General features: G+C 65.2%; 7 protein-coding genes across 11 annotated transcripts; 4 read left to right on the top strand and 3 right to left on the bottom strand.

Moving 5' to 3' along the window:
- Positions 1–4,088: 4,088 nt before the first annotated feature.
- CDC34 (cell division cycle 34, ubiqiutin conjugating enzyme) lies at positions 4,089–10,978 on the bottom strand. The gene is made up of 5 exons (XM_041763720.1): positions 10,690–10,978; positions 8,487–8,573; positions 8,294–8,391; positions 7,414–7,548; positions 4,089–4,661 (listed from the first exon to the last, which is right to left on the bottom strand). Exons 1-5 carry the CDS (start codon positions 10,864–10,866, stop codon positions 4,448–4,450), a joined length of 711 nt encoding a protein of 236 aa, XP_041619654.1. The 5' UTR covers positions 10,867–10,978; the 3' UTR covers positions 4,089–4,447.
- A 4,028-nt stretch (positions 10,979–15,006) lies between these two features.
- Positions 15,007–21,100, bottom strand: TPGS1 (tubulin polyglutamylase complex subunit 1). Its single transcript, XM_041763589.1, has 2 exons — positions 20,739–21,100; positions 15,007–15,783 (listed from the first exon to the last, which is right to left on the bottom strand). Exons 1-2 carry the CDS (start codon positions 21,074–21,076, stop codon positions 15,246–15,248), a joined length of 876 nt encoding a protein of 291 aa, XP_041619523.1. The 5' UTR covers positions 21,077–21,100; the 3' UTR covers positions 15,007–15,245.
- Positions 21,101–21,432: 332 nt separating this feature from the next.
- On the bottom strand, positions 21,433–26,374 carry MADCAM1 (mucosal vascular addressin cell adhesion molecule 1). Of its 2 annotated transcripts, XM_041763588.1 has the most exons (5): positions 25,502–26,374; positions 24,851–25,123; positions 24,182–24,499; positions 22,493–22,867; positions 21,433–22,026 (listed from the first exon to the last, which is right to left on the bottom strand). In XM_041763588.1, the coding sequence occupies exons 1-5, from the start codon at positions 25,560–25,562 to the stop codon at positions 21,917–21,919; spliced, it is 1,137 nt and encodes a 378-aa protein (XP_041619522.1). In that variant the 5' UTR covers positions 25,563–26,374; the 3' UTR covers positions 21,433–21,916. The 2 variants fall into 2 exon arrangements, with proteins under 2 accessions (XP_041619522.1, XP_041619521.1); XM_041763587.1 differs by lacking the exon at positions 25,502–26,374 and having other exon boundaries at positions 24,851–25,486.
- A 10,987-nt stretch (positions 26,375–37,361) lies between these two features.
- ODF3L2 (outer dense fiber of sperm tails 3 like 2) lies at positions 37,362–42,453 on the top strand. Of its 3 annotated transcripts, XM_041762900.1 has the most exons (5): positions 37,595–37,618; positions 38,600–38,707; positions 39,438–39,495; positions 40,090–40,203; positions 41,442–42,453. In XM_041762900.1, the coding sequence occupies exons 4-5, from the start codon at positions 40,179–40,181 to the stop codon at positions 41,924–41,926; spliced, it is 510 nt and encodes a 169-aa protein (XP_041618834.1). In that variant the 5' UTR covers positions 37,595–37,618; positions 38,600–38,707; positions 39,438–39,495; positions 40,090–40,178; the 3' UTR covers positions 41,927–42,453. The 3 variants fall into 3 exon arrangements, with proteins under 3 accessions (XP_041618835.1, XP_041618834.1, XP_041618836.1); XM_041762901.1 differs by lacking the exon at positions 39,438–39,495 and having other exon boundaries at positions 37,362–37,618; XM_041762902.1 differs by lacking the exon at positions 37,595–37,618 and having other exon boundaries at positions 38,614–38,707; positions 39,379–39,495.
- A 1,902-nt stretch (positions 42,454–44,355) lies between these two features.
- Positions 44,356–68,336, top strand: SHC2 (SHC adaptor protein 2). Of its 2 annotated transcripts, XM_041760489.1 has the most exons (13): positions 44,356–44,876; positions 54,396–54,466; positions 55,885–55,945; positions 56,395–56,514; positions 57,778–57,831; positions 57,989–58,040; positions 58,120–58,246; positions 59,034–59,187; positions 59,780–59,843; positions 61,760–61,903; positions 64,018–64,328; positions 66,335–66,468; positions 67,897–68,336. In XM_041760489.1, the coding sequence occupies exons 1-12, from the start codon at positions 44,388–44,390 to the stop codon at positions 66,461–66,463; spliced, it is 1,776 nt and encodes a 591-aa protein (XP_041616423.1). In that variant the 5' UTR covers positions 44,356–44,387; the 3' UTR covers positions 66,464–66,468; positions 67,897–68,336. The 2 variants fall into 2 exon arrangements, with proteins under 2 accessions (XP_041616423.1, XP_041616424.1); XM_041760490.1 differs by lacking the exon at positions 66,335–66,468.
- Positions 68,337–72,615: 4,279 nt separating this feature from the next.
- Positions 72,616–75,835, top strand: C2CD4C (C2 calcium dependent domain containing 4C). The gene is made up of 2 exons (XM_041763090.1): positions 72,616–72,703; positions 72,992–75,835. Exon 2 carries the CDS (start codon positions 73,024–73,026, stop codon positions 74,293–74,295), a length of 1,272 nt encoding a protein of 423 aa, XP_041619024.1. The 5' UTR covers positions 72,616–72,703; positions 72,992–73,023; the 3' UTR covers positions 74,296–75,835.
- Positions 75,836–94,015: 18,180 nt separating this feature from the next.
- Positions 94,016–105,135, top strand: THEG (theg spermatid protein). The gene is made up of 9 exons (XM_041761102.1): positions 94,016–94,320; positions 95,143–95,259; positions 95,513–95,584; positions 96,612–96,673; positions 97,515–97,584; positions 98,761–98,878; positions 101,143–101,302; positions 104,875–105,019; positions 105,054–105,135. Exons 1-9 carry the CDS (start codon positions 94,016–94,018, stop codon positions 105,133–105,135), a joined length of 1,131 nt encoding a protein of 376 aa, XP_041617036.1.
- The last annotated feature ends 5,680 nt before the right edge of the window (positions 105,136–110,815 follow it).

Below are 110,815 nucleotides of genomic sequence, written 5' to 3'. Positions count from 1 at the left end.
CCACTGCTCAGGGCCGCCAAACGCTGCCAAACAGCCCAGATGTCCGTGGGCAGGTGCAGGGAACACACGTGTGCGCCCCACACGAGAGCCTGATCGGCCTCCGACGGGGGCGAGGCCCCTCACGCTGCCCCGGGGACGGACCCGAGCCCTCGTCACTCAGGGAGGGAACCAGACACAGGAGGCCCCACGGGGCGTGAGTCCACACGGGGACACGTGCTGGACGGGGAGGGGACTCGGGGGGCCAGGGAGGGGGTGACGGGGTGGGGCGGGGGTGCCGTTGGGCTCATGCAAGGCTCTGGAGGTGCTGGGCGCACAGCCCTGTGAACGTTCTCGCACCCAGGGAACGCCGTGAGTTGTGTCTCAATAAAGATGTGACGAAAAAATAAGAGGCAGGAGTCGATCCTGGGATCTTTGTTGGGTGTCTCCCCGCTGCCCCCCGCGCCCGCCCCCCTCCCCAGGCTGTGGCTCCAGTGCCGCCCCCAAGCCTGTCTGGGCAGAAGCTCTCGACCTCGCTGGTCTCCGGCGGGGGCGGAGCACACGGGGGGGGGGGGGGCCCAGGCCGGCTGCTGGCCCTCGGCCCCTCCCGTCCATCCTGGCGCCCGGCTCTGCCAAGCTGGGGTGGGCACCCCCGGGGTGTCAGGTCAGTGGGGGGCACAGCGGCTGTGACGTGGGTGTTGGGGGGGGGGGCACGGCAGGGCCAGGAAGGTTTGGCCTTAGGGCTGCAGGGCGGGGTTGTGGCCGGTTCAGCCTGGCTGGACACCGGGCCCCTCGAGTCCCCCTGCTGGAGGCCACAGAACACAGGTCACCCCGTGTGCCCGTGGGGGGGCCCGGACTCGGGGCACAGCCCAGCCCCCACGGCCACAGTTGCCCGTCCAGGACTCCCCGCAGCCTTCCTCCTGTCCTCCTGACATGCTTTACCCCTCTTCCTGCCGCAGGGCCTTTGCACATGCTGCGTTGGGCCCGGTCCTTGGTACCACCGCTGCTTGTGTGACCGTGGAGTGTCACTGACCCTCTCTGTGCGTCACTCTCTGCAGTTGAGAAATGGGCTACTGCTGGGGTCAACCGCGGGCTTGTGGGGCGGCCCCCACCTCGGCCGATGCCCTCGGGCCTCCCGCCTGGGGCTCCTGCCTGTGCTCAGGCCGGTTCTTGCAGCCGGCTGCCAGGCGGACCATGCAGGGAGCAACGTCGCGGGGCCAGCGTGACGCTGGGCCAGGTCCTGAAGCGCCGTGGCCAGGGGACCGGGGGCAGGTGAGTGGAGGGGGCGGGCAGGGGAGCAGGACGGGACGGGCAGGTGGGGCCTGCGGGCCAGCCCCGAGTCCTCGCACCTGCCCCAGCTCATGTGTGGGTCCCGGGCGCAGGGCCAAGGTGGTGTCGGAGCGCAGGGGCCCTTGGGCAGTGGGGTCAGGGCACGGGCGGTGGCCAGTGGGTGGCCGCCCAGGGTGAGGCTGGTGCCTCCTCACCTGGGACCTGCTCCGGGCTGGGCCTGGGACCAACCCTCGCCAGCGCCCAGGCTACGGCACCCCAGGCGCCCCGCGTGAGCCCGTCTCCTGATCACGAGGCCGAGGGGTAGGCGGGCTCCGGAGGCCCCCACCGAGCGCCTGATCAAGCTGCGCCTGAAGCCCCCATCTCGCAGGCTCCTCAGGGACAAGCACGGCCCCGAGCCTCCCTGGCCTCAGCGCCCTCCTGCCGGCCGATCCGGGACGAGTTTACCTGGTGGCGTCCTCATGCATCGAGGCGCGGGTCCCCTTTGTGGGCCAGCGGGGCCTATGGGCAGGTAGGGATGCATTCCTGCGGGGGTGTCCCCAATGCCGTGCCCCAGGGCCCCCCAGCTCCCACCGTGAGGGCGCAGAGGGCGTGGGGCAGGGCAGGCCCCCCAGGTACTGGGCTCAGATGATGGGCGGGGCCGATCCCATCCCGCGCTGGTTCCCGGGGTTCCCCTGGGGTTCGGGGGTCAGCTCACTGAAGGCCGGGGTCTGGACCTCGTCTGCGGGGCTTTCACTCTGCTGGCCTGGGGGTGATCGGGGGGCTGGCCTGGGGGGCCCGGGGTGAGGGGAGCCCCCCGGGGTGAGCGGCCCTCCCAGGGGCTGAGCTGCGCAGGGCCGGCTCCCCTGCAGGCTCCAGGGCACAACCCATTCCCTTGCCCCTGTGGCTTCCACAGACCCCAGAGGAGCACACGGACATCTTTGGGGGTCACCCTGCTGACCACGGTTGGGGGGACACAGAGTCTGGATGGGGCAGGGCCTGGATCCAGCTGTGCCTGAAACCCCCGTGGCCTTTCACTCACAGAAACCAACTAAATTCCTTTCTGCGCGTGTCGGTCTGAGTTGGGGGTCTCGCCCTTCGCCGCTGGAGGGATCGCTGGGAAGGAGAGGCAGCCGGAGACAAAGGTCCCGACAGGCCGCTGAAGGCGCCCAGGAGCAGGGCTCGCGAGCGAGGCACCACCCACGTGCTCGTCTGACGGCGTCTGGCAGGCGAGGCCGGCCCCGTCCTCACCCAGGGGGCTGTGTCGGGCCAGGGACGGCTTCGAGAAGAATCAGTATTTATAGAGCGTGTTACGCGTGTTTCCAGTTTACCCACGAGCGCCCGGCCCCGGGGAGGAGGCCCCGTCGGTGCCAGGGGTCCCACCGGGCAGACACGGGCTGCTGGGACCCCGGACACACGCAACATGCTTCCTCAATATTTTTAAGATTGTATTTACTTGTTCCTGAGAGACCCAGGGAGAGGCAGAGACCCAGGCAGGGGGAGACGCAGGCTCCACGCAGGGACCCTGATGCGGAACTTGATCCTGGGACCCGGGGTTGCGCCCTGAGTCCAGGGCAGATGCTCACCGCTGAGCCCCCCAGGGGCCTCATTTCCTTGGCGTTAAAACATTGCACAGGACACACACACTGCGCCATCTGCATACAGCCACCGCGGTCTGACATGTGCTACCCCCACCCCTCGGGCAGCCCCACTCATGTCCCTTCTGCGGCTCCCGACGCCGAGGCTCCAACGACGCCCCTCGTCCAGGGACAGGACGCAGGACTGGCACCGAGTCGGGCCTGTGTGCGAGGCCTTCCCTGGCAGCTGAGTAGGGGGTGGTCTGCGGGGGACATGACTCCCGTCAGCACCTGGGGTCCGGGTCCCGGCCTCGGGCCTGCGTCCAATCCTGTGCAGGGGTGAAGCAGGTGGAGGCGGCCTCGCTGCTGGGCCCCTTGTCCTGCAGCCGTGCAGTGAGGCCCAGGCACCCGTGGGTGCCTGTTCCGCGGAGCCGGGGGGGAGGATGGGAGGATGCCCAAGACGCCTCCAGGCCCCCCAGACAGGGTGGAGGGGAGACGAGCCACCCCACCACAGCTGTCCCCACAAACGCCTCCGGGCGGGAAGCAGGGGGGAGGCCGCAGGTGGCCTGGCTCCACACCTGCCGGGTGCCCCAGGCCTGGTCACTGGTGATGCCCGGCGAGGCCGAGGCCAGGAGGAGGGGAAGGCGCGTGGTGGCCGCAGGCAGACGGCTCCCGTCTGTCTCCTGGGCTGAGGACGCCGCTGCCGGTCCCACCGGGGGCCTCTCGCAGGCCCTGCAGCCCCAGCCCTTCGGGTCTAAGCCAGAAACCAAACTGAGGGGTGGGTGAAACCTTCCACGCTTGACTGCAGGACAGTGTCGTGCTGTGGCGCGTTGGTGGGCGCAGAGAAGCCCCGGGGTCTGGCCCGCCCCTCCCACCCTCCCCCCACCCGTCTGACCCGCAGGGACCTGTCTTGACGCTGCCATCCGACCCCAAATCCAGGCCACTGTGAGTGAAGCTGCGAGGCCTGGGTGACAGCTCGACGCAGGACCCAGCGGTGCTGTGGCCGCAGGGGGGCTGCGTGGGGGCCGCCCGGGCCTGGTGGTCAGCCCACCCCGAGGTCCTGCGGGGTGGCCCCGGGCTGCCAACAGCTGTCCCGCCCCAGGCAGCAGTTAACCCAGCAGCTTCCTTGTGCCCGGACCCCAGATCCCTGCAGGGCCCCCCTCAATCTCCCCGGGCACCGGGGGTCCCGGGGCCATGCCCCCCAGGGCCTGCTGGCACCCCGTTCTCCGCAGCCCTTCGGGGAGGCCAAGGACAGGCTGCTTCTCTAGCTTCTCATAAAGTCATTTTATTTAGATTCCAAACAAACCAAAGCAGAGAGAAGAGGTGACCACAAGTGAATCCGTCCACGCGCGAGCTGGGGGCCGTCTCTGGCTCCAGCCGCAGGGGCTGCAGACGGGCGGGGCCCAGGGCCCCCAGGCCTCGCCACCCCGCCTGGCGGGCTCCGAGGGACGGGGCGAGGCAGGCGGCCCCTGGGAAGCAGAGGACCCAGGACACACGCGGGGAGGGCGACACCCGAAAGGAGACCCCCCAAGGGCCGGGCAGCGTCCCTCCCGCGCGGCAGTCTCGGCGCCACACAGTCCGGGCCTGCTGAGGTAAAATCTGTTAAGTTTATTCTCGGGGTCGCGGTGTCAGGACTCCTCGTTGCCGGAGTCGTCCTCGTCATCCCCGAAGCAGCTGTCGGCCTCGGCCTCGGCCTCGCCGTCCTCGTAGTAGTCGTCGTAGAAGAGGTCTGAGCCCTCGTCGGGCGCGGGGGCCTTGGTCTTCACACAGTACTCGGCCAGCGTGGTGGGCACCTTCACGCCGTCCCGCTCCGCGTCCACCTTGGTCCCCAGGACCTGCTTCCTGCAGGAGACACGCCGGCGGGTTAGGCCGTGCCCCACGGGCTCCTCCCCGGGAGCCCAGCCCGACGCCAAGGCAGGGGCCAGCCGGGCAGCACACAGGGCCACAGGGCCGTGGGCCCGGAGCACACGACACGCTTCTGCATGACGCTCAGCGCGCCAGCCACAACACCCCACCTGACGCAGCGTCAAGAGCTTGGTCACCGGGGCGACGGGATTAGGGCTTCAGCCTGAACTTCCTGCTCCTGTGTTCAGGGCCTGCCCCAGCATAGCACCCGCCACACGAGGAGGGACGGAGGGACAGAGGGACAGGTAGACGGGGTGGACAGGACAACAGGTAGATGTGATGGACAGAAAGATGGGTGGACAAGTGGATGGGTGGACAGAGCGACAGGTGGACGGGGTGGATGGATGGGTGGACAGGGTGGACGGAGGGACAGGTGGATGGAGGGAACAGGTAGATGGGGTGGATGGACGGATGGGTGGACAGGTGGACGGGGTGGCGCAGACCAGCAGCACCAACACGAGAACGGGCCGGAGGACGCCGAGGCTCCCCCCACGCGCTGCTCTCCCGCAGACCCGCCCGGCGCCGCTCTGGAGGCGGCAGCGTCCCCACCTGGAGCCCAGCGGCCCCACGCGATCGCCCCCGGGACAGATGCCCGGCACCGATGACCCACTGACGATGCACCCTCTGGATCCACGGGCCGGCCACGCGGGGGGCGGGCAGGAGCAGCCCCGCAGCCTCCCTCACGTGGGCGCCTGCGAGCTGGCCCACAGGGAGCCTTGAGGATAAAAACAGTCTGGTTTTAATTTTGGTGCCACGTGGGAGGTGGCTGGGAAAAGAACTAGGGCGAGGCGCGGGCCGCGTGGGCAGGACCCCCCAGGTGCCGTGACCCCACAGGTCCCACACGCAGCCCCCGAGGTCGCAGAGCTCCTCCCGGAGGGGGCCAGCACCCTGCAGCGCCCGGCCCTGCCTTCCACACACACAGGCTGCGCCCGCCCAGCATCGGGGGCCAGCCTTCCCGGGACCAGGGGTGGGGGGCGCACGGAACGTGGGAAGGGGCTGCCGGCATGTGCACGGATCACCCTGGGGCCGCGTGTGTGTGGTTTGGGGGTGAAACACGCTCAGCTCACACGAGCAATACTGCAGAGATCGTTCACGAGACCCTGCTCACACCAAGCACCACTGGACCCACAAAAACGGGCTGGACCCATGGATGTGATTTCACTCTGACCAGAGAGAACAAAAACCAACAGAAAGGCAGACAGAAAGCCCCCAACTGCACCCCGTGGGGCCCAGGGGCTCGGGAGGCCGCAGGACGCCATCCCCAGGGAGCCCGTGCGGCTCTGGACGGCGCCCAGTGACTGGAGGGGGGCCCGTGCGTGAGGCCCGAGGGCGGCGTGGCAGCCGCGGAAGGCCCCAGGGACGTGGCGGGCGCTGCTGGGGGGCGGGGATCTGGAGGCCACGCAGGACGGCACCCGGGGGGTGACCCAGTAAGATCACGGGGCTTCCTTGCCGTGACTCCTCGAGCACACGTTTCTCTGTCACAAGCGCGTCACCTTCTCAGCCACGTGAGCTCCCGCAGCTCTACCTGCGTGAACCCTGCCAATCAGTGCGGCTCTGACCACGCGGGTCCCATGGCTCCGCCCCCTCGTCCCAGAGGTGCTGCGGAGCCACTGACAAGCCCCCGGGGGCGCACGGACAGGCCGCGGCTCGCTCCCTCGGGCCTCCGGACGCACACCTGGGTTGTGGCCAGTGGTTGGCAAAGCGAAGCTGTTCTGAACATTCACTTGGGTAGCGGTGTGGACGCTGCCCATTTCTCTTGAGTAAATGCTGAGACCTCGATCCGTGGGGTCGTAACGCAGGCGCAAGCACGCCTTACTGGTCTTCCTAGATAGAAGCTAAAGCAGGAACTGGAAGGTTTTGTAAACGACCTCACGAAGGGTTAAGTCGGGCAGGAGAGGCCGTAAACCCGCTCCCGAGGTAACAATGGACAATGGACACAGCAGTCACACAACCCAGCAGCACGAGGGAGGGAGAGAATGAGGTCAAGCCGCCCTGGGGCCTACGCGGGCGGCTCACGCGTCCACCCGGGGCCAGCCGGGCCCTCACCGCGTTCCGACCCCATCCAGACCCGCAGAGCGTTCGCTCCGTAAAGGGAGCTCTGGAGCTCTTCCCGGAGATGTTCGCCTCTTTGTTCCCGGGGGGATTAGCTCTGGCCAACCTACACCCCGCGCGGCTGCGGATACAGGAGCGCGCTCTGCTCTGGAAGAGGGACTTCTACACACACGTGGAAAATGCCTCCCGCCCGAGAGAGAGCATGAGCACGACGCTGAGGACGGGAGCCAGTGCTGGGGGTGAGCAGTCACGGCCACACTCACGCAGGCGGCCTCGCGGCCGAGGGCCAGGGACGGAGGCGACCACGAGGACGGCCCCGTCTTGCTCCGGAGCCAAGGAGCCCCGGTAAGACCTGCTTCAAGCTCAGCGGTGGAGGCTCGGGGGCTCGTGTACGCGCCCGTCAGGCCCGCGCGTGGCACAGACCACATAGCTGTGCTCGCAGATACCGCGTCACACGTGGTGGACACACGGCCCCCGCGCCTGCGTGATGGGGACACCTGGTGACCTGAGACACGTCACACCCGTTTCCTTAAGAAGGGTGGGGCGGGGGCCACAGAGACCAGGGGAAAGGGGAAGGACCCGTGCGTGGCTTGGGCCTGGCTGGCTGCTCCCCGGCACCGCCGTCCCCGTGCCTCACCTGATGATGTCCGTGTACTCCCGGTCCTTGCCTTTGCTCTCTTTCCATTTCCTGTACATCACAGAGGCGTCCACGTTGGCCGGGGAGAAGGTGTTCGGTTCGTTGAGGAGCGAGATGACGCTCAGGAGGATGGTCCTGGGGGCGTGGGGGGAACAGGTGCAGGGCGCTCTCTGGCCTGGCCACACACCTCGGGCCACGGCATTTGTGGGCACACCCGGAGCCCGGCTCGCAAGCTACCCCCAGGCCCAAGTGTCCCTGGCGAGCTCCCAGACACCCTGAAGCCAGCCCAGAGGCCCCCCGACCCACAGCCCCACAGGCGACATTTGCCTGGACTTCTCACTGCTATGGGCTTTTGTCTCAGGCCCCGAGGACAGCAGGGGCAGACGTGCGGGCAGCTAAAGCGAGGACCTCCTGCGTCACCCACATCCCCGCCCCCCACACATCCTGAAGGCCAGGGCGTCCTTCTGTGACACCAGCATCTGTTACGGCTCGGGCTGGACCCAGTCGTGCAGGCCAGGAGGCAGGGAGGCCGGGCCACTTGGTGAGCGGCTCAGCCCTGAGACACAGGGGACTGGGCTCTGTGGGGGACGGAGGGAGGGGACCTCCCCGGGGAAAGGTGGAGGGACCGAGGGAGCCAGAGCAGACTCGAGATTCCCAGTGACTGACTGTTCCTGATGGTGGACGGCCCAGGGGAGCTTCAGGAAATGAGGACAGGCCTGCGAGCTGGCCCAGGGGTCTTTGGGGCCATCCGCATCCCGATGGGAGGCCAGCCAGGGCAGATCGGACGGCACTGCAGGGAGTCGTGGCCCTGAGGGAGCCCCACAGGGGCAGGGGTCCATCTGCTGAGCAGCCCCTCACACAGGGCCCGGTCCACTCTCACCTGACGTTCTGGGTGGGGTTCCACCGCTCTGAGGGCAGCTCCCCGCTCTGGGGGTCATCGACTGGGGGGTGGAGGATGGAGATGCACACGTCCCCCGTCTGCGGGCACAGGACGGAGGGATCAGGGTCCACACCGCTCACCACTTGCAGCGTGTCCCCCGACAGGGAGGCTGCAGGGCACACGGCGGACTCACCTCGTAGATGTTGGGGTGCCACATCTTGGTCAGGAACCGGAAAGCCGGCGGGGAGTAGGGATAGTCGATGGGGAACTTGAGGCGTGCCTGGGAGGGCAGAGCGCAGGAGCTCAGCCAGTGCCACCCACGGCCCCCAGCCCAGGGCCGCAGACCAGGGTGTGAGCCGGGACAGACACCCCTGCCCAGAGGCCACCTGGACCCCGCCTGCCGCACGCACCCCCCGCAGGCCCCAGGACTACTCAGGGTCCCCCGAGCTGATCCGGGCCCCACCCCGCAGCTGGGAGCAGGTCTCAGGCCATGCTCAGCTCAGGCCTGTGGGAGGGACGCGCGGCGGGCTCGGGCCGGCACACAGCCCCGGCTAGCAGGGCCCTGGGAGCTGTGCACCCCCGCACGGTGGTGGACTCCTCGGCCTCAGTTTCCAGGTTGTGGGGAAGATTAAAATAGACGCGTGTTCACTCAGCAATCACTCCCGACACCTCTGTGGGCCGGGCCCTGTGGGAGGAGATGAGTCAGCGCTGGACAGACGGGCTCTCTGCCCACAAGTGTCCATCACGGGGGGGCCAGGAAGGCAGACAGGAAGGTCACGGGGCAGACTGGGGAGGGCCACCTGCCCAGGTGACACACTGCTCAGGCCCCAGCAGGTAAAGAAGCTGCGTTGGCTTGTTTGAGCCCCAGGCCCAGACGTGGGGAGGCCTGGCCCCGGATCCTGGCGGAGCTCCAGGCCGGCAGGGGCGAGCCAGCGAGCTGGGAGCCAAAGCTGGGCACGTGTGCGGCAACTCCCCCAGGCCCGAATTTGGAAAGTCACCTTCCTGGGCAGGGGGCACTCGGGGCATTTGGGGGAAGTCCCTCTGCTCTGGGGTGACTGTGCTGAGGCCCAGGAGGCAGGCAGCTGGTTGGCGACTGCAGAGCACTCCTGGAACTCAGAACCTGCCCTGAGAGTTTCCAGTGATGGCCCTCGGGGGTGGGGGTGGGGCTCCCTGGCACCAAGCACCCACCGAGTCAAGCATCCCCCGGGGAGACCGCAGCACTGAGCAAGCTCAGGCTCAGAGAAGGAAAGTCCCCCGCTGAGGACGCCCGGCGGTAAGCCGGGAGGAGGCCTCTGAACTGCCCGTCTCTGGCACCCCGTCTGCTCACGGAGGAGGCTCGGGAGGCCGGGCTGGCAGCAGGGCGCTGGGGGAAGTGGCTGGAAGTGACGGTGGTACTTCCCTGCGCTTCCCCAGCTCCGCTCCCGCCCGGTCCCACCTGCACGAGGACCACACTGGGTGTGGGGCCCAGGCTGGCCTCCCGCAGGACAGGGCCTGTGGCAGACGCGCTGGAAATCTGTAAATCTGGCCGTGGCCCAGCTCCAGTCCCTTCTTCTCAAGTGGGATGACCCCTCCCCCCCCAAAGCCAGCCTGGAGGATCTACCCACAATCCCTTGCAACCAGTTAACCGGCAAAAGTCAGGAGCCCGAAGCCCGTGCCCTTTCCCTCCAGCTCTGCGGCCTCACCCAGGGGCCGGCCTGCCTGAGCGTCCCGGCTGCGCAGCCGTCGCCCTTGCAGCCCGAAGCAGACACAGGAGGCTGGCGAGGGCCCTAATGCGCTACTAGGTGGCCAACCCCGAATCCGTGCCCTGCGCGCCAGCGGGCCGGGCTCCCGGGCGGTGCAGAAGCTGGCCCAGGGCTGTCCACGCGCACGCCCCCTCGTCCCACTGCAGCGCCACGGTGGGGTGCTCCCCACTCGGGAGTCGCCCCGGCTGACCAGGCTGCTCCCTCACCCCGCGGCCGAGCAGGCTCAGCTAAAACATCAGCTGAAAGTGCAAACACAGACTGTGCCGGGAGCAGCGGCCGCCCCTCCCCCGCCGCCTGGCTTCTGCTCCCCACCCGCGCGGGGCAGGGCCTGGCAGGGCCTGGCAGGGCGCGCAGGCTCCCGAGCAGGGAGGGTCCTGGGCCGGCCTGGGCCGAGGGCTCGTCGCCGCCGCCCGGCAGGGAGACCCCTTGGCCCGCGCCTCTGGCCCGCGAGCACGGCCCTGCAACCTGAGAAGCTGCCCCGGGCCGTCCGGGCCGCGATGGCGAGGTCAGGAGGGCCGCCCGGGGCCTGGCTCCGGTCCTGTCACACCAGGGGGAAACGCGGCCAATGCCGGCGCGGCGGCCCTCCCGGCTGCAGGCGGCTCGGGGCCCGCGGCCGGCGGCGGGCGGGGGGCGGGCGGGGCGGGCGCGGCTCACCTTGAAGTAGCCGCCCTCGTAGTAGGTGTTGGGGGGCCCGAAGATGGCCACCTCCCAGTTGTACAGGTCGCCCTCGTCCACCAGGGTCACCCGGAAGCCCTCCACCGGCTCCTCCTGCAGCCCCTTGAGCTCCAGCAGCAGCGCCTTCTGCGAGCTGGGCACCAGCGGCCGGGCCATGGCGGCGGCGGCGGGGCCCGGGGTCGGGGGCGCGCGGGGCCGCGGGGCCGCCGCGGGGGCGCGGGACGGGCCGGGGCGCGCGCCGGCCGGGGGGACGCCGGGGCCGCCGCCGCCGCCTTCCTCCTCCTCCTCCTCGCCGCCGCCGCCGCCGCCGCCCGGGACCCCGGGGCGCTCCACTCGCTCTGGCGCCGCCGCCCGCCCGGCGCTCGCCTCCGCCTGGCCCGCGCGCCCCGCCCCGCGCTGCGCGTGCGCGCCGCCTCCGGCCCCCCGACCGCGCCTGCGCGCCGCGGCGGGGCCCGCACTGAGCCTGCGCGCCCGCCCGCGGGGCACGCCGGGAAGTGGAGTCCCCGCCCCCGGCCCGCCGAGCGCGCAGGCGCGCCCGCCGGGAGGGACGGGGGTGGGGGGGGAGGCCAAGCGCGCAGGCGCCTGGGCGCTTCCGACCCCCGGGAGGCCGCCGCCGCCGCCCGCCGCTCGGACGAGCTCCCCGGACGTCTGTGCGCGGGGAGGCGGGCAGGGCTGGGCTGCGTCGGCCCGGCACGCGCCGCGGGGCTTTTGGGGTCTTTTCTATGACGTCCCAGCGCGGGGCGGGGCCGGGGCGGGGTCGCCTGGCCCGGGCGGGGCGGAGCAGGTGGCTTCGCGGAAGGGGAGGAGCGGCGGGCGGGCGCGGGGGGGCGGTGCCTCAGTTTCCCGTCGGGGGAGCGGAGCGCGTGGCCGAGCTGGGGGCGGGGTTAGTCCCCACCGCGCCGGACGCACACCTGGACGCACACCTGGACGCACACCTGCGCGCACACCTGGCCCCCGCCTCCATCCTCCACGCCCTCGGGGACCAGAGGGTGGGCGTGGCGCTGTGCCCGCAGCCTCGCCGGCAGGTGTGGGGGCAGGCCCCAGACCAGCACCTGTGCTGCGAGCCCCTCCTCCAGGTGCCCCAACACCTGCCACCCCTCCCCCCCCCCCCCCCCCCCCCCCGCCGTCGCCCAGGTGAGGACACACAGGGAGCCTCGTCTGGGGCAAGGGAAGCAGCATTTCATCTAGAGGAGAGGGACAGAGGACGGGAGGAAGAGCCCCGGGCCCAGCAGCGGCTTCCGGCGGCTGCCCCAAGGCGGGGACCCTGACGTTCCCATCCGCAGAGTGGGCAGCCGCTGCCCTGCACCCCGGGCCCCCTGGCTCCGTGCCCCTGGCCAAGGGTTCCCTGGCCCTCGTTCTGTGCCCGCGGCGCCCACGTCAGCAGCGGCATGGGGCAGCTTGCCAGTAAATAGTAATTAGAAGTAATCACGATTCTTGTAAATCAGATCCCAGGATCTCCCGATGGAAGCCCCGCTCCCCCGCGAAGCATGGGGGTGGGCTGGTTCTGGAGATGTAAAGGGACGTACTGGTTTGGGGTCGCCCCAGCAGGTGCCACGAGGGGCGTCACACCTCCCCCCCAGGGACGCCGGCTCCGGGCTCTGAGGCCTCCAGGGTTTGTGCCCACCGCACCTCGGTTTCCTGTGGGGGCGTCCCACTCTTCGTCTGTGACATTCGAATTGGACTGAGCCCCGAGCCCCGGCCATAGGGCCGGGTCACCCAGGCAGAGCCACGGCGGTGTGGTCCAGGAACAGCACGTGGCTCAGCCATCTGACGAGGGAGCTCTGGGGCTTCTCAGAAGGCCGCACCCCGTGGCTGAGCCGGGAGGACCTGGGCCTGGAGTTGGGGGGGGGGGCTACCTCGTCAGCATAAGCGCCACGCACGGAGTTGGCACTCGGGGAGCCTGAGCCGATGGGCAAGGCTGTGCCAGTGACCCCGCGCGTGCCCCCGAGGCGGGCCGGCTGACCTTCCCCGCACGCTCCACACGCTCCACATGTGCAAGCTGATCAGTTCCTTTTTTTTTTTTTTTTTTAGTATTTTATTTATTTATTCCTGAGAGACACAGAGAGAGAGAGAGAGGCAGAGCCACAGGGAGAGGGAGAAGCAGGCTCCCTGAAGGGAGCCCGACGCGGGACTCGATCCCGGGACTCCGGGTCACGGCCTGGGCGGAAGGACCCCACAATTGTCAGAGGATTGGCGTGAATGGTTTAAGGCACTAAGCGTGTGGAGGTTTGTCACGACAGCTGTAGGAATTGAACACGCATCTGTGAGCTTTGGATTGTTCTACTGCAAAGCTGACTGACTCGCGACCTACGTGCTAAGGATACGGCAGTGACCAGAAGTGCCCACGCCTCCCCCTTGGGGAAGTGGGACGGAGGTCACAAACCAGCCGGTGGACACGCAGCAGCAGGAGCTGCGACAGTGCAAGGCGAGTGCTAGCGGTGGGGGCTCTACCCCGATGGTGTCAGGGTTGGGGAGCGAGGATCGGGCCTTGAGGTCCCCAGGAGCGTGTGACGGACGGAGGGGGAGGTGCACAGAGGCCCTGACGTGGGGACGAGCCGCCGCGGTAGAGCCCGGCATACCCGGGGCAGAGCAAGGCCGCGCGAGGAGCCGGGGGTCCCCGGGTCAGCCCAGTGCGGGCTCTGCGCTCGGGGCCTGTGACAGAACCGCTGCAGGCCAGGTCCTCCCAGCTCAGCCACCTCAGGAAAAACATCCCCGGGCTGCATGTCATCGGCCACCGCCAGGTCACCTGCAGCTATCACCCCGAGGACGGGGCGGTGGGATGAAGCTGTGGACGGCAGCCAGCGGGACGGGGGGCATCCCCCAGCCCTCGGCCCTGGGAGGCCTGGGCGCTGCCGCGGGGCCGCCAACTCCGGGGAGCCCCAGGTTCCGGAGGTCGCAGGGGTTCGGTCCCGGCTATGCGGGGCCTGGGATGTGCTTGGGGTGTCCCCGGAAGACGCGGTAGGCGGCTGGCCCTCCAGGGCAGGGCCCGGGGCCCACACTGTGAATGAGAATCCCGGGCGTCCAGGCAGTAATTGAAGCCGAGGAGGACGCACGGGGGGAGCCGGGAGGCCCCGGAGCCCAGGTGAGAGGAGGAGGCTTCAGGGCGGAGGTGGGGAGGGGGAGGTCCAGGCCAGGTAAGGAGGTCCCGTCCGCCCCAGGGACCGTCGGCTGGCAGAGGTCAAGCCGGGTCACGACACACGGGGATGTCTGGACCCAGGCACAGTGGCGCCGCCGGGAGACCGCGGTCCTGGCTCCCACCTGAGGCAGGGGGCTGCCCTGTGCCCCCCGGGGCCCCTCATCCAGCACCCGGGACACCGGGATTGGCAGGCCCAGCGTGCAGGTGGCGAGGTGGGTGGGGACCCGCGACAGCTGACCTTCCAGGGACCTAGCGCTGCACAATAAACGGGCCAACGACTTTGTGGCTGAAAACAAGGATCGTGTAGCTCGTGAACCTGGTCACCGGGTCACAACACGGCTGCGGAGTGAGTCCGCGAGCACTGGGGGCGGGGCGGGGGGCAGGTGCCACCTCTGTGACCCGGCCGTGGAAATGACGTCGCGTCACACAGCCACTGAAATTCACACAGATGCCACCTATTGATCTGCCTTTGGTGGGGGGGCGGAAAGTTCTGGGCCAGCGTTTGGGAGCAGAAATGGTGCCGTGGGCGTTTTTGGAAAACGCACAGTCAGCAGCCACAAGTCACCGGTTCCCTGATGGGCCGCCCTGTGCCGGGAAGCGGGGACCTGGTGCTTCTGGCCCCCCGCAGCACGCGGGAGGGCTTCAACTCTGCCCACGGGGTCGCCCCCGGCAGAGCAGGGCTGTCCTGGTCCCTGAGCCTGGAGCTGTCGGGGGCTGGGAGTCTGACTCCGGCCGCCCTCCCTGCCCGCCGTTCCCTGCACAGAAGCAGCCCCTGGGGTGGGGGGGGACGCCCAGTGGGCAGTGGGCTCTGGACGGGGCGGCGCAGGTTGGGGTGGTGCGTGGGTTCTGAGCAGGCCCCGCACCTCGACTTCCCCATCTGCAAAGCCTGGGTAGCCAGTCGCTTCCTCAGAGGGCAAGTGGCCCCGCAGGGCTTGCAGGTGCCCGCTGCTCCCCCGTCACCCCGATGTCGTCCTCCTCCAACAGGTGGGAAGCTGAGGCCCAGGGCACCTCACCAGGCACCCGGGCGCCATCCGCTTCCACAAAGCCGAGTTCGGGGGCGCCCTGGCCTGTGCAAGCCGCGAGCCCAACCCCAGGCAGCACCGGGGCGAGCTGGACCGGCCGGGGTGGGGGTGAGGGGGGCACACACACTGCGCTTGGCCTAGGCCTGGGAACAGATTTTATTACCAGCGGGAGGAGGGGCCTTTGTGGGGGCGGGGGTGCCCACTTCCTGGGACCCGAGGCCCCCGACGGGGCTGGGGCGCGATGTCAGGGTTGAAGGGGGTGGGGGGCTCCGTGCCCTGCCCCTGCCCGCGGGCATACCCCAGTCCCAGACCCGCATCTGCGACCCGCGGCTGCGACCTCGCTGTGGGTGCGGGAGGGGGCGGCGAGGTGTGCGGGCTCAGGCCACGGGCTTGACCTTGGCGATGAAGAGGGCGGCGGCCTTCTCCAGGAACTCCTCCCGGGTCATCGGGGAGCTGGGCCGCCGGGCCACCAGGGCGCGGTCCATGGCCAGCGCCAGGCTGTCGGGGCCCAGGCGCGAGCCAGCCTCCAGGTAGCGGGCAGGCACCGGGGCCCCGTCGCTGGCCTGCAGGGCCCCCTCCAGCGTGTCCAGCACGGCCTGGCCCACCCGGCGGTCAGCCACAGCCAGGGCCGGGTCCTCAAGCAGCCGGTACAGGGCGCTGGCCCGCGCCACGAACTCCAGGAGCACGAAGCAGGTGAGCATGCCGGCGCGGAAGACGTCCAGCGGCACGGCCTCGTGGTCCCGGCACTGGATCTTGTGCAGCAGGGGGGCCACGACCTCCTCGGGAGCCTCCCCGTCGCGGCAGATGCGCTTGAGCAGCTCGCTGTAGGTGCGCCCGTCCAGCCCCGGCTTCTTCTTGCGCCCGCTGGCGCTCAGGCACTCGTAGGCCACGCTGACGTTGTTGTTGAAGGCTGTCCTGCGGGAGGGCGGGAGCGTTGGGCCAGCGGCGGGCCCGGTGGCCCCTGGCCCCCTCGCCCGCCCGCTGCCCCGAGTCCTGTCCCCTTCTATCTCCCTCCGAGAACCAGGCGTGGTCAGGCCCCAGGGCCTTGGCACCGGCGGCGTCCTTTGCCCACAGCGCCCTCCCCCGGTCTCCCCGCGGCTCTTGCAGCTCCTCTGAGTCCTTGCTCAGGGGTCGCCCTGCGGGGCCCCCACCCCTGCCTGATGACACAGTTTCATTTGTGTCCGGACGTCAGCCCAGGAGCCCACATCGGGGTGTACGGGTCGGCCTCCGCGGCCCCCAGCGCCCAGAACGCCGCCTGGTACACGGCAGGTGCTCCGTGTGCACTGCCGAGGCCGCCCGCTGCCCGCCCCCCGACCCCCCGGCCCGCACCCCGTGGAAATCGGGCCCAACAGGTTTATCAGCAGCTGCCCGAGTCCACCCGCTGACCCGCCGCTGCTGCTGCCTTTCGGGCTGCGACAGGCTGAGCCACGACACTGGCAGTATGACCCATTGTCTGCTGACCTGAGGCCCCTCGACCCGACCCACGTGGGCTGTGCCGGGAGCTTCAGGAGCTGCCCCCCGCTCCCCGCACAGGCAGGTGGGGAGGCTCAGGGCCCGGCTGGCCTGGGGTCCCAGCGCCAGGGTTCCCAGCAGAGGCACGGGCGCCCCCAGCTCAGCCCCGCGGGGAGGCATGTGTGGCTCGGTCCACCCCCTGCGTGACCCGCACAGCGTCTGGGCTCCCCGTGGGTGGCCCTGCTTGCGCTGAGGCTGTGCGCCCCCAGGAGCCCTGAGGGTCAGAGCCCGTTACAGGGGGAAACCGAGGCCTGGCGGTACCGGAGCCGCAGGGGGGCTCCTAGCTGGGGCTCTTCTCCGTCCGCGTGGCCACAGACCCTTTCCCCCTCGCTCACTGGCCCTGACGCTGTACCGGGTGCCTGCGAAACACGAGGGTGGCACCCGACACGGTGTCCCAGTCCTGCGGGTTCACCCTGCATCACAGGGGTGGCTGCCCCACCTCCTAGGGGCCCCGCAAGCCCCAAAGCCCCTGCGGCAGGAGCGGGAAGGACGATGACGCTCCCCCTGCTGTCATCGACCCATGGCCGCTGAGGACGCAGGCCCCGCAGCCGGAAATGGCAGCGGTCACAGACTCCGGCTTCGGGGCCAGGGGCTTGGCAGTGGGTCGGGGTCGGCCTGTGCCCTGGAGGCTCACACACCTGGGCCTCCGTCCCGCCTGGCGTCCCAGGGCCACGGGTGTGCCCCCCACAGCGCTGCCCACCCGCCTGGCGTGGGGGCACAGGTGAGCAGGAGGTGAGGGGGCACCCGCAGGTGCGGACGAGCCTGTGACCCGCTCCACCAAGACGCGGGATTGGAGGCCTCGTGTGCGCCCTGCCGAGGCCAGTGTGGGAGCCCCAGCAGCGTGGTCCGCGCCCTGGTGCCAGGCCCGGGTCAACCCGCGGCCTGTCGGGGCCGCTGAGGTCTCAGAGCTGTTTGTTGCTGCCCTGGTGCAGCTGTCCCGACAGGACGGTGGCCTGGGACCTGCCGCCCGCCCCCCTCCCCAGCTCCCCGGCCGCCCGCCGCCGGCTCTCCTGAGCCAGTCCCAGGGGCACCCAGCGCCCCCCATGAGCACCTGGCCCACCTGGACCTGCACCTGGGTCCTGGTCACCGTCCCCGGCTCTCGTCCTCATCCCTGCCTTGCGGGGTTCCCGTGAGGACAGGACGGAAGTCGTGCCCAGGACTTACGACAGTGCCCGGCCGGGGGGGTGTCCCCGTGACCAGGGCTGGAGGACCCCCGCAGGCGTAGTCCCACCCCCGGGGCGGGGGTGGGGGGCGCGGGATCCTGAGGGCGACACCAGCCTCCAGCCCCGCCACCCGGCTGCATCTCCCTCGGCCACCAGGGGGCGCCCACTCTGCGCGACGCGGGCTCGGGGACCAGGCTTCCCGGAGAGGCAGGGCTGGGCGAGCACCCACAGGTCAGCCTTTGCTTAAATGACACGTGTGCGAGCACGTGTGGAAGGTTCCACGGGGACACACGGAGCCTCTTCGCTGTAGGCCGGGGGCTCCCGGGGGGTGACTGACCCAGGGCCGCCTGGGGACATCTGGGGCACGTCTGGTTGGCGACACCGGGCGGATGGAGGCCGGGGGTGTGGGTCAGCCCCCTGCAGTGTCCAGGACAGCCCGGCCCGGAGACCAAGCGAAGGCAGCTGGACGTGCTGGGGCCCTTTGCCAGGTTCCCGGGTCACGGGGCCCGCGGAGCAGCTCAGAGGCCCCGGGAGGGGGCCACCCTGTCCAGATCCGCCCCCACCCTGCCCGCCTGGCACACGGCCCACAGCCAGTCACGTGAACACCGTTCTCATGCCCTTGGGGCCTGGAGGCTGGCAGGGGGTGGCCGAGGGGCCCCTGGAGGCCGGCGCTTCTGCTCTGGCGCCACACAGGAAGGGGGTTTGGGGAGTTCTCCCCAGGTCTCTCGTGCCGAGGGGCCCTCAAGGACGGCCCCGCTCACCATCAGGGCAGCTGCCCAGCCTCAGGGGGAGGGGACGGGCCTGGCTTCTGCCTTTGGCCCGTCGGGCTGGGCTCAGGGGCTCCCGACGGTGACCCGGTCTTCCGAGTTAGCCTCTGGCTCTGTCTCCAGGGAGACCAGGTGAGCCTAGGGGCTCAGGCGGGTCTGCCTCCAGCGCTGGCCACTCCCCACGTCCACACCCGCCCCCGCCCGCCGTGCCCCTGCAGCCCCGAGGTGCCCCCAGCGGCTCCAACACCCCTGCAGGGCAGTGCACAGAGGCCCCCGCGATGCACGTCTATCTGGAACCTGCGAGGGCCACCGTATTTGGAAACAGGGTCTTGGCAGATGCAGTCAGTTGACGACCTGGACATGAGATGCGGTGGCGCTCAATTCAGTTGTGCTTAGGAGAGAAAGAGACCGGAGACTCAGAGGGGGACACGGACGGGCACTGGCGGGATGTGGCCACAAGCCAAGGATAACTGGGGCCCAGGAACTGGAACAGGCCCCCGAGCCTCCGGGGGGAGCGCAGCCCTGACGCTGACCCTTGATCTCAGACTTCCGGCCTCCAGGACTGTGAGAGAATAAGTTTATGTGGCTTTTTTTGTTTGTTTTTTGCTTTTAGATTTTATTAAGTCACCTCTACACCCAACGTGGGGCTTAAACGTACAACCCTGAGATCAAGAGTCACAGGATCTACTGACCGAGCCGGTCGGGCACCTCAAGTTTCTGTTGTTTTAAGCCACCAAGTTCGTGGTGGTTTGTTAGGGCAGCCACAGGACACGAATACAGCTCTCCTGGCCCTAAACCCAAGGTACTCCTCAGCCCTCGGACGTGGGCCCCTGGACACGGGAGTGCCGCCAGCCCACCAGGTGCCTCTGCGGGACTTAGGAAAACCCTCAGGAAGCCTCCACAGGAGTACCCTCGTTGGGACTGGCTACAGGTGAGTGACTCGCGCAGTGCTTCACCTGCACAACGGAACATGGTGGCCCTACCGCGGATGACTTTTCCCCTTTGTAAGATGTCCCGGGATGCCATTGTCTGCTGGTTCCCCCTTCCCATCCGGTTGGCCTGATCATGATTTTCTGTGGGTTTTCTGAGGCTGGGACTCCTCAGGGTTGGGTCCTGGGCTCCTGTCCATTCTCCTGAGGCTTCCACGACCCCTCCTAGCTGACAACCTGCTGTCCATCCCCCAGCCGCTCGACTTGAGTCCCTGAGCAACCCTGAGAACGTCCCCCAACCAGTGGTCTCCCCTCTCCGTGGACGGCCCTGCGGACTACCTAGGAGTGCTCTGCACACCTCTTTCCCACCGTCGCCCCTGCAAGCCTCAGACGGCCTGCAGAGCGCGTGGGTGCTCTGCTCAGACTCCCACCCTCCGCCCCCCCTTCCCACACGGGATCACTCCCCAGCGTCTCTGGTCGTGCCTCTCACAGGTGGGCAGGCGCGGAAGCACGAGGGAACCCCCTGCCAGCCAGGTGTCCTCTCCCTTCCTGGGTGCTCCTGGGGGCGCACGTGACTGCCTGCCTCGGGTTCTGCTTCTAGGGACCCCAGCCCCCAGCCAAGGCCCAGCCCACCCGCACTGTCACGACCTCACCTGGTGGGTGCTGCATGCCGAAAGCTTCCCCTCAACCACCTGATGGGGGCCGTCCGCTCAACACCTATTCCTCAAGCACGTTCCGTGGGCTCAGAACTGCTGGGCGGGAGGGTGGCGGTGCCATCCCCTCCCGGGCACCATGCTTCAGCCACGGGGAGGCTGGGCAGCCTGGGGCCCCGCGCACCTGCCCGCTCCTCTCCCTGCGCCTGAAGCACCGGCCCTGCCCGCTGGGAGCTGCCTCCGGGGCCTGGGGGTCCCGGCTGTTCAGTCTCCACTGCCCCGCCCTGGAAACATCCACTTTCGGGCTTAATGGACGGGGACGCCGTGACGCTAGTAGGAAGGCATCTAGGAGGAGCCCCGTGTGGGGGGCCTCGCTCCGAGGCTTTGGACCCTCTCTGGGCCGGTGGTTTCTAGGAGTGGTGGGGGCGGGCGGCAAGGGGGAACTGCGCCTGCGGAAGGGCGTCTCGGAGACCAGCGGCCAGAGCTCCGGGCGCCGCCCCACGCCCCCCAGCCCCGCAGTCCGCGTCCAGCGCCCGCGGAGCCCAGCGCACCAGTGTCCAGCGGGCAGCTCGGGGGCGGGGGGCTCCGCGTCCGCAGTCCCCAGCGCCCAGGCCTCGCCCCCAACCCCGCCCCCAGCCCCAGGCCCCGCCCCTGCCGCGCCCCCAGTCACGGCCCGGCCCCGCCTCCAGCACTCAGGCCCCGCCCCCAGCCCCAGTGCCCCGCCCCCAGCGCCCAGGCCCCGCCCCCGCCCCTACCGCGCCCCCAGCACTCAGGCCCCGCCCCCAGTCCCCAGCGCTCCGCCCCCGCCCCGCCCCGGTCCGCAGCGGCCCCCGCCCCGCCCCGCACCTCTGGGAGTGGTGAGCCAGGCGGAGGTGCCACAGCGCGCGGCCCAGGCGCTGCTGCTGCAGCAGGAGCTGACCCGGGGGCTCCCCGGCGCCGCCGTTTGCAGGCGAGCGCAGGCCCATGTTCTCGAAGTAGTGCGCCAGGAAGGCGATCGGCTCCTCGGGCCGCGCCTCCAGCACCTTCAGCAGCGCCGCGCGCAGCATCTCCGTCACGCCGACCTGCCGCAGGAAGTCCTCCTCGCTGTCGGCCGGTGCTGCTGTTCGGGACACCGCCGGCCGGCCGCTGTCCGTGAAACTGGCCGCCGGAGCCACCGCCGGCCGCCGCTTCTCCACCGCCGCCATCTTCGCTGAGGGCAGCGGGACCGGAAGTGCCGGTGTAGCTTACAGTGCGTGGCGCCTCGTGGCGGCCATCTTGGTTGAGGGCAGAGGGCCGCCGGATCGGGCTGGAAGACTGGCGAATAACTAGACCGTGCCACTTACCACCGCCCGCCCCCTACGCCCCCACGTTCTGATCAGCCGTCTTCTTCCGGGGTCCTCCGCGTGTGCTGGTTAGCCTGCCAGGCCTGGGCCCGGAACCGGAATTTTGCCAGACTCCAAAATGGCTCTCTAGGAAGGGCACGGTTTCCGGCCTGAAGCCGCGTTGCTCGCCATCTTGGTAGCGGGCGAGTCCTTCATTAGCATGGTCCCCTAGCAACCAGTCTCCTTGGTTGTCAGGGACGCCCCGCGGATGGTGCCAGCGGCGCACTGAGCGTCGGCCCAGCGCGGCCTCCGGTCAGCCTGGTCCCGTCTCCGTCTGAGCGTCTGCACCCCAGCCCTCGGTGGGCCGCCGGATTCCCGGCCTCTGCCCCCGCCCGCCCGACCCCAGGCCGCCCCGACAGGGAGAAGGTTCCCTTTAGCGGGCACCTGCGTGGCGTCAGGCCCCGGCGTGCCAGCGCCCCCCCCCCCAGGCGGAGCCCCTGCCCCGTCCCATCCTCGGGTGCAGGGCGCGGCATCCCATCCCGGTAACGCACAGAAGCACTGAGGCCCGAGCGCGTGCTCTTTATTCTCCAGCTCTGCACCCCTGGGAGCGGGCCGGGGGGCCGGGGCCTGGCGGGCTCCCTGCCGCGGGCCCCAGCCCTGCCCTCTGGGCACCGGGGGTGGGGGGGCGGGCGGTTCCGGGGGCGCAGTCGGGAGGGGCGGTGGTCACCGGGCGGGCCTGCAGCGCTTCCGCAGGCGGTAGGCCAGGAGCGCCAGGAGGAGCAGCCCCAGCGCCAAGCTGCCCGTCCACAGGGCTGGGGGCGCTGGCGGCGAGCCTGGGGGAAGGAAGTGGGGGGGCCCTGAGCACCTCTTTGCAGGGAGGGGGGGCGGGGAGAGCTCAGCAGCCTCTGCTGGGGGCTCCCTCATTTGCTGAGCTCCTTAGGTTTTAGGAAGGGCCTTTGAGGGGTGCAAACCCGCGGGGATGGCAAAGGACTTGGTGGCGAAAGGCGCAGAGGGCCTCGCGTTTTGGAGACTGAGCTGGGGGGGAAGGAAGAACGTAAATGTAAACTGTCTCCTTCTTATTAACAAATGTGGCTACTAGAACACTTGAAGCCACCGGAGGGGCTGTGTCCTACTTGTACTCGGGGGGCCTTTGTAGGCTGTAAAGCTGTCGGGGTGCTGGGAAATCCAGAGGCCTCGAGATGCACAGCCCTCGAGGTGCCCCCTGGACGGGACGGGGGACCGAGGCTGGGCAGGCCCCTTCCTTGAGGCTCCCACCCACCCCACCCCTCGGGAACTCACAGACTTCCGCGACCAGGTACAGGCTGGCCATCTGTCCCCCTGGGTCCAGGCGACACTGGAACCAGCCTTCAGGGCCGCACCCTGCCCGGGGCACGCTCAGCCAAGCCCGGGCCCCGGCCTCCCGCCTCTGGTAGGCCTCCAGCCCCCCGGGCGCCTGCGTCCAGCCCACGGCCACCCCGGGGCCGCAGGCCGCCTCACACAGCAGCTCCAGACCCCCTGCTGCGGGTGACTGGTGGATCTTGGGGCGGCAGGGCCTGGCGGAGCTGTTCCCGGCCGGGGGTGCAAGACTCTCGGAGCTGCGGGTGGAGCTCAGCTCTAGGGTGGCCCCGGGGGAGGTCCTGCCGGGGGGCTCCCGGGAGGTCAGGCTGCGCAGGACTGGAAAACAGAGCGCATCCTACCGTGAAAGATCTTTCAAACCCTGTGGCTTCTCCGCGTGCTCTCCCCCTGCACCTCTCGGCCCCCCACCCCCTCCCAGCGCCCTGGGAGCTCCCTCGTTCCATCTGCACCTCCGCCAGCCCCCGGTGCGTTAACGGGGGCTTCAGGGTGCCTGGGGAGAGGCTGCCGGAGGCTCCATGATGTGGACGAGGCCCGTCCCACGTTAGACATGTTTGCTAAGTTAGTAGTGTCTGACGGGAACTGGGCACCTACTGTGTTCTCGGCCCCACGTGAAGGGTTTTCATCCGTCTATTCAGCAAGTATTTATTGTGCGCCTACTATGTGCTGGGCACTGTGGTTCCACCCGCCCGCCCGCCCACCCAGAACGAACACCTACTACGTGCTGGGCACTGTTTTAGCCGCTGGGGGGACACAGCCGTGAACAAGACATACTCCTTTCTCAGTGAAGCCAGCAGTAGGGGATGCAGACGATGGAAAAAAGGGAGCAGGAGGGGCCCTGGGGGCTCAGCGGTAGAGCGTCTGCCTCTGGCCCAGGGTGTGACCCCGGGGTCCCGGGATCGAGTCCTGCATCGGGCTCCCTACGAGGAGCCTGCTTCTCCCTCTGCCTGTGTCTCTGCCTCTCCATGTGTTTCTCACGGATAAATAAATAAAATCTTTGAAAAAAAAAAAAGGAGCGGGAAATGCAGGATGCCAGGTATTGAAAAAAGGTGTTAAAAAACATACAGTAGGAGAAAGTGCTCGTGTGCGCGTGTGCACGTGTGTGTACACACACACATGGAAGCGGCAGGAAGGATACTTTGGCCCTTTAGACAGGTCAGGAGAAGCCTCACTGGGAGGGCGACCCAAGGAAGGTGAGTGAGGGAGCAAAGCAGAGAGCCTGGGGAGGAGCATTCCCAGTGGAGAGTGGAGCATGGGTAAAGGTCCTGGGGCAGGACCGCGCCTGGCCTGTTGGAGCAGCAGCTGGGAGGCCGTGTGTCTAGAGAAGAGGGATGGGCAGAGAGGGAGGAGGTGAGGGCAGGTGGTTCAGGGCTCCGTGGAGGAGGAGGGAGGTAGGAGCCTTGGAGGCCTGTGGGCAAAGCAGGACGAGGTCGCAGGGAGCCTGTCCCAGGGTCGCGCTCAGTAAACCTGTGAGGAGCATCACCCTGGAGGCAGGAGGACTGTGGTCCGTCCACGGAGGAGCCAGGGGTGAGGGGTGGAGCCAGCAGTCCAGGGGGGCCCCTGGGCACCGCTGATCAAGGCTCGGAGGAGCCGAGGGACACTGACTGCAGGCTGCCCGGAACCGCAAAGACTCACCTGGAATGGCCCGCTGGTGACTCAGCTGCACGCCGGGCAGAGTCATGGTTGCCCGGCAGCGGAGGGCGGGTGGGGTGGGGGTGTCCAGGGAGGGCAGCAGCCAGCGCCCCGTCACCCGGAACAGCAGGTCCTCACCCTGCTGCGGCTCCTCTTCCACCTCCCGGCTCAGGGCCTCCCCCAGCTCCCGGTCCCCCAGGAGCAGGGACAAGGAGAGGGCCTCGGGGCTGGCAGGTGTGACGTTGTGGGCCGTGCAGGCCACCTCCCGGTCCTGCTTGGCCACCAGGGCCACTGGGGACACAGTCAGCTGGTCTGGGAATGCTGTGGACAGAGGGTTGGAGGCGAGTGGGCTGAGCCCCCAGGGTCAGCAGTGGGCCCTGAGGAGGGGGCTTGCGGGTGGGGCCCAGGCGAGAGCAGGGGCCTGGGGTCGGGGGAGGACCCAGCGGCCACAGCTTGTGTGTCTAGGAGGTCAAGGGCCCGAGGGGGCCGGAGCAGAAAGGGGGGGCTCAGGTGGCTGGAGGGGCTGAGGGCAGCAGGGAATGGATGCGGCTCTAGGGCTGGGGTGCAGGGTAGGCAATCTGGGAAGACTCCCAGGAAGAGGTGGTATTGGGACCAAGGTAGGCAGGGCTGCCGGTGGCGAGCGGGGGTGGGGGTGGGGGGGGTGGAGCGCACCGAACACCAGCAGCTGCACGGTCCGCTGGAGGGTGAGGTTCCCACAGGAGCCCACGCACACGTGGGTGCCGGCAGCCGACAGGGACGCGTTGTGCACGGAGAGGACGCTGCTGCCTGCGTCTGACCGCACGGCGCCCAGGCTGGTGTCCAGGCCCCGCCACTGCACCGACGGGGCCCTGCGGTCGGCGCACGACAGCCGGCAGGTGAGCTGCCGTGAGCCGCCCAAGGACACGGCCACCACGGAGTCTGGGGGCTCCACCTCCAGCGGCCCACCTGCCGGCAGACGCGCGCTCAGCCGCGCCCTCCCACCAGCCTCGGACCCCGGGCTGCAGGACCCCCTCCCCGCCTCGGACCCCCCTCGGACCCCCGCTGCAGACCCCGGGCTGCAGACCCCTGCTACCCCGACTTGGGATTCCCGACCTTGGACCCTCAACCTTGATGCCCAGCCTCGGACCCCCATGCTGGACCCCTGGACCCGGACGCCCCCCACTCCCCGACCCTGGACCCCCAGCCTCGGCCCCCCAACTGCAGACCTGCACCTCGGACCTGCCCGAGTGCCTCCCCGCCTGTCGCCTGCATCCCCCGAGGCCCCCCGGGGCCCCCTCCACCCTGAGCCTCGCCCTGCCCAGCGGAGCCCCCAGCCCCGCTCACCCCGGCCTCGCTGGAGGAGCCCCAGGAAGACAGGCAGCAGGAGGGCGAGGCCCCGCTCCATGCTCGGTGCTCTGTCCTCCGCCCACCCGACGACACGCCTTAAATAGTGGTGCCCCCCCCCACTGCTCCCCGGGGCTTTCCCAAGGGGCTTTCCCACCCTCACCCTGACCCCCCCGGCGACTAAGAGGCAGGGGCTGGGGGCCCGAGCTGGCGGGGACCCTGCGCGGAGGTCAGGACAGACGGGGCGGGAAGGAATGCGCAGAAGCACAGACAGGAAGACTGGAAGATGGGGGGGTGAGGGGGACGGGGCGGGGGGCCAGGTCCACGCCTCGGGGAAATCAGCAGCAGGCCCGGGGCTGGCGCCACCTGCACCTCCCGCCCCCCGACGGCCTCTGCCTGGCGGCCCTGAGCAGCTGGGGGGCAGGTTCTCCTGGGCTGGGCCTCCCCCACCCGTGAGCGTCCCTGGGGGTGTCACCTGCCAGTGAGGGTCCCTGGGAGTGGGAACCTCGGGGTGAGGGCCTTGTGGGGATGGTGGGGGTCTTTCTGTTAGAGGTGACGGTCTCCTGGGTGACGGAGATGAGATGCTTCACCCCCTTGTCTGAGCCTGTCTGTCCTCTGGGGCTCAGGTTGGGGAGCGGGAACAGGGAGGCCTGGGAGGGATCTGGCCATGCAGCCACCCGGAGTGCTGAGGAGCCCCCACCTCCTCCTCCGACCCGACCCCCCCCCCTCAGCCCGGCTCTCTGTCCTCCAGGGTTTTAGAGACGGTTCCGAGCTGCTGGGTCGGTCGGGCCCTGGCACGGCCGTGCCCTCACCCTGTTCCTCCCGGAGCCGCCGCTGCCTCCAGGGAGTCCTCCCCAGCCGCCTCCCCCCACCTCCCTTTCTCTCACCGCATTTTCCCCTCGGCCCTTAATGAAGTCGGAGCTAGAAGCAGATTTCCCGTTTGCAGGAGGCGGATCCTGTCTGCTGCGGCCTCCCCTCCGGGGACCCAGGCCCCACGCGCAGCTCGGACGCAGGGGGAAAGGAATGGGGGGGTCCTGGTTTGCTTCATGTTGACCTCAGGATGGCGCCTGTGCCTCAGTTTCCCTGGCGTGGGGATGAGGAAGGGGCGGCCGGGCCACGAGGCGTCGAGGCCCCACCAGCTCTGTGCCTGGATCTCCTCAGCGTCCAGATCGCCAGGGGTGGAAACTGAGGCGCCCAGGAGGCGCGACCGGGGCAGAGAGAGAAACTGAGGTCTCGGCGAGGCGAGGGTCCCGGTGCCTGAACTCGGAGTCCGTTTCCCGCGCTCCCATCCCCCCTCGAGCCTGTGCCGGGAAAGGCGGCACAGGAAGGTGGACTCCAAGGTGCGGCCCTCCCCGGGCCGGAGGTGGGGGCCTTTCTCGGGAAGCTGGGCTCTTAACCCGGGCAGGGGGCAGTGGGCCTGGTGAATGGGCCTCTTCCCAGCCCCTGACCCCGCTTCCTGCCTCCCGCCCCCCCCCCGAGGCCCCTCGGAGGGCGGGCCGCAGCCCTGCCTGCCCCATCCATCAGCGCCGTCCATCCGGCGTCTGCAGCCCTCCAGGAGCTCGGTGCTCGGTGCTTGGCGCTGAGTGCTTGGTGCTCGGTGCTCAGTGCTTGGTGCTCGGTGCTCGCAGCAAGCTCCAAACGCTCTACCTGTGCAGACGCAGACCTCCGGGCTCAGAGAGGGTGGTGGTGGGCAGAGGGAAGGACGACCTGCGCCTACGCTGGGGGGGAGTGGGCGGAGGGAGGGGCAGGGGCCTGGAGGGAGGGTCCCGGGGGTCAGGGGACAGGGGCCCAAGCCCAGCACTAGTGAGGACTGAACGGCATTTCCTGCCTGCGTCTGGGACATTTGGTCTCGTCCTGGGGACATTGAGCCCACCCAGTCTGTCCCCGGGTGGGGACGGAGGTCATGCCTCTACATCCCCGGCCCCCCCACCTGAGCTTCCTGCGGTGCCTGCCCGCCTGCAGGTCCCCTCCCCCTTCCTGGCATTGTCCCCATCCAGGAGGAAGTCCTCGGTGGCCTTGGCGGGAAGCCTCCTTCCCAGGAGGGTCGCAGTCCCCCCAAGACCTGTCATCCTGGCCTCAACCTTCCCACATCAGCCGTGGTGCTCCAAGGGGGCATGGCCCGCCCCGAGGGTGTCCAGGAGAGGCCAGCTGGCCCCAGTCCCCCCGGAGATGCCCGCGCCCTCCAGGGACACCCTCTCACCTGGGCTGGGCCAGCTCCATTCGTTGGCACCGCGGGGCAGCTCGGGGCTCGCAGCTCGCTCTTTGGGGTGGGCGGGAGCGGGGGTGGCAGGGTCTCTGGTGTGGAGGACCCCGTGCCGACGACGTGCCCCCCTCTTGCCCCCCCAGGGCTACTCCCTGCTCCTGTGGGGCCCGGGGAAGGGAGAGGGAGGAAGGACATGGAAGCCCACACAGAAGGCTCTAGAAGGCTGGAGAAATTGCCCTGGAGTCGCGTGGCTGAGCTAGACCAAGGGGGCACGTGGGAGGGGTGGCGCCCGGGCACCAGGGGTGGGAGCCAGACCCCCGAGGAAAGAAGTAGCTCTGAACGCCCGTGAAGGCGACTTCTGTGTCTGTGGAGCTGAGCCGCACGCCACGGTGGCCGGGAGCTGGCCCTGGCCGTCAGGGCCTGCCGCCGCCCCTCGAGGCCTGTCCCAGGGCCTGAGGTCTCAGTTGTCATAGAAGCAAGGGGACGCAGGCTTTCTGCCTTCGGACAGACTGGATGGAGGCCCCTGGGGTGGGGCGGGGTCGGGGTGGCCCTCAGAGGCCCTGCTGTAGCCGAGCGTCCCTGGGGACTGGGGCACGTCCCCTACCAGGGGGGGAGGGCTCGCTGGGGTAGCGCCTCCCTCAGGAGCTGGACAGCCAAGGGGGGCTCGGCTGCCCCGAGGAGCAGGAAGGCACATCTTGGTGAGAGCTGATTTTGGGGTGCTTGTCCACCACCTCGCGGCCGGGGCAGGGCTCCCCGAGGTGTAGCCGCTGACCTGCGGCCCTGTTGCTAACTCCGGCCGCGCTGCCCTCCGGCGGGGCTCCTGGCTGATGGGCCCCGGGCTGGGGGGCTGGTGACTGGGCTGCGGGCGGGGTCAAAAGGGTGACAGGAAGCCGGAGAATGGGGCAGTGCCACCGGGGAAGGGTGGCCCGGGAGCGTGGTCCAGCTGTCCCTGGAGGCAGCGGGGGGACAGGTGGGACAGGGTGGCCGAGGTGGGACCTCGGGGCACTTTGGCTCTGCTCCAGGCGGACCAGATAGAGGACAGGGCTGTGAGGCGGGGCCCTTGCCCAGGCCGCTGCTGATCACCTCTGCCCCACACCTGGCGCTGGGACAGCAGGCGGGTCCCCGCCCCTCCCAGACACCCCAGGTACATCCACGCACCTGTGTGCCCACCTGGAGGGCCCCGGCCCCTCGCCTGCCCGCCGTCCGCACGTCTGCCGCCCCGTCCCTCGTCCACCCGCGCCCACCCTGCCGGGCCGCTTCCCCAACCGAGCGGCCTCCCTCCGTGGCGCCCCGCGGTGTCTGGGCAGGCAGCCGCCACCCCGCCTCCGCCGACACAGGCGGGTGCTGACGAATCTCTGGGTTTTCTGGCTTTTCCGATGCACACGTGCGGTGATAAATTCAAAAAGCGGGATTTGCCCGTGGGTCACCGGCTCCAGGGCTGGGCCCGTCAGGCGGTTTCCCAGCATGCGTCACCCTAACCCAGGAGAGCAGGGCTGGAGGTGGGGCGACCCTGGGTCACCCACAAACCGCAGACTGGGCAGGGCCACCAGCCACTTGTGCCCCTGAGCGCCTGAAACGTAATTTTTAACTGAAACTTCAACTTAAAAGCAGACACCGGACTCATTTGCTGGGAAACTGTCAAGCATGTCTGGGACAATTCAGGTTGGTGAATCTGCTTTTATTTTAAGATTTTTATTTATTTTCAACGATTTTATTTGTTTACTTAGAGAGAGGTGGAGAGAGCACAGCCGGAGAGGGAGAAACAGGCTCCCTGCTGGGCAGGAGCCCGACGTGGGGCTCATCCCGGGACCCCGGGGTCACGCCCTGAGCCGAAGGCAGATGCCCAGCCCCTGAGCCACCCAGGCGTCCCTGCTGTTTTATTAAATCTTAAATACAGATGAGATATTCCCAGTAGAAATTAAGTGCAAAATACATGTACGTGTAAAATACAAACTAGATTTTGAGGATTTAGTATGAAGAATGTCACACATCCCAATTTATTGAACATTGATCACATATCTAAACAGCTGTATTTTGGATACACTGTATCTCAAACATGTTTTAGTCTACATTTATCAAAACTCATTTTATTTATGCCACTTTTTAAAGATTCTTTTTAAATTTTGTTTTTCTTTTTAAAATTTTAAGTAATCTCTCCACCCAGCGTGGGGCTGGAACTCACAAACCCTGAGATCAAGAGTCCCAGGCTCCACCACTGACCCAGCCAGGGGTCCCCTATTTCTGCCACTTTTTCTCGACATGGTTGCTGGAGAATGTAAGCGACCCGTGTGCCCTGTGAGCAGGGGCTGTGGCCTGTCCTGAGCACAGGACGGGAATGTCCTTTGGGAGGGGGAGCGCCTCCTTCTCCACCCAACCCCAGGCTGAGCCGTGGGAAGTGGGAACCTCTGGCTTCCATGCGCTTAGGACTGTGGTTCTCACCCTGGGGATCCTGCCCTTAGGGGACACACGTGGCCGTGAGAGCTGGGGTGCTCCTGGCATGGAGTGGGGAGCCCCCCCCCACGGCCCAGGGGGCAGTGGAACCCCAAGGCCAGCGGAGGCCAGCGGCTGGGCTGGGGGTCCGGGAGGCCAGGCTGCGGAGCGGAGTGGGGGTGCTCCGGGCCCATCAGCGCACAGGCCAGAGCCCCGGGGGCGGGGGGAAGCTCTGGCCCAGGAGCTCCCTTCTGCACCTGCCGTCAGAGAGGGGTCACCGGCCCGGGCAGGACAGTAGCCGGGTCGGCGTGTTGCGGGGAGCCCCAGGCCGGAGTGGTTAAGGGGGAGCTGGGGGTGGGGGCTGCAGGGGTTGCAGGGCGGTGCCTGGGTGTCTGCCGAGCAGTCTGGGTGGGCCAAGCTGGGCTGCGGGTCCCAGGGAGGGGCTGGTGGTCGAGTTGAGCGCCCACAGCTGAGGCTGGGAGTCTCAGGGGGGCTGTGGGTGCTGCATACGGTTAGGGTCGGGGTCAGGGTCAGGGTCAGGGTTAGGGTCGGGGTTAGCATCATCAGGGTTAGGGTCAGGGTCACGGTTAGGGTCGGGGTCAGGATCAGGGTCAGGGGCCGCGCTCGGGCAGGTGCCAGGGCCAGGGGCGGGCGGGGTGACCGAGCTCCCCGCCCCGCAGCGCGCTCCCACCCGCCGCCCCCCGCCCGCGGCCGCCCACGAGTCCCGGCGGCCCCCGCGCTCGCCCCGCGCCGCCGGACTACAACTCCCGGCATGCCGCGGGCCCGGGTGTTTCCCACAAGGCCCCGCGCCGCCCGGGGTCGGGGTGACCGCGGGGCGCGAGGTGGGCAGGCCCCGCCCCAGGGCGCGCAGACCCCGAGGCTGAGGGTTCGCGGGTCGGCGGGTGACAAACGCTGCGGGAAGGTGGAGGAGGGACGGGAGCGCCCGAGAGGTCGGTGAGGCGCGGGGAGCTGTACGCAGGCGCGGAGGCCCAAGGGACGGGGTCGCAAGCAGGTGGGCGGGGCAGGGAGTGCAAAGGCCCTGTGGCCGCAGCTGCCGGGAGTGTTCTAGAAAGCCGAGGCCAGAGGGGCTGCCCGAGGGGTGGGTGAGCCAGAGCGGAGAGGAGGGGCCCGACTGGGCGGGACTTCGTGGGCCCCAGGGAAGCCAGTCCAGAGCCCTGTGCAGCCCTCGGCGGGCTCGGCATTTGCATCTGCAAAATGGACTCGAGGGTTTGCGGCCGGTGCCCAGCTGCCACAGCCCCGGGGCAGGCAGGAGGGGGCCTGGCGGGTGCACTGCGTCCCGGTCTGCGGGAGGACACGTCCTCTTTGTGAGTCCCTTGGGAACAAAGCAGCCCCCGAGGCGCGTGCGTGGGCGGGGAGGGGTGGCCGCAGGGGCGTGGGGGGCGACAGGTGTGGCAGATGGGAGGTCAGAGCGGCCGCTGAGGCTGGGGGGGCTCCCTGGACACCTGGCCTGCCCCCCGCGTGCAGGTCACTCCCGGACCCGGCCTTCAGGGGCGCCTGGGGGGCTCGGTCGGTGGCAGCCCGGCTCCAGGCAGGTGGTGACGTGGGGTCGAGCCTCACACGGGCCCCTGCCCCTCCCTCTGCTCCCTGCCCCCATGCGCTCTCTCTATTATAAATAAAATCTGACCCACCCCCCCACCCCACCCCCCAGCCTTCTGGGGGGCGCATGCTCATGCTCCGCCCCAGGTGGTTGAGGAAGCAGCCACCGGACAGGGACGTGCAGCCACAGCGGCCGTTATGTCCCCAGGTCCGTCCCCTCGACCCACACACCAGCCGGGTTTGTCGTGCAGTTGCCCTGCATGTGCTGCCGGGGCCGGCGAGGGGTGCAGGGCAGGCGGATGGTGGCCAGCAGCCGCTCCGCTCCTCCAGGTTAGGCCTCAGATCTGCTCTGCGGGGGACTCCGGTGGGGCCTGGTGGGCGTCCTGACTCCTTTTCTTAGAAGTGGCCTCAGCCCTCCTCTGCGCAGAGCCTCAGGGCGTGCACCCCCTCAGGGTAAAAGGCCAAGCCCGTGTCCTGCCCTCATCCCCCCTCCTCCTCTAGGGCTTCCTTGTTGTTCAGTACTAGGCCCAGGGCTTCCCCAGGACATTTGCACAGGCTGTGCCCGCTGCCTGGAAGTTTGGGAGCAGCATTGTTTGCAGCAGCCTCGAGCACAGCCCTGCTTTTGAGGTCAGGGTGGTGGTCCCGGGGTGGAGGGCCCGGGATGGGCCGAAAGCATCCTCTCCCGGACCTCAGTGTCCCGCCGCTGGTGGCAGCCCCCGGCATCCCTGGCCTCACGCGGTGTCGACAGCTCCCTTCCCACCCAGACACGGCCACCGAAAATGCCCAGTGTCCCCGGGGGGCCCCAGGCTGGGGACCACGGGACCACAGGGTTGGCTCTACGGCTCCGCAAGTCTGTGCTGCTCCAGAGCCGGGCATGCAGCGAGCGCAGCCTTAGCACGGGGGGGACAGAACGCGGACTGTCCACCGCAGGCTAGGTACTGGGTACTGATGACGCTGTTTCTGTGCTCAAATGATCATGTTTTGGTTTTGTTGCGTTTAATAAAATGTATTAAAATTAATTCATCTCGTTTCTGTTTTTTTTTTTTTTTAAGATCTTATTTATTTATTCAGAGACACAGGCAGAGGGAGAAGCAGGCTCCACGCAGGGAGCCTGACGTGGGATTCGATCCTGGGTCTCCAGCATCACACCCCGGGCTGAGGGCGGCGCTAAACCACTGAGCCACCGGGGCTGCCCTCATTTCTGGTTTTTTTGGACAAGGCTGCTAGAAAACTCAAAAATGCACGTGTGGTTTGCATTGTGCTCGTCATGGGCTCTTGGTCACCCCTGCGCAGAGGCTGGTACGCAGGAGGTGCCCAGCAAGTGCACCCGCCCTCCTGGCCCGTGGCAGGCAGGTGGGAGGTTTGGACGTGTTCGCGGCACAGCGGGAGCCGGGGGAAGTTTTGTCAGCGGGACGTGGCCGTGGGGTGACTTCTGATTTCACAAGGTCATTTGGTTTCTGGGCAGAAAGTGGGTTTCAGAGGAAGAGGGGAGACGAGTGAAATCCGGGGGGTGTGATTGGGGAGGAAGAGTGGGGTCCTTGGGGGGGACGCCGCCCGCTGCCGCTGCCAGAGCTAGCGCCCGCTCTGACCTGCAGGCCGCCGAGACCTTCTCCGTTGCTGCCTTTGCAAACCTGAGCCGCCAGGGGAGGGGGCCACGTGGCCCGGGTCCTACACCCACAGGGAGGGAGGCCCTGCGACAACCCCGGGGCCTCGCGACAGCCCTCAGCCCGAGCCCAGGACGCGGCCCCTGTGCGAGGTTTTAAAGCCACCGAGTCGGGGGATTTGTTAGGAGGCCTGAGGCCCGGCACCCCGGACCTGGCCGCCAGCTGCCCACTGGAGGGTCCGCCTGCCACAGGGCCCAGCACCCGCCTCTCCCTGACCGGGCCACCCCTCCTGCCGCATCCTCAGGCCCAGACAGAGGCTCCGCGTCAGATGCACCCCAAACCCTGTTGGTTTTAGCTTTATTTTTTTAATAAAGATTTTATTTATTCGAGAGAGAGAGGCAGAGACCCAGGCAGAGGGAGAAGCAGGCTCCCTACAGGGAGCCCAACGTGGGACTCGATCCCAGGACCCTGGGGTCACGCCCTGGGCAGCAGGCAGGTGCCAAACCGCTGAGCCCCCAGGGATCCCTGGTTTTAGCTTTAAAATAGGTCTAGGGCCCACCTGCTTGTTCCCTCCTCTACCACCACCACCGGGTGGAGCCCACGGATCTCCCGCCGTCTCCCCTTATCTCCCCCCACGCCCACCCCCCAGGCCCACCGCAGTCCCCGCACTGGGCTCCCGGCGCTCCCCCGTCCTGTTCTCCCCGCGGCCGCCAGAGGGCGCCGGCGAGCACCGAGTCGGGCCGTCCCGCTCTGCCCTCAGCCCTGCGGGGCTCCCCGCCTACGCCCCCATCACCGCCCCAGCCCCCCTCCTCCCCTCTCTTCCCCCCTCCTCCCCCTCCTTTCCCCTCCCCCTCACTCATTCCTCTCCAGCCCACGGGGGCGTCCTCGTTGCTCCTCGGGGATGCTGGGTACACTTGAGGCTCAGGACCTTTGCACATGCTGTGCCGCCCCTCCCCCCCACGCCTCCGTCCCCCCTCACCTCCTCCAGGTCTCCACCTTCACGCCACCTTCTCGATGCCCTCTCTGCCCTCTACTTTTCTCCACGGGGCTCCTTGGCCTTCTAAGGTGACGTAAAAGGTGCTAAGGTGCTTGCCTCTCTCAGGAGCCTCGAGCGACAGGCCAGGCTGTGTGTCCAGTTCACTGATCTCAGGTCAGATCGGATTAAGCACGAGGCTCATCTCCGTGGACTGAGAATCACCTTCTGTCTTTTTTAAGACTTTATTTATTTATTCCTGAGAGACAGAGAGAGAGGCAGAGACACAGGCAGAGGGAGAGCAGGCTCCCTGCGGGGAGCCCGACGCGGGACTCGATCCCAGCACCCTGGGGTCATGACCTGAGCCCAAGACAGATGCTCAACCACCCAGCCCCCCAGGCGCCCCAGAATTAGCTTCTCATTTACGGGCCATTACTTGGCAGTGAGGAGCTCCAGCAGAGAGGAGCAGGTGCGATCGGGTGGACCGGCGGGTGCGGGGTCTGTGGCTCGGCTCCATCTGGTGATGTTGCTGGACCTTAAGTTCCCCCAAAACCTCCCTTTCAGGCCCAGCCAGTTGTTGCAGTCTGTTCCCCACCCCGCATTAGCTCTTGGCACCTTCTGGTGTCACAGTGGGGAAACTGAGGCAGCCAGGGCAGAGTCCCAGCCGGGACCTTGGTCCTTTCTGTGCCTGGTCCTGGGTCCTTGACGTTGGTCTCTGTGGTGGTGACCCTGGGCTCCCGCACTTCTGGCCAGTTTCGGTCAAGGGGACATACTGACCGGCCGGGGCAGAAGGGGGTTGGGGTATGTGTCTCTCACCTCCATCGTCAATGCCCAGCCTGTCCTCAGTGCTGGGGTTTGTGCTGCTTCCAGAAAGAAGCAAATGGCTTGTCCAATCTGGGGGGCCCACAGGTGACTGAGAACGGAGCTGGTGGCGGGCTGACTTGTTGGCCAGGGCGCCGTAGGCGGAGGGGGCTCGGGTCAGCTCAGGTGGGAACCGGCCTGAGTGGCTTCAAGGGTTAGGGGTGCTGGTGTGGCCAGAGTACAGGGAGCAAGGACTGAGGGATGGAAGGTGAGGGCAGGGGGTGGAGGGGACAGGACTGGGCCTTGTGTGCCCCTGAGGGCTCGGGTTGGACCCTTAGGGCCACAGGCGTCCACCCTGGCTCTCAGCACTCCCAGAAGGCTGAGCTGGGGTGAGAATTGGGGACAAGCCCTTGACCCTCAGATCTGAACAAAAATCTGAGTCAGAACGTCCTGGATTCAACTCCTGGCTCTGCTGATAAACTACTCAGGGACCTGCATGTGTTACCTCCCCTCTCTGCACTCAGTTTCCCCACCTGTGACCGCAGATGAGGTTTAGCAACAGCATTGCCCTCAATGGGATGCTGAGATGATTAACCAGCGCGGTGCGCACGAGGTGCCTGGGCCCCGGGGGTTCCCTGTCGGCAGCCTCATGTCGCCCATATTATCCCTCTAATGTGCGCGGGTCTGTAGTGATGCCTCTTTCCCATTCTTGACATCAGTCATTTATGTGCTTTCTCATTGTTTTCTGATCATTCTAGCTTGAGCTTTATCAAATTTGTTGATCTTTTTAAAGTACCAGCTCTCGGGGGGAGGGGCTTTGTTGATTCTACGGTTTCCTCCCTCGTGCATTTCTTTTTTTAAAAAGATTTTATTGGGCAGCCCGGGTGGCACAGCGGTTTAGCGCCGCTTGCAGCCCAGGGCCCGATCCTGGAGACCCGGGATCGAGTCCCACGTCGGGCTTCCGGTGCATGGAGCCTGCTTCTCCCTCTGCCTGTGTCTCTGCCTCTCTCTCTCTCTCTCTGTCTCTCGTGAATAAATAAATAAACTCTAAAAAAAAAAAAAAAAAAAAAGATTTTATTTATTTATTCATGAGAGACAGAGAGAGGCAGAGACACAGGCAGAGGGAGAAGCAGGCTCCATGCCGGGAGCCCGACGTGGGACCTCGATCCCGGGATCATGATCATGCCCTGGGCCGAAGGCAGACGCTCAACCCCTGAGCCACCCAGGTGCCCCTTTTTCTAGCTTCTTAAGGTGGAACCTGAGGTCACTGACTTTAGGATCTTTTTTTCTTCTTTTCTAATATAAACATTTCAGACTCCGGTTATAACCTTATAACATTTTGTTTAAAAAGTCAAAAAATTATACACTGTATTAAGATTACATTGAGGAGCTAAGTGCAGGGCATGCAAATTTTAACTCAATAAAGTTGTTAAAAACTCCAGTAAAAGTGGCCTGCCGACACAGCCACACACATGAAGAGAGAAGAATTTGCTTTCTGCCCTGCCAAGTGTCCCTGAGCCCCTTCCTAGAGCCTGGCACGGCGGTTGCCTTTAGTGCCCGCAGGGAAATAAACTCTACTTTGGGAGGAAATCTCTGTTGGCTTCTGGGAGGCGGGGGTTGTCCCGGAGGACTGCCATCTTCGCTTGTGCCCAGGGCCTTTGCACAGCTGTTCCCTGTTCACCAAGTGCTCTTCCTTCACCTTCTCAATCCTGTGACCTGTCCTCCTGCCCCCACCCTCGGCTGTCCTCCTGCCCCGCACTGCCGTCACGGGCTCCCAGCCGGGCTCTGTGTTTCTAGCACGTTTAACACCTTCTCATATAGTCTGTGCGCATCGGTTAATTCATTGTTTATTTCCTTTGTCCCCTCCTGAAAATGTCCCCCCGTCTGTGTATTCCTGTTGTGTCTCTGCCAACCCACACAGAACCTCGTACACAGTAGGTGCTCAATCAGTGCCTATTGGATGAAGGAGGGAGGCCGGCAGGAATGGAAGCGGGCAGGCGGGCACGCTCACCGAGCGGCCTTGCACTGCAGCTCAGTTTTCCCGGCTGTAGAAATGGGCCACGCTGCCCGTGACCTCAGCCGTCCCTCCTGCCACAGGGCTGCAGGTGTCGTGTTGTGACTTCAGCTCCCTGGAGCCTCCTGTGGCCCCGGCTGCCCAGGTTGGCAGCTCCCAGGGGATCCGCTCTGCTGACACCGGATTCTTTCCTGGGCCGACACTCGATCCTGGCCCTGCTTCCAGGCCAGCGGCCGCCGACCAGCCTGCGAGGGCCAGGGCCCCAAGGCTCGGTACCGAGGGACAAGGGACGGTCTGTGCGTCCCTGGGGGGCGTGGGGAGGCCAGGCCTCTGCCAACAGCAGCACCGGCTGCGAGGACCTGCGGCCAGAGCCGCCGCCGCCGCCCGCCAGGGACAGCAGCAGGCCCGGTGCCCCTGGCCCCGCTCCTTGCCATGGGGACCCTGGGAGCCAACCCGGCCCTGCGACTGAGCGCGGCCCCCCAGAGTCCGGAGACCGGCCCGAGGCAGCCCTGCGGGGCAGCCCCCTTGGAGAGCGGTAGGCACCGGCGGGGAGCAGAGGGGCTGCGCGGTGGGCTCCGGCCCCTGGAATGTTCTGGGAGCCCCGTGGGGGGGGCGGCTCTGGCAATCCCTGCCCGCCCCAGGCCTCACTTTTCCTCCCAGAAATGAAGCCGCATTTTGGGGGGCTCCTGCGCATGGCTACAGCCAACCCAGAGCGAGCCCTTTGGGGCCCCTCACGCTGCGGGGGGTACGGCCCCGGGAGAGCGGCGGGCAGAGCGCGGCCAGCGGGGCCTGGGTGCTCTGGACGTTCCGGGCTGGGAGTCCTCCATGGGCCTGGCCCGGCCACCGTGTGTGTGCAGCAGGACGTGGGCCCCACCACCTGACGCTCCTGCCGGGGCCACCTGACACTGCAGCTGTGTCCACGCATCCCTGTCTGCACCTCAGTTCCCCCCTGTGTCTGTGCCTTGGTTTCCCCCTGTGTCTGGGCCTTGGTCCCCCTCCCCGTGTCTGCGCCTCGGTCCCCCCCCCGATGTCTGGGCCTCGGTTCCCCCCGTGTCTGAGCCTCGGTTCCCTCCTTGTCTGCACCTCGGTTCCCCCCGTGTCTGGGCCTCAGTTTCCTGCCTGTGTCTGCACCTCGGTTCCCCCCACCCCGTGTCTGGGCCTCGGTCCCCCCCCCCCACGTCTATGCCTCAGTTTCTCCACCTGTGTCTGGGCCTCGGTTTCTCCACCTGTATCTGGGCTTCAGTTTCTCCACCTGTGTCTGTGCCTCAGTTCCCCCCCGTGTCTGTGCCTCAGTTTCCCCAATGTGCCCCAACGCAGGAGGAGCCTGTTGGCCCAGCAGCCCCTCCTACCTTTGACTCAGGTGTGACTCACAATGCCCTTCCCTCCCTCTCCCACCCCACCCCTGCTCTGGAGGGTGGTGGGCGGCCCAGACTGGGGCTCAGGGGCTGGACCCCGGGGTTCCCCGAGGCGTCAGAGTGCAGGGCCCCAGGCCGTGACCTGAGGGCTTTGGTCACAGGCTCTGGGCCTGGCTTGTACGTCCTGCCATCCACCGTGGGCTTCCTCAACCACGACTGCACCAGGGCGGTCAGCCCGGCCTACTCGCTCTTCTGGAGGCCCGGCCCTGGTAAGGCTGCCATGGGTGGGGGTGAGGGTGGGGGCCTGGGGGTGGGGGCCTGGGGGGTGAGGGTGGGGGCCTGGGGGTGAGGATGAGGGCTTGGGGGGTGGAGGTGGGGGCCTGAAGGGGGTCGGGGGGGGGTCCGGAGGGAGTGGGGGTAGGAGTGGGGGCCTGGGGGGTGAGGATGGGGGCCTGGAGGGTGGGGATGGGAGTCTGGAGGGGTGGGATGGGGGCCTGGAGGTGGGGGCATCCCCTGAGGCCCCTGGGCCCCCCCCGGCCTGCACAGTGACCTTGGGGGCCACTGTCCTCTGTGTCCTGGGAACACAGATGCTCAGGGCCCGAGCTGTGCTCTGGGCTTGGCGGCTTCTGCTGCTTGACTCCACACGGGCTGCTCAGCTGCCCTGTGCCTCAGTTTCCCCCTCTGCAAACACTGACAGTTTACTCCTTCCCGAGCTGTCAGATGGGTGCCCGGTGACTTCAGGGAGCGGGTGAGCACCTTCCAAGGGCTACCGCCTCCGTGGTGCAGGGTCTGTGCCCAGTGAAAGGGGATCCTAAGTGGTCCCCCCTCAGTCTCTCTGTCTGCAAGATGGGGCCCCTCACAGACAGTCGTGGAGGGGTGGGGTGACGGTTTCTGCAGCGTGGCCAGGCAGCGGCAGCAGCCTCGCTTCGGTGTCGCCCAGCTTCCTCCTGGCGGCAGGGCGGCAGCGGGCTGTGAATGACCGGGGGTGCCGCCCTGCAGGCCGCCCAGGCCCCCCAGCGCTGTCGCCGTCGCGCTCTGGCGGCGCCGGACCCTTCAGGTCAGTGCCCACACGGTCCGTCTCCCTGTTTCCTGGAGCTGCTCTGACGCCCCCCGCGGGCCCAGGTCGGGAGGGCCCCGCACGGAGGCTCTGATGCAGGGGACGGGGGTCGGGACGGTGAGGGGCGGCCCAGGGAAGACTTCCTGGAGGTGGGGGCATGCAGTCTGGGCTTCGTGGGATGAGACGGGTTCAGCCGAACCCCCGGGAGACACGGGACTCAGGGGGAGCGGGCAGCCGGGGTGCGGGCCTTGCGGCGGGAGGCGTGAGCTGGGACGTGTCTCACAGCAATGCGCACGGCTAGTACGTGTCCCACGTGCGCACACAAAGGTGCACGCGTGTTTGTGGCCCACGGAGGTGTGCCCCCCTCGAGTCTTGCCAGCCGTGCGATTCTCACCAGCCGTGCGCCGGCTCGTGCGCCGGCTCGCGAGTCCGCGGCAGAAGAGAGGTGGAGCGGGGCGCGGCCTGAGGTCCTGCCCTCCGGGGTGGGGCTGGGGCCGTCTGGAGGGCGGGAGAGCCTTGGGGTTGACCTGGGCACTGAGTGGGGTCAACAGGGCCATGGGAGGTGCCCTCAGGACCCGGGGCTCCTCCCCCCAGCCTCCCCACAGGACGCCAGCCCTGGGCCCGTCTACTTCCTGGACCCAAAAGTCACCCGGTTTGGCCGAAGCTGCACCCCTGCCTACTCCATGCAGGGCCGGGGCAAGTCTCGGGGTGAGTATGTGACCAGTGCTGCCCCACAAGGACCCAGACCCTTTCACCTGCCTCTGTCTTCTCCGTCCCCTCCCACCACCCGGTTCTTGGAAGGTCAGTGTCTTTGGAATGACAAAATCCGAGGGCTCCGAGGAGGGGCTGGCGGCCCGAGGGAGCCTGAGTGTGCGCAGTGGGCCAGGGTGACGGTGACCTGTGCACATGTGGCGCCGTGAGGGCAGCTGGGGCTCATCTTGGCATCAGGGGACGACAGGGCAGAGTGGGGACTGTGGCAAACACGGCAATCCCCTTCACAGGCTCCAAACAACTCATTTCCACCCAATGTGCCTGATTGAACGACCGGATTCCGTCTCCCATCCATCCACCCTTCCGTATTTTGACCTATCACCCATTTGCTCGTCCACTCGGTGATCCACCCATCCGTCCATCCATCCATCCGTCCGTCCATCCACCCACCCACCCCATCATCCATCCATCCATCCGTCCGTCCGTCCATCCACCCACCCACCCCATCATCCATCCATCCATCCATCCATCCATCCGTCCGTCCATCCACCCACCCACCCCATCATCCACCCATCCATCCATCTGTCCGTCCATCCATCCATCCATCCATCCATCCGTCCGTCCATCCACCCACCCACCCCATCATCCACCCATCCATCCATCTGTCCGTCCATCCATCCATTCTTCCACAACTCACCTACTGACCCATCTATCTACACATCCATGGATCCATTCGTCTACTCGCTCCTTACCCAACCACTCACGACCCATCCTTCTACTCACGCATCCTTTCAAACACGCATCCCGCTGGGGAGATGAAGTAGATTTGACACGCCCTTGCTTTTTGTAAGACCCCAGTCTGGTGGTGGGGTTAGGTCCAGGTGGAGACCTCACTGTGCCCATGTCTAGAGGAGAAGACCCAAGCCTGGGGGTCCTTGGAAGGGCCGTGAGAGCTCTGCCTAGGAGGAGGGGGTGGGAAAGGCATCAAGCCCACGTCGGGCTCACTGGGTGTGGAGGCTGCTTAAGATTCTCTCTCTCCCTCTCCCCCTCCCCCTCTGAGAGAGAGAGGGAGAGCGAACACAGACTACTGTGCAGGGAGGTCTGGGAGCAGGGGAGATACCTCAGGGCTGCGTGAGGCATGGGGTGAGCTCCAGGATGCAGGAGGGCAGTGGGAGGCCATGCAAGGTCTTCTAGCTGGTGAGGACCCTGCCGACCCTCACGTCCCACTCTCACAGGTCTGGAGGTGACACCAGGCCCTGGGGCCTACAGCCCAGAGAAGGTGGCCCCTGTGCGCCAGCGGACGCCCCCGGCCTTCACTCTGGGCTCCCGCCTGCGCCCGCAGCTCCAGGACACCTCCGCGCCGGCCCCCAACACCTACACGCTGCCCTCCCTCTGGGGCTCCCAGATACTCACCAAGCCCAGCAGCCCCAGCTACACGGCGGCGGGCCGCACGCCCCCCGCCCGCCCCCCTCAGGACCCTGCTGAGATACCAGGCCCGGGCCAGTACGAAAGCCCAGACCCCAACACCTACCGTCAGCGGCGGCCCGCCTTCACCATGCTGGGCCGGCCCCGCGCCCCCCGCCCCCCAGAGGAGACTCCTGGACCGGGCACCCACAGACCTGAGCAGGTCACCGTGACCAAAGCCAGGGCCCCAGCCTTCACCATGGGCATCCGCCACTCCACACGGGCTGCCACCATGCCTGTGGACATCGCACCCTGACACTTTTGGGTCCCAGCTGCCCCTGGACCGAGCCTCAGTTTACCTATGTTGCCAAGTGGGGTGCGGGTGGGCCCCTCCGAGGCCTGGCTTTGGCCGGTGGGGGGCTTGGAGAAGTGGGGGACAGGCGTCTCTTTCCTTCCTTTTTTCTGAACTCTGAGGTCCTTCTAGGCCACCTGCTTCCTTTGGTCCCTGGAGGCTGTGACCCCACGGCCCCGTGCAAGGTGCCCTGCCTTCCAGCGCCCCAGTTCCCAGTTTCTTTCTCCTGGTTACACCAGGCCAAGTCGGGCCAGGCAGAGAAAGGGACAACTCCGGCCCTCCCAGCGGCTGGCCCGAGATGCGCTTCCTGTGTCCTAGAACTCGGGGTCCGCCCTGCTAGGGCCTGGGTCCCCAGCACGGCTCGGATTTCTGCTAACTTGGGCTCTTCCCTGCGTCTCACGGGAGCACAGCTGCCTGCCTGGTCCCGGCCCCAAATCCCCAAATCGGGCTGGAAGCAGCCTCTTTCTCTCACACTAGCTGCTTGCCGATGAATAAACCTTCTCTGTGGCGCAAGAGCTGTTGGCGTCACGCACGGTAGCTCATTTAACCCCGAGTCCACAGCAAAGGAAGGAGGCTCAACGCTGCTCTGGAGAGCCAGACCCCCCGGTTTTGCAGCCGCTGGGGGGCCGCATGGGACCAGAGGAGGGATCTGGGGCTGGCAAGGCCAGAGGTAGAGCCAGGGCTTTGAAGCAGGGAAGCCCAGGAGGCTTCTTGGAAGCGGGGACCTTGAAGCTGGGTATTGAGGGGTGGATAAGAGTCTAGAGCGTTCTAACCCCCTTCAGTGGGCGCCCCCGCGCTTCAGCCGCCACGGAGAAGGATCATCTAAGCTTCACAGCAGCGCAGGACACCGTGGATGTTTACCGAGAGAAAATGGGGCTTTGAAGAGATTGGACGTTTGCCCGAGGGCGCACTGTGAGCCCTTGTGTCCCTCTGATGCCAGGATTTGAATCTTGGCCATCGGGCTCCGTTCCCGCCATTCTTTCCTGGGGACAGGAAGGAAACACACGGATGGTGTCATGTGACCGAGCCTCCTGTGTGATAAGCGCAGGCCTTCTAAACCCCTGACCCAGAAAGACCCTGACCCAGGAGCTTGGGAGGGACAGCCTGCGGCCACCAGGAGGTGGCCCAAGGGGTGGCAGCTCAGGCACGGCCCTGAGGGGTCCTGAGACGCGTGACCCTTGCTCTGTCTCTCTCCCCCAGCCTGGAACTGCCCCACCCAACTGCAGCCCTTTACCCAACTGGGTGGACACCCCGGGGACCCCTACACACACCTGCACCCCTCAGGAGAGCCCCACGCCCTCCCTGCCTGCCCACACGTGTTCAGACCTGCCCAGATACACAGACAAGCTGACTCTCATAGGGTCCATGGGGACATGGGGACACGACACACACATCCACAGGGGGCTGCACCCCCACACCACCCCGCCCCCTGCAGCCCCAAAGGACACGCCCGCCCGCTGTATGCCAGCTCCTCCGGACCCTGCAGATGCTCCAGAGCCCCCGCACCCCCGCCCCGACTCGGGCAGGCTTGGGGCTGCACCACCGACCCCAGCCCCACCCCGGCGCCGGCCAATCCGCCGCCAGGCCCTCCCCCGCTCCGCCGCGACCGCCAGGCCGTGATCTCATTCCTCTGATTTATCGATCCGGCTCCAGGCAGCCTCGCGCCTCCCTCCCCACCTGCCCGCGCCCGGCCCCCTCCCTTTGTTTCCCGGCAGTCGGCCGCACCCCAGGCGGGGGAGGGAGGGGGGACCTGTCGGGCCGAGCGCGGGGGGGGGGGGGTGCTGGGCCCTGCATCCCGGGCATCGGGAATGCACCTGCGAGGTGTGGGTGTGGGTCGCAGCGGGAGGGCGAGGCCCGAGAGCTCCCCAGAGCTGGCGGGGGCGCCCCGGATCCGAAGCCCCGGGAAGAGCAGCAGCAGCAGCAGGGGAGGGGGGCGCGGCTGCAGCTTCGCCCCGAGTCCCAGCCGGCGCGCCCCTGCTGCCGGGTACCAGCCTCCCTCGCGCCGCCCCCCCGGCCTCAGTTTCCCCATCCGCAACGGGCAGGGCGCACTCCGCCCCTGGGGCACGCTGCGGGGGAGGGGCCTGCCCCGCTCAGCACCCCCTTTCCAGGCCTCGCTTTTCGGCTCAGTCGAAAACGGGCCAAGGCAGGTGATGTCCCCCCATCCCCCCCCCCCCCCGTCCTGCCAGGAATTCGGGCTGCAACCTCGCTGCGCCCCGGGCGCGCCTCAGTTTCCCCAGCCGCCCGGGGCCCGGGTCCCAGGGGCGCAGCCCCCCGCGGCTGCGCGCTGGGCCGGGCGGATGACATCACCGGGCCGGGGGCGGGGAGGGGGCGGGAGGGAGCGGGCCGGGGAGGGCCGCGGAGGGCCGGGGAGGGCCGCCTCCGCGCCAGGCGCAGCGCCCGGCGGGCTGGGTCGGCGGCCGCGGCCATGACGCAGGGTCCGGGCGGGCGCACGCCCCCCGCGCCCCCCGCGCCCCCGGAGCCCGAGGCGCCCACCACCTTCTGCGCGCTGCTGCCGCGCATGCCGCAGTGGAAGTTCGCCGCCCCCGCGGGCTTCCTGGGCCGGGGCCCGGCGGCGGCGCGCACGGCCGGGGGCGCGGGGGGCGCGGGGGGCGCGGGGGGCGCCGACCCGCAGCCCGAGGAGGCCGCGCCCGGGGGCGTCCCCGCGCTGGCGGCCGCCGTCCTGGGCGCCTGCGAGCCCCGCTGCGCCGCGCCGTGTCCGCTGCCCGCGCTCAGCCGCTGCCGGGCCGCGGGGGCGCGGGGGCCGCGGGGCGCGCGGGGGGGCGCGGGGCCCCCGGACGCCGCCGCCGCCGCCGCCGAGTGGATCCGCAAGGGCAGCTTCATCCACAAGCCGGCGCACGGCTGGCTGCACCCCGACGCCAGGGTCCTGGGGCCCGGGGTCTCCTACATCGTGCGGGTGAGTGCGGCGGCGGCATCCCCGGGCTCCCTCCCGCACTCCCGGCCCGGGCGCCCCTCCCCATCCTCGCTGCGCCCCCGCCCCCGGGATGCCGGACCCCCACCTCCAGCCTGCGCAGCGCTGGCCGCCCCCAGCCCGAGGCGCGGGGGTCACGGTTCCCACGGCGTCACGTGGGGAGGGCGGGGAGAGGCGGCAGGTGGGTGGGGGACGCGCATGCGCAGCGCGGACCCGCGGCTCGGCCTGGGCGCGCGGGGGCGGGGGGGGGCGCATCCCGACGCCGGGACCGGGCCTCAGCCGAGCTGGGGAGGAGCTGGGGAGCGCAGGCCCGGGCCGCCCTGGAGAGGGGCCGGGGCGCGGAGGGGGGGCGAGGGGCCTGCCGTGCGCTTCCTCGCTTCCTCGGGAGCAGTCGGACCAATAGAACAGGTGTCACCTGTACCGGCGACTCTAAACCCTCTAAACCGTTACCTTCTCCACTCGAACACCCCCCCCCCCCCGTGTGCGTGGGTTCAGGTGCCGGTGCGCCTCCCAGGGCGCCCGTCCTCCCGCACCTGCAGCTCACTGCTCCGTCGGAGGACCCGCCCGCGACACCTGTCATCCAGCCTCTGGACGCATGCACACCCCCTCGGGGGCCTCTGGGGCCAGGACCTTGGAGGTTACCATGTTTGCATTTGGTTATGTGTGTGTGTTCCCTGCACGAGTGTCCCAGACACGTGGTGTCCTTCCTCCCCCAGAGCTGGGTTCTGTGCTTTCTCCGCTGGATTCACATCCAGGGGGGGCCTGAGGATGGAGTCTTAGTTAGAAATAGGGTCTTGGGGGATCCCTGGGTGGCTCAGCGGTTTAGCGCCTGCCTTTGGCCCAGAGCATGATCCTGGAGTCCCGTGATTGAGTCCCACGTCCGGCTCCCTGCATGGAGCCTGCTTCTCCCTCTGCCTGTGTCTCTGCGCCCCCCCCCCCCCCGTATCTATCATAAACAAACAAATAAATATTAAAAAAAGAGAAAGAAATAGGATCTTGGAGAAGTAATCAAGTTAAGGTGAGGTCATCCCGGAGTCCAGTGGCCCTAATGCAATGGCTGCTGTCTTTTCTGTTTTGGTTTTTTGAAAAAAGTATTTTATTTATTTATAAAAGTTTTATTTATTTATTCATGAGAGACACACACATAGCGAGAGAGACACAGGCAGAGAGACAAGCAGGCTCCATGCAGGGAGCCCAAGGCGGGACTCAATCCCGGGTCTCCAGGGTCACAGCCTGGGCTGAAGGCGGCGCTAAACCGCTGAGCCACCCAGGGCTGCCCAGAGTGGGGTCTTTTAAACCCTGGCTGGGCTCAGGATGGGCTTTGTAGCAAGAGTGCGTCGTGGATGCTGCTGTGAACCTTGCAGGGCGAGCCCTAGCTGCCCCTTGGCCTGGGTGCAGGTGCGCTAGAATTGTCCAGAATTGAGATGCTTAGGTTGCGGGGTGCAGGCTGTTGGGTTATTCCAGTGATCGTGACGTTTTTTGGCCAATGCAGCCAATATCTAGTGCATGCCCACCCTGCCAGGCACTGACGACCGGGTAGGAAATGAGAAGGTCTGGTCCCTGCTTTTATAGGGCTTAGATTCTGGAGGGAAGCATCGACGGTAAGTAAATAAGAGAACAAATAAATGGTGGATATTGGCAGGCGCTAAATTAAAATGCAGAAATTAAAGTGATGGGTTGAGCGCTGGGTGTTATTCTATATGTTGGCAAATTGAACACCAATAAAAAATAAATTAAAAAAAATTAAAGTGATGCCAGAGTCAGAGACTGGGGGGTTACTTCAGCTGGGGAAGTCGGGGAAGGCATCCCTCAGGAGATGACATTTAAGCTGAGAGCTGAAGCCATGAGGCCCCACACACGAGGCAACTGGGGAAAGAGAGGTCCGGGTGGGGGCATAGCATGTGCAAAGGCCCAGTGGCAGGGAATGAGCTTGGCATGTTCGGGTTACAGGACCCATGTGTCTGGAACTTATGACCAGTCCTGCCCACATCTGGGTTTAGCCCCGGGAGGCCCATGGGGGGCTCCTGACCCCAGACCTAAGGGGGTACATCGGTGTCACACGTGGGTAATTTGTGGAAGTGGCGAGGGAAAGCTGACACCGGCGGACGCGCCCACGGACTTCGCAGCCCCTAGACCGATCCCTGTTGTAGGTGAGAGGGCGGCACCCGGGCCAGCAGAGGTGGACGCGCATCACAGTAGGTCAGCGTGGATGGTCCCCATGGCCCGGGGCCCACCCATCTCCCGGGATCCCTCCCCCACCCAGACTCGCAGCCTCCAGGTGAAGGGAGGCCATTGTCTCATGTGAGAAGAGACCCCGGGGGCAGCCGTGTGGCCGAGTAACCCAGCAGCCCAGTGACCTCGGCGTGGATCCGGGCTCTCTCCATCCGCATTGGGGTGAAGAGCGTCCCCCCCAAATCCACGTCCACTTGGAACCTCAGAACGTGATGGGTCCGGACATGGGGTCTTTGCAGATGTAATGAATTAAGGGGAGACGAGGTCAGGCTGGAGGACAAGGCCCGAATCCAGTGTGTCCCTTGAAGCTGCGTGAGGACACGGAGCGGAGGGCGGGAAGACAGAGCGAGCTGGCTGCATGTGGGGGACCGCGGGGACCTCCCCGGAGCCTCGGGGGGAGCCCGCCTGCGCCGACACCCGCCCCTCAGACCCCATCCCCGGCCGCGACAGCGTGCCTCGGCGGCTCCCGGCTGCCCCGTCGGGGCTGTTCCCGCCGCCCCGGGCCGCCAGCACCCCAGAGACCCCCCCCTGCACGAGAGAGCCCTCCTCTGGGGGCCTCGCATGACTACGGGAACCCGTCCACGGCCACCCAGCAGCCTCGCCCCACGTCTCGCTGGCCGGGCACAAATCCCGTGACTGCTGAAGCCATGTGATGAACCCACATGGTCCCTGCCCAGAGGACTTCCTGAGGCTGTGGAACGTTCTAGGTCTCCGCCGTCCCGCGTGGTCGGCACGTGCCGCCACGGGGCCCTTGAAGTGTGGCCAGTGTGGCCAGCGAGCTAAACCGTGATCTTACTTGATTTTAAATCCAATCCCAGCGGTCGTGTGCGGCCCCGCCTGCCCGCGGGACGAGAGCTCGGCTGCTCTCTGGCCTCGGCCTTCAGCGGAGGGGAGGGCGTGAATGGAGGGAACCCGCCCCGCGGACTCCCCGGGATCTGTGTGCGGCGCTGGGGGCCCCGGTCCCGCTCCCTCTTCCAAGATCGTCTGGGGACCAGCAGCTCAAGACAACTGCTCGCAGGGCCATGGGATCAAGCGCAGCCTACACGCAGTCAGCCTTCCACCCGGCGTGATTCCGCACACGCCCGTCGCCCCCCCACGTTGATTTCCCCCGAGAGTCGATCTGCTGTAATTGAGCAGCGACCACAAGGAGACGCACAAGGACCTGGCGTGTGCGTGAGCAGGGGCAGGTGTGGCAGGTGTGGGGATGGCGGAAGCTGCGGCCCCTGCAGGTGCCCTGCCCCTCTGCCGTCGGGGGCGGTGCCCGGGAAAGTCGCAGCCGCCCCGGAATAAAGCCTCCTGCCAACCTGCGTGATGGTTCCAGGACATTCAGGGTGTATTTGAGAGCATCCTGGCCCCGCCGTCACGCACGTTTGCCAAAGACATAAAAGCTGGGACTCAAATAGGTATTTGCACCCCCGTCTTCACGGCAGCACGAGTCACAGCAGCCAGGAGGGGGAATCACCTGGTGTCCACACTCAGCGTGGCCCGTCCACACCCGGGACACGACCCGGCCTTGGGGAGGAAGGGCCCCGACACCTGCCCCCACGTGGACGGACCCTGAGGACACCGGGCTCAGGGAGGGGACCCAGACCCAGGAGGACGCCTCCTGCAGGACCCCACTCCCAGGAGGTCCCCAGAGGAGGCCCATCCACAGGGACAGAGAGGAGGCGGTCGGAGCCGGTGCAGGGCGGGGAGTGGGGGGTCAGTGCTTCCTGGGGACGGGGTCTCCGTGAGGGGAGACGGAAGGTTCTGGAGACAGTGGTGGGGGTGGATGCAGGGTGGGGTGAGTGCGCTCTGTGCCCTAAGCTGTGCGCTAGGTGATCCTGCGGGGTCCCCCGGTGGGGTGTTCTGAGGTCCCCGGGGGCCTGGACCGTTGGCGTCCGGGTGACACTGCTCGTCCCAGAGGACGCAGCTTCTGAGAGCCCTCGCAGGTTACCCCGCGGCTGTCCCTGTCTGCCTGTGCTGTCTGCTCAGCCTTGGGTCGGGGCCGCGCTCTGGGCGGGAGGCACAGCGGCGGGCTGCATCTTCCCCTTTCAGCAAAGCGAGCGGCAGGGAGGGGTGCCCGTCCTGATGCCAGCTCTGGAAACCTGGGTCACTCGGTGTACTGGTAAGAGTGGAGCTCCCCCAAATCCACGTCCGCTGGCATCTCAGAATGGGGCTTTATTTGGAAATAGGGTCTCTGCGGATATGATGTGGCGATCGGGAGGCCATCCCACAGCAGGGTGGGCGGTAAATATTTTTTTTTGGTTCGTTTTTAGCGAGAGAGCAGGGGGTGGGGCAGGGGGAGAGTCAGAGGGATGGGCAGGGGGAGGGGGCAAAGCAGACTCTCCAGGGAGCAGGAGCCCCACTTGGAGCTCGACCCCAGGACCTGACCGAGCCTCCCCGGGGCCCCCAATCATGTCAATCTAACACGACTGGTGTCCTAAGAGGAGCGAAGTGTAGACACAGGGGGGAAGCCGCGGCAGCTGGGGTGCGGGCCTGCAAGCCGGGTCCTTGGCCGCCAGCGTCAGGGAGCGCGGGGCGCAGGGAGCCGGCCCACGTGTGGTCTCCGGGAGCGGGGGCAGGGGGCTGAGACCTGGTGAGGGGGTCGTCAGCTCCCCTTACCACTAGTTAGGGATCTGCGGGGTGTCCCTGTTAAGTCTTGGCCAGACCTTGAGGGATAAGGAACATCTAAGGCGTTGGGGGTCTCCGGTTCCCGGCAGGGCGCGCTCGGCCCCTGTTGCCCTGTGGCCCGCCTGCCCCCCGCATGGGGGTTAGTCTGTCCTGGAGCTTCTTTGGGGGGAAGACATGGGGGCTGTGCCCCCGTCCCAGTGCCCAACAGACACCCAGTGACTGGTCGCATGGATGGATGCTTCCCGGACCTCGGGGTGTGTACTCGGGTCACGCGGAGGACTCTGTTAGGCCTCAAACCACAGGCCGATGGTAGTGACAGGATAAAAGTCGATACCATCACATTTGCACATTTGAATTGTACGATTCAGAGGTTTTTAGTACATTTGCAGGGTTATGAAAACCCTCGACATAATCTAATCCCAAATGTTCCATCTCCCCAAAAGGAAACCCCGGCCCCATCACCCCCATTCCCCCCCCGGCCCCCAGCCCCCTCCCCGTGCGTGGACATGTCACATGCGTGGACTCACACCCCGTGGGGCCTCCTGTGTCTGGTCCCCTCCGTGAGTGTCGTGTCCATCCCCGGGGCAGTGTGGGGAACACTTATAAATCAGCTCCTCCCTCGGGTGGGCTCTGGTTGCCTCAGGGGCTGCATATGCAAAAGGGAGGATGGGACACAGCATTTGGGGACCCCTCCCCCGACCTTCTGCGCCAGTGTCCTGGGGCGGCAGTAGCAAGTTCCCACGCGCTGGGCCCCACGCGGCGAGTGTTCTTCGGGCTCGGGCTCTGGAGGCCGTGGGGTTGAGGCTGAGGGGCCGCAGGCCGGCTCCAGGGGCTCCCGGGAGGGTGGGGTGCAGGCTCTCGGCCCGGCAGGTGCAGGCAGCCTCGCCTTGCGGATCCATCGGTGCATCTTACTGGGACGCCCGTGCTGGATCCAGGTCCGTCTGGTGGCTCCGGGGGGTGCGTGGGGGCAAAGCCGGGGAGGCGGGGGCTCACCCACCACAGCTGTGCGGCCCAGGTCCCGCTCGCTGGCAGACCCAAGGCTGAAGTGGGCCTCTGAGCACCGCCCCCCACCCCTTCCATTTCAACATAAAATTCCAATTTCTTGTCCACATTTACAAATTAGAAGGTGTCACGCAAAAGCCTTGGATGTCTGGCCTCTCTCGTAAAAGTCAGGTGTCCGGCGCCCTGGGCCCTCTGGCCATGGAACGAGCAGCTTGCACCGTCCACACTAGCTCCGGTGGTGCGGTGGTGAGGCTCTGGCCCCGGAGGGCCCGGTGCGAATCCCGTCGGCGGCCTCCGTGCCCTGACTCTCATCGAGCCTCCTTGGGCCTGCGTTTCCTACGAGGTGATGCCTGTCACTCGAGCGTGGGGATGTGGGTGCAGCGCAGGGAGAGAGGTGACGGATGCAGCACGCTGCGGGACGCGTGGGTGCGGATCAGCCGTGTGTGCGGGAGCCTCCGGCCGTCTGCTTGCCTCCCGCGCTGCGAGGCATCTGGGTTCGCAGTCCCTGTTCCCAGCCTTCGGGGCCGTCCCGGTGTGGCCCCTCCTGCTCCCACTCCCATCTCTCCAGGGCGGTCACGGCGTGCACCCCACCCTCCGTCTAGGCGGGGCGGGGGGCACCCTGGAGGACGTCAGCCTCGCAGTTAGCGACACTGTGTGTTAGTTAGTGAGCCTGGGGGTGGTGTGGGAATCAGAAGCCCTCGCCCTGGGCCTAGAATGCCGGCCTGCACCCCACACACGCGTGCTCTGCTGGAGGCAGGATACCTGTGGGCAGCCGGCACCCCACCAAAGCTGTCCCCTCAGTGAGAAAATCCACTCCTGGAGCAAGGACCACCGCAAGTTCCCTTGAGGTCCTTCATGTCTACACATGCCTGGCATAGAGGCCGTTCCTGTCCATCCGTCCATCCGTGTACCTATTCACCTATCCATCTGTCCACCCATCCATCTATCATCCATTTGCCCACCCATCCGTCCATCCATCATCCATCCATCCATGGTCCATCCATCTGCCTGTCTCTCATCTATTCATCATCCATCCGCCCATCCTTCATCCATCCAACCACCCATCCATCTATTGTCTATACATCCATCTACCCATCCATTATCCATCCATTACCCATCCATCCATCCAACCATCCATCTATCACCCATCTACCCACACATCCACCACCCATCCATCTAACCATCCATCCAACATCCATCCATTACCCATCCTTATGGTCATCCATCCATCCATAACCCATCTACCCACACATCCATCATCCATCCATCTAACCATCCATCCATCCATCCATCCTTCCATCCATCCATCCATCCATCCATCCGTCTAACCATCTGTCCAAGGGAAGGCAACACAGATCTGTTCAGTCCCCTACTTAAAAGTCTCCCATGGCTCCCCAGCTTACCCAGCATACCCAGCCCTAGGGCCCTATAGCCTCCTTGGTCCCACCTTGTTATCTTTCTTTGCTCCTTGATTCTCTGCTCTAGCTCTACGGGAGCGAGTCTGTGATGTCTCCATGTTTGTTCTCACTTCTGGGCCTTGTACCGGCCATTCCCTTGGGCTGGGTCTTTCCTTGGCTGGGAGGAGTCGTACTCCTCCTCTGGTCACTATCTCCGTTAGCAGTCACCATGTAACAAGTCATCCTGCAATCTAGCACAGGACAATAGCACTTATTATTTCTTGTGGTTCTCTGGGTCAGCGGGGGCTGAACGGGCTCTTCATTCACACGGCATTTGGCCGGTGTCACCTGGGATGACGGGGATGGGCCACGTGTCTGAGACCAGTGAGGGGATGAGCTCCAGGGCACAAGCGCCTTGTAGACCCTGTCTGTGGCAACTCTGCTGACAACGCATTGGCCCAAACAAGTCCTGTGACCAACCCAACGGCTCGGAAGGGGGGAGGAATGACTTGCGACCATGTTTACAGTCTGTCAGTGACGTACGGTTTCTCTCCCAGAAGCAGCCACTGTACTCGTGCAAACACACACGCGCTGCGTATACATGCGCATGTGCACAAGCTCCTCCTTGACCCCTTGTCCGCATGAATGGTGACTCACCATGACCTCTACCCTATACCTTGTTCTTGCTACTTAATGACATACCTTGGAGACAATTTTGTATAAACGCATAAAAAAATTCTGGTCTTTTTTTTACAAATGCGTACTCTTCCATTCCAAGAACCGTGATTTGCTTATATTTAGCAAGAATACAGGGCACCCCGTTAAATTAAAAGTCCCAATAAACTCCAGTGACTTTTGGTGTAAGTGTGTCACATGCCCTACTTGGGACATACTTATACTAAGGAAACAGTCATTGTTTAGCGGCAATTCCGATTGAACTGCGGTCACATATGGAGTCTCACAATCCTGGATGTGTTGAGTTTTAGGGTGTCCCTAATTTCTTGCTGATTTGTTCAGTGCTGCAGGCCCCAGCAGGAAGGGAGGGTGTGTGCGAAAGGGCGTACCTGAGGGGGACAGAGGGATGTGGGACTCCCAGAGCAGGGCCAGCCGGAGGAGTGGGCGGGCGCTGATCCCCTGGGGCAGCAAACACCTGCCCACGTGTCCCCGTGCAGTCCTGCAGGCTGCGAGCCCTGTGGAGAGGGTGAGACACGGTGGCTTTGCACACACGGGCAGCCCCTGGGCTGGTGTATCTGTGGCAAAAAGTCCTACAAATGGAGTTTCAAGGTCAAAGTGTGTGTGCATTTGTGATTTTTCAAACATTGAGGTGACATTTACAACCAAGTTAACCACGAACCACTTTATTTCATTTCATTGTAAGTAAAGTCGGGGCCTAACATGGGGCTTGAGCTCAGGACCCTGAGACCAAGAGTGGCATGCTCCACCGGCTGAGCCAGCCGGGTGCCCCAACCATCAACCACTTTAAAGTGTACATATGACTTAATGGTATTTAGTACCTTCACAAAGTTGTGCAGCCATCGCCACTGTCTAGTTCCAGAACGTTCCGTCACCCCAGAAGAAACCTGTCCCCATTAGCCATCATCCTGCGTGTTCCCGCAGCACATAGATGCCAGCTGGAAGGAGGCCGTGGGCCTAGCCTGGTCCCTGCCCTCCCCTAGCAGTGGTTGAGGGTCCACCGTCCCCCAGCGTCATCTTGGAGGCCCCGATGTCCCTTTCTGTGGGGGATGGTGGCCTCGGCAGCGGTTGACCCACTTTGCCTGGAAAGGGTCAGGTAGTCGATGTGCAGGGGCCTCATGGACCAGGCACTGTCCTCCCCGCCCCTGCAGGCCCCGTGCTGGGCCTCGGGGCTGCGGTGGTGAGCAGGAGCGTCGCCACCCGGGTGGAACAGAAAGGGAGAACAAACAGCAGATGAAACCAATAGCGCCCTGGGCCTGGAGGGGTCCCCCAGTCCCATGCGGCAGCCTGCGTAGCGCCGGGGGTGGGGGCAGCTCAGAGGAGGCGACGCTGAGCCTCGAGATGGGGAAGGAATCGGTCCATGAGCCAGTGGGGAAAGGGAGCAGCAGGGAGACAGCAGGTGCAAAGGCCCTGAGGCAGCAGGGCCGGCCATTGCGGGGGGGGGCAGGGGCAGGAGAAGAGAGTGAAGTGGGCGCTGGAGGAAGGCCTGGGCTCACCTGCCACCTGGCGCGGGCTCCCGGCGGGTGCTCGGGGCCGGCCTGCTAACCGCCGTTCTCTCCTCCCGCAGTACATGGGCTGCATCGAAGTCCTCCGCTCCATGCGCTCTCTGGATTTTAACACTCGCACCCAGGTGACCAGGTGAGCCTTTGACGCCGGCTGCTGTGGGGCCAGGGGCTGGGGCAGCTGGGGGAGGGCCGATGTGACGCTCTGGAGGGGCAGCAGCCCCAGGCTCAGACAGCTTGTGAGGGGAACCCGGGGTGGTGGGTGCTGTGACAGTCCCTCCTGCCTCACAGCCTGGGGGACGGTGCAGCCTGGGGGGGGACGTGGTGCCCGAGTCTGTGTCCTGCCCTCCGGGAGCTCCTGCTCCCCAGACCCGGGACTGTGTACCTGGTCCTTGCCGTGTGTGGGTCCGCGGGGACGGCTCAGCATGTCGTGGGACCCCCTGTGTGGGCTGCCCCCCAGGGGTGGCCCAGGTCACGGTGGGACGGCAGGTCTGTGGATGCGCTGATGCTCTGAGCTGCCGCTATCGAGGCGTGAAGAGTCGTGGGTACGACCAGGGCAGGGGGGTCGTCCGTCGGTTCGTTGCAGACGTGAAGACACCCTTTGACACGAGCACAGCATTCACACGCTCATGATGCACGATTCCGGGTGTTTTGGTTTTATCGCAGAATTGTGCAGCCGCTCCCTCCCTGATTCCAGAACATTCCATCTCCCCAAAAGGCAACCCTGTCCCCCCCAATCCCCTTCCCAGCCCCCTCCCCGAGCATGGACGAGCCCATCCTGCACATGTCGCACGCGTGGACTCCCACCCCGTGGGGCCTCCTGTATCTGGTCCCCTCCCTGAGTGTTGGGGGCCTCGCTCCTGCTCAAGGCTGGGACGTGCCCGTGGGGGGGGACGCGCTATGTCTGTTCACCGGTCGACCGACACCTGAGTGGCTTCTGCCCTTGGGTGATCCCGTGACCTGTGTTGCTGTGAACAGGCCTGTGCAGGCCTCGTGTGCACGTGCGTGTCGCGGGCGCGCACGTGGGTGCAGGTGTGTGCGACTCCGCCTTGCCGCCCAAGGGGCCCCGGGACCCGGTGCACAGGGCCGCCTGCCGGGGTGAGGCTCCCGCTGCTGCTTCCAGCGGTTTCGAGGGGCCGGGCGGGCTCAGCCTCAGGGCCCGGAGGTGTCGCGCCCTCGGGGACCAGCAGTTCCACGGTCTCGTCCTGTGGTCTGGGGGTCGCCCGCTCGGGCCTCGGATGGGGCTCTGGACTGTGGCCGCGAGCATCGTGGGGTGCAGGCTCCAGGGCTGGGCGGGTCTCCCCGAATCCGGGCCCTGTGGCTCCGAGTTGGGCTGTGGCCCTGGAGGCGCTGGTCCCTGCGGGGGTGGGGGCGGGGGCGGGGGCGGGGGCCGGTGCCGCCAGGGGCCGTGGGGGTGGGGGGCTCCGTCCCTCCTCTTCTCTCTCCAGGACCCTCCTTCCCTCGTCTGTGGCTTCTGACCCCCACACCCTCCGAGCGCCTGCCTGCTCCCCGCCCCCCAGCTCGCTAAAGCCCTCTCCTTGCTCCCCCTCACAGGGAAGCCATCAACCGGCTCCACGAGGCGGTGCCTGGCGTCCGGGGCTCCTGGAAGAAGAAGGTGGGGAGGGGCTCGCGGGCCTTGCGGGTCGCTGGCGGGCGTGGGAGGGGCCGGTGGGCGTGGCCGGGGAGTGGCGTGGCTGGGGAGGGGCGCTGGTGGGCGTGGCTGGGGCGTGGGAGGGGCCGGGGGGCGTGGCTGGGTCGTGGGAGGGGCCGGGGGCGTGGTTGGGGGGAAGGGGCGCTGGTGGGCGTGGCTGGGCGGGGGAGGGGCCGGTGGGCGTGGCTGGGGCGGGGGCGTGGCTGGGTCGTGGGAGGGGCCGGTGGGCGTGGTTGGGGAAAGGGGCGCTGGTGGGCGTGGCTGGGTGGGGGAGGGGCCGGTGGGCGTGGCTGGGGTGGGGCGTGGCGCTGGTGGGCGTGGCTGGGGCGCGGGAGGGGCGCTCCCGGACCCCCCCAGCCAGCCCCCTGTAGCCGCCCTTCCCCAGGCCCAGCACTGCCCTCCCCCGTCCCCAGGCCCCCAACAAGGCACTGGCCTCCATCCTGGGCAAGAGCAACCTGCGCTTCGCCGGCATGAGCATCGCCGTGAGCATCTCCACCGACGGCCTCAACCTCTCCGTGCCCGCCACGCGCCAGGTAGGTGCCGCGGGGGTCGTCAGCCCCACGCGGGCGGGCCGAGGCCGGTGGGCGCAGCGCCGGGCGTGGTGTCACGTGCTCACCTGGACACCTGCCGAGACCCACCCTGAGCCGGAGCCGGGCCGCCTCATGATGCCCAGAGTTGGGTGAGTGGTGGGGGGTGCGGCTGAACCCCACAGTAGAGAGCGGCCCGCACCAGGCTCGCCGTGCCCGGGATGAGAGCCCTGCCGTGGAATCTCCTGGTGGACAAACCAGCAAAATATCATTGCACAAAGAAGGGATAATTATAAATTCCAAAAAGCCCCGAGAGGCCAGGCGAGGGTTGTTATAGGTGTGCACAGGGCTCTGTGACCGAGCAGGGGTGGGGTGGAGGGCTTCCTGGAGGCGGTGGGGCTACCTCTGAGGGAGGAGGTGAGCAGAGGACATTCTAGGCAGAGGTCACTCCGTCGGGAGACAGAGCTGGAGGGGTCAGTGAGGCTCATGGGGAGAAGCTGGGATGTGTCCAGACAGCGCCGTGACCCTGGGAAGTGCTGTGACGTGTGGCTGTGAGGGTGCAAAGGAGGGAGCCCGTGCGGGGGCCTCAGCTGCTGTGTGGCTCGTGCAGCAACGGGTCCACTCAGGGGCTGGCGAATGGTGCAGGCACACAAATGACCTTGGAAACAAGTGTGCAAATGTGCACATCAAGCAAATCTGCAATGAGTGAATGTGTGTGTGAGTGCACAAATGCAAATGAGCAAGTGAATAAATGAGCATGCAAATGAGCAAGTGAATAAATGAGCATGCAAATAAGCAAGTTAATAAAAATGAGCATGCAAACGAGCACACCGGGCGGTGTGCAGACTGGGGCCTCTGGCAGGTCTCACCCCTGCATGGCTCCACTGGGTGTGCCAGGTGAGTGTGCCACACCTCAGTGTCCGTGTGAATGGACATGAGGCCCGAAGCGCCATGTGCCAGGGTGTGAAGACGGGCTTGAGTGTGTCTGGGGGTCGGTGGCACTGGTTGTGTCTCTGGGCATTCAACGTGGGAGGCCCTGTGCGTGGGTCTGAGTGAGTCCCTGTGTGTGTGTGTCCGGGCCTCGGGAGTGTGCATGTGTGAGGCTGGCTGTGGCCTCCGCACTCAGCCCGGGAGGGGGCTCCCCACCCCGCCGCCCTCCTGGTCCCCGGTGCCCACTGCCCACCCCGCCCTCCCTGGGCCCTCCCTGCGGCCCTGGCCTAGTGAACAGTCGACCCGGCCCCGTGACTGCGCGTGTCTCTCTCTGGCCAGATCATTGCCAACCACCACATGCAGTCCATCTCCTTCGCGTCGGGCGGCGACACGGTAAGGCCGGGGCTGGGGGGGTGGACTTCTGGTTCCCTGTGTCCCCTGCAGCCTTGAGACCCTCTGCCCCCGCGGAGCTAGGCGAGGAGGCTGGGGAGCCCGGGCAGGCTGGCGCAGGGGGTCCGACTGACCCGTGTCACCCATCCTCTCTCCCCAGGACATGACGGACTATGTGGCCTACGTAGCCAAGGATCCCATCAACCAGAGAGGTGAGGGCGGGCGGGGCGGGCGGGGCGGGGTGTGCCAGCCCGCACGGCCACACCAATGCCGCGTGACCTCCGTCCGCAGCCTGCCACATCCTGGAGTGCTGTGAGGGCCTCGCCCAGAGCATCATCAGCACCGTGGGCCAGGCCTTCGAGCTACGCTTCAAGCAGTACCTGCACAGCCCGCCCAGGGTGGCGGTGCCCCCGGAGAGGTACCAGGCCCCTCCGCCTCCCGCTCCCCGCACTCACCTCCGCCCTGGCTCTCAGCCGCCGTCCGGTTCCCGCACCTGTAAACCCAGATGAAAACCCGAACCCTAACCACGCCCCCCCCCCCCCCCCCGTCCCCCCCGCCCCCCGCCCGGCTGAGGCGAGGATCCAGGGCCTGTCGCGGCGGCTGTCATCTCCAGTCTGCACGGGGGTGGCCGGCGCGTCTGCGAAGGGCCCACAGTCAATGTTTTCGGCGACGTGGGCCAGACCACCTGTCTCGGCCGCGTGGCAAGAGCAGCCGTGGGGGCTGCTAGCGCTCGGCGGGCCCCGGGCCAGCCAGCCTTTATTTATAGACGCTAAATCTCGGATTTCGTGTCACTTTCCCGCGTCACCAGACATCGTTGTTCTCTGGACGTTCTCTGAATCGTTTCAAAGTTCTGTGGCTGAAAAGCATAGAAAGCCCCCGCAGCTGTGGGCCAGGGGCCAGGTCGTACCTCAGCGGGCAGAAGGAGACCCCGTATGGAGTAAACACGCGTGTTAAGAATTCATACGTGCATGACAAGGCACAGGAAGGGTTTGCAGAGAGACCCGGTGCCCCCGAGTCCCCTCCGCTCTGCCCGGCAGCCGCCTGCCCGTCCCGTGCCACCTGCACACCCGTCTACTGGCCGGGGCCCCCAGCCCGGCTCGTCCCGCCCCCCGTGCAAGGCTCAGGCCACACACAGGCCCTTGGCCCCCCCAACCCTCCCTCCCGGCCCTGAGCGCGGGGCCTCCTGTGCTTGTGTGTGTGCGCAGGCTCACCAGGCCCGAGGAGTCAGCCTGGGGCGACGAGGACGAAGCGGACCACAATTACTACAACAGCATCCCGGGGAAGGAGCCGCCCCCGGGCGGGCTGGTGGACTCCAGGCTCGCCCTGGCCCAGCCCGGCGCCCTCGGGGCCCTCGGCCAGGTCAGCCCCGTGGGCCTCCTGGGGGCGGGGGGCTGCCAGGGTGGTCCTTGGGCCCCCAGCTTCTCCTGCTCCCTTCCCCGTGATCCTAATGGAGGGTCCCTGCCTCCCCCACTTCCTTCCCCAAATCGCACAGATGCGTCCGGCCCCACGGCCCATCCGCGGTCACGACTCCCCGCCCCAGATGCTCGGGAGATTATGTCAGCGGTTTAATTGGGGCCGTGAGCCGAGCTCCCAGGGGTGGTCTCAAGAGTCCACAATGGGGAGACTGACCCTGTGGCCGGGAAAGCAGTGTCTGGGCTGGGCTCTGGAGGGTGAATAGGAGTTGCCTGGGTGAGCAGTGCAGGGAAGGGCACCCCAGCGGAGGGAACAGCGTGTGGCAGGAGCCGAGCGGGCAGCTGAGGCTGCAGCGGAGGCGAGTGGACAGACGGACAGATGAGGGCAGTTGCAGAGCCAGGGGCTGAGCAGGGCTGGGAGGCCTGGGAGCTGCCCTTTGCGTCTGACTTTTGTCTCCAGCCCCGCGGGGGGTGGGGGGGGGGCGCCAGGCTGGGCAGGGGGCTTGCACCTGCAGGAGGACCCCTGCTCTCTGTTTCAGGGGGCAGCTCCTGCTCGACGGGACGCCCGCAGCCTGCCGTGGGACCTGGGCCCGTCAGGTGCTGGTAGGTGCCCCGGGGGCTCAGCTGCGGGCCCCTCCTCTTCCACCCGTGACCCGGTGCTCGCTCCCCAGGCTCCAGACTCGTTGCTTTGCGTTTTGGGGGGAGCGATACTGCATTCCCGTGGTTCAAAATGCCAGCGCGTAGAAAGGCGTTCAGCGACAAGTCCCGTCGGCCCGTCCACGTCCGGTCAGGCCACCACTGTCGTCGTTGCTAGCGTGCGTTACTTTTCCAGATTTTTCCATGTGCAGTCAAGCCAATTCAGTGCATGCAGCATCCGGCTCGCTCCTGCAGATGGTGCATCGTGTGCACACTCCCACCGTGCGTTCGCCACACGGCCGACCCCGCACCGGGGCCGGAGAAAGCGTGCAGTTGCCCTCCCGTCAGGTGTTTTTAACAAAATGATTCCGTTTTCAGCCCGTGAGCATTTTATCCTGTGACTCATCATTCAAAACGACATGAGGCTAGAATCCGCCTTGGGCCCGGCTCCCCTCCGGGACCTCACTCCCCCCACCCCCCGCCGCTCTTGATGGGCTCAGGGCCTCCGTGCTGAGCAAGCCGAGGCCGCCCTCCCAGGTGGCCGTGCCAGGCGCCTCGCCCACCCGCCTGCTGCGGCTGCCTGTTCCCTCCAGCCTCTCCAACACCTGCGCTGTGTTTGCTGCTATTTTCGATCTTCCCGAATCATCTGGGCATTTCGCTGCCACACGTCAGAACCCTCCCTGACTCCCAGCGCCGTGGTAAAAGAGCCCTTCTGTCACTGGGCAGCCACCGGGGCCCTGGTGCTGGGCCCACGGCCCCGTGTCACCCCTGAGTCCCGGGGCTCCCCAGCATCTCCCGGCCCGAGCCTTTGCGCGAGCTCTTCCCCGCTCTCTAGCCAACGACGCCGGCAGCGCACTCCTGCCCCAGCTCCCACGGCCTGGGATTCTCCGTCTGGACGCCTGCCGCCTGGGGTTCGTCCCTGTTACGCTGCCCCGGCCACGAGAGGCTGGGGCACTGGCCGTCCTCTGGGTGGGCCCAGGCTGCCACTCCTGTTGAGCTGGAAGCCCTGCCGGACACCGTCCTGCGGGCTTAATGCCCCTGCTTGTAAAGGGGCAGCTCCGATTCTCCCCGTGTCACAGAGCAAGGGACTGGTCACGAGAGGTCCGCTCACGTGCCCGTGTCGGTGGACGGCAGGCGGAGTCGGCCTGTGAGCTCCCAAGTCCACGGGGAAGGACGAAGTGGGCATAGCAGGGACATTGCAAACTGTGTATTGGAATCATCGCTTCTGTGCCGGGACTACAAGTGGTGACGTTCAGAGATCCACAGACGGTTCTGGAAAAACACACATGAGTTAACTTTGAACCTTGCAAAGAGGCTCAGCCTTGCTCAAAATAAGGGAAATGGGAGCTAATGTCCTCGTGGGGCCACGTCTCACCTCTCAGCCCCGCAGACACCCGGCACCTGCTCGGACGCCGCGGGGAGCGCCAGGGAACCAGGCACAGGTGGCCCGGTCGGGACCCCGCAGAAGCTGAGGCGCTGAGTGGACCCGAGGGACAAATCCCTCCAGGGATGACTTTTCCTGCGGGGGAGGCTTTTGAGGCACGGAAATGCTTCACACGCTCACAATTAACGTTCAAGAGAACAGGAAGGAACTCCTAAAATAGAAACGAGTGACCATGCGTCACGTGGGTGACGTGGATGACACGGTTACAGGCAGAGCAGTGTCATTGTTATTTTTCAGACGTGGGCGTTTCACACTCATGTAGGGATTTCTGCCGCCGGGCTGCCTGGGGGCAGCGGCCCTGCCGGTGTGGCGCCCAGCTGCCCCGCAGCCCCTGGTGACACGGCGGGGTGGTCAGCCACAGGGTGCTGCACGGCGTCTCTCCCGGGGGCGCCGGGCGTGGGTGGCCCCCGCTGACCCCGCCACTCTCCTGTGTTCCCAGGCCCACCGGGGGACGGCTACGTGCAGGCCGACGCCAGGGGCCCCAGAGACTACGAGGACCACCTGTACGTCAACACGCAGGGCCTGGACGCCCCGGAGCCCCCGCAGGCAGAGGACAGCCCCAAGAAGGATCTGTTTGACATGCGTACGTGGGGGGGCCCAGCCTGCTGCCCCTTGGGGCTTGGCAAGCTGGTGAGGGTGGCATGGGGACGAGTGCTTCCTCTGGGATTCCCCGTCTGATGGTGGAGGCTCCGGGGCCCCCCTTCCTGGGACCCTGCAGTCTCTTAGGGGGTAAGCGAGTTTCCTCTCTAGTGTAAGGGGAGGGCGCTCTTCTCTATGAGACTCCCCCGTCTCCTGGGGGGCCTGGGCTCCTTCCCCCTGCCGGCCCCCGCCCCCCCTCTGATGAGGGGCTTTAGCTGGCTCCTCCCTGGTTGGAGGACCTGGGCCCTAACCCTCCCACTGGGCTCGTCTCATGGAGGAGGCTTGCGTCCAGGGCACCCTCCTGATCCAACCACACCGTCCTGTTCCGCCAGCGCGTCGGGGTCTTGGCCCGTGAGGGGTCGTTTCCCTCCCTCAGACACCCCCTAGTGGGAGATGCCCCGGATCCACCCAAGCCAGCTGGGAATTTCGGGCTTCACCGAGTCTGCAGAGCACCCCCAGCCCAACAGCCCAGTGTCTTAGCGCCAGCCGACCCGAGCTGTCCCTGCGGCAGCCGCCGCTGGCTCCTCACAGCCACCCTCACGCTGGCCGTTCCCTGGGGGTGACCAGATGGCCCAGCGACCCTGGCCAGGCTTCCCTTGAGAATTCTGGGCCGCCCCGGGCCGGCGGGTGGCAGGCTGAGGAGGACACGTGGCTTGGCCAGGGCTGGTCCCGTGTCCTGGCGGCCGGATGTCCAGCTGCGCCTGGACCGCAGGATTCCCAAGGGGCAGGGGGTGGCAGGGCTGTAGGAGCCCCGGGGACGGCTGCTCAGGGCGGGTCGCCAGGGCGTCGGGGAGCCTGACCCGTGCGGTCCCGCATCCCACTTACGGCGAGGAGACCGGCTCAGAGAGGCGAGCGGCTCGTCCAGGTGACATGTCCAGGTGACGCTGGTGCCTGGCGGGAGCCTCAGGAAGCCCCTGGGGACCCGCAGGGGCCTCGGGGTCTGTAGGAGGCAGGCGTGCATGGCTGGCGCCGGGGCTGTGTGTGGCAGGGGCTACACGACATGGGTGCCACAGACACTGGGCAGGAGGCCGCAGGGACGAGACAAGAAAAGTGTGTGTGCACGTTGTCGTCGCCTGTATGTGCCGCACAACCACCAGGACCCGAAAGCGGTGAAGGAGAGCGGTGCACGGTTGGCGCCGCACAGCAGGCAGGCAGAGCACAGGCACACAGCACGCAGTGCACGCTCACCACACACACCCACAAGTGGACACGCAGCACACACACCCGCTCAGCACACACACCACCACACACCCACTCAGCAACGCTCCCACACGGTGCACACTCAGCACACACCCGCTCAACACAATGTACACACCCACTCCGCACACACTTCCACACAGTGCACACTCACAACCCACTCAGCACATACCTGCTCAACACAATGCACACACACACTCCGCACACACTTCCACACAGTGCACACTCACCCACTCAGCACACACCTGCTCAACACAATGCACACACACACACACTCAGCTCATGCTTCCACACAGTGCATACTCAGCACACACACCCACTCAGCACCCCCAGGTGCACACTCAGAACACACACCCACTCAGCACCCCCAGGTGCACACTCACACACTCCCACTCAGTGCACACTCAGCACACACACCCACTCAGCACCCCCAGGTGCACACTCAGCACACACACCCACTCAGCACCCCCAGGTGCACACAGCACACACACCCACTCAGCACCCCCCCAGGTGCACACTCAGCACACACACCCACTCAGCACCCCCAGGTGCACACTCACACACTCCCACTCAGTGCACACAGCACACACACACCCACTCAGCACCCCCCAGGTGCACACTCAGCACACACACCCACTCAGCACCCCCCCAGGTGCACACTCAGCACAGACACCCACTCAGCACCCCCCAGGTGCACACTCAGCACACACTCCCACGCAGTGCACACTCAGCACACACCCAGTGAGGGCCTGCGGGCTCAGTGCAAGGTCCCCAGCGCAGACCCCTCCCCCTCTAGCCCTGCCCCCACGGGGCAGCTGCCCGCCCCTGCCTCCAGCGCCGCGTCCTCGTCCTCGCCCGCAGGACCCTTCGAGGATGCTCTGAAGCTGCACGAGTGCTCTGCGGGGGCGGGCACGGCGGTGGCGCCCCTTCCCGTGGAGGATCAGTGGCCCAGCCCCCCCACCCGCCGGGCCCCCATCGCCCCCACGGAGGAGCAGCTGCGGCAGGAACCCTGGTACCATGGCCAGATGAGCCGGAGGGCGGCAGAGAAGCTGCTCCGAGCCGACGGGGACTTCCTGGTGCGCGACAGCGTCACTAACCCCGGGCAGTACGTCCTCACGGGCATGCACGCGGGGCAGCCCAAGCACCTGCTGCTGGTGGACCCAGAGGGCGTGGTAAGGGGCGGGGCACCGGACGGGAGGCGTGGCCACAGCGGGAGGGGGCGGGGCCGGAGCGGGCGGGGCGGGGCCACAGTGGACGGGGCGGGGCCAGAGCGGGCGGGGCGGGGTCGGAGCGGGCGTCCACCTCCACCTATAGGTTCAGGGAAGTCTGTCCCGGATTACAAAGCCGGCTGTTGACGGATTCTGTCCCCGTTTACTAGGTAATTTAGAATTACACAGTATTTCCCACTTTGTCAAGAATTTGGGAATCTATAAAGGAGTTCCCAAGTCAATACAGCATTTTGCGGGGTACAAAACCTTTTCCAATTTCAGGGCCTTTCAGGGTTTACAAAGGACTATATCTGATGCCCTTTCCCCACCGTCTATAATCAGTGTGCATCCTACAAATATTGGTGCCTTGGATAAATATGACGTTTTCTTTTCCGGTGTATTTTAAGGCTCACAAAGCATGTTTCAATTTACGGGGAGTTCTAGGCTGTACAAGTTGCTAGATGCACACTTTCCCCTTGTTTTGACGTCTTTGAAGCCTGTGTGGGTTTTTTTTTTTTTTCTGTGTGGGTTTGTTTGTTTGTTTTTTGTTTTTTTAGCCTGTGTGTTTTTAACCCCGTCCTTGAACTGCATGATTCTTTCACTGTGGGTCCCCCTCACCCCCCTCGTGGTAGATGAAATCATCCCGCACCTGACTGCTGCTTTGAGTCAATTTGAGCTTTGGTATTGTACAGCTCCTAAAGCATTTTGGGGTTTGCAAAGCATTTTTCAATTTGCAAGGAGTTCTAGGGTTTATGCAGCGTTTCCCAGCGTCCAAGAAGGGCCTTGGGTTCACAGTTATTTTCCAGGGGAAGGAGCTTGGGGGTGTTAGAGTCTTGCCAGAGTTTACCAAGTGCTGAGTCCCCAGAACCGCCCCCGGGGAGCTTGGTATGTTCTCGGTCTCCGTGTAGGTCACAGTCCGGGGGTGAGGTGGGGGGCCTGGCCTGGGGTGGGGGGCTGTTCTTTCCGTTCCCCTTGTGTCTGGCTCAGAGCTGCAATCTCTGGCCTGGCCTGTGAGGTCAGTACCCCCTGGACTCCCATTCCCTCTCTGCTAAGGGATCTACAGGACAGGACTGGCAATTCCTAAAGCTCCAGAAGCTTCAGAACTTCAAATTCTTTGTCCCAGTTCCAAAGAAGTAGAGGGTTTTGCCACGGGGCCTAGGAACGTGCGTTTGAAGCCTGCTCTCTGGATGTCTTGCGTCCAGTGAGCCCGCCTTGTCCAGGGACTAGCCGGCAGCGGGGCCAGCGGGCTACCGGCTCTGGTGCATCCAGTTGTAGCATGTGGTGATGCTAAGATTTTCTCGTTTCGAGATGCAGCAGATTGTTTTCCGTTAGGCGTCCCCGAGATTTCCTAGGGCTGCCCTGCCGAGTGACGGCCAACTGAGTGGTGTAAACGTCAGGAGAGTGTTGTTCCCCAGCTCCGGAGGCCGCAGGGCCGAGAGGCCGGCGCTGTAGGGCTGCCTCCTGCTGGGGCTCCCACGGAGGGCCCCGTCCAGGCTCTCCTGGCCCCCGAGGTGCGGGCAGCCCTTGGTGTCCCTGGGCTGTTGACGTGCCCCTCTGGTCGCTGCTGTGCCGGCTCTTACAAGGGCACCAGTCGCTGGCTTTGGGGCCTTCAGGACGAGCTCACCACAGGACTCTTCACTTAGTCACCTCTACAAAGACACTTTTTCCAAATAAGGTCGCATCCACAGGTGTCAGGGTTTGGGGCACAGACATGTCTTTTTGGGGCCTCCATTCAACTTGCGGCAGGAAGTGTGGCCCCCACATCCTGTGCTTTCAGAGCCTGTGTCCCTATCTAACTCTGGAATTCTGAGTCTGACTCTGTGGTTGAACTGGAAGCTTCTGGGCCGGCGGTTCTCAGACTCGAGCCTGCATCAGACCCTCGGGGCGGGCCCTCGGGAGGCAGATTCCCCGTCAGCAGGCTCGCGTACAAGCTCCCAGCGGCGCTGATGCTGAGGCCTCTGGCCCTGCAGGTGCGGACCAAGGATGTGCTCTTCGAGAGCATCAGCCACCTCATCGACTACCACCTGCAGAACGGGCAGCCCATCGTGGCCGCCGAAAGCGAGCTGCATCTGCGCGGGGTGGTCAAACGTGAGCCCTGAGCCAGGTGTGTGGTCGGCCCGCGCGCTCCCAGCGTTCACCCGTTCACCCAGTTCCTTTCTCATTTAAAAAAATTAAGCAGGAATTCACAAACTACTCAATCCACCCATTTAAAATGTGCCACTCAGTGGTTTTTAGCATGTTTAGAGATGCGCAATCATCCTCTACCTAATTCCAGAACATTCCATTGGCCCAAAAGGAAATCCTGTCCCCATTAACCATCAGCCCTCAGCCCCCCAACCCCCTTCCCCTCCCCCGGCCTTCCCAACCCCTCCCCATGCGTGGACGAGCCCGTCCTGGACGTGTCACACGCGTGGACTCGCACCCCCGGGGGCCTCCTGTGTCTGGTTCCCTCTCTGAGCGTCGTGGGCTCGGGGTTGGTCCCCGGGGCAGGGCATAAGGGCACCTCGCTCCTGCTCAGGCCTGGTGACATGCCTGCACGTGTGTGGACACGTGTTTACGTGTTCACTCTCATGGGCATCTGGCTGTTCCCACTTTTTGGCTGTTACGATAATGCCACTCAGAACATGCACGTCCAGGTTTCTGTGTGGACATGTTTTCCTTGCTCCTGGGTCTGTACCTGCGGGTGGAGTTGCTGAGGTGGTGACTCCGTGTTTAACTGCTGATGAGAAATCTCGGGAGGAGGTGGCGCTGCGCTGGGGGAGGGGCTAGCGTGGATGTTCGAGGAGACGTTGGGGGACATGAGAGGGGCACCTCGGCTTTTTGCTTTTGTTGCTGGGGAGCCGTGGGAGAGTTTTGAGCTGAGGAGGAATAAGCAGGTCTGGGTGATTCCAGCACCTTGTTGGTGAGAGACTGTGGCCTCCGGGGGAGGTGGGAGGTGGTTTAGGCGGAGAAGATGAGGCGGAGCAGGGGTGCATGAACTGTTTTGGGGAGTGGGAGCCGTGGGACCTGGCGTTTGGGAAGCCAGGAGCTGGGGGCCCAGCTGCGGAGGGAGGGGCTGCAAGGGGGGCCTGTGGAGCTTCCCCAAGGCTCAGCAGAGGAGTTTGTGGCCAGGTTGGCTGCTCTCCTGGCCCGTGGCAGCCCTGGAATGGTCAGCAGTGCCGCTGGGCCGTGTGATTGCACGCGTCGGGGTAAGACATGCTTCCCTTCTGTCCCCAAAGGGGTTTGTGACCTGGGAAGCAATGCCGGTGGCGGTGCTAGTACGGTAGCACGGTGCTCAGCACCCCCTGAAGCTTCCTGAGCCCCAGGTGGTTCTGAGCATCTTCATTTTGCAGGAGGAGGAACAGCACAGAGGGGAAGGCACTGCCCCAGGTCGCACTGCAAGAGCGTGTGGAGCTGAGACCTCAGCCTGGCCCCTCGGCCCGAGGACCCTCGCTGGGCCCCGTAACCCAGGGAGCCCCTGAGCCCAGGTCCCCGCTCCTGCTGTGGCTGCTGCACAGCCCACCGCTGACGTCTCCGTCCCTTTCTTCCCCAGGTGATGGTTCTCGGCTCCTGTCCTGCTGCACAGATGCCCCTGTCGTGGCCTTAGGGCTCCTCAGCCTCTCTCCGGACTCTGGTCAGGCTAGAACCGCCGCTGTCTCTCCTTCCTCCGGTTGGGCCTCTGGATCTCCCTTCTTCAGCCGGCCCTGGGCTGGGTCAGCGAGGCCAAGAGATGGGGGCCCAAGACCCCTTCGTCCCGCTGACCCCTGCCTCCCTCCACCCTCTGCCTGGGGTGAGGCCGTCCATACCAAAGACAGAACCTTCTCTCACCTTTAAAGAAAATATACTACGGAAACGCAGCCCTCTCTCTCCGAGCCCTGGCCAGGGTCCCCGCGTGGCTCAGGAGGTTCCATCTCTGCCCGGGGGGGGACCTCAGCTCACCTCCCTGCAGAGCTGGATTCCTGTGCTTGACCAGTTCAGTTTTCCCACCTGAAATATCAGTGCACAGTTGTCTTTTATGGGGAACAACTGAGGTGCTTTGGGCCCTCGGGCCAGGACACCCATGGGTGGTGAAGTGGGGGGTCTCAGGGCTCAGGCAGTGCCAGGCCCTGGTGGGGGTCGTCCTGAGGGCCCTGCCCTCCCAGCTGTCACCCCGGACTGGACGTCTGGGATCTCTGTAATCCCACGTGGGAAGGACCATGAGGAAGCCAGCCCACCTGATGCTGGGGGGCCCTGGGGTTGGGAGGCCAAGGCACAGTTGTCACCCCCGCTTCCCTGGTGCTGGAGTGTGTGGGGAATGGAGCACGGGGAGTGGGCCTGTGTGTCCCTGGGGGGGGGCTCCCCCAGAACCCGGACGTCATCCGGACACCTCCACCACCCCCGGGAATGCACCCCCTCCTCTTAGACACCCCACCCCCGTGCCTGGAAACACCGTGGTGTATCTCCGACACGCTGCAAGCCTCTGGTGCAAGGTGCCCCACATACCTGGCACGCAGCTCCGTTTCCTCCTCCTCACTGCTCCCGATTTACCTGAATGTGGCCTGACTTCTCAGGTGTCCCCTCCTGTCACCATCAGAGCCCATGCTCCAGACCTTCCCTCATGTGATTCCCGGGCTCTCCCTCCAGAGACCCCATCTCTGACGCTCCCAGAGGCCTTCCCAGCGCCCCCCCCCCCCGTGTCCCGCCCGCCGTCTGGCTCTCTCTGCAGCCAGGAGGCCCCGTCCCCTGCCCTGAGGGAGCCCAGAGAGTCTGGGGAGCCACAGCCACTCTGGTCTGTAACTGGCGGGGGGCAGCTTTCAAAAAAGGCAGAGCCAGAGGGGACTCTGCCGCCGTGTGTCTTACTTTAGGGACGCGGAGACAGAGGCGCCCGTCCGTCCCTCCGTCTCTCCACGCATCCACCGTCCATCTGTTATTCGTTCCCTTCACTGGTCCACCCGCCGCTCCCCCATCCTGATATCCGCTCTGTGCCTGCGTTGGGCTCCCCTCACCTGCCAGGACCTCGGCCAGGTGGATACCAAGGATGCAGCGGTGACTGGGACAGACCTGTCCTCATGCAGTTGATAGTCAAGGGACATGAATCAAATCACCGCTCGGCATGTGATGACAACTCTGAAAGGGGGAGAGTCCTGCAACTTAGGGACCGCAGGAAATCCAGGAGGGTCTCTCTGAGGGAATGACCCAGGGGCTGTGATCTGGAGGATGAGAGGCCCAGCTGATGAGGACCGAGTTCTAGGCAGAAGGAACAGCATGTGCAAAGGCCCTGTGGTATGTGTGGCTCACAGCACATTCCGGGAACAGAAGGACGGCTTGTGTGACTGGAGGTGAGAGCAGTGGGGTGGTGGAGGGGAGGAGAGCGCCGGGCTGAAGCCTGGTGCCCGGGAGAGCGCCTGGGACCCTTCAAGCACAGAAGTGATCGGATTCCTGAGTGGGAAATCGGCCGTTGGGGAGAGGAGAGGCAGGCAGGGCAGCCCGGAGGATTGACTGGGTTCTGGACTAGGGGAGTCTCAGCAAGTATCAGATTCCAGAGATCCGCGGGCTGGAGAGGGGCCCCGATGCGCTTGTTCCTTCGCTCCTGACTTCCCCTGCATCCCGCAAGGCTGGTCCCGCAAGCCTCTCCCAGCCCTGCCCAAGCGGGACCCAAGGGCTGTGTCGCTGCGGGCATCGCCTTGTCCCCACCTAAGATGTGGGCGCAGGGGCTCCCCCCATCACCCCCAGGAGCCTGGCTGCGGTGGGGTCCCTCGCACCCCTCTCCCACCCCATCTCCCTCCAGCTGTGTGGTCTGCACATGCTCCTCGTGCCAGCCTCATCCTCGGGGAGCCTCGGCAGGAAGCAGCCTTGTGCCGCTTGCTTCCCCCCTCCCCGAATGGGGTGCCCTGCGCCCCGTCTGGAACCCGGGGGGGTGGCCAAGGTCTCTCCTGGGAGCTGGCGGACAGGCCTTCCGGGGCCTCTCCCAGAGGAGGGACAGGGCTGTTGCCCAGAGCTGTGTGGGGACGAGGTGGCCCCTCCACCTGGAGCCGTTCCTCTGAACTCCTTCCTCGAAGCCCTGTTTGCTGGGGGCTGCAGGGACAGCCGAAGACAAGCCGGGCTCCTCCTTCCCAGGACGTCAGGTCCCTGAGGGCGGGGGGCGGGGGGAGCGGAGGACCAGCGGAGCAGCACGAGGGCCACGACTCGGGGTGGGAGGGCTGGTCAGTTCACCCGAGTCCCCTCCCCGACTTGGGCCTAAAGACCGCAGACTCCCTGTTTCAGATCCCAGGAAGGCTGCAGCTTGGGGTGGGGGGGGGGCCTGCCTTGCTAGCGGCCTCAGGGCTCTGTGGCCTGGAGGGGCTCCCGTTCGTGCACCCCAAGGCTGACTGACCAGCTGGAAGGGCCAGCCTGCGGGACCCGCCCCTCCCAAGACCTATCCCCAGGTTCCTGTCTCTCTGAGCCTCAGTGTGGGGTGGAGGCACAGAGGTGAGGACTTGGCTGAGCCCGCTGTGGTGGGGATCAGGTTCCGGGGTCCCCTCTGAGGCCTGGCCAGCCCCCTTCCCCTCCAGTAGCTGTGACCAGTGCCTCCATCGCAGTAGCCTCGGCCCTGTCGTGTCATCACCTGCCACCCTCGCTCTGAGGCTGTGGTGCAGGGGGGCAGTTTTTGTGCCCGAGGACTGCCCAGGAGACACCTGTCCAGACGGTCCAGATGCCGGCCAGCAGTCCGATGCGAACCCCAGTGGAGCACCTCCAGATTAGTGTCCCCAGGAGCTTAGCACAGGAATCAGCACAGAATAAAGTTAACGGCTCCTCCCTCCACCCACGGGGCGGAGACCCTGCTGGAGCTGGGTAAGGGGAGCGGGGAGTGAAGCCCCCAGCGCCCGGGCTGGCTTGTCATCAGAAAGCCTGGCATTGTCCCCCCCTCCCGAGACCGGCTTGGGCACTTCCCCTTTGTGAGCACCACTGTCCCTATCCTTGCACGGACAAAGGTGGCTGATGGCCCTGAGGCCCTCGGTCCTGCCCCCCACAGGACGAGCGCTGACCTGGGAGTCCTCCTCTCTCTGGGGCTAGGTCATCCACTTGTCTGGCAGGTGTTTATGAAAGACCCCAGTGTCTTGGAGACACTCCCCCCCTTTCCCAGGAGCTCCAGGCCCAACAAGAGCAATGTGTGTGCTCAGGGGCATCCTCCACGGTAGCTCACGTTGGGGTGCAGCGGGCTGCGTCAGGCTGTGATGCTGGGCCTGCCTGGCTGCCAAGCAGGGAGGGCTTCCTGGAGGTAGAGGGGAAGTGAAGCATTCACTGGCATCGGCCTCCCTGTCACCCTTGTGGCCATGCCCGGGCCCCCCCAGGCACCGAGAGGACTCAATGTCTGCTAAGAGAGCAAAGCTGAGACAGGCCTTTCGGGGGGCGTCACGGACCTCTCCCATCTGGACATTGGCACTTGAAGCCGCACCCGCTCCAAAGTCAAGAGAGGTGTGGAGGGCGGCAGTTCCGGGCTACACCCCGTTCTGCTGACCAGCCCGCACCCCAGCGGGGGCCACGATGAGGCCTGGGGCCCTCTTGGAACACAGGAGCCTCCTGGACACTCGTGATCTAATCAAGCCCAGGCTCGGGTTCCTCCATGCAGTAGCTGGACCGAGAGAGGCCTCAGGACTGAGGGGGACTGAGGGGGACGCCGAGGCTGGGAGGGCGGGCAGTGGCTGAGCAAGCAGAGGACCCGGGGCCGCCCAGGGGACCTGCCGCCGGGCGCTGCGAGGCCTGGGGCTGCGGCCACCTGCCGACCTGAGCCCCGAGGAGCAGGTCCCCCGTCTCCCGTGTCCCCGGCATCGTGTTTTCCCGGTGCGCGTTTGGAGCCAGCAAACCCACACTGGCGGCTGCCCGCGTCCCTGTCCCCCGGGGTACAGGGGCACTGGGCATCCCGAGAACGCCGCCCGCGTCCACCGGCTGCTCCGTGGGCTGTGCCCCGCCTGGGCGGGGTGGACGCCGGTGCAGCGGGGAGGAGGGGGCTGCCTTCTAGGAGACGCTCCGCGCGCCCCGGGCTGCTGGGGTCTGGGGGCCGCGCTCAGAGCCCCGCCCCTCGCTGCCAGCCCCGCGCGGGTAGACTGAGGCACGGGCTGGGGCGCCCGGGGTCCGCGGCGTCGCGCATCCGCAGGCACGAGCGCGGGGGCGGGCCGGGGGCGCGCGGGGGCGGGGCGCGCGGGGGCGGGGCGGGGGCGGGGCGCGCGGCCGTACTAGGAGGAATACGGCGGCGCGGCCGGGCGGGGCTTCCCCGCGGGTGAATGAGTCCCTGCGCCGCCGCCGCCCGGGCAGCAGCTGCGGCCGCGTCCCCCGCGCGCCCCGACCCTCCCCGACCCCCGCGAGCCCGCGGGGCGACCTCCGGCCTCGGCCCAGCCGCGCAGGTGAGCGCCCCGCCCCCGCCCGGCGCCGGGCGAAGCCACAGGTGGGGGGACCCGTGGGGAGCACGTCGGGGGCCCCGGCCCGGGGGGGTGGGGGGTCGCGGTCCGGGGCCCCCCAGGTCCGAGCGCCGCCCCCACCTGCCCAGGCGCCTCGGGTCTGTCTCGGGAGGGGACGGGAGGGGAGGGGGTGACGCGCCCTGCAGGACCCCCGCCCGGGCCCAGCCCGGTGCACCCCAGCAGGCGCCCAAGCGCCCCCGCCCCGGTCGCAGGGCCCCGGTCCTCTCTCCCCAGACCCTGCAGACCCCACCTGGCCTCCTGCCCCCATGAGGAAGACCAACATGTGGTTCTTGGAGCGGCTCCGGGGGTCTGGGGAGCACGGCACCCCCGGGAGCGAGGCCGGGGACAAGGCCGCCAAGGGGCCCCTGTACAGCAACGTGCTGACCCCCGACAAGATCCCCGACTTCTTCATACCCCCCAAGCTGCCCGCCGGCCCCACGGATGCCGAGGGGCAGGCCGAGCCGGGCCCCGCAGCAGCAGCCACCGAGCAGAACCCGGCCTCGGGCGCGCCCCGCCGAGCCCCCCGGAGCCCCCGGCTGCCGGCCAAGTTGGCAGCTGAGAGCAAGAACCTGCTGAAGGCGGCCACGCGACATGTGATCCAGATCGAGAGCGCGGAGGACTGGCCGGTGGAGGAGGCTGCCACCAACGCCGACCCCCAGGCCCAGGGCGCCATGTCCCTGCCGTCGGTGCCCAAGGCTCAGACATCCTATGGCTTCGCCACGCTGGCCGAGAGCCCGCACACGCGGCGCAAGGAGTCCCTGTTCCACAGCGAGCACGGGGCCCTGGCTCAGGTGGGCTCCCCGGGGGCCGGTCGCCGTCGGGGGGGTGCCGCCAAGGCCAATGGGGGCGACGGGGTGCCCAGGGAGGCGGCGGGGGCCCTCATGAGCCCCAGCCGCTACTTCAGTGGCGGGGAGAGTGACACCGGGTCCTCGGCCGAGTCCTCCCCGTTCGGGTCCCCTCTGCTCTCACGCTCTGTGTCGCTGCTGAAGGGGTTTGCCCAGGACAGCCAGGCCAAGGTGAGCCAGCTCAAGCAGTCGGCGGGGCGCCACGGCTCCCTGGCCGCCGAGGACGGCGCGCCCGACACCAGCCCCGGGGCGCGGCGCCGCCTGACCCGCAGGGCTGCCCCCGAGCCAGGTCCCGAGACTGGCCAGGCGCCCCGCGCCGAGCACACGGTCCGCATGGGCCCCCGGGGCAGCGTGCGGCTGCTGGCGGAGTACGAGGCGGCGCAGGCCCGCCTACGGGTGCGCCTGCTGGCCGCCGAGGGCCTCTATGACTGCCTGTGCGACGCCCGCAGCATCAACTGCTGCGTGGGGCTGTGCCTGGTCCCGGGCAAGCTGCAGAAGCAGCGCAGCACCATCATCAAGAACAGCCGCCACCCCGTCTTCAACGAAGACTTCTTTTTCGACGGCCTGGGGCCGGCCAGCGTCCGAAAGCTGGCCCTCAGGATCAAGGTGGTGAACAAGGGCAGCAGCCTCAAGCGGGACACGCTGCTCGGGGAGAAGGAGCTGCCCCTCACCTCCCTGCTCCCCTCCTTGTAAGGGCCTCTCCTGGGGGTGCAGAGGGCACGCCCCAGCTCCCCTCCCACCCGGATCCCGATGGGCAGGAGGCCAGTGGCGGGGGGTCGGGGGGTTTCCACTCAGGCTGGGCGGCAGTCCGCGCTGGCCGGTACCCGGTTGCCAACGGTGACCGGGACGGTAGTTTTCACGGCTTGATTTTTTTCGGAGGAGGAAGAGAGGGGGCTGCCGGGGAGGAGAAGGGGACTCTTTGCGGGGCTGAGTGTCCCCCACCCCATGCCCTAAGCTGCGTGCCGCCCTGCCCCTTTCTGAGCTCTGGAAAGGGGCACTGGCCGGGGGCGGGGTGGCGGCTGGGACCCCATGCGGGGGGCAGCAGAGAGGGATGGCGGACCGGGAGGTTGCCGGTCCTGAGGCCGAGTCAAGTAGCTTTGGTGGTGGCCGGAGAGTCGCCCTGCCGGCAAGCAGCACCGGGCCTGGGATGTGCCAACAGCGGCCGCAGGGCTGCAGACACACCGCCCCGGGTTCGGCTGGCTCTGGCTGCGCTTGGCCCTCCCAGGCTCCGGAGGCAGAGCCGGTCAGCGAGGCGGGAGCCCATGGGGGCCGAGAGCCAGCACCCGACGGGCGGAGGAGGGAGGCCGGGTTGCCACGGAGCTGGCGGTGGAGGAGAGCCTGGAGATGACGCCGGGAGCCGGGGCTCGTCTCCTGTCTGCTGGTTTCTTCCAGCACCTTCCCTGCCGGCCAGCCGGCCTGACCTGAGGCCCTGCCGGGGCATCTGGAGCCTCCCTCCCCGGCGGGGCCGTGCACCACGAGCCCCGAGGGCGGCCCCCAGCCCCTGGCCCTCCCTGTCCCTCCGAGGCTGGGCGCCGCCACCCTTGCACACCCCTGGCCGCAGACCCCGGGAAGTGACAGCAGGGGAGCGTGCTGGGCTCCTGCTGCGCATGGTAAATAGCTTCGGGTTAGTGTGGGGGGGATGCAGGGAGGACGCGGCAGGCCGGGAGGACCCTGGCTGTGCCCTTCATGCTGCATGGGTTTAACTGTTGTGTCGCAATGTGGGTCCTTGAATGACGTCTGTGGACATTTCCCAGCTTCACCAAACGAGGGGTACAGCTCGAAGCAGGGGCCAGGCCAGGCCGGCTGTGCCTCTGTGCTCATCCCCAGCTGCCTGGCGGGCTTGCTCCTGGGGAACCCTGGGGCCTCCTCCCCATTCAAACGTTGTCCTCCTGACTGGGTTTCCAAATCGCACTGGGGGAGGGATGATTTCCCCCATCGCTGGGGAAAGCACGTGTTCCCCTTTGCACTTTGAGATTCTGGGGCCCTTGGAGCTGAGGTCCCTTGCTGTGCCCCCCGCCCCCCCGTCCTAGGCCTGAGGGGCCCCCACAGGCCCGGAGCAGGTGGACAGAGGGCGAATGCTTGGCGCTCGCACCCCTGCTCGCCCTCCGCGGAGGGCCCATCTTACATGCCCTGCACCGTTTGACATCTTTGTGTTCCGAGTTCGCAGCCTCTCCCCAGTGTGTTTGTTTATAAATGCTGTTTTTAGTGCAATAAAGGTGTTTTGGGAGTGTGGGGGTGGAGATGTTTGCTTTGGTGTTTAATAACAAGAGGGATTTTGCCTTGAGTTGGGGGGGTGCTTGTGAAGCCTGGGGATCCTCTGTCTCCTGCTGGGGGTGGAGGCGGGAAGGCCCGATTGCCACAGGGTGACGCCCCAGGGACGTGCAGGCCCTGTGGGGCGACGGGTGACGGCGGCATTTACTCAGCAGGGGTGTGTGCGGTCCTGTCCTCGCCCTCCGAGCACACACAGCCCGCCCCACGGACAGCCCGCCCCACGGACGAGGGCACAGGTGCTTCGGGAACCACTGCCGGCAGCCTGGCTAATGAGAGCGGGGACCTGCACCCACCCCCTCACTGTGGGAGCCCAGGGCCTGCCCCTGCCGGTTCTGCTGATTGGGGACAAGGGGGACCCGTGGGGTCGTCACCAACAGGGACCCCCTTAGACGCCGTCAGCTGCCAGAGCAGCACCCGCCCTGCCCCCCAGCCAGAAGGATTCAGGGCAAGTGCTTCAGCCAGAGGCCACCCCCAGCCTTGTCCTGGGGCCTGGAGACCCCTGGGCGGGGGCAGCAGGGACAGCGGGGGCTGCAGGCCCCGGACATCTGCTGTTCCCTCAGCTGGGGACACCTCCCGGCCCCCGACTTCACTTTCAGGCTTCAGCTGAGAAGGTGCCTCTTCCCGGAAGCCCTCCTAGTTACCTCGGCGGGGGAAGGGGGCTTTCCTCAGTGGGTCCTACCTCCGATCGCTGCTCACGTGCCAATGGGGGTCACACGTGTCTCCGACACCAGGGTTGGGGCAGGTTCATCCCGGTCCGGTCCGTGTGTCCTTAGCCCCGACACCATGCTGGGCTCCTGCGAGGTCGCTGGGGAACCAGGCAGCCTGTAGTAAAGGGGAGGCCCAAGCCCCGCCCCGGCCTTGCCCTCACCTAAGGAGCAGCTGAGACTCGTGTCAGAAAGGGGATCACGCGTCCTCCTCCACCCCAGTTCTGGGATCGACAGAGATGAGGCAAAGCTGGAAAGACGAGCCTTCCCAGGGGGGGCCGCCCCGGGCGGGTGCTCAGGCTGGGGACAAGAACAGAGCCGTTTGATGTAGTCGAGGGGTCACCACTGGGGAGGGGGGACGCCTGAGCCACAGCCCGGAGAACCTGCGGGGGCAGCGAGGCGGGTTGAGGAGAGGGCAGGTGCCTCCCTGCCCCCTGACTCTGCAGAGCCTGGGCGGGCACACCCAGTCCCACGTAGACCTGGGGGACGGGGCGGCCGTGCCAGGCTGGGTGGGCTGTGGGGGGAGCGGAGGCGCCTGAGTGTTGGTCCTCCAGCCGGGGAGTGCCTGTTGGGCCCCTGCTGGATGCTGGACACGGACCTCCGTGGGGAGCCTCAGATCCCAGCCGGGAAGCCCCGTGTCACAGACAGAGAACGCAGGAGCCAGGTGGGAGCTCGGGACGTGGGCCTGCTGTGCGCAACTCCTACACAGTTATCCAGTCTCCTGTGCGCACCTGCTTCGCCAGAGAGAGGGCCCTGAACCTGCGCACAGTAGGACGGAGCACAGACGAGGTTTGGGCTGGGTCACCCCACTGCTGGTTCAGAGCTGGGGTCCCCGAGGACATGCACACCAGGGCTGGCTTCCTCCGGGATCCTTGGGCAGGCCGAGAGCGCCCTGTGCTCCAGGCAAGAGCCCTGTGCCCCTCGCATGCCCCAGGGCAGGGTGGGCCTCTCCCCACGGACCCCCGGGCCAGGGCCCGGTCTCCTGCTCTCACCCCAAGCCCGGCTCCTTTCTGTCCTCTTGTCCCCATGGGATCCAGGCTGTTAGGACCATCACAAAGCCCCCAGGAGCCGTCGTGCAGGGTTAGGGTCCCGAGCAGCGCCCCCGCACGCTCAGCCTGCCAGATGAGCCACACTGACGAGGTCTGGTCGGGTCCCAGGATGTGTTGCCAGGGCAACCGGGTACCTTCTTGCGTCTTCCCTGCTAGCCACTTACTGCCGGGCAGCCTGTGTGTGTGTCTGTGTGTGCCCGTGTATGTGCCCTGCACGTGTGCCCCTACACAACCACGTGCCTCTGCGTGCCTGTCGACCGTGTGCGTGTGTGCCCATCTGCACACCTGTGCGTGTCAGTGCAGTCCTGTTTGTACACACAAGACACAGTGCAGGTGTAGTCGTGTGAACAATGGACACACGCTAGTGTAGCCTCGTATGTGTGTTAGCTGGCGTGTGCTCTCCTGTCCGCGCGGCCTGTGTGTGTGTCTCTGTGCACGCAGGGGACAAGGTACACACATGCACCAGTGCGTGCTTGCCCCGTGCCTCGGGACACACAGAAGGATGTGCACAGATGGGACCGGCGGCTGAGCAGGCCCCTCCATCCCGTCTGCTGGCGCCCGGCTGGAAGCACCCTCGCGTGGGCTCCACCCACCTTCTCCAACCCGGGGAACCCACACCCCGGTGAGGGCAGACCCCCCCACGGTCCATGATGGCGACCTGATCGGTGCTCAGCCCAGGGTGCAGGCGGGGAGGCAGCGGTCCTCTCTCTGGCAGCCTGGCTGCCTCCCTGAGCGTCGCTGCTCTCGGGGGAGCCACCGAAGTCCAGGCCGCCACCAGCAGTAGGTACCTGATTTGGTGCAAATCATAGAACGCCGCCCCTTTCTCTCAATGGAGCCAGCACAGGCGACAACAGAGCCAAGAGATGAGGGGTCAGACGCCTGGGGACCTCGTGGGCACCTGGAGCTGGCTGTGCCTGAAGTCCACGGCTCTATACCATTTCTCTTCAGAGGGCCAATAAGTTCCCTTCTTTGCTTAAAGCAGTTTGACGTTTATTTATTTATGTTTTGTTTTGTTTTTCCATTTGGAGTCAGAGAACACGGGTGCAGCAAGTCTTCGGGCTGGGAAAGGAGAGACCGCGCTGACCCAGGGGCCTCCCAGTGTGACACGGGAAAGCAGAGGGAGCCCCGCCAGGGGCCTGGGGTTCCTACAGCCCACGGGGCTGGGAAACATGGTGAGGGAGGGAGCTCCCCCGGGCCTTAGTCAAGGAGGGCCTTGCAGAGGGCAGGATCCGGACGGGAGGGGCACTGGGGCAGCAGGGATGTTCCAGGGCCGGGAAAGGCGCGTGGGTACCGGGCCCACTATGGGCCTCCACCCCGCCCTGGCCTGCCCCTGCCTGGCCGGCTGCCCCTGCCCTCAAACCTCCGTGGCTCCCCAGGCCCCCACCTGCCCGCCCCGCCGGTGGCCTGCACCGCCCCCCCCCCCCCCAGGCCCTGCCTCAGTGGTGCCTGCCGCCTACCTCCCTGGCTTGTGCTTCTCTGGGCCTGGGTCCTCCGCAGTGGCACCAAGCCCCCGTTTCCCACTGGCAGAGGGCAGCGCTGTGGCCTCGGAGTCACGTGGCCTGTCTGGGCCTAAGAGTGGGGCTGCGAGGGCCGGCTTCCTCCGTGGGAGGGCTCACGGCACAGGCACGGTCCCTGGAAGCAGCCACAACATTGCCATGATAATTGATATAATCACATTAGGGCGGTAATTATAGGCTACCATCAGAGCCACTGAGGCCGGGCTCTCCCTTCGCCTGGGGCGCCAGGGCCTCCCCCCGCGGCACCTGCTCCTCCCTCCAGTGTGGGATTCAATTAAGCTTCTGTTTTCTCCTCTGCTCCTCTGCTGCTGGAGCAAAGGGCTGCCTGCTGCTCTGCGCAGGAACCTGGGTGAAAAGGGGACAGCGGGGATGGAGCCGGGAGGAGTGGGGAGGATGGGGGAGGATGAAGGAGGATGGGGGAGGATGGGGAAGGAGCAAGGAGGAGCGGGGAGGAGCTGACAAGGAGAAGGGAGGAGCAGGGAGGACAGGGGAGGAGCCGGGAGGAGGGGGGAGGAGCAGGGAGGAGCAGGGAAGGAGGGGGGAAGGAGGAGGGAGGAGCAGGAAGGAGCGGGGAGGAGCCAAGGAGAAGGGAGGAGCAGGGAGGATGGGGGAGGAGCAGGGAAGGAGGGGGGAGGATGAGGGAGGATGGGGGAGGATAGAGGAGGAGAAGGGAAGGAGCAGGGAGGAGCCCAGGAGAAGGGAGGAGCAGAGAGGATAGAGGAGGAGCAGGGAAGGAGCAGGGAGGAGCCCAGGAGAAGGGAGGAGCAGGGAGGACAAGGGAGGAGCAGGGAGGATGGGGGAGGAGCAGGGAGGAGAGGAGGTAGAGTGGGGAGGGAGAGGGGATGGAGCAGTGAGGAGCAGGGAGGACTGGGGTGGGTGTGGGGGGCGACTGTATCTGCACACCCTCCTCCCCCAGCCGCCGTCCCTGCACTAGGTGCCTGGCCTTGGGGAGCAGAGGGCGGGAGCTCGGGTGCTCCACTGGCGCCCCGAGTCTGGCTCCACTGCTCAGGTGCTGGCTGCCCGGCTGCCCGGGGCTCAGTTTCCCTCCTGTTCAGTGGAGACGCGGGTCCTTTCCAGGGTTACGTCCGATGTGCACATACCCCAGGGCCCCGCTTGTAAGCCCGAGATGGGTGCGAAGGATGGCCCGCTGGATCCTTACAGAAAGGCTGCTGACCCTCCTCACACGGGGGGAAACTGAGGCACAGGGAGGCAAAGCCAGCTGACAGGCGGCAGAAGGCAGTTGCCACCGGGCCAGGGCCACACCCAGCCTGCAAGCTCCCCGCGCGCGGCCGTGCCAGGCTTCCCACGCGCACGCTCTCCTGCCTTCCGAGCCGACCTGGGCCGCAGGGTCTGGGGTGGAATCCGTGCCCCCCCCCCGTGAGCCCGTGTCCAGGGCGCCCCGCATTCTGCCCCGTGCTGGCGGGGGTGGGCCCTCCGAGCGGCCCCCGTGGGTCTGGCTTGCTGCCGCTGAAGGAGGGCATTGCAGGTGCCCGGTGGCTCTGGGAGGTGGTCCCTAACGCGGGCACCGGGGACACTAGCCCGTGGGTGCACGTGGGGCCTGGGGGCGCTAAATCGTGCCGCGGAGGTCACAGGCCGGCCCGGGGCAGGCTGGATGCTGCAGGGGGCGGCTCCCAGGCAGCCGCGTGTCCCTCCCTCTGCCCCACTCACCTGTGAGTCCCTTCCAGGGAATTACTGAACCCGATAGGGGTCTGGGGACACCCGGACTTGCCGCTGGTGTCAGAGTGGAGACTGTGCCGTCTCATCCTCCTGGCTCTGCAGCCTCTGGGCACCGTCCCGCCCAGCCCCATGGCCTCCCGGGGGCCCACATTGCCCGGTGACACCTGAATTCCTCCCACCGCAGCCCCTGACCAGCCCCTGCCACCCCCTATGCTCTGGGTCCCTGGGTAGAGCCAGCCTTTGATCCCCAACCACCTCAGGTCCCCCAGACAAGCCACAGAGCCCCGTCCTTCTTCCTGGGAATCAGGGAGGCCATCACTCCTGAAACTCCCCGAGACGCCCCCCCAGCCTCAGTTTCCCCATGTAAAATAAGGTGCTAAGCTTGCTGTCACGTCTGGGGGGTGCGGCGATGGCAAAGCCAACTTTCAAGGTTGACAGCACATCCAAGGAGGCAGCGGCCGCTCGTGTCCCGGGTTACCTGAGTGCACGCTGACGCCAAGGGGGGCAAAGCTGCTTCAGACGACGCTCAAGTCCCACAAAGCCCGGGGCGGAGCAACGCTGGCGAGGGCCTCCCAGGGCCCTAGCGCGTCCGTGCGCAGAGCTCGCGTGCCCGTGGCCCGTGGGTCAGGTGAGCGGCCGACCCCCGGCTGCAGCACCGGTGGGAGGAGAGGATAAGGTGCCTTTCCCGGGAGGCAGGTGGCCCTGCGGTGGCCTGGCTGCTGCGGGCTCTGGAAGGAGGTTCTCACCTGGAGTGGCTCCCCTCCCGGGGGATGCCGCGTGACCCTGGGGACATCCGGGGTCTCCGTGACTGTGGGTCCTTCTGGCACCAGGTGAGTGGGCATCGGGGGTGCTGCCCAGAGTGTCACCTTGCCCCTTGCCCCGCTCCGGTGACTTCTAACGTGAGGACGGGCTGAGGGAGGACACGTGCTGGCACGGTGGCTGCCGCACGCTAAGCCCTCAGCGTGCGCCAGCTGCCCTCCGCCACCTGGCAGATCCTGACCAAGTGCCCGCTCCCTGCTGAGCCCTTCGCTGGGGCTGGGGCCCCACGGCCGCCCTGCGCCCGTGTCCTGCTGTCACAGGCCGCAGCCTCCAGGATGCCTCTGCCGTGTGACTCCAGCCCCGCGTGCTCTTCAGAACCTGTGCTGCGAGGAGCGCATTCTGCGCGTCCCCCTCACGCCCGGCTGGAGCAGAAGGGACGCCGTGTGCCACCCGAGGCCAGGCCACAGTAAGGACCTGGCGCTGGCCTGGCGGTCTCTTGGGATCTCCCACTTGGCACCCCGAGCCAGCGGGGAAGGGGCCCTGCGGAGAGACTGCGTAGGCTCGGGCTGTTGGTCCCCGCGATGTTTCTGGACCTGGAGCAAGTGCGTGCCTGGACCGCGGTCTTCTAGCTGGTGGCCCTGGTGTCACCTGTGGACGCATCTTCCCGCTGTGCTCCCCCCCCGGGATCCTGAGGGACAGGATTCACAATATAGGAAACACCTGCTTCCCATCACTGAGTTTCGGGGTACCTGCTCCTTCTGAGCAGCCAGAGCCCTGCCCAGGGGGCTTCCTGGAGGCAGAGGCAGGGAAGAGCGGTGCCTACGGAGAGCCAGCAAGCGCCATGTGCCCCAGGACCACCCAGGAGGCCCGTGGGCTGAGAGGTGTGTGGACTTCACGGGCTTTGACAGATGTTTGAGGCGGCCCCCCTGCGGTCTGGGGAAGGGGGACTGTGGGCAGCGGTGGGGGGGGGGAGTGGACGGGGGCGGGAGCAGGATCCACTTGAGGTCAAGGTGAAGCCTCTGGCCTGTGCTGGGGTTGGATGTGGGGATGCGGGTGGGGTGGCGCCAGGGTCTCTCGGCCCCACTCAGTCACGGCCACTGGCACACCCAGAGCCGTCCCTGCAAGAATGACGCTGCGGGTCACGGCACGGGGCAGGCCACGCCGCAGCGTGGAGTGAAGAGCCCACACGCTGGGGCTTCTATTCACAAGTTCAAGAACAGGTGACATGAGTGTAGGGTGACGGAGCTCAGGGTGGACCGTGGCCACTTGGGGTGGTCCCTGGGACGGGGCGAGGACGGCCTCTGGGGACCTGTCGCCGTTGATATTTTGGCCTGGGTGGTGGTTACAGTGGTGAGTTTATTTATAAAAGCTCGAGGAGCTCACAAGGGTCAAGCATCCAGAATATATTTTAAAAATTCTTCTAAATCAGTAAAAAAAACCCAAAAAACAAAAAAACAAAAAACGGCCCCATTAAAAAATGGGCAAAGAACCGGAACAGATGCTTCTCCAGAGATGATACAGAAGCAGCGAGGCCGGGGAGGGTGTGCAACCCCATCAGGCGCCCGAGATCGCGGACCTAAGCCACAAGGAGAGACGCCTTCCCGCGGTGGTGCTCAAGGAAACCGGGTCACACGGGATGGTGTGGACGCGGAGGAACCCGAACCGTCCAGACCCGGCGATGGCGGGCCGCGCACCTGCCGCGAAGCACCTGCCGCCGAAGCACCTGCCGCGAAGCACCTGCCGCGAAGCACCCGGGCCTTTCCTCCGCTTCCCGGGGCGGCGCCCCCACCCCTCCCACGGCTCCCAAGGGACTGAGAGGCCTCCAACACGACGGTGCCCAACAGGGGGAACCGGCCCAATGTCCCCCGCAGGTCAGCGGAGCGAGCACCCCCCCCTCCCCGGGACGACCCCGAGCCCCCGACGCTCAGGGAGGGAACCGGACACGGGAGGCCCCACGGGGGCGAGTCCAGGCGTGGACACGTGCGGGACGGGGAGGGGGCCGGGGCCCGGGGGTGGGGGTGACGGCGGTGGGCACGGGGTCTCTTTTTTGGCGATGGAATGTTCTGGAATCACACAGAGGAGTGGGCTGCACGACATTGTGAATGTGCCAAATGCTCCTAAATTATTCACGTCAAAATGGTTACTTTTATCCGACTTCTCGGTTAGTTTTTTAAAAAGGTCCCAGTGCTTCATACAGTTTCAGGCTGTGCCGTCCACAGAGGCCCGGTCCTACGGGAAGGAGGTGAAAACGTGCCCAGAACTACACCGCCCCCCCCTTCAGCCCCTGCTGCCCCAGGCCTCACCACCCGCTGGGATCCCTCCTCCGCCCTGTCCCTTCACCATCCGCACCCCTCCCCCTCCACCGCCCTGCCCTCCGCATCTCCCCCTCCCATCTCCCCCTCCCCATCTCCCTCCCATCTCCCTCTCCCCATCTCCCCCTCCTCCTCCCCCCATCCCCACCCCCCCAAGACCACCGCAGTTCTCCTCCCGCCCCCCACCCCCACCCCGCCCTGTTCTCCCCGCGGCCGCCAGAGGGCGCCGGCGAGCACCGAGTTGAGCTGGTCTCCCCCTCTGCCCGCTGTCCTGCGGGGCTCCCCTCCTCCCACGGGACCCTGCTCCCTGCTCGCCTGGCCCTGTCACCGCCCCTCCTCCAGCTCCCCCTCCCAGGGCTCTCGGTTACCGCTCCAACCAGGCAGGGCCCGGCCAGCCCAGGACCTCTGCACGTGCTGCGCCCTCACCAGGTGTGCTCTTTCTCCAGATCTCCACAGAACGTCTCGAATGCCCCCGTCTTTCCCTCTGCCCTCAGTTTCCTTCTGCTCTAGGACGACCAGGATCACGCCAGGCCTGGGGCAGGGCTTGGCTCACGGCAGGTGCTGTACAAGTGTTTGCTGGGTCAATGCACCAGTGAGGGGCCGTTGGGACTTGAAGCTGAGAAGTCACAGGCGGGTGCAGGGGCCTGGCCTCCTGGCCCCTCAGAGGCAGCTGCGCACCGCCCGTTGCGCTCAGCCTTGCAGGCCGTCTCTGGCCCGCAGGGAAGGACGTTTTACTGCAAAACTGAGGGAGCAGCAGGCTCCGTGCGGGGAGCCCAATCTGGGACTCGATCCCGGGACCCTGGGTCACACCCTGGGCCTAAGGCAGATGCTCACACGCTGAGCCCCCAGGTGTCCCCCCCACCTGCAGTACCTTAACTGCACTGTCAGGGGGCAGACCAACGGGTGAACAAACGTAAGACTTAAGGGCACGCGGCGGGTCTGGTCCACGCTCCTCCACGGTGCACCCTGCACGTGCCCCTCACAGGCTGGGGAAGCCTCCTGCGCGTGTGGCAGCAGCCGGGGTGGCTGCCCGCGGGCGGGGTCAGGCGTGCGCCTGGTACACACGTCTCCCATCTGCAGGGTGGTGGTCAGCCCTGCCCAGCCACACCCCAATGTGGTGGGGTCCCCTTTGCCTGCCCCTCAGCCCCTACTCCACCCTGCCTCGCTCTCCCTCTGGCTCTGGGCTGCCCCCCCCTCCGCAGCTGCACCGTCCCCAGTCGCCCCCGTCCTTCGCATCCGCGCTCACAGGCCCCCCATCGCCGCCCTATGTAACTTGTCCCTAGGCCCCCACGTGTCTGCTGGATTTCTCTCCTCCCGACGCCTTCCCTTGTGACCCTCGTGACCTTAGGTCATCTCCCGAGAGGTCAGCTCCAGGAGGGCGGAGATTGTTTGGTTGGTTCTGGTCATAGCGAGGCCCCCGCTCTGCTGGGCTGTGCACAGAGCAGGTGCCCAATACATGCTTGAGGTGTCTGTGAGCAACTGGCTGTGCGGGGCCAGAGCCAGCTCTTCTGGAAGTGTCTGGATCTGGGTCCGGTGCTCCCAGTGGGATGAGAGGCCCCTCCCCGCTTTGCTCCGATGCCCTCTGCCCTCAGGGCCGCCGGGCCGGAGCGTCGTCCACTGGGCACTGCAAACAGGCGGGAGTGCTCTCTCATGGCCCCGGAGGCCAGACGCCAGGGTCTCGGAGCGTGGGGGGGGGGGGATCCACTCCAGGCCTGTCCCCAGGGTCTGGTGGTGCCTGCGCTCCTCGGTGGCCCTTGGCCTGCAGAACTTTGCTTCAGGCCTGCAGATCTCCGCCTCTGTCCTCCTCTGCGCGTCTGTGTCCTTGCAAGGACACGGGGCATTGGATTTAGGGCCCCCGACTCGGGTACGACTCTGTCTTGACTCCAGTTCATTTCCAAACTCCCTGTTTTCAAATAGGGTCTCACTTACGGGTTCTGGGAGGTGGGACCTGAGTGTCCGAGGCCAAGTAGTCCCACCCGCGACACCCTTCTTGTCCTGGGCTGCTGGGTACTTCAGACGCCGGGCCCGCCCACACCTGCAGAGCCAGGTCTCCTGGCGGGAACTCTGCACTTTGGATACTGCTTTCATAACTTTTAATTTTTTAAAAAAGATTTTATTTATATAATCACGAGAGACACAGAGACGCATAACTTTTGATTTTGATATAATCTCACATTTACAGAAATTTTCAAGATTAATACCAGAAACTCCTGTACACTCTGCCCAGGTTCTCCATTGCTTGTATTTTGCCCATTTGCTTCCTCGTCTTCTGGGTCTACTCTTGTCATCTGTATGCACACATTCGTTGGTTTTTTTTTTTAATTTTTGAAAATATTTTATTTATTTATTTGAGAGACAGAGAGAGAGAGCACGAGCGGAGGGCAGGAGAGAGGGGAAGCGGACGCCCCGCTGAGCAGGGAGCCCGACAAGGGGCTCGGTTCCAGGATCGCGACCTGAGCCGAAGGCTGGCGCTCAACCCACGAGCCCCCGGCACCCCCCAACGAGCCCCCGGCACCCCCGCACTCATATTTAAACGCACTCTTCTGAACACTTAAGACTGGAGGTGCAAGCCCCGTTGGCCACAGCGCAGCGCGACACCAGGATCCCCCTTTATTACCTGCCGCGGGGATCGTGACTCAGAACACTCGCGTCCGCGTCCGTGCAGGGCTCAGATCCCGCACGTTGTGCACACTCACGTGTCACTGGCTGCTCCAGTGATGTCCCCCTGGGGGGCGAAGGTAACCAGCCGGTTGCCCTGGTAACAGGCTGGCAGCGGGTCAGCCGGGTCAGCGGCAGCCACTCAGGGGAGCCTGGGCGGAGCGGCCTGAGGGCGGAGGGCGGAGGGCCTGGGGTGGGGGAAGGGGGGCAGCCCCCACCACAGGGGGCGATGGCCTTGCCCTGGGTCTGGTTAACGGGGGCCTTGGGGCCCCACAGAGTGAAGCTCCTCCTGGTCTTCTCAGACCCCTGGTGTGGACAGGGTGTCGGGACGTGAACACGTCTTCTGGAGAGACCCCGAGCAACCCCCTACAAGTGGAGTCCAGCATCCTGAGGGCCTGGGGCTGAGATACCAGCCAGGACGCCGCTGGCGAGGCGGTGGATGTCTCGTGTCCGGTCCCCACGTGGGGGCTCTCCAGCTGCCCGGGCCTTGGGGACTCGCCACTCTTGCTCCAGGTGCACGATGGCCCTGGGGTCGGCCGCCTGCCGGCCTCCCTCCCCGTGGACCCTGGACACTGGGTGTCTGCTCCCCACGGTGGGACTCAGGGCAGTCCCTTCTGTCCGGGGCTGGCATGAATCTTCACCGATGCGTCCCTCTTGGCTGTGGACGGGTTTGTGGGTGGACGTGCAGCCCCCTCTGGCCAAGGAGACAGGAGGGAGCTCGCGCGGGCGTGCGGCAGCTTCTAGAAGCGGCTGCGTTCCTCCGCTTAGGACCCTGTCAGCACTGGGCGGACGCCTCACACCCTCACACTGAAGCTCTGGCTTTGTCCCTTCTGCCCCCTTCACTCTCAAGACCTTTCGGATCCAGATAAGCTGGGATTAGCTCCTCGCCTCCAGGGCAGCTCATTAGCAGCCCTAATTCCTGCAACCCCGACCCCCCACCCCGCCCCGTCATGCAGCCTGACGCTAGTCCCCTAGTCCGGGGCCTGGGGACTTGGAGGTGCATGTCTTTGGGGCTGTTATTCTGCTCGTGGCCCTAGTGCCCTAGTGCCCTAGTGCTCGCGGCCCACGGTGAGCCGTGAGCCTCTGGAGTAGCTGCGGCCACGCTGGTGCCGTCGGGGAGGAAGGCGAGGCAGCAAGTAGCGGAGCCAGCGGGCCCGAGCAGCGGAGCGGAGAGCAATGCTGACGGGCCGGGAGCCACCGAGTGTGGGTGACAGGAAAAGACACTGTCCTCGCGGCATCAGAGGAATCAGCCCTGGGACAAGCACCCTCTTCGGGGTCAAAGCTTCTCCAACTCGAGCGAAGGGTGTTTCTGAGCCGGCGTGAGCCTCACCCTCCTGCGCCGCTGAGCGCAGGCGCCTCACCCGCGTCCGTGCTCACCTGGGGGTGCTCCCCACAGGGGCGGCGGGGCCACGGCGCCCACCCAGCGCCCCGCACACTCCCCGGAGGACGACCCAGCTGACAAGGAGCCCAAATGGAGAAACCCTGTTGCATCTCAGTAAAACCCAGAGTGGGGGCCAGCTCCTCCCGGCTGCTTGGACAAGTCCCGGGCAGGCCCCCCTCGGACCCTGGACCCTGCAGACCCGCTGGGTCCTCCCGCTGCGTCCGCCGCCGGGTGGAGGGTGGGTGCGGGGGCCCTGGGTCCGCCTCCGCCTTCCCGAGGGCGGGTGAGGAAGCTTTGCGCCACATCTGCTTCTGCCCCTTGTGTCCTCGCAGTGACGCGCAGAGGGGAGGAGGCCTGGTGCTCCGAGGCCTGTGCACCTGGGGGAGGGCGCCCCGTCCCCAGCTCCTGCAGCAAAACCAGTGTGAGGAGAAGAGGCACAGGCCTGGGGGAGGGTGTGTGCTTGGCACACGCTCTGGCACCCACTGTCCCTGGGCTCCCACAGGCCCAGCGCCTCCCCGTGGGTCCAGGCCCCTCGTGGGCGGAGGGGAGCTCCGAAGTCACTGACACGGGGCGGGGGTGGGGGACCCTCCTACGGGGGTAGAGAGTTCCCACCTCATGAAGTTCTGGGAACGACCGCATGGCGGGCGACAGGTGTCAACATTACAAGGACACACAGCCCTGCACACTCGAGGGGATTGGGGTTTGCATCCGCGGAGGCTTCGGGGAGGTGGTGCACTGCCTGGTGCCCGCTCTCGCCCCACCTGCCCCGCCAGCCGCCCCCCCAGTGGAGGGAAGAGCCTGCTCCTCCGGGACCCCAGCCCTCGCACTCCTGCCACCGTGAGCCCCCGTGGGACCCAGAGGCTGGGGGCTGTGTCCTGTCCTTTCCTCTGGCTGCAGGGGCGTCACCCTGTGGCTCCTGGACGGCCTGCGTGGTCCTGGCTTCCTGCAGGGCACCTCTGCCCTGGGCCCCGACCGGTGGTGGTCGTCGCAGGGGCTCCCCGAGGTGTCACCCCAGCCGCAGCGTGGCTTCTCGGATCCGCGGGAACGGGTCCTCCCCTGGAGCCCTGGGAGGGAACCAGCCTGTCCCCAACAGGACTGCCGCCCAGGGAGGCCCAGTCAGCTCTGACCCCAGAACCATCAGAAAGTCCATGTGTGTGGTTTGGAGCCACTACCTCTGTGGCCGTCACTGCAGGCGCCAGGGGGGCTCGTGGAGTGCCACCAGGCAGTGTGCTTTGGGGACGGGCCCACAGCGACACATCACTGCCCGCGGGCAGCCTGCGCTCCGCCCGGCGGATGGTGGGAGCCACGCCGGGGAGCCCAAGTCTGCGGACACGCGAGCCCCTGCCTGGGCGCCTCCGGCAGCGCCCCTTCCGCTGCCTCAGTGGGCGCCAGCAGAAGAGGGGGCGTCACGTCGTCAATGGGAAACCGCGTACCTCTCCGTGTAGAGGAAGAAGCTGGAAACGCCACGGATGGAAGTTTGACGAGTGTGACTAACGCATTTCCCAGGCGATGGCCTCGGGTTTCAGGGGGGAAAGGCGTTTGCTTTGGAGAAACCTGCCGGGCCCCTGCAGCGAGGAGGGCGTCGGGGAGCAGGGACAGCATCGGGGGCGGCCTCCCCGATGGAGAGAGCGTCAGGGCAACGCAGACGAGGCCTCGGAAAATCACTGGCCAAAAACTCAAAAGTGTGTAGTTCCGGAAAGAGCGAAGGATGGTCCGAGTGGAGGGCGCCTGGGCCTCCTAAACGCCGCGCCTCGCGTGGGGCAGCCCCAGGGCGGTGTGGCCGCGGTGGCGCTGGGACACCTGTGACCTGACCCAGAAATGGAACTTGAGCACAGAGCCGCGTTTTATCAGCGCTCTTTTTACCGTTATTTTGGTTTTTAGAGATGCGGAGCGAGCGCTGAGGGCGCCGGGCGTGCGGGCTGCGGCTGCCTTCAGATGCCGGGGAGGATGGCTTCGCGCAGGTGTGAGGGGTGAGGGGTGAGGGCCCTGGCACTCGGGCCGGAGCGCGGGGACTCAGGCCATCACAGAACACAGCCAGAAACGAGGTGTGCGAGCGAGCGGGAGCGAGGACTGAACACACATCAGGGCGCCCGGGTGGGGGCTCAGAGGGTGACCCTGGGTCCCGGGATCGAGTCCCGCCTCGGGCTCCGGCATGGAGCCTGCTTCTCTCTCTGCCTGGGTCCCTGCCTCTCTCTGTCTCAGGAACAAATAAATCAATAGTGTTTTAAAAAATTAAAAATAAAAAACAACTGAAGCTGTAATTATTGTGCAGCTTGTACAGCCCGGCCCGACACACCTGCTCTTTTGGTGGAAAGGGATGAACACACCTGGGAAGGTGAGACTTGTGTCCCCAGGTACCAGGAGCCCGCACCTGCCCTGGCGGGACCGACAGGGGTGGAGGCCCTGCCCCGCGGGTCACCTGGGTCGGGGCAGGTCGCATCACCTTGGCCTTGAGCGAGCGCCTGCCCCGTCCTCCCGACACCCGCGGGCCCTGGACAGGGGCGACCCCTGGTGGCCACGGCGCGTCCCTGCAGCGCGTCTCCGCGGCACCTGCCCAGCAGGTGTACTGAGCACAGGAGCCGCCTCCCTGCTGCGCCCGGGGCTCTTTAGAAGCAAGCTGGGGGGGGGGGGGACGTTCCTCCATCCCTCCTCCCCCTCCTCCTCCCCCTCCTCCTCCCCCCTTCCTCGCCCCTCCTCCTCTCCCTCCCCCTCCTCCCCTCCCTCCTCCTCCTCCTCTCCCTCCCCCTCCTCCCCCTCCCCCCTCCTCTTCCTCCCCTTCCTCCTCCTAGTCCTCTTCCCCTTCCTCCTCCCCCTCTTCCTCCCCCTCCTCCTCCCCTTCCTCCTCCTCCTCCCCCTCCTCCCCCTCCTCCCCCTCCTCTCCCTCCCTCTCCCCTCCCTCCTCCTCCTCCTCTCTCTCCCCTTCCTCCCCTCCCCCTCCTCTTCCTCCCCTTCCTCCTCCTAGTCCTCTTCCTCTTCCTCCTCCCCCTCCTCCTCCCTCTTCCTCCTCCCCCCTTCCTCGCTCTTCCTCCTCCTCTCCCTCCCCCTCCTCCCCCTCCCCCCTCCTCTTCCTCCCCTTCCTCCTCCTAGTCCTCTTCCCCTTCCTCCTCCCCCTCCTCCTCCCCCTCCTCCTCCCCCCTTCCTCGCCCCTCCTCCTCTCCCTCCCCTCCTCCCCTTCCTCCTCCTCCTCCCCCTCCTCCCCCTCCTCCCCCTCCTCTCCCTCCCCCTCCTCCCCTCCCTCCTCCTCTCTCTCCCCTTCCTCCCCTTCTCCCCTCCTCTTCCTCCCCTTCCTCCTCCTAGTCCTCTTCCTCTTCCTCCTCCCCCTCCTCCTCCCTCTTCCTCCTCCCCCCTTCCTCGCTCTTCCTCCTCCTCTCCCTCCCCCTCCTCCCTTTCCTCCTCCTCCTAGTCCTCCTCCTCCCCTTCCCCCTCCTCCTCCTCTTCCCTCCTCCCTCTCCCCCTCCTCCTCCTCCCCCTCCTCTCCTCCCCCTCCTCTCCTCCCTCCTCCCCCTCCCCCCTTCCTTGCCCCTCCTCCTCCTCCTCCCCCTCCTCCTTCTCCCTGAGTCCCACGGCAGGTGTGCAGAATCCCAGCGCCTATCTCCAGGCCTTCCCAAGGGCCCATCGCTGGAGGCCGCGTGCACCCCCCTGCGACCGTGGGTCTGGGCCCTCACCACGTGCTCCTGGCCACCCCAGGCCTCGCAGAGGACCCTGCCGCCTCCCTTCCGCAGCCCCGCAGACCTTGCCACTGGGATGGCCTGGCGAGTCCTGGGCCGCCTGTGCACACGGGGATCCCCTCGGTATCTGGAGCTGCATGCCCGTTCCTGCTGGTGATGGAGACCCCCCCCCGCCTCCCCCACGGCCTCCGCCGCTGGGCTTCTGGGGCCTAATCCGCGGCCGGCGAGCCCTGGCACGTTGCCGGGTGTTGGGGCTCACAGACGTCCAGCCTTGGGAGACGATGCCAAGCCCTTCTCCAAATTGAGACTGAATTACTCGGCGTGTAGATCATTCTCTTCAGCGTTTCGCTGCTCAGACACCAAGTATCATCGGTTGTTTTCTGTGAAGAGCCTCTTCGCCTCTTTTTCCTATTTTTCACTTGCTTTACCTTCTTTCTTTTTTTTTAATATTTATTTATTTATGATAGACACAGAGAGAGAGAGGCAGAGACACAGGCAGAGGGAGAAGCAGGCTCTGTGCAGGGAGCCCGACGTGGGACTCGATCCCAGGACTCCAGGATCACGCCCTGGGCCAAAGGCAGGCACTAAACAGCGGAGCCACCCAGGGATCCCCTTTACTTTCTTTCGTACTGACTCTCGCATCCTGGAATCACTTAGGGTGGATTTCTGTGGGTGGTGTGAGGTGGCCGTGGCGGGAAGGGTGGTGGCTCCCGAGATGACCACAGCCTCACCCCTGGGACCCAGGAACATGGTACCATGAGCAGTGGAAGGGCCTGTGCTCCTGTGGCTGAGGTTACAGACCCCGGGGTGGGCACACTGGCCTGGGTTATCCAGGGGGGTCCCCTGTAATCACGTGGGTCCTTAGGAACTGGGACCAGAAATATGAGCGGGAGCAGGAGACAGACAGAGATGGAGGATGGCCGCGGGCGGCGGCTGCAGCCTCTGGGAGCTGGGACGGCCCCGGGCTGACCGGCCCCCGCCTCCCACTCCAGGAGCCGAGCTGTGCTCCCCCCCCCCCCCCCCCCCCCCCCCCCCCCCCCCCGGGACAGGGAGTGCATCCTCCCCGAAGCGTCCAGAGGCCCCGCCCTGTCGCCCTCTCCATCCGAGCTGCCGGGACCCCCAGGGACTGCGACCTCCAGAAGTGCCAGGTGATGAACGTCTGGCGTGGACGCCTCCAGGCGTGCGGCAGCAGAGAAGGAACCCAGTGGGGCTCCGTGCTCATCCCGGTCCCCTCCCTCCCCACACTGCTGTCACCTGCTTTGCCCGCTCCACCGCGTCCCCCGAAGTGGACGCCCCAGTGAACAGATCACAGTCTGCAGTGATGTCGGGCCCCTCCGACCGCAGCTCTTATCTGCCGTGGAAGACCCGTGGATCTAACCTAAGAGGGTCGGATATAGCTCGAGGCGGAAAAATAAATCACTGAGCACAAGGTGAGGGTTTAGGACACTTTAGGCCACTGCAGGGGATTCTGCAAGGGTCCCCCACATGGAGCCAGAGACCCTCGAAAGCACTTCTTTTGGGATCATCCCAGAGCCTCCTTCCTTCTCTCCTTTGCCTGATGGACGTGATGGCGGCCCAAGCATTAGGGAAGTGGGACAGAGAACAGGAAAGGACTTTGCGGCCTGACGGTTTGGGGGTTCCCTCGGGCCCTGGGGAACGGAGCAGGAGCCGGGGGCAGGGCCGGACAAGGGCCCATTCCTTCAACCACGAGCCGAGCGGGAAACAGCCAAGCAGATGGGGGGTGGGGGGACACCAATGGTTGCGATGGCTGGAGTGTGGCCCGGCGGGTGCAGCCAGGAGCTTCCTGTGTACAGCCGGGGAGCGGGGGGCATGCGTCGGGCCATGGGGGTGCTCCAGCCCTCACCACCTCCGCCGCGCTCTGACGACATAAGAAAGCCTGTTTTGAACACCAGCTGTAGCAGAAGCTGTTTCTGAAAATGTTGGGGCTGGAAGAAGGTGTATCATCCGGTGGGGTGACTTGGCTGCAAGCGCAGGAAACCGGCGGCAACTCAGAGCCAGGAGAGCTCACTGTCGGGCGACAGGAAGCCCAGACACAGGGCAGGCTCCGGGCTTGCGGGGGCAGAGGCTCAATCCTCCTCGTGGTCACAACAGGGCTGCCCATGCTCTAGACACTGCGGGCAGTCCCCAACGGTCGGGTGTGCTTGGGAGAGAGACGAAGTGGTTGCCAGACGCGCCCTGCAGACCCCTCGGGCCGCGCTCCTGGACCAGTCCCGGGGTGCGCGGCCACCCGCACGGGCTCCCTGAATCTAGAAGCCGTAGGGCGGGGCGGCGGGGGGGAGACCACCGGGAGCTGTGGCCCCAGGGTGGAATGTGGGCGGGCCATTCTCCCGTTGCCGGGTGACCACAGACACCCTGGGGGTTGGGGGCGCAGGGCTGAGGCGGGCAGGGCCCAGTCCATGGACCGGCAGCGGCGGCACAGCTCGCTCCGCAGCCGCCAGGACGCCGAGGCGGAAGGCCGGCCCGACAGGGGGCAGCACGAGGGTGTCCTGGGCATGCGGGGTCCGGGGCCTGGGGGCCGAGGACCCCAGGACCCCAGGTACGCGGACGACGGGGACCTGAGATCCGAAGAGCAAGACGAGGAGGTCCTCCCGGAGGTGACGGGGGAAGACATAGTCCCCAGTCCCCGGAGCCCCGAGGCGGCCCTAATGACACTGCAGGGGGTTCTGGAGAAGGACACAGAGGACGGCATCCCTGAGCTGAGGTGGGCACCGAGGGGGCCCTGCGGCTGGGGCGGGGGCGGCGGGGGTGCGGGTGCGGGTGGGAGGGCAGCACAGGCAAGTATGGCCCTGGGGCGGGGGTCTGGGACGGGCACCCTTACGGAGGCATCGCCCTGGGGAGCTGGGCGGACAGGGTTCGGGGCCAGAGCGGGGTCGGGAGTGGAGGCCCCTGGGCAGAGGGACACGGGGAGCAGCTCCCAGCGCCAGGCCACTGTCCCCAGTGCCTCCGCTCCCGAGGCGGGTGAGGAGCACCTGGCCCTCTGAGCACCTGCAGGGAGGGATTCGGGGCCAATTCTGCAAAGAAGGGGCCCACTGTCGCCCACCTGCGGGGCTGCCAGCCGCGGCCCTCCTCCTGCCCTGCCCACCGGCCCCCCGCGCCCGTGCTCTGGGTTCAGCTCTGGGTTCATCCTGGCCGGGCGCTCTCCCCGTGGCCCCCTCCCCCTCCCCCCTGCACAGGGACACCCCGCCCTGCCCCGTGGAGCCCGTGTCATGAGCACACACACGTGCAGCCCGCCAGGGAACGGCCAGGTGCCCCGGCACGGGACACCGCTCCTCCCAGGCCCTGGGCTTCCAGGCCAGGCACACAGTGGGCGCTTAGTACCCGCTCGTGAGGTTTAGTCTGATTTAGTCATTGCGGCCCCCTCGGGGGTCGGGAGCTGGTCTGTCCCGCTTCGCAGAGGGCAGCGCCTGGGTGACTGGCGGGTGTCCCGCAGCTGCCTGGTTGGGAGCTGGGACGAGAGGCCCCGCAGGGGGAGGAGCCTCAGCGGGGAGGGCCCTGAGCCGCACCCCACCCTCCTCTCCCAAAGCCGCCTGTCCATTGCTCAGGGGGTCCCCAGCGCCTCCAGGGCCAGAGGCAGGAAGAGGAGGAGGGGGGTCTTTGAGCTGGCAAAGCCCAAGACCAACTGGCAAGTCCTGAAAGACAGGTGAGGCCTGAGGGCGGCCCTGCTGGGGGGCGCGGGGGGCAGCTCCTGCTGGCCTGCCCATGGTTACCCCGGCTGCTGGGTGCCCTCACCCCGTGGGCACCCACCGATGACCCGGGGCAGGTTCACAGGGGCAAGAGGTCAGGGTTCGGGTGGTGGGACGGGGTGGCCTCTGGGTGCCGACGAAGGACAGTGAGGCCTTTGAGCAAATGGAGCCGCAGAGCAAAGGTGGGGGCTCGGGCCTGTCTCATCGCAGGACGGGGTGCTGCTGTCAGGGCTTTGCCTGGGTGTCCCCGTGCAAGAGGAACTTGCAGTTCTGTGTGTGGTGGTGAGTCTCAGGGTGCCCTGGGGGGGCAGGCTCGCTCTCCTGCCCTGCTCTGGGTTGGGGGGCAGGCTCCAGGGATCCGTCCTGCCCTGGGGGGGATGCTCCAGGGATCTGTCCTGCCCTGAGGGGATGCTCCAGGGAAATGTCCTGCTCTGGGGGGATGCTCCAGGGATCTGTCCTGCTCTGGGGGGGGGCGGGGCAGGCTCCAGGGATCTGTCCTGCTCTGAGGGGATGCTCCAGGGATCTGTCCTGCTCTGGGTGGGGGCAGGCTCCAGGGAAATGTCCTGCTCTGGGTGGGGGGGGCGGCAGGCTCCAGGGATCTGTCCTGCCCTGGGGAGATGCTCCAGGGATCTGTCCTGCTCTGGGGGGGGGGGGCAGGCTCCAGGGATCTGTCCTGCTCTGGGGGCGGGGGGCAGGCTACAGGGATCTGTCCTGCCCTGAGGGGATGCTCCAGGGAAATGTCCTGCTCTGGGGGGATGCTCCAGGGATCTGTCCTGCTCTGGAGGGGGGCAGGCTCCAGGGATCTGTCCTGCTCTGGGGGGATGCTCCAGGGATTTGTCCTGCTCTGGGGGGGATGCTCCAGGGATCTGTCCTGCCCTGAGGGGGATGCTCCAGGCACAAGGACAGGGAGAAAGGCCCTCGATGGGGGGGCTTCCTCACCCCAAGGGCCTTCCCAGGCCCCCCCCCCCCAGGTGCTCTGGGCCTCAGTCCACTTCTCTGAGAGGTGGGCTTGTCCGCATGATAGAGCCCTGGGTCTTGCTCTTAGCTGTGCCTTGTTTTTTTTTTTTTCCCAGCTCTCCCTTCTCTGAAAATCAGCCCTGCTCAAAATCATCTGTGTTTCCCCCCTTGCCTCTCTGACCTACCCTCGTCCACTTTCTCTCCATGTGTCTCTCCTTCCTCCTTCCTCCACCCACCCTCGTGGTGTCCCTCCTGGCGTCTCTTTGGTGTGCCGGGTTCTGTTTCAGAGCAGGGCACGGGAAGTCTGTGCCCCGGCTTCCTTGACCCTGAGCCGCGACTCGGTGTATTCCAGGCCTTCTGTGTACTGGACGGAGAGGTTTCTTGAAGACACCACCCTCACTATCACAGTGCCCGGTAGGTTGAGCCCACCCACCACCCTTGCTCTCCATCAGGGGTCACCTGGCTCAGGAGTTGGCCAGAGGTGGCCCTTGTCCCAGCTCTAGTGCGTGGCTACGTGGGTGACATGCCGCCCTGGCCTCGTGGGGCTGGGTCACCCCCATTCCACTCCGGCCTGTGTGGAGATCCAACTGAGGAGATCCAGCTGGGGTCTCCCCTCGTAGCCTAACCTCACCAGAATTCCCTATTGCTCCTCTGGCAAACTCTCTGGGGAAAAACCCAATTTGCTCTACAGCCAAAATGAGGGTTAGTATTAAATTTATTAAAAGACTCTTTGCCTTCCTTTCTGCAATGCCTTCCTTTCCTTCCTTTCTTCCTTTCTGCTTTCTCTGAGAGCAGAGAGCGGATCCCTTCAAATAAAGCATTTCAAGAAATCTCTTCTTGGAGAGAAGTAACAGGGCAGGTTGTGTCTTGGGGGTTTTAGAATCTTCTCCACAGTGGACACTGAGCCCTGTAAACCCTAGGCCTGTACTAACTGCAAACCAAAATCCACTTTCCCGCCGGTGGTTGTTGGAGCCACACTGAGCTCTACTGAGGGGCAGATGGGCCTGAGCTCCCCGTTGCAGCTCTGCTGCTCCCATGCTGTGTGCCCTGAGTAGGGGCTGCAGGCCGCTGATGGGGCCCAGGATGGGGGCAGCGCAAGTCACTGTGCTGCAAGGTGTCTGCTGCTCAGCTCTCTAGGCCCTCAGGGCCTCGCGTTGTCCTCTCACTGTAGCTAGTGGAACACTAAATCAAGCCAGAAGGAGATTCCTGAGGGTGGGTGGGTTTATAAGTCGGGGCTGTTTCCTATGTTGTGTAGAGGTGTCCCGCCGCGTAGAGGAACTGGCTCGACCTAAGAGGTTCTACTCCGAGTATTACAACAACAGCAGGTAAGGGAAGAGGCACCAGGCTCCCCTCGCCAGGCTGTGGCACCGGGAGAGTCTGGGTCCGGGGAGTGGACGACCTGGTTTCACGCTGGGCTGGGTGCCCCCGGGCAGCGCTTGCCCCTGTGAGCTACGCGCTCCACCTAGGGCTGCGTAGAGGTAGAGATGACACGCAGAAGGTACTTAGCACAGTGCCCGACCCAGCAACGCTCGGTGAATGGCACTTGCCACCATTATGGGAGCCGTTGGCCCTAAACAGCCAGCAGCCTGGGACGTTACTGCATGTACAACCTTCAGCGCAATACCTTCCTACGGCTCAGGACTTCTGCGCTTGTCAAAAGTGATCTTCAGAGTTATTTAGGCACAGATTTTAATTATCTATTTTATGCACATAAAAGGGAAGATCATAACTGAAATAAGTGAGCTGAACTGCGAATGTTTTGAATCCCTTTTTATCTCAGAGATGTTGACAGCTCCACGGTGTTTTTATGCCTGTTTTTGTGACAGTGACTTTTCATTTTAATGCTGGATCATAGTGTGATCCGAAGATAACGTAAACTGCAATCAGACTTCGTGTCTGTCGGTCCGAGAATGCATGTGACTCGGCTGAGGCCGTTTCAGTGCCAGCAACCACACCAGCGGGCACGCAGGCAGGGACGGCCGTGGACCTTGCGACGTTCGGCTGAGGGCATTTGCAGCTGCAGTCCAGGCTCACAGGTGGACGTATGGACAGTCTGCCTCAGATCGGTGCAACACGGCTTTATTTCGGGGCAGAGGCCGCCCTGGCATCTGATCTCAGGAGATGCGGGCCCGGCGAGCTTTCTGTGACAACTGCAGGACGCCCCCCGTTCTCCCCAATGCCCGAGTCCTGACCCCAGCCTCAGTGACGGGGGTGTGGGGGAGAGGCCCGGGGAGCCCCCGTCCCGCTCTGCTCAGGGGCACTGACCGGGAGGGTGGCCGCTGGACACTGAGCCAGGATGACCTTGGGAGAGGGTAGCTCTGCCCTTGAGCACGCTTAGGGGCCTCCTTTTGGGGTTTCTTTCCTCAATCCCTTCCCGGAGATGTTTTCAAAACCCTGAAGCATCCCAGGCTGTCCCTGACCCCCGGCTCGGAGGCAGGCCGGGAGGACGGGACTCCCACGCCCCGGGCTGGGCTGCTGTGTCAACTGTGGATGTCCCCTAGGAGCACCCCCATCTGGCCCATTCCTCGCTCCTCCCTGGAATACCAAGCTTCTAGTCGCCTGAGGGACCTGGCCATCCCGAGGGTCCGGAACAACATTTGGAGCATAAACATGTCTGAGGTGGGTGTCTGGAGGCGCCCGGGGCCAGCGCCACAGGGAGCAGGGCCCGCAGCGGCCTGCACGAGGCGCTCAGCTGAGTGAGCAGGGTTCGGGGCGCAGCTGGGGCCCCCCCGGCACTGCCTGCAAGCGGGCTCACACGCGGCGTAGGCGTGCCCGCTCCGGGGGTCAGTTCGGTGAAGGGGTCCCGCGGGGCCGCCCGCGTGCCTGGGGCTCCCGCGCGTGTCGGCGGCTCCGGCCGGGTGGCCTTCCATCCCACGGACAGGCCACTCCGCGCCGGAGGACGCGCGAGCCGTTTCCAGCGTTTGGCTTTTGCAGACGAAGCTGCTCGGAAGCCCGCATGTCACCGTGGTTTCCATGTGCCTTACGTCATGTGTTGACGGGTTTTTTCACGTGGTTGGTTCCCAGAGCCCCCGCGTCACAGCCAGTGTTTACGAGTGCATCCAGATATCACAGCATTTTTCTCGTAAATACTTCAGAATGTGTCCGTAACCGACAGCCGCGGGCACCTGACTGTCCGAATCCTCCGACTGCGTTCACTCTCCCCGGTTGTCCCCAACAAGTCTCTTATGGCCACGTGGGTTGAACGGGATGCGCTGTCCTTCAACCCGTCCCTCTGACCTGGAGACGCACCTGCCGCTTCCGGGGCTGCCTGTCTGCCCAGCCGCCCCCACCCCCCTCGCCCGGCTGGCGCCACTCCTGGTCCTGGGAAAGCCCAGGTTCCCAAGCCCAGAACTGAAGGCTCGGCCAGCCCTGGCGCCTCCTGCCCTCTCTTCCTTCATGCCCCTGCTTCGCTGGGCTGCGTGCGGGGCCTGCCGCCTGGGACCCCTCGCTCGCCCTCATCAGCAGTGCTGGGGACCCCACCTTTGGCCTCCCGCGCCCCGCACGCTCCCGTCTCCTCCCCAGCCCCGAGCGCACCGTCTGCACGGACTGGTGACCCTTCCAGCAGACCCTGAGCCGCGCAAGACACGGCCGCATCCTTCTCGGTTTTCGTGGCAATATTCCCGAGCTTGTCTTACCTCACGCGGGGCACGGACGGGCAATCCATGCCAGCTGAAGGCATGGCCAGGTGGCTGTTTACCTGCCCACCCGCCCCTTCAGGCAGGACGGCGTCAGGCCCGTGTCCAGGCAGCAGTCAGGCCTGCGCTGTGGGAGTCGTGGGGGAAGAAAGGACGCGAGAGGAAGGGAGGAGAAGGAGGACATGCACATAACATCACAAACGGCACGACGTCCTCGATGAGAGCACCGTCTGTGATTCTTAGGGGGCACAATTTTAACAGGAAAGGGACTCAAATTTCAGCCTGACCTCTGGAGGTCATTTCAGCCAACTCGTGCTCCCAAGAGGTCGCCTGATAAGCCGTGCTGTGCGACAGCCTTCGCACGACACGGACCGTTGCAGATAACCGGCCCCAGCCCAACATTCGTGGACTTAGTCTGACGTTTTACAGGCTTATTCAGATCCGCTCCTTGAGGAATAAAACGTCTCGGCGATGACCCTTGCCTCCTCCTTCCCTCTCCAGAGGCACCAGGAGCGGCCTGCTCCTGTTCGCCTTGTCACGGTCTGAGGCGTTCAAGGGTGATTTTGTCCACCCTTTGCTTTGTTTGCACACGTGCAGGACCCAGCTGGAGGGCAGGCGGGTCATGGCAGAAGGTGCACTGGGGGCAGCCTGGGAAGAGAGGGTCTTGAGTGTACTTTTTTGGGGGCACGGGGGAGACTAGGGGCTCCCTTTGTGTAAGCTGATGCAAGGCAGCAAAGCAGACAGTTCTGGTTGTGCCTGAATTCTCTGGAAAAATGTAAGAAGCTATCGATGGAGCAAGTGGGCTCTCCGACTCAGCCAGGGCCTCGCTCCCCATTTTGAGCAGCTCTGCCTCATTGCCCTCATTTTAAACTCTATTATCATGTAGACCCATCAACTACCATCATCGCATTTTGTGTGTGTGTGTTTTTTTGAAGATTTTATTTATTTATTCATGAAAGACACAGGCAGAGGGAGAAGCAGGCTCCCTGCAGGGAACCCGACGTGGGACTTGATCCCAGGACCCCGGGATCATGACCCAAGCCAAAGGCAGACGCTCAACCACTGAACCACCCAGGTTCCCCAGAACTCTTTATGTATGATAGCTACTACTCCTTTGCTGAACTCATTGCAAAGGGACTTCTTCCAACTTAGTCCTGTGTCATTTACTGTTGCTTGTGGGGTCTTTCTGATCCAGGGACCTGTGAGAAATCATGGATTATTGTGTTCTTTCCCTGTACTTGTTTCCAGGTGTCCCAGGTATCCAGGGCAGCCCAGTTGGCCATCCCCAGCCCAAGGATCCTACGGCTGGCAAAGCCCAGGGCCCCAGCCCCCCTGTTGGAAGAGTGGGACCCCATGCCGAAACCCAAGCCGCACGTGTCAGACTACAACCGCCTCCTCCACTTGGCCAGTAAGTAGTTCTGCTGGGGCTGGCTCCTATCAGGCCCTTCTGTCCTTCTGCACTGGCTGCAGGCCACGGGGTGGGGTACTAGCCAAAGACCTGGGCTCCAGGCCTGCTTCTTCCACTTTCATGCTTCTCTCTTCATCTTTTTCCTAAACTGCAGATCAGTTGTCCAAAAACCCGTGTGCCGCTTGTAGCACAGCCCACGTGTGTGCTTCTGGGAGCTGGCAGAGAGGACTGTTCCCCAGGAGCAGAACTGAGAGGGGTACTGGCCCGAGTGGGCCTCCTGGCAGGGCAAGCGGGTGCAGGAGAGCAAGGTGGGGTGCAGAGCCAGGCACCAACGTGACAGCCCGGCTGAGGTCCAAGGGCAGCTTTAAAATGGCGTCAACCTGGTTCTTTCCCTTTTGTTTAAAACGAACGAGGCACCTGGTTCCCCCAATGACAAAAGTAACGGACACAAATCGTAGAGAGTCGGACGGTCCAGAAGAGCACGGAGAGGACGGAATCCTAGCGCACAGAGCACGGGCACGCGCTGTAGTTCCGTCTGGGTCTGCACGCCCTGTGTACCCCGGTCCTCAACGTCCTGTGGCCACGCGTATATGCCGGGGCGCACCCTCCCAGACGCTCTTCCCGCCTGTGCTCCTGTCGCACCCTCGCGACCTCTGTAGGACTCCTGTGGGCTGTGCCTGCTGAGCCCTGAGCCCGCCCAGAGCTCGCCCTCCCCCGCCTCCCCTCCGAGGCTGGCCGTCCTCCCTGCACGAGGCCGTAGCCCGCCCTCACCCATCTCCATGTCCCAGGGAGACGCATCTTGCTAAACTCAACTCCGAGTCCGCCCTTCTCCGTTCACAGCCCTCTAGGGCTCCTGCCCCTCTCAGTGTGGCCCACGGGCCGTGTGATCTGTCCCCTGGCCTCCCTGACCGGGCTCCATCCAGCTTGGGCCTCCCATGGCCCGGAACGCGCTCCCCAGACCCCTGCAGGGCTCAGTCCTCCGCCTTCCGCAGCGCTTGGCCCTCTCTGAGCCCTGGGTGAGGCGCCTCCTGCCCTCTCTCACTCCCATCTGGGCACCTACAGGCCCGTCTCTGTTCTTCGAGCACCTGTCACCTTCTGACATACGTCACCACGTATTTCTGTGTCTGCTTACGCGTGTGGTCTGTTAGCTGTCAGGCCCGAGGTGTCAGAGGCACTTAATCACCTGAGAGCCTGGCTGGCCATCTTGGCTCACTCAGTTCTATCATTTTCTAAGTTTCTATTTCTCTCTCTCTTTTTTTTTTTTTTTTTGTTTTTTGTTTTGGTTATTGATGTAGAGCAGCTCTTTATATAAGATGATCACTAACCCTTTATTGAGCACGTTGCAAAATACCCTCTTCCGCGTCTGCCTCTCCTCTTTTAGCTGGGCTTATGAAGTCTTTAGTTCGTTTATTCATTCCTTTACCCGCTCCCTTGATATTCCGTACGTGAACGGCTAAGGGAGAGGAAGCGTGCGTGCGTATGTGAGGGGTGGGCCCACCGGTCTGACGCAGAGGCACGCGTGTGAATTCGGTCGCGTGTCTGTGCACCGTGCTCGGGTGTGCGCGGGTTGTGTTGCGGTGGGACGGGGTCCTTTTCACATAGTGGACCTGCGCCCGCCAATGGCCGTGATGGGAGAGGAGCGACACGCGTGCTCCCGCCGTGTCGGCGCGGGAATTGTCCGTGGCCGCTCTGCCTCTCTGTGCGTGTCCACACTGTGCTGTGCGGCCGGCGACTCTGTCACCATTCCACTAAGTTTTCATTCGGAGAATTTTTAAAAATTAATTAATTAATTAATTTTTAAAAGATTTATTTATTTATTTATTCATGAGAGACACACACAGAGAGAGGCAGAGACCCAGGCCGAGGGAGAAGCAGGCTCCCTGCGGGGACCCCGATGCGGGACTCGATCCCGGGACCCCGGGGTCATGCCCTGGGCTGAAGATGGATGCTTAACCGCTGAGCCACCGGGCGTCCCAATTAATTCATTTATTTTAGAGAGGGGGGAGGGGCAGAGGGAGAAGGGGAGGGAACCCCGGACGGACTCTGCTCTGTGTGGGGCCCACTAAGGGCTCGGTCTCACGCCCCGGGGTCACGACCCTGAGATCACCACCCAAGGCCACACCAGGAGGCGGACGCTCGCTGGCTGCACCCCCGGGGGCCCGTCTTGGGCGCAGGTGTAAAGCCCAGATGTCACGATTGCGTGAAAGCCCCCGAACTGTCAGAGGAGCTCGGAGAGGCCTGGGTCTTGCCCCCCGAGGCCCTTCTGCCCGGGGCTTGTCCCCTCACAGCTCTGTCCAGCCCTGGTGGCTTCCACGGGGACTCGACTCGCGCCTGCCTGGCGGGAGGGACCTTGCTTTCCTTTCACCAGGGTCCCTCGCTGAGCCAGGGCTTATCCACTGAGAAGCAGGTCAGCCCTCTGCCCCTCATACGGAGGCTCTGGACAAAAGGGGCTTGCAAGAGGCCTGTAATGTCCCTCCACTCTCAGGGTCCCAAAGCTCCCAGAGTCCGAAGGCTAAGGCAGTGACCACCAGTGACCACCCCTCTGCTGGTCCCCAGACAGGCCATGTGCTGCAGGAGGGGCTGGCGGAGGCACCGACCAGCACAAGAGGCCTGGGGTGCCAAGAGGGGAGAAGACGGGCCCGGTGAAGCCACAGGCCCCTGCCCCTGCGGGAGCTCATCCCCGACGGCAGCCACTGCCGTGTGCGGCTATTTCAATGATGTTAAAGCCAACCCATTGGTTGATCTAAATGAGCTAATCAATTGAATTTCCATTGACTCAAAACTCCAGCCCACATCAGGTACCCTGGTCACACATGGCGGTGGGAGCCACACCTCCCAGGACGGCCAGCCAGTGCCCCAGGCAGCGTGCTAGGCCCAGAGGCTGGTACTGAGTCCCACAGGGACCGGGAGCTGCCCCTGGGTCCCCCCCAGGGGTGCAGCCCTCACCAGGGACAGGAGATCCACACCTGTCTGCTTGTAGCATCAGAGCAGGGGGCTGGGGGGAGGAGGTGAAGGACCCACCAGGCCCCCTCCTCACCTTGGCCACTAGGCTGGCCCTGCCATGTCCCTCTGTCTGGGACCTGTGGCCTTTTGAGATAGTTTTATCTTTACAATCTGCCCCTTTAAACTGTTTAATATGCGACAGTAAGAAAATACGGTATGTGTACAATTTAATAGTTTTCTGCACATTTGCAGCGTTGTGCACCCATCATCACAACCCATTTTAGAATTTTAATTTCCTTAAAGAGAAACCCCATCTCCATTCTCCACTAGTCAGCACTCCCCAGGCCCCCGAGCCCCCTCTCCGTCCGTGCAGGAGCCCATCCTGGATGTGTCACACACATGGACTCCACCCCGTGGGGCCTCCTGTGTCTGGTTCCCTCCCTGGGAAGGAGCTCCTTCGGGGCTTGGGGTCGGTCCCCAGGGCGGCGGGGGGCCTCGCTCCTGCTGGCGGTGGAGGGATGTTCCCGCGCGTGGGTGGGCCGTGTTGTCTGCATCCATCCTTCTGCTGTTGGGCTTGGGAGCTTTGAGCCCCGCGGGCCTGATTCGGGCCCCTCTCCTGTCCTCTCCAGTGCCCAAGGCCCAGTCGGACCAGTGTGTTCCTGACCGAGATCCGCGCTGGGAGGTGCTGGACGTCACCAAGAAGGCAGTGGCCAGTCCCCGGATCATCTCCCTGGCCAAGCCCAAAGTGCGCAAGGACCTCAACGAGGGCTACAACCCCTACCGCATTTCCCCAGCGTCGCTGGTGGCTCAGGCCTCCCCTCGCCTGTACGAGCTCGCCGTCCCCAAGAGCATCACCAAAAGAGTGTGAGCGACCCAGGCCTGGCCTCTGAGGTCCCATTCCCAGTAAACACTCAAATGCATCCTAACCCTGCGTGTGGTTGGCTCTGAGTGTCTTGGCCTGAGGGTGGGAGGGCAGGCTGGACGGCCAAAGGGAGGAAGAGGAGGAAAATAATTATATTTATGTTTACATTCAACATGCAACCTGCGACTTGTATGGCCCTGTTATTTCCCAAAGCCCGTCCGTCCTCTCCAGCCTCTCGGATGCCTGGCTTCCACCTCCCTCAACTTCAGAATTTCCTTCTGACTCTCTTGTGCACACACGTGCTTGTCCACCTGGTCCTGGGTGTCTACACGCACCTCAAACTCAGTCCCCTCCGTTGGAAAACCAGCCGATGGCTGTTGCACGGCTTACTGACCTTTACAGTGACCCAGTGAAGAGGGGGCCGGAACTGCGCCCATTTTACGGAGGTGGACACTGAGCCTCGGAGAGGTTGGGAAAGACTCAGGCTCATCCAAGCCTCCCCGGGCCGCAGGGACCCACCGCTCACACCGATGCTCTGATGGTTCTGGGCTCAGAAGTCCTAAAACCCACGTGTGGACGGGGCTGGTCACCCCCCTCCCGGGGCCCCAGGGAGAGTCCCTTGCCCTCCACCTTCCAGAGGTGCCCCCTCCCCGGCCTGCGGCCCCTCCTCCGTCCTCAATGTTAGCAGTGTGGGGTCTGCCTGACTCTGGGGCTCCCCCCTCTGCCTCCCTCTTGGGGGGACTTGGTGAGGATGCAGGGCCCCCCGGGACCCCAGGGTCACCCCACCTCGGGGCCTCGACCAGGTCCCCTCTGCTGCGGGAGGCGATGCGTCCAGGTCCGGGGACAATGACGTGGGGATCGTTGAGGGCTGTTGCTCAGCTGACTCTGGTGGGAGAAACACCTTCTCTCTGAAACCCTAAACAAAGCCCCGTATTTTGCTGGCTCTGGCCAGGCTGCTGGGGACTGCTCACTGGGTCCTGGTGGTGCGCTGTGCGACCGGCCGGCCCTCCGCGCAGTGTCCCACGTGTCAGGTCCCGGGCCGTGCGTCTGGGGATCCAGGGCATTACCACACTCTAAGTTATTTAAGGAGATTCATTCATTCAATAACTTAATGGATGTATATGGAATACTCACAGGTGCAGGACTAGACAGGTGATCAGAAGTAAAAAGTCAAAAAAATACCCCACCCGCATGCTCTTGATACAAACTGACAAATAATCGACACTCCAGAAGGCGAGGCTCCCAGCTCAGAGCCTATGGGGGTTGCTGCGGAAACGTTTCTTTAAAAAAAAAATAGTATTTTTAAAATTTTTAAGTAACCTCTACACCCAGCGTGGGGCTCGAACGCACCCCTGCGCAAGTGTTTCTTGAAGAGCTGAGGGAGACGGTCGGAAAGGCAGGTTCAAGGAGTGAAAGGGACCGGCCTGGGTCCATGTTGCTCTGGGGTCGAGCTCGTGCTGCTGGAGGCGTTTGTGAGGAGGGCGGGCGGGTGACAGCCGGGACGCAGACCCCCACCCGTGTCCCGAGGTCCCATCTCAAGTCCAGCAGGTTGGATTCCATGGTCAGCGGAGCAACGGCCCAGGATGTCCTGAGACCTGGGACTGTTATTTTACGTGGCAAGAGGGACTTTGTAAGCGAGTTTTAAAGATTTTGAGATGAAGGGATTATCCGGGAACCCTGGGTGGGTGCGACCTAATGACGCGCTTCCAGGAGGGTGCTGGGACACCTCGGCGAGATGTCACGCTTTGGCTTCCATGGAGGACTGGGGCTGGGAGGCAGCGCGGCCGCTGGCACCTTCATTCCTGCCCGGTGAACAGCACCTGTCGCTTTGTGTGGGTCCATCTGGTGGCAATTGGTTATAGCGGCACGAGGGGGCCTGTCGGATGGGCGATGGGACGCTGAGCCCCGCCACGCACAGAGGGGACTCGCGAGGGCAGGGAGGGGACTCCAGACAGCAAGGAGGGGGACACACAATGGCAGAGAGGGGGACTCGAGATGTCAGGGAGGGGACTCGCGAGGCTGCAGGGAGGAACACACCTCCCCAGGGAAGAGAAGTCGGACGGATCGTCAACCTTAGGAATCTTTAAAATAAGACACACTAAAAAAAACCCCCAAAAAAACAAAAACCAAACCAAAACAAAACAAAATAAAAGAACAAGACACACTAAGAGCTTTGAAAAATTTTTTCTTCCTGAAGATTTATTCGTAAGCGATCTCCGCGCTCAGGTGGCGCTGCGGCTCACAGCCCCCAGGTCAAGTCGTGCGCCTTCCAACGGAGCCCGCCGGGCACCCCGAAAGCCCTAAACCAACTGCCCAAAATGATGTGCAGGATCTCATCAAAGATCACTTCTGGGGCGCCCGGGGGCTCAGGGTGGAGCGGCTGCCTTGGGCCCAGGGCGTGACCCCGGGTCCCGGTCTCGCCTCGGGCCCCCCGCAGGGAGCCTGCTGCTCCCTCTGCCTGGGTCTCTGCCTCTCTCTCTGGGTCTCCCATGAATAAATAAATGAAACCTTAAAGAAAAAGACCACTTCATATTTTAGCGTTCTTTGTCGAGTTGAGAAAATGCAAACTTCACGCAAATATATCTATGAAATAAAAGTCAACCAGCCTACGTTAAGCTGCCCACCTCGAGAGTCCAGGCGTCAACCGGGAACCACGCGTTGGCGTTGCACCTGGGTTTCGCAGTCGGCCTCGCTGAGGCTGCGTGTGCACACGGCAGGCTGTCTGCGCCTCCGGGTGTGCTTTCACGAGCGCCGGCAGGCACGCAGCTGCGTCACCACCATCGCCAGCTCCCGGTTGAGAGAGACGACACTGTCGTTTGCCTCCAAAATTCCCTGGTGCTGCTCAGCTGTCAGCTAGTGCCCATCCCCAGGCTCCACTCGGTGTCCCTGAATTGGAATTTTCCAGAACTCGGGTAAGCGGGGAAGGCACACGCTGCCGCCGGCTTTGTCTTGTCCCCCTCACGCCCGCGGTCGCGATCTGCGCCCTCATCCTCCTGGGGGTCCAGCTGAGGCGGGCCCGCTTACACCTCGGGCGGGACAGACGCTGGGTCTTCTTCGCCTTCTTGTGTTGCACATCGAAATTGCCTGACTGCTTGTGTTTGTTCTTTAAATCTTTCAAGCTGCGACTCACGCCCTATATCAGAGGCGAAGCCCTCGGGAAGCAGATTTTGAGACAGAGATCATGGACAGGAGGGCTCCTGGGGACCGCACTTGGCAGGCAGTGAAGGAAGAAGGGCCGGACAGAGAGACGGGGCCGTGGCGACCGTCTCAGCCAACCCGACGGGGCCTCTGGAGCTTCAGACTCGTCCTCTGCTGGCCACAGGTGCTGGCTCATGTGTTTGCACGGACAAGCCCCCAGCGTGGACAGCCTCTGCGGAGGAGGGGGGCTCCCTTCGGCCAAAAGCAGGGCCCGGGGGACCTTCAGCTTAGAGCCACCAGCCGCCAAGACCCCAGCAGCTGGGAGAAATGCTGCTTCCACATGTCGGGGGCGTCAGATGGTGCCCACGGCATCCACTGCGGTCCACCCAGAGCTGCTCAGTCCACGTAGAGTGTTCTGGAAACGTCTCACCCAAGATTGTGCTAGGCCTCCTTTTCTGAGGGAAGACGTGCACGAAACGATGAGTGGGGTGAGCTGCGGTCTGCAGAGCCACCTCAGGCTGCGGCTGAAAGCTGGCCCTCCCCACCCGCAGCGCACACTCTCCACGGCTCGCTCTCGCTCTCTGTGACCCGCAGGGCGGCCCAGACCACAGGCCCTGAGACGCCCAAGCACCTAGTCACCAGCCCCTGCGAGGCCACGAGGGCTGCACAGTCCCCGTCACTTGGGCCGATGACAACCAAAGAAGGTGCGCGGCACGGTGCCCACGCTCACGCGGGGGTCCGGGCCTTGGCCACTGCCAGCGCCAGGAGTGCGCTCCCTGCCTCTCTGCTTCTTCCTTTAAGACTCGATCAAGGACACTGCCAAGTTCTTAGCTCTATTTCTTTTACTTTTTATTTTGAAAACCATTCAGGTTTACAGAAGAATAAGTACAGCAGAAACTCCACACACCCGTTCCCACAACCAGCTGTTAACATCTTGCTCCTCTTCCTTTATCTTTTGCTCACCTCCCCCCGCCCCCGCCCCGTTCATGTTTGGTAGAGACAAGCTACACTTTTCCTAACTACTGAAGTTGCACGCATTTTGGCACCTCACCCCTTTGTCCCTTTGGGCTGCTCTATCGAAAATGCCACAGTTCAGGTGGCTTATAAAGACCACAAATGTATTTTTCATGGTTCTAGAGGCTGCGAAGTGCAAGATCAGAGCGCCTGCAGCTTTGGTGTCCGGGGAGGACCTGCTTCCTGCATCCTAGGCTCTCTCTCCGTGCCATGCTCACAGGGTAGAGGGACAAGGGTGCTCCCCCAAGTACCATCATATTGGGGATTAGATGTCAAATGGGAATTTTGGGGGAGACACAGACGTTCAGTCTATTAACCCCTAAATATTTCAGTGTAAATTTCTTTTAGAATAAGAACACTCTCTTACAGAACCACAGCCGGTCATTAACTTCAGTGAGCTTGACATTGATATAATGTATTTATCTAATCCACACCTCAATTCCAATTTTGTCAATTGACCCAGTGATGCCCCTTCTAGCGTTTCCCTCCACACTAACCAGATCCAGGAGCTGTCCTGTATGAAAACCTGTTTTTTTTTTTTCTTAAAGATTTTATTTATTTATTCATGAGAGACACATAGAAAGAAAGAGAAACAGAGAGAGAGGCAGAGACACGGGCAGAGGGAGAAACAGGCTCCATGCAGGGAGCCCGACATGGGGCTCGATCCCGGGACCCCAGGATCACGCCCTGGGCCGAAGGCAGACGCTCAACCGCTGAGCCACCCAGGCCGCCCTGAAAGCCTGGTTTTTAACAGCGTTAGCATTTCCGAAGAATATAGTCCTTCTTTGTTTAATTGAATGTTCCTTAGTTGGGGTTTGTCCGAAGTTTTCTCAAATATAGATACAAGTTTTGCATTTCTGGCCAGATTAAGTGATGTAGTGTCCTTCTCAGGGCATCACATTGGGAGGTACGTGGTGTCCATCTGCCCCTCACTACCATGATGTTATTTTTTTTTATCACTGGGTCAATGTCGCCTCATTTCTACACTGTAACTAACGACCAGTCAGTGGAGAGAAACTTTCAGGCCTTAAAAAGGTCCTTGTCTTTATCTGATGCCTGCCCTCCACCCGTCACACGTCCCCGAGGATTCTTGTCGCAGTCCTCTCTGAGAAGTTTTCTCTGGTTACCCTAGGCTGACTCTGTCCTGTTCCTTGCTTTCTGCCGCGTGTTAGAACACAGACACGCGACTCACTGCATCTGTTGCTCGTCTCCCTGCCTTGCTGGACCCCACGGGCCCTGCACCCGGTTGAGGGCTGCAGGGGGCAGGTGCTTAGCTGATTGGCTGAACGAGTGACTGAATGGATGACCAAGTGCTCTGTGGGTCAGTGAGGCCTGTGGGTCACAGTGGCCTGACGCTCCCATCTGAATGAGGTGCAGCTGCGACAAGGGGTAGGGAGTGCCCTGACTCAGGTCGCGGTGGATGGCCAGGGCCCGAGCCTGGCACAGGGTCTCAGAGGGCTGGAGGAGCATAGAGCCCGATGCAGCTCAACTTCCCCGGGCCACTGGCTCTTGGCCGGGACATGGAAGGCTCCTGCGTTCCCCACCTCCCCTGCCTT

This window comes from Vulpes lagopus, chromosome 7, assembly GCF_018345385.1.
Source record: "Vulpes lagopus strain Blue_001 chromosome 7, ASM1834538v1, whole genome shotgun sequence".
In the NCBI taxonomy this organism is placed as follows: domain Eukaryota; kingdom Metazoa; phylum Chordata; class Mammalia; order Carnivora; family Canidae; genus Vulpes; species Vulpes lagopus.
This window is presented reverse-complemented; position numbering and strand designations above follow the sequence as displayed.

Excerpts from the sequence above, each read along its gene's own strand:
- ODF3L2 (XM_041762901.1), top strand. The coding sequence starts at position 37,516 with ATGGGGACCCTGGGAGCCAACCCGGCCCTGCGACTGAGCGCGGCCCCC. Across the intron at positions 37,619-38,599 it reads GGCAGCCCCCTTGGAGAGCG|GCTCTGGGCCTGGCTTGTAC; the intron begins GTAGGCACCGGC and ends CTTTGGTCACAG. Across the intron at positions 38,708-40,089 it reads CTTCTGGAGGCCCGGCCCTG|CCTCCCCACAGGACGCCAGC; the intron begins GTAAGGCTGCCA and ends TCCTCCCCCCAG.
- THEG (XM_041761102.1), top strand. The coding sequence starts at position 94,016 with ATGGACCGGCAGCGGCGGCACAGCTCGCTCCGCAGCCGCCAGGACGCC. Across the intron at positions 95,260-95,512 it reads TGGCAAGTCCTGAAAGACAG|GACGGGGTGCTGCTGTCAGG; the intron begins GTGAGGCCTGAG and ends GTCTCATCGCAG. Across the intron at positions 95,585-96,611 it reads TTGCAGTTCTGTGTGTGGTG|GCCTTCTGTGTACTGGACGG; the intron begins GTGAGTCTCAGG and ends GGTGTATTCCAG.
- MADCAM1 (XM_041763587.1), bottom strand. The coding sequence starts at position 25,310 with ATGGGGGTCCGAGGCTGGGCATCAAGGTTGAGGGTCCAAGGTCGGGAA. Across the intron at positions 22,868-24,181 it reads TCACCAGCGGGCCATTCCAG|TCCTGCGCAGCCTGACCTCC; the intron begins GTGAGTCTTTGC and ends TCTGTTTTCCAG. Across the intron at positions 22,027-22,492 it reads GTACCTGGTCGCGGAAGTCT|GCTCGCCGCCAGCGCCCCCA; the intron begins GTGAGTTCCCGA and ends TCCTTCCCCCAG.
- TPGS1 (XM_041763589.1), bottom strand. The coding sequence starts at position 21,076 with ATGGCGGCGGTGGAGAAGCGGCGGCCGGCGGTGGCTCCGGCGGCCAGT. Across the intron at positions 15,784-20,738 it reads CTGGCTCACCACTCCCAGAG|GACAGCCTTCAACAACAACG; the intron begins GTGCGGGGCGGG and ends GCCCTCCCGCAG.
- CDC34 (XM_041763720.1), bottom strand. The coding sequence starts at position 10,866 with ATGGCCCGGCCGCTGGTGCCCAGCTCGCAGAAGGCGCTGCTGCTGGAG. Across the intron at positions 8,392-8,486 it reads GGCACCCCAACATCTACGAG|ACGGGGGACGTGTGCATCTC; the intron begins GTGAGTCCGCCG and ends CTGTGCCCGCAG. Across the intron at positions 4,662-7,413 it reads GAGTACACGGACATCATCAG|GAAGCAGGTCCTGGGGACCA; the intron begins GTGAGGCACGGG and ends TGTCTCCTGCAG.
- C2CD4C (XM_041763090.1), top strand. The coding sequence starts at position 73,024 with ATGAGGAAGACCAACATGTGGTTCTTGGAGCGGCTCCGGGGGTCTGGG.
- SHC2 (XM_041760489.1), top strand. The coding sequence starts at position 44,388 with ATGACGCAGGGTCCGGGCGGGCGCACGCCCCCCGCGCCCCCCGCGCCC. Across the intron at positions 55,946-56,394 it reads GGGGCTCCTGGAAGAAGAAG|GCCCCCAACAAGGCACTGGC; the intron begins GTGGGGAGGGGC and ends CCCCGTCCCCAG. Across the intron at positions 58,247-59,033 it reads GTGGCGGTGCCCCCGGAGAG|GCTCACCAGGCCCGAGGAGT; the intron begins GTACCAGGCCCC and ends GTGTGTGCGCAG.